This window comes from Achroia grisella, unplaced genomic scaffold, assembly GCF_030625045.1.
Source record: "Achroia grisella isolate CSIRO2021 unplaced genomic scaffold, CSIRO_AGI_Agris_v1 utg146, whole genome shotgun sequence".
Lineage (NCBI taxonomy): Eukaryota > Metazoa > Arthropoda > Insecta > Lepidoptera > Pyralidae > Achroia > Achroia grisella.
In genome coordinates, this window is record NW_026712636.1 from 2,748,763 (window position 1) to 2,892,941 (window position 144,179).

At 32.2% G+C, this 144,179-nt stretch overlaps 5 protein-coding genes across 7 annotated transcripts; all 5 read left to right on the top strand.

Annotated features, from left to right (window-relative positions):
- The first annotated feature begins 13,513 nt into the window (after nt 1-13,513).
- LOC131855586 (uncharacterized) lies at nt 13,514-38,435 on the top strand. 2 transcript variants are annotated; one of them, XM_059206866.1, is made up of 9 exons: nt 13,514-13,778; nt 21,435-21,660; nt 23,712-23,922; nt 24,377-24,733; nt 25,436-25,621; nt 26,495-26,613; nt 34,818-34,982; nt 35,412-35,582; nt 38,138-38,435. In XM_059206866.1, the coding sequence occupies exons 2-9, from the start codon at nt 21,454-21,456 to the stop codon at nt 38,426-38,428; spliced, it is 1,707 nt and encodes a 568-aa protein (XP_059062849.1). In that variant the 5' UTR covers nt 13,514-13,778; nt 21,435-21,453; the 3' UTR covers nt 38,429-38,435. The 2 variants fall into 2 exon arrangements, with proteins under 2 accessions (XP_059062849.1, XP_059062850.1); XM_059206867.1 differs by lacking the exon at nt 13,514-13,778 and adding an exon at nt 13,793-13,999.
- Nucleotides 38,436-45,208: 6,773 nt separating this feature from the next.
- LOC131855593 (uncharacterized) lies at nt 45,209-76,781 on the top strand. 2 transcript variants are annotated; one of them, XM_059206874.1, is made up of 9 exons: nt 45,209-45,348; nt 45,429-45,672; nt 57,491-57,701; nt 68,936-69,298; nt 70,687-70,872; nt 71,533-71,654; nt 72,710-72,880; nt 73,958-74,128; nt 76,348-76,781. In XM_059206874.1, exons 2-9 carry the CDS (start codon nt 45,475-45,477, stop codon nt 76,642-76,644), a joined length of 1,719 nt encoding a protein of 572 aa, XP_059062857.1. In that variant the 5' UTR covers nt 45,209-45,348; nt 45,429-45,474; the 3' UTR covers nt 76,645-76,781. The 2 variants fall into 2 exon arrangements, with proteins under 2 accessions (XP_059062857.1, XP_059062856.1); XM_059206873.1 differs by lacking the exon at nt 45,209-45,348 and having other exon boundaries at nt 45,415-45,672.
- Nucleotides 76,782-80,458: 3,677 nt separating this feature from the next.
- LOC131855594 (uncharacterized) lies at nt 80,459-101,413 on the top strand. The gene is made up of 9 exons (XM_059206875.1): nt 80,459-80,610; nt 88,043-88,259; nt 90,713-90,923; nt 91,931-92,293; nt 92,875-93,060; nt 93,870-93,991; nt 98,973-99,134; nt 99,974-100,144; nt 100,759-101,413. Exons 2-9 carry the CDS (start codon nt 88,050-88,052, stop codon nt 101,047-101,049), a joined length of 1,716 nt encoding a protein of 571 aa, XP_059062858.1. The 5' UTR covers nt 80,459-80,610; nt 88,043-88,049; the 3' UTR covers nt 101,050-101,413.
- Nucleotides 101,414-104,736: 3,323 nt separating this feature from the next.
- On the top strand, nt 104,737-119,351 carry LOC131855605 (uncharacterized). The gene is made up of 8 exons (XM_059206891.1): nt 104,737-104,972; nt 108,905-109,115; nt 110,487-110,843; nt 113,349-113,534; nt 115,202-115,323; nt 116,163-116,324; nt 117,103-117,273; nt 118,626-119,351. Exons 1-8 carry the CDS (start codon nt 104,769-104,771, stop codon nt 118,914-118,916), a joined length of 1,704 nt encoding a protein of 567 aa, XP_059062874.1. The 5' UTR covers nt 104,737-104,768; the 3' UTR covers nt 118,917-119,351.
- Nucleotides 119,352-129,421: 10,070 nt separating this feature from the next.
- On the top strand, nt 129,422-139,627 carry LOC131855649 (uncharacterized). Its single transcript, XM_059206945.1, has 3 exons — nt 129,422-129,763; nt 138,235-138,355; nt 138,781-139,627. Exons 1-3 carry the CDS (start codon nt 129,673-129,675, stop codon nt 138,896-138,898), a joined length of 330 nt encoding a protein of 109 aa, XP_059062928.1. The 5' UTR covers nt 129,422-129,672; the 3' UTR covers nt 138,899-139,627.
- Nucleotides 139,628-144,179: the final 4,552 nt, after the last annotated feature.

The following is a 144,179-nucleotide window of genomic DNA, read 5'->3' on the forward strand; positions in this document are numbered from 1 at the left end:
GTGTAATTAATAATGCACAATAAATAGTAGATAGATAGATAGATAGAATATACTTTATTTGTAACACACAGTAAAGAAAAGGCATAAACAATATATAGTATATATATATTACTGAAACATGTAATATTATCTTATCCGTGGTGAAAATTATGGATCAGCCTACTACACTATTATAGGGATGTAAAGTAAGGTAAAGCTTGAGACCTGGCAGGGTGGAATATATGTATCTACTGAACCTATTTTGAAAATACTTTTAGCTGAACCTATTTTGAATATAAAATCATTACGACTAGGAGCGGATCAGTAATTAAGAATACAGCAAAAACGGAAAAAATGTGACGCATTTGAATAATGTTGTGCGGCCAATTGTGAGTTAACAAGAGTGTATGAATCGTGCACAAAACAGAATTATACAAATATTATAAACGTTAAGGTTTGTGAGTATGGATGCATGGATGTTTGTTACTGTTTTACGCAAAAACTACTAAACGGATTATGATGAAACTTTATAATAATATAGGTTATATTATTTGAGGTTTGTAATTTAAGTGGCCACATGTTTTTATATGTGGCCAGTATTACCGAGCGCCCTTTGCTCCAGTAAGCAAGCCGGTGACACAACCTGCTTAGACTAAGGAGGTTCGGAATACGGAACATACCCCCGGCCGAAACCGTATTGACGGTTTCAAGTTAGTATAAAGGTAAAATAAAATTCATTAACTAAAGAAGTAATGCAAAGGGAACTGTACAATAATAATAAGGAAAAAGAAATGGAAAATTAATTAATACAGGGAAGGGGCTCAGTTTATTATTAACTGGTCTTTAAAGAGGTTTTGTGTATGGATTGTAACACATCTAATAATTCCCTCATCTCCAGGACGAAGTAATTCAATATGAGCTAACCAGTTGCAAGGAGACACGTTATCGGTTTTAAGTAATATAATTTCTCCTATTTTAATATTAGCAATAGATTTGAACCGTTTTCCCCGTTGTAAATTATTTAAATCTTTCCATCTTTTCCTAAATAGTTGCGTACCTTTCTGTATATATTGCCAACGTGACAATCTGTTAATTGGAACATCCTCAACAGTATACTCTGACATAACAACGAAACTTTTATCTCTAAGAAAATGACTCGCGGTTAAAACGTTATAATCGTCTGGATCATAATTCGCTGGTAGTGGACATAGCGACGTAGAATTTAATATAGTCTCTATTTTACAAAATATTATGAAAAGTTCCTCAAACGTTAAAAATTTCTCTCCTATAATTCTAACAAAATGGTATTTTATTGATTTAATATCAGCTTCGGCTAATCCATTCATATTTACTGCATTAGGCGAATTAAACTTCCAAATTAAAAATTGATTAGAACAGCTCTCTATAAGTTTATTTTGAGTTTGACGGTCAGATACAAATTTCTGAATTTCATTTAAATATTTACTACCAGCTATAAAATTTGTACTACTGTCGGAATAAATAACAGCACATAAGCCTCTACGAGAGACATAATTATTTAACATAGAAAAGAAATATTCCGCTGATAAAGAAGATAGAGTTTCACGGTTAACCGCTCTTGTCGACAAGCATACAAATAAAGCAATGTCTGTACGGTATGATTTTGTGTTACAATACAAACTTTCTTCCATAAAGAATTCTAGTTTATATTGTGCTACTTTATTAGAGTTAGTACCGATAAGATGTATAATTTTAAGATCTAGGTTTAATTTTAATAAAACTGACTTGTCAATGTTCACGAACAATGTAACAGACCATTTACTAATATTTTCGCGAAACCAATGTGGACCTGATAACCATTTAGTACTATAGTTTACCAGCTGAAACGGAATAGCGCCGCGAAAACTAATGTCAGCCATGTTATAGGCACTGTTGATAAATCTCCAACAATGTGGCGGTATAGTTTTTATTTTTTGTGTAACACGGTTACAAACAAATAATTTTAATTTATGAATTTGCAGCCACGACAATACGATTGTCGAATCAGTAAAAGCATACACACTAGTAAAATTTATACGATTTAAGTTACTATTTATATATTTAATTAATTTACACAGCTGTAGGGCGTCCATCAACTGAAGACGAGGAATAGTCAACGGCTTGATCGGTGCCACTTTAGATTTCGCCATCATTAGACTTATTCGTACTTTAACACGCCCTTGATCATCTCGACTTACAGCATAAATACACGCGGTATAATCCCGAGAAGATACATCGCAAAATCCCACTAATTCACATTCTACTTGATTAAGCAGTAACATGTAGCGTTCAATAAGAATTTCAGTTAAACAGGACAATTGAGTAACAAAATCTGTCCAACGTTTACATATGTATGCCGGCATCTGTTCATCCCATACTATTCTTAACTTCCATAGATTTTTCATTATTTCCTTAGGCATAAATAAACAATGCGATATAAAACCCACGGGATCATATATCGATGCTAATAATTTTAATACAGATCGCTTTGTGTTTATATAATGTTTGATATTTTGAGTAATATTGAACCTGCCTGATATCGGAACCCAATATAGATCTAAAACTTTTACAGTGCATTTATTGTCATTCTTAATAAAATCAATAGGACATTTTCTATGTTCCACGGAAACTAATTCTATTTCTGAAAATTTAAGTAAGGTCATGTCTGATGATGTTTTTTCATTGGTTGAGGAACATAAATAAGAATTCAAAATATTATCAGTATCAGTAGCCCACAATTTGCCACTAACAATAAAACCAAATACTGTTTCAATCACTTGAGGAATATTAGGTTTAATTAATAAAGGTTTATCTTTAATAAGTTCCGACACTATGTCATTACCAAGTAAGATATCTACACGGGAACGTTTATAATAAAACGGATCCGCTAAACTAAAATTCCTATATTCGTCAATCACGGTTGACGGGAACGAAACATTAGGCATATCAGTCGATACTTTACTAACTACAACCATATCTACTGTAAAATAAGGCTCATGTACACTTCGCGATGAAAATGTACATGTGACCATTCCGTAATTCTTCAAGGACTCACCCCCAAGTCCATATATCGAATAAGGACACTGTTTATGCGGAAGACCTAAACGTGCTCAACGTTTAATAAACAATCCGTTGTTATAAAAGAGCACTGTGCTCCAGAGTCAAGCACTGTACGGCAGTCCTGACTTTCACCATACTTATCTCTAACATGCAATCGCGCTGTACCTAACACGACGCTGTAGTTATGTTTATTATCAGTACTTTGTAGTACTTGTGCACCAGCTTCCGACTCGCTCACGGAACGAGCGGCAACTAGCACTTGCTGTGACTGTAAACTAGTCGAAGGAGAGTCGAGATTAGAAGGAGTGGACGCCGTCGACACGGTCGACACATGCCACCTATCCTTGTGTAATAAGTAGTGGTGTGGTGACGCACACACACCACAATTCATTACACTTTTACAAGACAAATTATCATGGTTTGTCTTTAGACAATTAGTACATAACTTTAATGCCTTGACACGGTCAATTCTGGCATCCGGTGACAGTTTACGAAACTGTTCACACCTATAAATCATATGATTTTGATTACAATGAAGACAAATAAATTTAGAATTAATATTATTCGGTTTAATATTATTATTCGACAACACCGATGAAGTAGTAAGAGCTTGCTTCTCCGATAAAGAACGCGGTTTATAATTATTGTACATTGTTTGATTTTTTGTTATGGGTTTACGTTCCAGTACCACGGGACTGGAGTACGAATTAGGAAATGTGTGTTCGAGTACCTTAATTTGATTGTTTACGAAACTCATTAATTCAGTGAATGACGGAAGTATCTTTTGATCGCGACTATCTTCAAATAATTTTCTAGTGGTTGTATCTAATCCACGTAACGCTAAATGACAAATTAAATAATCACTTAAATTATCCACTTTTAACGCTTCGATTGCCTTCCATGAATTATCGAAGGTATCTATGAATGAACTTAGGTTTGCCGCAGAGTTCTTTCCTATCGAAGTGAAGTTAATCATTTCGCACATCCCGTGTAAAAAGGCCGCAACTACACTTGCGTCAAAAATGTTTTATTACATAAATAAAGCGAGCTTCATGGTTTACACCTTCTGTCAAAATCTCATGAAGCTATCGACAAAAATGAAGGAATAAATGCAAAAATACTAAAATTTTGCGACTTTAGAAAACATAAAAGTCCAGCATAAAATAGAGGTATGCATATTTGCATTTATTCGCTTTACAATTATCCCGTTCATAAAGTCATAATTGTATTTACGTAAATTTTAAAAGAAGATTAAAAAAAAAATGTTTAACGCAAATATACTTAAATACTTGTTCCTATATCTTACAATCTAGGACTATTGTGTAATTCTAATTACTTACTTCTTCTACGAAACTTTTAGCTGATAGTTTATGTGTGATTATTGTTACATACTTTCGCCCCAGCAAAACTTCACAATGCGTAAAGTGTAGTTGTAGTTACTTCTTTATTACACGTAACATTTCATACCTGATGTTGGGTAATTTTAAATACAGCATGTATTTACAAGAAAAAAAAAAAAGAATATGTTCATGTAATTAAAATTAAGTAAAAAAAAAAACTATTTTTAGCTAATTGTATAAGCTGACGGGCACCAATGATGGATGATAGGAGGAGCAGGAGATCAGATGAATTTGCCAGGAATAGTAATAATAAATGATAGAAAAATCGATCTGCTTTTAGACATTTATCATAGAAGAGCGAATTGATAGAAGTGTATATAAAAACAATAGATAAAAAGAATACTTCTACTTTAAATATGGATAAACGAATATACAATTGCCAGTGAATCTTATTGTAGGTCTAACAGGAATTAACTAACGATGGTTTCCAGGATGGACCGCGTGGAACTAAATGTACCTTATATTGCTAGCAATAATATTCAATATTAATTCCCACTGCCCATAATAGGTACACATACAATACTAGCTGGTCTCGCAAACGTTACTTTGTTATAAATTACTAGTTGTGCTCGCGTTAAATTTCAATAAAAAATATATCCTGTGTTATTCAGATGCATAAGCTATATTAGTGTAAAGTTTCGTAAAAATCTATTCAGTAGTTTTTGCGTGAAAGAGCAACAAAGATCCATACTTACAAACTTTCACGTTTAGAATATTATATTAAGATTAAGATTTCTGAAAACTATTAAAGTACTAATCATCATAATTTCAACTTGTGTCTATCCACAGTTGGATATAGGGCTGTCCCAATTTGGCTTTGGTGGCCTAGCGGTTAAGCACACCGATTTACTTCCAATGGTCGCGGGTTCGATTCCTCGGACGGTGCAGATATTTGTATTCATGAGTAAGATTGTTTGTGTGGGTCTGGGTGTTTTCTATGTATATGTTTCATGTATGTATATAAAATCTAAGTATTTATTGATATAAAGCTCTTCATACCGTGTGACTAGAAGGCGCTGTTAATTGTTGAGTATTATTTATTTATTTCCCAATTTCTTACACCATGTGCGATCTTCCGCCTTTTGTTTCCATCGACTCCCGGTCACCTTCGTGATATCTTCGGTTCATCTTGCAGGAAGGCGCCGGACACTCCTTAACTTATATTAGAACTAATATCGCTATTAAAATGTAGGAGTTGATGGTAGAAGGAGGAAATGTAGGAGTTCGATGTATGTATTATTATGATTTTTTTATGATTCAGTTAACGATGAAGGTGGTCCAAATCGAGAAGGTTGTCGATGACATACTAATAGACCAATCAAAATAAGAAGTAAACCAAAAATGTCATTGATCAAATTAATATGTTTCCACATAAAGAATCGCATTATCTCCGCAATCTAACAATGATAAATTCTAGATGAAAAGCATAATTGCGCTAAAATGCATCGTTTATACTTATAGTGCATTAAGAAAAACCCAGATTATGAAAATGTTACTCCAGCCTCTCAGAGATGGTACTATAATATTAGGTCCTTACATATGAAATTGGTGTTTTGTCGTACTGGCCACTTTGATCTCAAATATCTCCTCTTTCGCCAGGAATTCAAAGTTCAAATTTGTACAGTTATTTACTCATGCATTTGTTTTTCGAAAACCGTAATCCATATGTTTTTTCCATCTTTGGTTTTTTCTTTACGTCACTGAGTTTACAAAATGGAAAACATAAAATATCACGTTTTTTAAGAGTACGAATTCCGTCGTGGCACCAGTGTGCAGAAACGACTCGAAGAATAAATGATGTGTATGGTGATGGTGTCGCAAAAGAAAACACAGTGCGTTTTTGGTTCCAATGTTTTCGTTCTGGAAATTTCGATCTGCAAAACAAGCCCCGTGAGCAGCCAGAGTCCAAGGTTGATAATGAAGAATTAAAGGCTAATGTGGAAGCGGATCCATCGCTAACCACGTCCGAGTTAACTGCAGGCTGCAGTGTTAGTAACAAAACTGTTTTAATCCACTTGAAGCAAATTGGGAAGGTGAAAAAAGCTTGAAAAGATCATGAATTGAATGGAGCAAATCGACAAACGCGCGTAGACTGCTGCGTTATTAGCCAACCGGCATAATAATGAAGGGATTTTAAATCGGATCATTACCTGTTATGAAAAGTGGATCTTGTACGATAATCGGAAACACTCATCGCAATGGCTGAATCCTAGCAAACTAACCAAATCCTGCCCCAAGCGAAAATTCAAACTCAAAAAAAGTTACTTGTGAGCACTTAGTGGACTAGTGCCTGTGTTGTTTACTTCAGCTTTCTTATATCTGGCCAGAATATTACGGCAGATGTGTATTGTCAGCAATTGCAAACCATGATGGAAAAGCTAGCTGCTAAACAACCGAGACTGGTCAATCACCGTAGGCCACTGCTGCTTCAGGACAACGTTACGAAATTAGAAGAGCCACAAATGTCCAATATATCCAACGTACTTCCCGGATCTTGCTTTCTTTCAAAATTTGGATAACTTCTTGCAAGGGAAAAAATTCAAGTCCGATTTATCGATACCCGTCCTAATGGTTTTTTAGTAAAGGGATCAATAAAACTACCTATCAAATGGCAAAAGTGCATGAATAGCAATGGACCATATTTTGATTAAATAAATGTATTATATTTTGAAAAATCAACTGAAATTGGCGTTTTGTAAGGGAGTAATTAGGTTACTCCCTTACAAATTTCATATGTTAGGACCTAATATATTTACTACACGAGTTGGAGTAAAATTAAAGAGATTTCGGCAGATCCTCAATGTCCGGGCAAATTCCAAATAAAATACGCATTCGCTGATGAGACACCAAATAATAGACAAATAGAAGGGGAAGAGTTATGAGAAAAAAAGAGCTGCACACAGCGAACCTTCTGAAATCAAGCATTAGTATGATGCACCGCTACCGATACCTAAAATATATACAAAGACTTGATGAATCTATATAAAGATAAAAACATACCACCACACTATCAGATGTTTTATAAGAACTTAAGTACTAAATCTAAGACTAAACTAAACTAAACCACAGAGTCCGATTCCAAAGTTGAGGATAATGAACATTAATAAAAATAATAAAAATATCACTATTTTGAACATTTTTTGATTAAGTTGATTATGGAGGCAATAAACATTTCTTTAAAAATAATAATAAATTAATAATAACCCTGTTTGTTTTCATATTCTCTAAATTAATTTGCCCCTATATTTATACTTTTGACTTACATGCACGCACATAATAGACTATTTACTGTAAGAAGTAGGTATTACATGATACAAATTAAATATTCAGTTACTTTCCGCATTATAAAAGCTATTTTTATAAATACACTAACTAAACTAAAATAAATGACTCCCTAGAAATACGTAACTCGATGTACAAAAAATGATATTTTGTTAAATAACAACGTAATTATACTTGCAATTCTAGATTTTAATGAAATATAGGAGAGTATAAAGGCGTAAGTAGAGTTAAATTTGTTCATATATTTAAAAATACATAACAATAAAGCAATAATTGTAGTTACCCCTGCAAATGTTCTTTGTGTTTCGTGGAATACAGAAGTAACCGTGTTTTTTTAGATTATCTGGAAGTACATGAAGCTGTTCCTAAATTAAATGACACATGTAGTTGAAGGCAACTGTGACCTACGATTTTCTCTTTGAAACTTATTTCTAGAACTCATACAAAAAATATAGGACAGTTTTTTTAAGCTCCTGAAAAGTTGGTAAAAATCACTTACTTCCTTTTTTCACGAATGGTGCGATTTTATCTAAATACCTACCTACTAATATTCTGTGGTCTTGATACTTGTCTACTAAACATTGCCAGGCAAGTGGATAGTTATTGGCAGTGATAGGAAATTTCTTAATTATGTTAAGTGCTGGACCTTTTACACAAGATAACAAGTAATGAAATTTATCAATATTTTCAAAATTACGTTCATGGACCAATGATAAGAAAGTATCATGAAAGGTTGTCCAGTTTTCTAATTGGCTATCAAACTCAAATAACTTTAGTTTGGGTAAAGACGGCTTAACCTGATCACAATGTTTATTCGTTGAGGTACTCTCTAACGTTCGATATTTCACTACTACTGATCTACAGGCAGAGTATAATGTATCAAATGAATCCAATTCCCTAGTAGAGTATTTAGTATCAGGATTTAACTGAATTTCGAGTTGTAATATTTCCATAATTGTCTCTTCAAAACGTGTTCTAACATTATCTAAATCCGAAAATTCAGCTAAATATAATTGAAAATTACTTCTAGTCACGGACTGTGACATATCATAAACCTTTTGTAATTTGGAATACAAATATTCCTTTCGAAAATTTAAAATCTTTTGTTTAGAATCCATTTCAGAATTGGTCGTCATTTGTTTTATTGATATTAATTACCTATATGAAAAAATAGTATCGCCCAATATAATATGCGTCCTTGCAACTAATTTCAGCTATTATTGAATGAAATATGATGTTATAATTGTAGGAAAAACACAATAAATGTAAATAATATAATATATATAATTATTCGAATTACTGGATAAATGAATATTATAACAAATAGGATGTATTTCATCCGGTTCGATTGGGCCAAAAAATGTTGGATTACGAATCCTTATAAATTAATATATAAAAGAGAGAGTGGACTGTATTTATTGAAAAGAAAATAATTAATGGAAAAGGAAGTAAAAATACGATTTCGACCTGGAAGAACGTCTTCCACACTCCGAACACCCCAAAGTAAGCAATGTAACACCAAACTTACTCACCTTTGCTCAGGAACGTCCCGATGTGTAGTACTGTTTAGTGGCCACGCACTCTAGAGTGTATATTTTCATCAAAAACAATTATATTGTGTTAAATAATTCCTTAATTATCTTGTTTTATATAGATAAAAATACGGAGCGTCCTTTTAATTCCAGTTCTTATTTTCAATTGTTTTATTATTCTTTTTTTGAAATTTAAGTGGCCACATGTTTTTATATGTGGCCAGTATTACCGAGCGCCCTTTGCTCCAGTAAGCAAGCCGGTGACACAACCTGCTTAGACTAAGGAGGTTCGGAATACGGAACACTTACATCAAAATAACACAGGCTATAATTTAAAAAGATAATGTAAATTGGACGAAATATAATGTCAAGTATGTATGATGTAGACGAAATTGCGTTTCTGAGTATGGATGGATGGATGGTTGTTACTGTTTCACGCAAAAACTACTGAACAGTTTTTCATGAAACTTTACAATGATATAATGTATACATCAGAGTAACACATGCTATAATTAAAAAAAAAAGATATTGTAAATTAGGCGAAATATAATGATAAACGTCCAATATGTGTGATGCAGCCGAAGTTGCGGAGGTCAGTTAGTAGGTACATAAGGAGAGTAAGTTCAGTTACGACGGCCAGTGTTATAGAGATAGAGATCAGTGTAAGAGGACCTACTGCGCCGACCACAAATATAGGGATAAAGGCAAGGCAATGATGGTGACTAGTAACAGCGGGAGCTATACGCTGTTCCGTATAGTAGTAGTGACCAGAGGGAAGGGATCGTTAGTAATGGGGACAGATGATCCTATTGCTAGCAATGTACCATGTAATAAATTCACCATGAATTTATCACGATGGACTAAAAGGCCTGACATTATGCTCATCTTATCATCATCCACTGGTGCCCCGCCAGCGTAAACCGTTAGTGCAGGCGGATGCATCCATTATGAAAAATAAAAAAGAAAAATAAAACAACCAATACAATTCTAATTTGTTAATTTTGAGTCTTACAGTAATGGCGTAAAGCTTAAAGTAGTATACCAAAATCATTGAAGTATCGAATGTTGTGCCTTGTACAATCAGAGAGCGCCACTCCCATACAACGTAAAGAACTCTTTTCCTATAGTATATTTACTTTATTCTTTGCAAATGACTAAGTAGTTAGTTAGTTAGTCAAATATATCGGAAGTGATGGATACGTCATTCTTAGTAATATTCTGACTGATACATTATAAAGACAATTGATAAACAACGATTTGTATGATAATACAATGATTTTTAAGTAGAAACCATATTATTGTAAAATTTCATCAAAATCCAATCAGTAGTGCTTGCGAGAAACAGTAATGAACTTCCACCCATTCATCCATCCATACTCACAAAATTTCGCGTTTATAACATTAGTAAGACTCAATACTCGAATACTAGTCAACAAGTTGCAATCAACACATTGATTGGGGGGTAGGTAACTCCGGAGATGAAACCAGGGTAACGATGTTAACCCCGAGACCCCTACCATCATCCCTCTAAAAGAGTGAAGAAACTGTGTTACTACATAAACTAAGCAAACACTCGCGAGCAACCAAATCGACTCAAGTGCTACCTCTACATTCAAACATTATCTATACAGCTATACATATAAATATAAATATGGTACATATCTACACCAAAATACATTTTTTTTAAATTTTTGTCTGTCTGTCTGTCGGTCTGTTTGTTCCGGCTAATCTCTGAAATGGCTGGACCGATTTTGTCGGGCCTTGTTTTGGCAGATAGCTAATGATATAAGGAGTAACTTAGGCTACTTTTATTTTAGAAAAATAAAGTTTAATTCCACGCGGACGAAGCCGCGTGTACAGCTAGTTCTAAATAAAAGTATACAATATTTAAATAAAAAGAATATGTCATTTGAAAGCTTGAAACCTAAGCTTTAAAAAAAATATCAACACCATTAAATAAAACAAGTACTATGTAATATTATATTATCTGTGCAAGTACCAACATGTTCATTTACACAATTAGAGCGTATGAGACAAATTACTCACTATGCTACCTGAGAGGTGTGCTACTCTGTACCCCAATAAAAACCCCCGTGACCTTTCAACCCTTATCCGATCGATCTCCCGTCCAATTCAAACGGGGATCGATATTACGACGGCTTGAGCCGAGGTTCGAACCCCTAGTGGTGCCCTCAGACTAAAGTCGTATCCGTCAGGCAGGAGCTGGCCTTCAGCCTCTCCATAAGTCCTTCCGCGGGTTTGGAGTGCCATCTGTACTCGCCCCCTAACGTCCAGTGAAGCTGTAAAGGCCAGCTGCGGCCAACAGCATTAGAGTAGTCCGAAAAAAAAATCAATCCTTACAGTCGTTTATCAACAGTTAACCGATACAGTTACCGACCGATATCTCAGCAACCGCGACTGCCATTACACAACGCTCCAGGTAGCGTAGTGAGTAATTAGTTACCTATAATAAATTAACATATCATCTAAAATACCTAAACGAAAATATTCATATTCCTTATCAAAAAAATACGATTATGGAAACAAGACGTAAAGTAATATTTTTATTTAAATAATATTTAAAAACAATTCACACAAATATAACAGTATGATGGTCATAATAATATAATTAGTACGGTATCGTGAATTTCAAAGATTATTAAAATATATAAACATTGTATAGCGCCATCTCGTAGTATCTTTATGTACCACTAGGTATAAAGCAAAATGCTAATACTCAGAGCCACGCGAAAAAAAGTAACAGGAAATCCACACGAATGCTTTACCTATTTAAGTATCTCTGAAGTTGTATAGATAGCGCTATTTAAACTTTGGTAGTTCGTGGAATGGTTTACAAAAGGTATTTACGTTACATTCTATCATGTTGTCAAATATCCAGTATATTTGTATTACAGTATATAAATCTAAACTTTTTAAAACTTTTTAACGTCACCTACGTTACTATTAATGGAATAAAAAATAAAATACATAGGTGTACTGACTGTTGGTGCTGAGTTGTTATCTACTGATGTAACTTTATTTTTCTTAATCGATATAGATATCAATTATCATATTATAAGGTACTATTTATTCATTATATTTAAAAAAAATACAAAGACGTTTACCAATACCTACGTTTTTATTCTTTTAAGCGCCTATATAAAATAAGTTAGCAATATACTTTGTTTTTAATGTGTATAGTTCCTTGTATCGTAAAAAAGAGTAATTAACAAAATTTGTAAATTTTAAAACCCTGCAATAGTGACAAAATAAATGTTGGCTAAGTGGGATGTTGTTGTCTGTCACAATGTTTATTTGATATTAAAGTTCTGTATACAAAAAATATATAATAAAATTCTTTAGAAAAATACAATATATGAAGTATAAAAGTATATGGCCAGTACGTCAGCAACATTTATTTTGCCACTATTGCAGGGTTTTAAAATATACAAATTTTGTTAATTACTCTTTTTTACGGGAGGATACGTAGTTGTGCACTTGTAACATTTTATATAATACGTAGTTTCTGACAGGCGCTTTAGAGCAGGGTCTCCCTCATGGACGTATATATTTAAAATTAGTGAATCGAATGTAATTCAGTAATCTCTGAAAACATAAAGTAATTTACATGGACGTTTGTAAATATCAGCAATAAATAAAAAAAAATGTTTTCAGATTGTACGCGGTACATCGTGGGAGTGTACCGAAGATACCGTATAAAATAAAATAACTATATAAGCATGAGATTTTCTATAATTTGCTTTGTTTGCATTCTTAAAATTGTGTGTAAATATAAACTATAATATTAATTATAGCACTCTACCTACTGTGATATATTAAATAAAATTTTATTTATTGCATTAAAGAAGTACGTAACAATTTTACTTACATTTCCACTTGTTTTACGCTAAATATTGGTAAAAGAACTTCTATTACGTCTTTGAATTTTGAGTTACTTTATTTAATAGGAAACAACGAAAAATTTGAATATGATTATAAAAACTTTAATTTTAAACCTAAATATAACAATCATTTTCTGGATTGAAGTACCTACAGTTAGAAAAATGTTGTGATTATGTTCACGAGATTGAACACTGGACTACGATACAAAGTCCAGTGTCCATACAAATGTCAATTTCTATTTATGATGTCAATGTCATGTGTCAAATAGTCTGTGAAAGTAACTTTTTGACTTTATAGCGAAGTTATTAAAATTGAAATTGAATAATAATATTATTTGTTTTAGTTTGTTAGTTATGTGACTAGCCTGGAATTACTTTTATTGTGGTAATCGTGAAGTTTGGACTCTGCACCGTGTACTTTCGATTCCATGCCGATATTTTATTCTTATCATTTATTGCACTGTAGGTGCTGTTCTACAACTCGAGTCGATCGAGACAAGTCAATATTTAAAATAATTGATTAGTTGTTACCGCACTTTCTGAAGTGTGGCCGCTTGCAAAGGTCGATTACAATTTGTGTGATCAGTGACTTCAAATATCTCTAAGTAGGTATTAAATGTTTCAATTTAAGAAACTTACCTTACTTATTGGCTAAATAATCGAGAATATTATTTTTTAAAAGCGTCCTATTATTGTATCTGTTATTTATAATTTGCTAAAATTAAGTGATAGATATTTAATGAAAAAGGACCATACCATCGTGATATTAGTTATTTTATAGTTGCATAGTTAATAATTGATCTCCAAATTATTATTAATAAGCTGGGTAAGTGATCTATAAAAATTAAAACAACACACTATTTAAATAAATTAAAGACTATAATTCTATATTCTTAATCTACTTAAATAAATTAAGAATATAGAATTATAGTCTTTGCATCAGTTATTTAAGAATATTTTTTTTAATTTTATTTGTTTTCAAGAATAAAATTAAAACTATTTAAATGAATGAATATTAACTTTATAGAATTATGGTCTTTACATCAGCTATTTTATTAAGAATAAAATTTAAATTATTTAATGATTGGTAGAAGAGAGTATATTGTGCATTTATATATGGTGATGTGATTCATTACTGACATATTAGTATCGAAATACTGAGTAATACTCAGTTTAAATTTAAATCTATGGACTAGTAATTCTGTGTTTTGCTTATAAATATTTCTCCTTAAATTTATTTAAAATCACACTGAGAGATAACTTCATAGATTTTTTTATAAACATTTATTTGATTTATTAATTGAACAATATTTTCTATATTTTTACTATGATGTTTTACTTACTTACTTTTAATTTGTTTTGTATTCAGTCAACATATAATTTTGTTTGTGTTGACAACATGGGTATGGTTATCACTTAATCTAACCTTGCAGATTAAAATATTGTAATGATTTTACATAATTTAACTAAATTTAAATAACTAATAATAAAAAAATATATAGAAGCAGATAGTTTCATAGCTCTTGTCATTGTACAATATTAGGTTATAGCATATGATAGTTTTCATAGTTTTTGCTCGGAAACCATACTTAATTTTTTTTGTCATTGTACAATATTAGTAAAAATGTTATAGCATATGAATAAAAATCTTAAGTTTGGATATATACATATAGCATTCTTATTTTTTTGTCATACATACACATCAAAACCATACTTAATTTAATTTTTTTTAAGTGTTTTGATAAAGTTTATTTCATCCTGTTTGTTATCTACAGTACTATGTTTAGAAGTAAAAATGTCTATATGAGCGCTTAATTTATATTATATTTGAATAAAAATTGTCTTATAGATTAAATTGTAAGCATAATATATATGTATAATTTTCTTTTTGATTAAAATTTTTATTGAAATTAAGCATTCTTATTTTGTGAAATAAGAATCATACATACACGTCAATTGTCTATACTTTCAACTGGAGTATGATATTGTTTAGTTCAATGAACCCATATTACTCCATTACAAATATACGGTTACATATACATTTACATTTACTTTGTAAATACAAATGTAAAATTTATTTATACCAGTATATGTGCCAGTTATTATTTTAAATTCAAGCACTGTAGCTAGGGAAAATAGTATAAATAATAGTTATTTATTAAACATATTTTTATGAATAATGTAATGATTGTCAAGGTACCTAGTCCAATATCCACTCAGATCAAAATACTAATAATACAAATTTTATATTATGTTTTGATTTGAGTGTTTTGTATGTATTTACAAAAAAAGTTTTTCTATCAGTTCTTAGCATGCATAGTACTAGCTCTCCCTTCTAGTACTAGACGATGCAATGTGATATATCCTTGAATAAAAATTAGGTGCTTGCGCCATTTATCTTTATCTACGCTAATTATTAATATGTATTATAATGAGTATTAAATGGCGCGAAATATACACCTTCCTTTTTTATTGCATATATTTTTATAGTTCCCATAGACAAACAAGAATTGTCTATGGTGCTGTACAATGTAGACATTACGCAACGGTTGCCACTTGCTTTAAACTAGAATGTCTGCTTTTTAGCTATTTTAGGTTGCGTAAATAACGAACAGCCTTGTATGTTATTCTAGTTAGATATATTAACTCAACAAATAATCACAACGTTACCGATTCAAATACAAACAGTTTCCCGATTTTTGTTTAAAAATATTTTGTTGTAGTAGCTATGTGTTTTTTTAATTGTCATTTAGAATTTTTTCGTTTATCCAGAAGCTACGAATGTGAGCCATTCGGTCATGCTCAGAATACGAGCTGAGTTTTTGTCAGTTATTTTAATCTCGAAATCATTCCGAACTGACAGTAGATTTGACATATCATAAGAGTCTGTAATATACCTACATGAATAAAGATAATTTGAATTTGAATGCACTTTTGAATTTTCATTCCATTCGTGTTTTCAGATTTAAGAGTTTGAATACAAACAACCACCATAACACGTGACTTTTTTAATAGATCAACTTTAATTATTAATTAAAGTAATTATTAATAAAAGCTTACCAGCCAGAACAATTCTGGCTGGGATTGTTTGAGCTGGTATCAATTTAATTTGATTTCTTTTGTTATTTAGTATTTATGTGGTTCTATAGGATTGTCATCGTCGCATTAATGTGCAAAAATTTCAAAAAGAAAACAGGGTTAGAGTAGGTACTGGCTATCGCTACCATAATTCTATATCTTATCGTCCAAACAGAAACAGATATTACAAAGCAGCTTGTGGTTATAAATAGGTGAGACAGAGGTTCCCACGCAGACCACTTTGTTCAAAGTCTATTTCGATAAAATAATAATACGAGCGAGATAAAGTAATACATCCGTATTGCTTATCTACTTACTCCGTCACCATAGGTCATGTCAAGAATGTCATAAGTACCGTCTAGTACAGTAGTTCTAAATCTGTGGTTGGCCAGAGCTAATCTAATATGGTCCGCAAAATATAGAAAATTACAAATGATATATTTTTTTAATACGACTGACATGTTAAGCTGTATCATATTTAGAAGTTTTATGATGTTAGCAACAAAGTATATTCTGGTTCAAAGGTTGAAACGAGTAATCTGTACCATTCCATCGGGATTTCAAATTACGACGGCCTATGTTCGAACCTCTCAGACGGTGTTCTCAGACTAAAGTCGTGTCCGTCAGGCAGGAGTTGAGCTTCAGCCGTTAGGCCGCCAGCCGTCGGAAATCAAGCTATTTAGCAACAGAATTCAATTAATAAATCCTCGTTTATTTTTAACGTGTATGACTGTAGAAAGATTTTTCCCTTCACGCCTGAAATTAGTTCGGAAATCATGCTGTTTAGCAGCAGAACTCAATGAACAAATCTTTGTTTATTTTGAACTTGTTTGACTATATAATGATTTGTCATAATGTCACTATTCACGCTGTAAAGCAGCTCGGAATTCAAGCTGTTGCATCAGAAGTTAATGAAAAAATCCTCGTTCATTTTTAGTGTTTTACTGCATAATGAATGTCATAATGTCATCCTTCACGTCGGAAAACAGCTCGGAAATCGAGCTGCTTAGCAGCAGAACTCAATAAAAAAAAAACTCGTTTATTTTTAAGGTGTTGTTTGACTATATAATGATGTTCACTCTTGACCTGCCATCAGAAAAAATGTACGAACAAAACATGTTTGTAGCTTTACTGAATGTGTTCTCCATGTATTTACATTTTTTTCCAATTAACATTTTTTTTTAGTTAACTTGATAAACAAAATGGAGTTCATCTTAATGTCAAGTTGACTGTTGTTATTGTACATTTATAGAATTTTTATAATGGGTTATGTATTTTTTGCGTTTATCTCTCATAAACAAACAATTAATAGACAAATTCTTATTTTTTTTTAATGAGACTAGCTTCTGTTTACGACTTATTGTTACATCGATAGAAGTGTCTGTTTGTAATTTCAAATTAACAGTTTTTCATTAAATGCACGTGAAAGTATGTACGGTACTTGTATCAAAAATTATTTGAAGAAAATTTGTCTCTCTGTTCATTCTGGCTAATCACTAAAACGGCTGGACCGATTTTGACGGGAAAATAATAATAAAATATAAAAAAAATTTATAGCACTTTCCTTATAATTTTTTTTAAATATTATAATGAATTTTTTGCGCTATTGTGTACACACGTGCACGCATTTTCTGTAATTATCGCTAGTGGTTTATATAATTTAGAGTAGTTATTGTTTATAATCATTATATAACAATAGGTATTTTTTGTAATCACTAGTTAAGACTGTGAACTTTGTACCAGCTCCGAATCAATCAATGTTATTCATGAACTAAATTAAATTCAAAGTCGATTACAAATGCAATAACGTCGAAGATTGAAAGGAAAGTGATGATAACAATGTCAAAGGTAATGCACAAAATGACATTCATTTTATTAATACGTGAAGCAAAAACTTTGTACCGCTTTTTAGATAAATTGAGTGGATATCAATTCTTTGACAACACTTCCAAAAGATAATAAACGCATTAGGTGATTCTCAACCATTCTTTGATCGGGGACCACTATTTATTTCTTTATATTTGAATAAATTATATTATTTCTTGCTTATACTAATATCTACATATCAATACGTGAAACAAAAACTATGAGTATGAAATTTTGCACTCCTGTTTACATAGAGAAGGAGTGCAGAAAGCAATTTTTTTTAAATATTTGCATAAATTATAAGTTTCTATCAAACATTACAAAAATGTATTCAGCTAGAATAGCTATATACAATAGTTGTAAATAGTATAACTGACTTATATATGTATTATACTAGCGACTGTCCCGGCTTCGCACGGATGCATTACAATCTTTGAATTTCTCGCCTCGTTCTATAGTATAACACTGATGTATTATATATATAAACATTTCTCTTGAATCTCTCTGTATATTGCTGAAATCTGCATTAAAACTCGTTACGTAATTTACAAGATATAAGCGAACAGACAGCGGGACGACTTTGTTTTGTACTAAGTGAAGTTACGTAGATTTAGATTTGAAAAATATTTACGTGCGTTGCGAATTGCCAGATATCGTTTTTAAAACTTGGTTAGGCTTGATCACACTTTCAGAAAAAAGGCTTTATAATGGCAGAAAATAATAATAATAAAGAAAATAAACAGTCTCGGTTATGTTTTTTGGGTGCACCATTGTAAGCACGTATGTAGGTATAATTATGTGTTTGGCGCAACATTAGCCTCTAGACGCATGATAAATTTTAATGAGTGGCGTCATAGACTCGCCTTAATTGTGCGAATGTAGACAATTTGAAAACAGTAGGTATAAACTGAATATAACGGCCATATTGTGTACTTGCTGATCCGCGCCATTTCGTCTGTGTCACATTTTACCCTTTTTTGCGACATTTCCAAAAGATTTCTCATTGCACCTACTCTCCTACAGGTCGTAACGTGATTTTATATAGCCTAGAGCCTTTCTAGATAAATGTACTATACAACATTACAAGAGTTATCAAAATCTGATCAGTATTACAGGAGATTAACCCAAGCATTCATACAGGAGGCAGGTCCCTGTTACTGCCAGTTTGAATCTAACTGAGGAAATCCCGAGATCGGCAAGCTTTATGTTTTGCTTCGCTTCAGCAAAGATGGAGCTGACAACTTTAACTTCTTTATACCTCTATATGTATATCAGCACTGTATATACATATTTTGTAGTATTTGACAGTCAGATGTTTTACTTTGTCACGTACAGTTGTTTAAACAAATCATGAAATAGTATAAAAGAGTTCTAGTTGTTTTTCATCGGATCCGAATGGTAGATAGCAAGAAAATACATTATAATGTTAATAAGAGCAGCAAACACTTTGTAACCCTCTTTTCTAAAATTGCGTGGACCGAGGCGTATAAAATTTCGGACACTTAGCTAGTGCACAACGCATTTTTTTAAAATTATGCGTGTAATATATACAAAAATTTAATACCCCTACGATAATTGCGTGGACTGAGATGTTTGAAATTTCGCACACTTATAGCAGTTTATATAGAGGAATGCAGAACGCAAATATTTTTTGAAAATTATGCGTAGATATATATATGTAGATATATACACACAATATGTAATGGACGTAAACATGCACCTCAATTATGTTCAAACATGTAATTCAAATTAATTATTGTAGAATTTCGACCATTGGGTAACCACTAATATTATTTAGGCTAAACGCAAGTGGAAATTTATATTCCACGTTTTCAAGTTGTTTCAAACGTGATACAATCCAGACGATAACAGTTGACAGCTGAACGTCTTATCAGCGGTAGATACCAGAAATGCAGTACTCATTTAAGTGTGACCTCGATTGGTCTAAGAAAGGTCCTTGAGTGTATTCGACTCAAAATCTCAATGCTTTGTTCTGTACTATCAATGTGGTTCGGAATTATGACGATCTGAGTTAGGTTCGAACCTCCTAACAGTACCGTTATACTAAAGTATACATCAGGCAGAACCTTCCCTTCAACAGCTCCACAAATTCTTTCACGGATTTGGACTCTCTGCGCTCGCCTTCATTTTCGTTCGGCGAAGCTGCCAAGCGACGCTAGTTGCTGACAAAAGCATTAGAAAAAATTATAAAAATGGAATTTGAGCTTGGCTTATATTTGCCCAGTTATAACAATTTATGGGGATTTTTAGTAATGAGGACAGGGGGAATGCCCACTAGCGAAATGCCCTATCAGTTCTCAGTTCGACCTATACGCATTCCGTATTGGAAGTCATATCCTTTCATTCCTAATGAATCCACCACTATGGGCTAACTGGTCTTATATCATCCTCCATTGGTGCCCGCCAATGCATACCGATAACGCAAGCGGGTACATCATTCCATTATCACACAAAAAAACTACATTTTAACTTAAGGACAGCGCGGAGGTTGAGCTTCCATGATATATTCTAAGGGACCATTGACTCCCATAACTAACACCCCCCTTCCCCTCATACCTTATGAAAAGGAGTGGTTACACACTCTTTCTGCGTCACCGCAACTCCACTGCGTCAGGAGAATCCAGTGAGCATGACTGGCTCAAATTTAGGCAACCTACTTTACGTCACAACTATCGATATTAAATTTTATCCGTTATCATGACCTGATTATCACATTAGATATCCATTTATCACAGTATTTGATTGGTCGTACATTGTACGAATTATTTCATAATTGTCGTAGTAATGTTGATTGTATCTAGAATATACGTAAATCAGTCAGCATTTATATAATTAATTACATTATATAATATACATATAAGTATATGCAAATGCGTCAGGTCGTATACTATTTTGACTTATAACTATTGGGGAGGAGGGGATTGTTATGATTGTTGGGGTAGTGCTATATTGCTTTCACCATTTTTGCTTATTGCAACTACCCCAACAAAGAATTCCATCATCTGTACCATGCTTTATTGCAAACCATGTCAGGACGACCTCCAATCCTATCATTTGCATCATGCTCAAATACAAACCATGTTAAGACGATCTCCATTGCCCCCTGGAAACTGGGCAATTCGCCACGATGGGCTACCAGATCTGAGTTTATGCTCATCCTATCGTCTTGTAACTGGTGTCCAGCCAGCGTAAACGCATTGTAAACGATTGCATCGATCCATTATTATCTATAAAAAACTACTCCATCTGGCATTACAGTAATCAAGGTATATTATAATCTGTATGTATTGTTTTAGAAATCAATTCAGCTCGACAATGGCATCGCCAATGAGAAATCTGTTTAAACAAGCCATAAGAAAACAGAAATTCCTGCCATCATATTCAACTGTTGGTCTGAAGAAGCCACTTCTTGCTGAAAAAAACTTGTTGACCTCTGTGTACGATGATATACCGCATTCCAACGATACAGTTAGCGAATTTGTTTGGAAAACAATGGACAGATGGCCTGATAAAACGGCGACTGTAAGTACTTTTAATTATATCTATTATGTTTTATGTTCAACGGACTATCGGATGATTATTAACGTAATAATGTGTAATAAAACATTTGCTTGAATCAAAGTTTATAGTTTTATTACTGTTAAGTCGTTGATTATTACAAAGTCCAGATACAGAATCATATATATGTATGTATTTAAGTAATCTATTGTGATTTGACGAATTTGTTATAAAAAATTAAACGAAAATTCACCGTTTAGTGTACATTATTTCAGAGTGACAAACTATGTGGTACAACTAGTTTGAAAGATTTATCTGGTCAAAGAATTTGAGAATGTTGTTCTGACATACAATAGAAAATATAGTACCGTGTTTAGGTCACGAAAAAACTTCAATCACATTATTTATGATATCTCAGAAACTACTGGTAAGGTCGTGATAATATGAATATAGGACCAAATAGGAGGTATCAGCTTTCAAATGACATAAGAATTTTAAATTTCGGTTCATATTTAATACCTGAACTACAAAATTTTTAAAGCGATAATTAAAACCAGATAATATTGGTGTTACGGAATATTTATTTATTTCGAACAACCTTTTAGAATGACATTCGTGATTATTAATTTAGAGTTAGAAACTAAAAAGAAACCCAATTGATGATAATCCAAACAAAAAAAAATTGACAGTTAACTGTGAATTTTACTGACGTACCTTTTATGTGAGTAGCAATGCGTAGTGGTGTCCACAGTTCAAGGTGTACAATATGTACAGTGTGTTTATATCATTTAATAAATCTGTCTGTATAAATAAAAATGGTTCGCCAAATGTGTTACTAAGCTCAAGATAGAACGATTTGACTATTATCTAGGTAGACTGTACAATGTCTGCATGACTTCACATATTTCTGTCTCCGAAGTTTTTTTAAATAGATGATAATGCAATGCACCCTCCTGCTCTAACGGTATACGCTGACGGGGCACCAGTGGAGGATGATAAGACGAACATAAGGTCAAGTCAGTTAGTTCTTCGTGGCAAATTTACCAGGAATTTATTACGATGGTTTCCAGGACCGAGTTTAGGACAAACTGATTGTACATAGCAAGCAATAGTGTTATTATTCCAGAACTAATCTACTCTTCCCTTATTGCAGTAATATAAAAAAAATTGTTATGACTAATTTCTTTTCTAATAGAAAGTTGAAGCACGAACAATTCTTATGAACAGAAAAATAGCTTAGGAAAATATAGAATATAGAATCCATTTTAATTTTTCCTATTTACAATTTAAATAGCTACAAAAACATTTCTAAAATGTTGACGTCAAACATTAACAAAACAATTGGTGTTCAAGGATCTAATGCATACTAGTTTAGAAATATTTATGTAAACTATTTTAATTTTCATACACGGCCGTAGACCGAGAATTAACGCTTTAATAATACTAGAATGGAATAAGATTAAGTTTTATTTCGGAAAACTTAAGTTACATTTTATATATACCCCACACTAGGCTATGCCTGCATCGAGGAAGTCAGGACGAGTGTAACAGTCAAAGTAACATTGGTATGGCAATCAGAGATGAAAATAATAAACCGTTTATATAATAGTAATATCTTATTATTATTATAAACGCGAAAGTTTGTGAGTATGGATGGATGGATGTTTGTTACTCTTTCAGGCAAGACTACTGTACTGATTTCGATGAAACTTTACAGTAATATAACCTGTACATCAGAATAACACAGGCTATAAATTTCATGCGAATGAAATTTATAGCCTGTGTTAAAATGTATACAGACTAGACTGTAGTATATTCTTTAGTGTATTTCATTCGGTATTCTAATGAATCCAATGTCAAAAGCGGCCTACCACTATTTCTCATATTAATTTGGTTTGTTATTGGTATTTCGCTTTAGAGAGTTAGAAATATAGAGCGCCAATTATTTTTTGCGTGAAATTGAATTGAACTCACAAACTTTCGTTCTAATTCGGGGTAATAAACCACTAGGTAAAGGCACTCTAATTATTTTATTCTGATAAAAGAAAAGTATATTATATGCAATTTTTTTTCAGGTATGTTCAGTAACTGGGCGTGGTTACACATATGCACAATTATACAGGATTTCCAATGTTTTCGGAGCCTCCCTCCGCTTGAAACTGAAACTACGGGAGGATGACAAAGTGGCCGTCATTCTACCGAACGTTCCCGAATATCCGTGTATTGTGTTGGGCGCTTTGCAGGCCGGTTGTATCGTTAGCCCAATGAACCCTATGTATACAACAGGTAAGCATATTTTAAATTAACTTAACTTAAATTAACTTAACGACATCATTAAAAAAATAGTTAAATTTTTTTTATTTAATAACTGGAATGACAAACGAGCTGACGAATCATTTGATGACCACAGACAATTAAAACTATTTTTACTAAATTGACCTGAGAAAGTAAGTTTTTATCGTTTGATTTTGTTTGTCTCCAAATTTGTGAAGTCTAAGATCTAGTACAAAGTTGTAACAATAGAAGGGTGTACATCGTACTAAAAATCTCGTAGGGTACGAGGAATCTCGTATATTTGAAAAGAACAATATCACGCCCAAACGAGAGGTTAATTGCGGAAATAGACTCGAACATACAGATCAAATTATTATTTCCTGTGCACAAAAAGTGAAAAAGATAAAATGTAAAAATAACTGTAATTAAAGACTTACAAAAAATATAACTTTTATTTTTGTTTTAGAGGAACTAAAACGACAGTTAGAACTTATTGAATGCAAACTTGTGATAACATCCAAACTATCATATGCAAACGTCGTGCAAGCACTACAGTCCTTGCAGAAGACAGTGCCAATAATATTAATAGATAACGAAGGTTTACCTGAAGGCACGATTAAGTTCGCCGATTTCGCCGAGGATTTGAACGCGGATACCAATTGCTTGAAGTCCGTCAAAAGGAATGCAGATGATATTGCTGTTATACCATTCTCGAGTGGCACTTCAGGGTTCCCTAAAGGTGTTGTGTTAACCCATAGATCTATGGTTGCTAGCAGTACAATGATCGCGTCTCCTGAAATTATGGCGATTTTGGAAACAACTGGTGAGTTTAGCAGTATTTTTGGACCTTATTAAAGGATTTGTATTGTTTAGTTTTCAAATCAAATAAAATCAAAATATTTTTATTCGTGTAGGTCTATTACAGGCTCTTATGATATGTCAAATCTACAGTCAGTTCGGAATGCTTTCGAGATGAGAAGAACTGACAAGAAACTCATCTCTTATTCTTTTCAAATATGGTTGTACATGTTTACAATAATAAAGATTCATTTTTAAATTCAAATTTGGGAGAATATGGTGACCACCAGCATATGCTATAGCAATTTTGTCAAAAGCAAATAGTTTAATCAGTGTTCGTAACCCGAACAGTAGTTTATATCTATTTTACTCTGCTACCTGCATGTGTGAGACCACGAATATTAAGCATGGAAATCTGACCAGCGTCAAAGGAAGTACTCTTTGTTAGTGCGTATTAGAAAATACGACGTGAACTGCTTAGTGCGAATATGTGGAAATTTCACGACGTATGGGTCGTAGTGGTCGTCGTGTAGCTTGGTTGTAAAAGGGGAAGGCAAGATCTAATTATGCATGGTCTTGTATGCGTCAAAGTGTATCATAAAAGACCAATAGACTGGCCACTTTGCGTCGATGTTCTAGCGTCGGAAGTCTAGCTTTTATTAGAGTGTCATCTCTAATTAACCCAGATTTAGAAAAAACTATGTCTAAAGATACTGTCTCGTTACAGCAACGCAGCAGTCGGTCTTCGCTGCAGTGATTCCATTCTTCCACATATTCGGGTTTAACATTCTGATGTTGAGTCAACTGTACCTGGGTTGTAAGCTTGTCACACTGCCGCAGTTTAAACCAGAACTGTTCCTGCAGACTGTAGCGAAGTACAAGACTGATATCTTATTCATGGTGCCGCCTATTGGTGAGTGGACATATTTTTGAAATTGCTGTGACTTAGAAATTTTCAACTATCACACTCGACAATCTTGACAAGTTGAACTTGTATTCTAGAGTAGAGTGCTGTTTTTTATATGGATGACTAGATGTGCCCGTGGTTTCACTTGCGTGAAATTAATAGCTTATATGTTATTCTGATGTATGAGCTATATTACTGCAAAGCTTCATCAAAATCCGTTCTGTAGGTTTTGCGTGAAAGAGTAACAAATATCCATTCCATACTCACAAACTTTCGCGTTTATAATATTAGTACGATAATGGAATGGTGCACCCGCCTGCGCTAACTGGATGATAAGATGAACGTCGGGTCAGGTCAGTTAGGCCATCCTGACAATTTCACCAGGCATTTATCACAATCAATCTGACTGCGTACAATGATGTAATGATGTAATTAGTCCACATTACTAACTACTTCCACCCGGGGAGATTGTTAATAATGGACTCATAACTCCATTACTAGCAAAGTACCGTGTCAGGTTGATCTCCACGCGGTTCCCCCTGGAAACCATCGTGATAAATTCCTGGTGAATTTGTCAGGATGAGCTAACTGAACTGACCTTATGTTCATCTTATCATCGTCCACTGGTGCCCCGCCATCGTAAACCGTTAGCGCAGGCGGGAGTATCATTCTATTAATAAAAAACTACTTACATTCCATTGATGTAAGATATACATTATTACAATGGTTGCTAGCAATGGAGCAGCTAGTCCATATTACTAATAAGCCCTCTCGGTAGATAATCCAAAAACCCATATTGTACCTCAGTAGAGTAATATAATATATGGATTTTCTGTGATGGTGGTATTGTTGATAAAATAAATGAATAAATGTTTCCAGCGGTGTTCCTGGCGCGGCACCCGGCTGTGACCGCCGCTCACCTGGCGCCGGTGACGTCCATCATCTGCGGGGCCGCGCCTCTGTCTCCGGATGATGCTGATGCACTTGTTGCCAAAAAAGTAAGATTATACCTAATTAATTTGTACCTAACCTAATTAACCTCTACAAGTTGCCTCTTTCAGGCACGAATCTAATGAGAGAAGAGAGAGAGAGAGCGCGCGTCATTTTGAAATATAATCTGTGGAATTAGTAGTATTAAATGCGAAAGTAACTCGGTCTCTTTGTCTGTTTCGCTTTCACGCCATAACTACAGAACCTATTTAAATGAAATTTAGCACACAGATAGCCTAGACCCCGAGAAAGGACATAGGCTTCTTTTTAATGGGAAAAAGGATTTGTAAGGGGTTGAAAGGAGAGAAGAAAGTGTGTATGGAAGTGTTGTCAATTTTAAAGTTTGAAACTTATTCTTTAGGTAATTTGATCGAAAGGGGGGTAAAATAAAATTTTCCCATTTGGGTTAAATAATTGAATATTTATTCTTTATTTGGCCAAGGTCACTATAACATCCGAACGGAATGGCAGGCACAGCTAGTAAAATATATAATTTCAAAAGAAACTTAACTTTGTGCTGGAGTCTGCGTTAAATCGCAAGCGCTCGTGAAAAAACGTTTCATGTAAAGCCAGCTATGAACCAAATTTGACAGGTTTGTGTGAAAGAGTTTTTGAGTTATGAGGGGGTCAAAAGTGGCTCCAAATGGTTCGTGTAAATATACACACGGTGCTGCTTGCCAGTTTACTTGAAACTCGGCTTGACACGCTACTGCGTGTCTATTAGCTATCCCACGCTCGATGTGCGCTCTTACGACCCACCTAATTCTTCTGCGTCGCATTTTCCCCCGTTTTTGCAACATTTGTCATTACAGCTCAGATTCTACTGGTCATAGCGTGTTATATAGCCTTCCTTTATAAATGAGCTATTCAACACTAAATTAATATTCAAAATCGGCAGTAAACTTGATTACTCCGAACATCTAAACTCAGAAATGTTACCTCTAAATAATATTAGTAAGTATAGATTATGTACCTGTTACTCACTTAATAAACACACATGTAACAAACAATTAATTGAAGTCACCACAGTTTGATACAAAAGAAAATATGCTGACAGAAATGTAGGAATGTCAAGTGTTCACCACGACGACATCAGTTGATGCGTTTAGGATTATAGTCTTAAAGATATATTTGTTTGTTTTGTATTTTATAATTATATATATCAAATTCGTATCTTGAATTATAAATCTATATGAATTACGATAATTCTTTCTTATCTTTATTTTATTACTTAATTCTAATGGTATATCTAATATCTTGATTTTTATGATCCTATGCTAGTTATTTATAGTAGTATATCGGTTAGTACACGGGCTTTCTACCGATTTTCGCGGTTTTGATTCCTCGCTCGGTACAAACATTTGTATGCATGAGTATGTTTGTATTGGTCTACGTGTTATCTATGTATATTATGTATGTATGTACAAAAAATATATCTAAGTAGTTCTATCATTTGTCTATAGTTAGTACTCACAACAAAACCTCTGTTTAACTTGAAACTAGAATTTGGGAATGGTCTTGAAACATATGTATCTTATATTTAAAATTCTATGTCACAATCACGAAACGGATTGACCGATTTTTACGAAATTTTATACGCATATACAGTAGATCTGAGAAATGGCTACCTACTATGTATTTTTCATGCCCCTAAGTGATAACCACCCCAAATAATTATTTTTTATTTATTTTATAACGTGGCATTAAGAATGCATATAAACCTAAGTTTTCACCCTTCTACCACTAACCTCTATATTTTAATCGCGATTTTAATTGTGGCAATACATTTACGGGGTCAGCTAGTATTTTATATTTACACTGAATGTATAAATGCAACTCTCAAAGCAATGTTTATTCTATAATCATATACTATGTAGTATATGATTAGTAATTTATCATATCTCAGTATGGTCAGTTGGTTCAAGATCAATCCAGTCGCCTTTTGTGATAACCGTTTAATTAGTAGCGTGCCCCGTGCCGTGTTATCATATAACACGAAAGAACTAATTAACACATGTTGTACTTTAAATCCAGTACTTTAATTTCCAGTGAAGGGTATAAATACTAATCCAGATTACAGATTAGACAAAATCTAGTCCAATAATATTTTTAATAAGTTGATTTACATTATTGTAATTTTCGTAGGAATCTATGATTTTACTAAAAATAAATACAGCCCAATTTATTCGCTGTTAATGTAACTGTAATGAATTTGAGGGCATTTTTTATTACATAAAATTACTCATGTTGTTTTGCGATTATTAATTACAAATCCTTTGTATAAAATTATAGTGTATTAATTATATTGTCTTTGTATCGCTTTGTTTTCTATCTATATTATGTATGTATTTTCAAATACATGTAATTAATTATTTCTATCAGTTGTTTGGTACTCATTGTATAAGCTCTGCACAGTTTTGGGGATAGATGGCGTTGTGTGAATTGTCCTGTGTTATTATTATCATTATTACCACGCTGATGTTCGACTTAGCCACGGGTTTAACGGCTTATCTTTCCTAATCTCATACAATGTGCACTTTTCCTTTAGCGACAACGATAATACAAGGTTTACTATGATCTCATACATTTTTCCTTAGCGACAGCGGTAATACAAGCTTCTCTCATACAACTTGCATTTTTATCTTACTGACAACGATAACACAGGCTCAACTACGATCTCATACAATGTGTACTTTTTATTTAGCAACGTCAATAAAACAGGCTCAACTACGATCTCATACAATGAGCACTTTTCGTTTAGCAACATCGATAACACAGGCTCTACTGTGATCTCATACAATGTGCACTCTTGATTTAGCAACACGATAATATAGGCTCAACTACAATCTCGTACAATATGCACTTTTCGTTTAGCAACATCGATAAATTAGACTCAACTACGATCTCATACAATGTGTACTTTTCGTTTAGCAACATGGATAACACAGGCTCAACTACGATCTAATACAATGTGCACATTCCTCTTAGCACCATCGTTAATACTGACTTAACTATGATCACATGCAATATGTAATTTTCTCTTAGCCTCATCGATAATACAGACGTAACTATGATCTCATACAATGCACACTCATTCATTGGTGATTTCAGTAGCACAGGCTAACTATAAATTCTTATATACAGTGCACTCTACTCTTAGCGTATTCGGTAATACAATCTTAACAATGATCTCATTTGTTATATTGATATATAAGTGCATATTGAATGCGGTGAATGCGGACCACCACGTCGGTCACACAAAGTTACTATAACAACTGGCGCAGGGCACTGTTTGACTGCGTGGAATTAATAAATCTTGTACCTTATCTTATAGTAAGCGTACCTACGTACATAGTCCAAATCTTTATCGTATATCAAAATATGATTAACATAGGGGATAAAAATTATGCGTAATTTATTTTATACTAGCTGTTCCCGCGACTTCGCCCACGTGGAATTTAACTTTAGTTTTCTAAAATAAGTAGCCTAAGTTACTCCTTATTACATCAGCTACCTTCCAAAAAAGTCCCGTCAAAATCGGTCCAGCCATTTCAGAGATTAGCCGGAACAAACAGATAGACAGACAGACAAAAATGATAAAAAATTTTGTTTTGGTGTATGTACCGTATTTATATTCATATGCATGTAGTAAAAAACGGTTATTTCAATATTACAAACAGACACTCCAATTTTATTTATATGTATAGATAACATCTCAGAAGAAGAGCATGTGTTATGGGTACTGGACAAATTATATTAATAAATAAATACATTTTGTTTCGTATTTACAATACAAAACTCGGAACGATGAAAACAATAATTATGAATCTTGTTTCTACCATGCGAGGAAATGAACCCGCGACGGAAGTAAATCAATCTGATAAACTGATAGGCTACCAGGCTGTTAATTAACACATAATTATTGCCTTTCTGATGATCCACCGTCCAATTCAAACGGAGAGCTTGCGCCTAGATTGGAACACCTAACGGTGCCCTCAGAGTAAAGTCGTATCCGTCAGGCAGGAGCTGACCTTTTGAATCCTTTTGAATCCGTGAAAGCTGGGGCTTTCACGGATTCAAATGGATTCAAATTCAAATACTGCTGCCGTCTCCCGGATAAATATCCCAACATTAAATAATACTAATTTTATTTTTATCGCAATTATAAATAACATTGTAGATAATATTCCTTGTGACTGATAAATAATATAATTGTATTATTAATTAGAAGATGTAGGTATATCGTATTCCACGAAAAGATGGACTTTAATCAGTTCAATTATATCTTTTAATTACGGTATATTAATTATAGTACATATAGCCCACTGCAGTCCAATGTTGGGTATGGGTCTCTCCCAAGGCATGATCTTAAGCCCTTCTCATCTAAGCTTAATACTTATGTTGTATCACTCTCTCTGCTGCGGGGCATCCTACGCTACGTTTGCCAATTTTTAGGTCTCCACTCGATATAGTGTATTATATATGCATATTAATAATGAGAGCGTTATAACTTACTCGTTTACTACACTCTCTCACAACCATTAGGACATAAGTTCATATCGGACTGACATCGAATAAATTTCTTTGTGTGTCAATTTATATTTCTGACTGACTCTCCGATGAAGTAAACGCCGGGAACAATGCCTCGCCCTCTGCTACATTAGATTCAAATATATCTGACAAGTGTCAAAAGTCAATAAATGTGAACATGTCAAGTGTTGCGTTCTACACGACGTCGACAATTGACAGTACATCTACCCCGGGGTATAATAGTCGTGATGATTTTTTTTATAGATAAGTTACGTAATTTGTCGTTTCTGTTATGTTTGTGGCGTGACAAAAGTATATGCAATATCGTATAATTTATTTTTAGATTGGAATTAATAGATATTTTGCACGATATCAATATAAAAATAATTGTTCACTATTTTTTTGCTAATTCATCATAATAAAATTACCACAATTCAATAATGCTAGGCCAATTCTATTAATATTATAAACTAGAGGATAATAAAAATAACACGGGACAATTCACACAGCGCCATCTACTTCAAAGTTAGGTTAACTAAACTAAACATCTGACAGAAATACTTAAATACACTTATTTGTAAATGCATCCTTACTTCCTTGCTAATAATATAAATGAGAAAGTAACTCTGTCTGTCTGTCTCGCTTTCACGCAAAACTACTGAAGCGATTTTAATGAAATTTGCTTAAGACAGCCTAGATCTTCAGAAAGGACTTTGAGGAAGATTCATAACATTTTTTTCTTTATTTGATCAAGGTCACTATTCTACGCGGACGAAATCGTGGGCGTAACTAGTACATTATAACAGAATACACTCAGACCAATATAACAAGCATATTCACGAATACAAATGTTTACATCGTGCGATGAATTGAATCCACAGCGATACTTTCGTAAGACTGTGTGCTAAACCACTATACCATCGCGGCCGTTGTTCAGGATACAGCTAGTCATCTATATTCGATACCAATAAATTACGCTCTTTTGTTATCTCACGTAAGTATACCTACTATGTGTTGATAACAAAACATTAGGCGTAGCGTAAATTTCCACAACAACCTCTGTACCTGGCGTGGATTCAATTGTTTTTGTTTTGTTGTATTCTTATTTTTATAAACAATGGGTATTATTTATTAATCTACAAGATTATTAGTAGATTAAGAGGATTTATTGCGGATATATTTTTTTATGGATGATAATGGAATGGTGCACCCGCCTGCGCTAACGGTTTACGCTGGCGGGGCACCAGCGGGGGATGATAAGATGAGCATGAGGTCAGGTCAGTTAGCTCATCGTGACAAATTCGCAAGGAATTTATTACGATGGTTTCCAGGGGGAACCGTATGGAGGTCAACCTGACATTACTAGCAATGGGGTTCAAGGGGTAGCTAGTTCCCATTACTAACAACACCCTACTCCCCTGCGGATATATTTTTATTATTCCTTCTGTACGTCGTACATTTCAGTATTACCATAATGTAATAGAATTAGCAAATTGCTTGGCAGCTGTGTTTAGGTTAGAAGGTTGCTTACGATGAATCAAATTAGTTAGATTTGAAAGTATTATAGTTCGATCTAAAAAGAACTGACTACACAAATGCCAACATACATAATTCTAATCATACAAAATATAATAAATAGCAAATAAATAGTTACTAAAGTAATAAAATAGATCAGACATAGGTATTAGAACGACTAGTCCCTACAAGTAGCACCCGTTCACAACAAGTAATATTAGTATAATGGGTGAGCCCAGCCCTTCACAATTAATTTTATTATGTCTATAATAGTATTGATGCTTGTAAGCAACTTTTTTATCTTGTTTGCAATTCGAATTATTTACATAGGTATAATGCTTAATATTAATAGATGGCAACTCATAAGAGCTTACAACTTAAACATGGTAATGTGGGGGGGCTTTTTAAAAGGGTATTGTTAGTAATGTAGACTGATGATCTCATTGCTAGCAATATATGGTATATTGTCAGGTTGACCTCCATGCGGTTCCCCCTGGAAATTCGTGATAGATTCTTCGTGAATTTGTCACGATGGGCTAACTGATCGGACCGCATGCTCATCTTATCATCTTCCACTGGTGCCCCGCCAGTGTAAACCTTTAACGCAGGCGGGAGCACCATTCCATTGTTATTTAAAAAAAAACATGGTAATGTGTTTTGACTGTAGTGCTATTCACATATGTGGGGAGTCAGATTCATTGCCATTCCAATATCTCTTACGTTTAATATATCAAGGTTTTGAATCATTAAAATTTGCTGTATGTTGATAGATCAATTATTCAAACGCTCAGTACGTAACTGTTCTACAAAATTATCATTGTATTGGTAACCAATGTCAAAATTATCTTTTTATTAGAGAATATAGTGATTGCCGTGTCATATTGAAATTTGAAATAAATCAAGAATAAAAAAAATTGGGAAATGTACTTCAAAGTTTTTTCTTTATTTATTAGTAAAATAATACAAATTCAATATCAAAATGTCTTTCTTCATGTAGGTCTATTACCGACTCTATGATATGTCAAGTCTGCCGTCAGTTTGAATGATTTCGAAATGCGGAGAACTGTCAAAAAACTCAGCTCGTATTCTTTTCAAATAAATGTAGTATTTTACATAACTAACAATAAATATATACACGTATACATTATTTTCGCATATTATAAACTTAATGTTTGTTAATTATGTCCAGTTATTTATTTATTTAAATATACGAGTAGCTAGAGAATCAGTACGCACGCACTTCTGTGTTGCTAACACTAATTTAATAATCTACTAATCCCACTTACAGCATATCCATCATAAAAGTATAATAAAACAAATTCACAACGATAAATTTCCAATACCTAATCGTATATACTAACAATCTAATCTTAAACACTTGTACCTTGAACCTAACAAAAAGTGCTTATGATAAGTGAAGTTATTAAAAGTGGCCAGATATTTTTTTTTTATTGATATTGATATGTGGCGCATATCGAGCACGCTTTTGATTGTAATCTGTACTACATTATACTCTAGACCTTTAGATATGATTGCATTAAGTGTTAATTTTATAGATAGACAATCAATTATGTCATTGTTCGATAAAGATATAGAGTCGCAATACTACCTTTATTTTTAGTACTCTGTACCCCCGCTTGACAAACACTGGTTCGTTTCTCAAGCGGGGGTCGCGACCCTTGGGGGGCTCGACTTTGTTTTGTGCAAGAATTAGTTTGAAAAAAACCAGTGAAGATTTTAAACTAATGAATAATATAACGTATAGATAATAAAAACAGCAGGCTATTTACATATTATTATAAATTTAAAGCTATGGGGTTGCAAAACTTTTTACTTAACTATTTGACTTTTTTGTGGGTCGCATAAAAATTGAAAAATGATGCTGTAAATGATATGATGGTGTGAATGATGATGATAATGGAATGGGCACCCGCCCGCGCTAATGGTTTACACCAGTGGAGTACCAGTGAAGGATGATAAGATGGACATGAGGTCAGGTCAGTCAGCCCATCATGAGAAATTCACCAGGAATTTATCACGATGGTTTCCAGGGGAACCGCGTGGAGGTCAACCTCACATGGTGTTTGGTAGTAATGAGGTTATTAGTCCACATTACTAACATCTCATTCTTTCCCTACAAATGTATTAATGAACTATGTATTTTCAGAATAACTTATACTTCCGTCAAGGCTACGGTCTTACCGAGACATGTGGCTCATTCTCCGTGGGCAAGAAGTCGGATAGAAACCATACGTCAGTCGGCCACGTTCTGGCCAATTGTCAAGCCAAAATAGCAGATATGGAAACGCATCAGGCTCTCGGACCTGGAGAAGTAAGTGTTTGATAACATAACATAACATACTGTTTTTCATTTGTTTTCTAATACAGATGTAGCGCTAGGGAATGCATAAAAGTAATATGTGAAATTGACCAAAGTATGAATTAATTTAAACTATGTAGGACTTAATTTCACAATTCGTGGACAATTCACACAGCACCATCTAGTTCCAAGATAAGCTGAGCTTGTGTTATGGGTACCTACTAGAAAGTTGAAAAAAATATTTAGTTAGATACACTTTTTTTTGTAAATACATACATAGAAAACGCCCAAACTGATACAAACAATCATACTAATGAAAACAAATGTTTTTTACCGTGTGAGGAATCGAACCCGCAATCATCAGAAATAAAGCGGTCTGCTAACTGCTAGACTACTGAGACCGTTAAAAATAATAATTACCATATTTATTTAATATTACAGGAAGGAGAGCTTTGGATACGCGGTCCCAACGTCATGAACGGCTATTACAAAAACGATGAAGCAACGAACAGTGATTTCACAGACGATGGCTGGTACAAGACTGGAGATGTGGCTAAATACGATGAAAACAAATATTTGTACGTCACAGACAGACTGAAGGAGCTCATTAAGGTGAGATTAATGACCGATTTTTATATACATATTCAGTAGGCCTGAGAATGCATATAAAAATCGGCTACTATTTAATTTTTCATACCCCCGTACAATTCAAACAAGGATCGAAATTACGACGGCCTGAGCCGAGGTTCGAATCCCTAGTGGTGCTCTCAGACTAAAGTCGTATCCGTCAGGCAGGAGCTGGCCTTCATAAGTCCTTCCGCGGGTTTGGAGTGCCATCTGCACCCTAACGTCCGGTGAAGCTGTAAAGGCCATCTGCGGCCAACGGCATTAGAGTGGTCGGAAAAAAAAGTTTCTCTAAGTGATAAGGGTTGTCCACCCCTAACACATGGTTATAAAAATATTATCGATATATATATTTTTGGATAACTTGAACCGTTTACGCAGCGCATGCATCAGAAGCCCTCAAGTAAAAACGGGGGATTTTTTGCAACATTTTCCTCTGATGATTCGCTTCTATTGTGGTAGCATAATCTTATATAGCTTTAATAGTCCAAGGAAGGCTTCCTTGACAAATGGACTCTCCAACACAAAAATAATTTTTCAACTCGATTCTTCAGTAGTTCCTGAGATTAGCGCGTTCAAACAAACAAACAAGCTTCAGCTTTGTAATATTAGTATAGATTATAAAAGTGCATCAAGACAAAAAACCATGTGTGAAAACTGCTGGTATAGGACTGAGCGATAATTTTATCTGTAAATATTAGGTCCGGCTGTAAATTAATATTACCCACTGCAAAACATTATGCAACAATAACACCTGTTTACTGCAGATATATAAATATATAATCTTTTTATGACCGCGATAATCTAGTGGTTGAGCTCACTGGTTCACTTGCCGGAGCTCCGGTTTCGATTCTTGGACAATACAATTTTAATCATGATTGTCAATTATATTAATTAAATTATTATTTAATTATAAAATGTTCATATTTCTGCTTTGTATCTTGTTTATAATATAGTTATAAACAAGATATATATATTTATAATTTAATTGAACTATAATATTATAAATATAAATTTTTAAAACTGTTTCTACACGATGACGTGGCTGCCCGGTTTATATGAAGTTTTCTTTTAAAAATCAATTTACCACTACACTTCTTGTATAAATTTTGTTCAATTTCATGAATACCAACACTGATTTCGGCTTGTACTGCGTCTTTACTACTAACCCAGTACTTCATGTAGGGAGAAGTAGGGACTGAAATTTGTTTTTACTAATTTATTGTTAGGGTATGTACGTGTGTTAAAGGGGTTATCCATAAATGACACGTAAAGGAAGGTAGACAAAGTGTGACATTTATACAAACCTAACCGTCTAAAATAATTTGTTGTAGGACCAGCTATTCGATACCGATTTGTTGAATTGTGTTAATTCAACAAATCGGTATCGAATAGCTGGTAACTCCGCAGTAGCTGGTAACATTTGAAAATTTGATCTTAGTCTCTGAGATAAAAAACAGACTATAGGATTCCCTCTTTTTTTATCGTGTTGAAAAAAATCCTCAACCCTTCGATCAGAGGGGTGACTAGGGGATGTGTGGGATTATTACCCATTAAAAGACCAGACTTTGTACCTACGAGCGCCATTTCCGGAGTCGCGAGGTTGTGTTAGCATGATCTCCACTCCAGCGGTGTTGGCACCCCTGTAGATGGTTTAGGACAGGCCCGTCTCGTTGTTACGACGTCCAATTTCACCTTACTCACCTTTACATAAAATATAAGTCCCCTCCCAGGAGGGCGGGCCTCCTGGGAGGCATTGTAACATTAGTATAACAAAACGATATTATATCTATTAAAATAAGACGAGTGGCGTCAAATGAAAAACGTCATATGCACGCCAGTGCAAACTTATCTTATTATATATATATCTAATAAAATGTCAATAGTGGCCTATTAACGTTACTGTAATTGCAGCTAAGCCTGTTATTTTTACAAGACATTTTTTTATTATATATATATTTTATAAATTTACAATAAGATATATATTATCTTTTTTACTTTTATTTATTTATTATTTAATAGGCAGGTATAATGATAGCTTATATATTTATATTATGCCGTATTAAGTAAACTGTATATAAAAAATCTATGAGTTGACAACAAAAATTGTGGTGCTATATATAATAGAACGGTGTACAAGTCTACTGTGTGAATTGTACTGAGATTATTATTATCTATAGGTACATCTTCTATACATATAAATAAAATTGGAGTGTCTGTTTGTAATATTGAAATAACTGTTTTTTACTACGTGCATATGAATATAAATACGGTACATACACCAAAATAACATTTTCTACAATTTTTGTCTGTCTCTCTGTCTGTCTGTTTGTTCCGGCGAATCTCAGAAATGGCTGGACCGATTTTGACGGGACTTTTTTTTGGCAGGTAGCTGATGTAAGAGGCTACTTTTTATTTAAGAAAAATTGTTTTATTTTAGAAAAATAAAGATAAATTCCACGTGGACAAAGTCGCGGGAACAGCTAGTTATTAATAAAAGCTTTGAAAATTAGTAAATATCATGAATATTTTGTCACTTTTAGGTCAAAGGCTACCAAGTGCCACCAGCAGAATTGGAGACGATCATCAGAACGCATCCGAAAGTAGCTGACTGTGCGGTTTTGGGCGTTCCAGACCCCAACACGGGGGAAGCACCCAAAGCCTTCCTAGTACCCCACGCAGGTCAAGAGTTAAAACCCGAAGAACTGATAGAATATGTTAACAATAAAGTCACGTCGTACAAAAAAATAAAACACGCGCAAATAATTGACGAAATACCCAAGAATCCGGGTGGTAAGATTTTGAAACGAGTTTTGAAGGCCAAGTATTGTTAAGTATAAATTACATACCCCCGGACAATTCACACAACGCCATCTAGTTCCAAGCTAAGCAGAGCTGGTGTTAAGGGTACTAGATAACTGATATAAATATATATATTTTTTATAAATACATACATAATATACATAGAAAATACACAGACCTTTACAAACAGTCATGAATACAAATTATTGCACCGCGCGAGGAATCGAACTCGCAATCTGAAATAAGGCGGTGTACTAAACCGCTAGACCACAGGGGTCGTCAAAATAATTTTGTATTTGTATAGAATGGCATTTCAATATAATTATACATATATAAATATGCGCGGTAAATGGTTTTGTATGTAAATTTACTACAAACGCGATAAGATCCTCTTTATACATATTATATAAGTATTAATTTCTTATACGTGCCTTTATTGAAATGTATTAAGACTGAAAATGTGTTTTATAATGTTTACAGTTCTTTTATATTCCATTATATTTGTATATATGTTAATATTTTTATACACAATATAAATCAGATGTATATATGTTTTGGAGTAAGGATTGTAACACTATATTTTTGAAACTTATTTAAAACAAAAGAAAATATAGTAAGTTCATTAAAGTTTTGTTAAATGTTATTCTTCGTCACCAAATGAACAAATACAAAATATAAAATAAAGATTGACAAATTATAAGACAAAGTGCTAACAATAGGCGGCCTTATCGCTGAAAAGCGATCTGTTCCAGGCAACCTTAAGATGGCCAAAATTATATTTTGTATATAGATTGCATATAACTTTCTGAACAATATTTATAACTAATTTGCTGAAAATTTAAACTAATGTTTTGAAAATTCGCTACTGAATGGGCATTAGCTTGTATTATACCTTGGTTTTACTTAAAAATATAAACATAACTATAGTTTTGATATCAATAATGAAATATCTAAATATCTTACTTTGTATCTTACTTACTATATAGAAGGTATATTTTTATCAATTTATAATTTCTTTGTAAATTTTCTATACAACCGGTAAGAGCTTGGTTTTATTTAAAAAATAATAAATAACTTTAGTTTTGATATCAATAAATAGATATCTTTTAATTAATTTGTTGAAAATTTGCTACTCATGAGATATTAACTTTTATTATACGTTGATTTTATTTAAAAATAAAACCACAAGACAAAATACATATAAATAAAAAACATGACAGAGTTATAAACTTTAGTTTTTATATTAAAAATTATAAATAACGAGCCTTATTACAATGTTAAGAATATTATTGTTGTCATAAATTTTATTATAATAATTATTATTTTAAAAAAAATGCGTTAATCTGTCATAGATTGCTTGTTATATTGTATGTGTACATGTACAGTGTTGTTATCAGTCTAATTTAATTGTTATAATATTATCAGGGTCTGGAAACCGATTTAGACTGCCCTGCCTCGGTCAGTGGTTCCAAAACATTGCGGATCCCAAATACAATATTAATATTGTATAGCGATTTCGATTAGATAATATATAAATATTTTTATTGTAGACATTTATAATTAATATTTACGCGGTCGTATAGTACCGAGAATTAGTATTAATTTACTTGAATCCTAAATTTGTGAAATTGTGAAAAATTTGTTGCTGAAAATCTCATTGAATTTCAATTAAAATGTCTCATTGTTGTTAATATTGTATCATTATGTATATGTGAAAGTTTGTTAAGATGTTTCGATGTTGTTTATTCCATAATAGTTAAAAGTGTCACCGGATTTGATGAAATTTGGTGCACAATTAATATACAACTTAGATATTGTCACGTGGGTAAGGCCGCGGGTTGCAACTAGTATTCAAATATTCTAAGTTTAATATTAAATATAATTTGTTTTTAAATAATCTTTATCGAATTTTTATTTCTTAATTCTTTAGCTTTAGTAGAGATATGTCCCAGTTAAAGTTTGGGAATCACGGGCTTCTATGACATCAATATTGTACTTTGGTACGGTTTAATCAGCCTCCAAGTGGCAACACGTAAAAAATCATGTTTAGAACGTAACTTATGTTTATTAATTGTTAGATAAATAAGCATAATGTTTATCTAGATGTCTCGAAAGGTTAAAACGTAAGTATAAGTCGAGAATGAGTAGGCATTCTACTGGGTAACTGTCTGATCTATGCAGAGTTTGCAGTTGGATCCTGTGGCTTTTGAAGAATCTGCAGACCCAACTGTAATATTATAATAATAATGTGCCATCAAGTCCCAAGCTAAGCTGAGCTTGTGTTATGGTTACTATATACAGAAAATTTTATAGCCTATGTCTTATTCTGATGTATAAGCTATATTACTGTAAAGTTTCATCAAAATCCGTTAAGTTTTTGCGTGAAACAGTAACAAACATCCATTCATCCACCCATACTCACAAACTTCCGCGCATGTACTACTAGCTGACCCGCGTAACTTCGTCTGCATCACACTTACTTGACATTTATCTATATTACTGTAAAGTTTCATCAGAATTTGTTAAGTTTTTGCGTGAAACAGTAACAAACATCCATTCATCCACCCATACTCACAAACTTCCGCGCATGTACTACAAGCTGACCCGCTAACTTCGTCTGCATCACACTTACTTGACATTTATCTATATTACTGTAAAGTTTCATCAGAATTCGTTAAGTTTTTGCGTGAAACAGTAACAAACATCCATTCATCCACCCATACTCACAAACTTTCGCGCATGTACTACTTGACCCGCGCAACTTCGTCTGCATCACACTTACTTGAAATTTATCTTTATATTTCGCCTAATTCACATAATATCTTTTTAAATTATAGCCTATGTGAAATTCTTTATTTAAAAGAGCAACACACAAGTTTCTTGCTTATTCTTCTTGTGATGGATCTGCATTCCGAATAAGCGGTAGAATAAAAAAAAACTGACTATTCAAAAGTGCTTATATTAAGTTTATTTGAATAAAGATTATTTCTATTTCTTATTCTTATTTGAAGCTATGTTATTATAAAGTTTAATTAAAATCCGTTCAGTAGTTTTTGCGTGAAAGAGTAAGAAACATCCATCCATACTCACTACTAAGTCACAAACTTTCGCGGTTATATTATTAGTTAGATTATTTTGATTGCAGAATTCTAGGTTTAGGGAATATATATTTACCAAAACAATTGTAGTTGTAAACAATGAAATAAACAGGTTTGTGTTTTATCCTATCACGTGTATAGGCTCACAGATTTTGTTGATACTTAGATACAAATAAAGAGATTGTATCTCTACGTTAACATTTACACTTAAACCAGTATACGTGCACTCAGAATGAATAAAATAAAACAAGAACTTACAAAAATACTGCTAGCAGAGAATCGGCTTTAAAGGTTGAGGATTAACGTCGATTTTCAAATTACGTAATTTTTGAGTTTATTTAATTAAATTAAAAAACATATTTATTTATTCTTTTGCACTCAAAATTGTATTAATGCCTGATGGCATTCTCTACCAGTCGACCGTCACGCTGATCAGGATAATAAGGCGGTGCAATTTAATCTATACCTACGTATAAAAAATCGGAGTGTCTGTTTGTAATATTAAAATAACCGTTTTTTACTACATGCATATGAATATAAAAACAAATATATAAACATACTAATATACTCTTACTATTGTTTATTATTCAGTGTGCAATATGTTTTGTTTTTTTTTCTTAGTACCTATAGGTACATATTGGCGCGGCGCCTCTATTCTGTATACGAAGAAAAATAAAAAAACAACAAAATAGCTAATTCTCCACAATTTTTTAATGCCTGATATATTTTTTCGTAGCGAAATGGCTGTTACTCAGTAAATTTCAACATTGCATTGTGGAGAAAAGAATTATTAATATGTTTACGATTTTTTTTTCGTTTAGTTTACGATGTTCATAATAATAAATCTATCAAGATATGTACCCGTTAAGAAACTAATCAATTATACATAAGTTAAGTTTAAGTTTATAAAGCCGTCAAATTGCATTGTAAAAGAAAATAAAGTTTTTTTTAAACAGAAACATACACATATAAAATTATTCGAATACAACATTTGCGGCCAGTAATGTTAGTTTTTTTTTTGTACTTTAGACAAAAAGCAAAAAATCTAACTATTGAACATAATACGTCATGTAAGAGTATGTTTCACATTTGTAATACAACACATTGGAAACGAAAAAACATTACTTTAACTGAATACATGTTTTGCTGAACAGAAATTACGTACTTTTTTCAGATAAACATGTTTTCTTGTAAAAAATAAGTTTTATTCTATTTTTATAATAATTCTCGTTAATCTTCGATATGGGGACATTCAGTAGATACAGTAGTAGTAAACACAATTTATTATTTGTGGTGGTTTAAACCAAGCAAGTAATCACTAAAATTAACTTCTGTGGACAACTGTCTCAGAAATATATTTAGGAAGTCGAGTTTAAAACCTTTGCGTATGCATACGCTTCCTAATCTTTGAAATGGCTGGACCGGTTTTGATGTAACTTACAATTGCAGATAGCAAGTGTTATGAGGTGTAACTTAGGTTTTTTTTTTGCATTTTAGAAATTTCATTTAATTAAAAAAAACTTCAAAATTCAACGCAGTCAAACTCGCGGGTAATGCACACATGCAATGTTTTATGAGTTGCTTTATATATAGAAAACCGGTGAAATTATGTCCAGTTTACGAGCAAATGTAGAAAAAGATGTGATTATAGTTGTTGGATATTCAATTAAGTGATATGCTTTGACTCAGAAATAGGTGAGACAGAATTACCCACATAGAGGGCACTTATTTTACTATAGTCTAGCGAGTTACAAAACTCGCTTTAAAAGAATTAATTCTGCATAACCGGCCTCTCCTCGATGGCGCCAACGCCGGGTATTTTTTTTTATTGACCTTACTAGCAACTTTGACAAAAACATATGAAAGACTAAGTTTTACCCGTGACTTAGTCCCCGTGCATTTTTTTTATTGAAATAAATAAAATTTCTAAAATAAAAGTAGCCTATGTAATTTCTTACCACATTACAGTGCGATTGACAGTTGTGTCAGAGATTAGCAAGAACAGACAGACAGACAAAATACTTTATTTATGCACTATTCACACGTTTCGACTGTAAAAATGTAAAGTTACAACGATTATTTAAAAGAATAACACGCAAGTTTCTTCTTCATTCTTGTTGTGAGGAGACAGCTTTCCGAATTAGCGGTGGATTAAAAGGAGATTCAAAAGTGTTTAAATTAATTTTATTTGAAAAAAAGATTTTCTATTCTATTCTAGGTATTTAATAAAAAGCTGTTAAATTGCAATTACAAACAAACACTTCAATTTTATTTATTTATGTATACAGATATGTGCTGTAAACGATTTTTAATAGATATATTTTTGATTCAAGTGTACTAAATGAATCTCAGTTTTGAGTAGTACTTATATAAACTGGCAGGGGGACCGCCGGTTTATACAAAGTGCTTTGAGTGGACAATCAAAACGCTAGTCCAATGATTACGGCCTTGTCCCACTTTTTTATATGTATCAATATTCAATACTAATTCCTGCCGCAGTCTAGTCTATTCCTCCGATACGTTGGTACTTGCAATGTTTTTTATGGAGTAAACAGACGTAAGTGTTAGTCTGAGGAGATTTTTTTAATCGATGATAACGGATCAATAGGACTGGTGGATGATAAGATGAGCCTGAAGTCGGGTTAGTTAATCAGTCAGTTGCCATATGGCAATTTACCATTATGGTTTCCAGGGTGAACCGCGTGGAGGTCTACCTGAGATGGTATATTGCTAGCAATAGAGTAATTAGTCCACATTATTAACAATCATTTAAATCATTATGTTTCGGAAACGGGTAGAAAATAATGATATAAACATCACAGACAAATAAAATTATAGTTGCAGGTAGAAGGTGGCGCAGAAAGTAAAATTTTGAATTCATATAATATTTATTAGCCATAAATATTATATGAAATAATTAATTTCTAGTCATTTAGGAATTAGAAAATCTGCTAGTAGTAATATTTACTGGATTCTCTCCAGTATCTATTGCTATATATGAATCTGCATGGAATTTATTAAAATCTTAAAGGTGGACTGTACGAATTAATGGCAAGACTAGAAATGATTAAAAACGAAGGGAACTTACAGGTAATTTAAAAGATAAATACGATTGACTAGAAGAAACAACGAATGGAATTTACACGAAAAATAAATTTCAAATTAGGAATTTTTCTCATTCATTACAAAAAGAGCAAAACAAAATCATAACATAAAATTTCAAGGCCAAGGGCACAAGCGATGGCGGTCAATGGCTCGAAAATAGCTGTCAATGTCAGTGACAAATTATAAAAATGGCGCCCAAATGTTTAAAACTATAAAAGTAAAACATATAGCGTCACACACAAAGATGAATATACAGTGAAACTGGTTCTACGATTAATCTGTAAAAACAATATTTAGGTTTATTGGTTTCTTATTACTGTTTCTTTTTTAATTTGAATGACATTTTATGAATGAGCAACTAAATGCAATGAATATTAATTGTTTGCACTTTCCCTATTTCTCTGTACTCGATATTCACATGAAGCCGACCTTCAACCCGTCCCGGCTGCATTACAAAAATTTTATTTTCCCGGCTTGTTCTATACTATAAACACGCATGTATTATTAATACAGAACTTCCTCTTGAATCACTCTATCTATTGCTGAAAACTGCATTAAAATCAGTTGCGTAATTTAAAAGATATATAAATATATTTTTCGACAACATTTGTAATGTTTAATTTAGAAGTATTTAATAATTTCTAACAAAATATTCACTCTAGAATTATATAAGTGAACAGATATTTACTTACTTTCGCATTTTAACACTAGAAATTACTTGGACTTTGGATTTGATAATAAATTGATCTGTAAGTAATAATAAAATTTATCATCTCCTGCATGATTTCATAAATAGAAGCGTGTACCTAATAATCATGTTATGCCGCAGTTTCTTAGTTAGTAGTTCGCCGACCGTAGCGAAAACAGCGCGCAAAATGAACGGAATACCACGGCGGATATTTTGGCGCGAACTTAAAAGAAATAAATGGCAAAGGAAATATGCGACCAGTACAAATGTGGGGACCGATGAATTTCTTGTTAAATCTACGTTACCTGATATTGTTATACCGAAAATGAGTTTTATTGAACGGCTGTGGCAAGATCAGTCAAGTTTTCGAAATCTAGTGGCTTTGGTAAGTACTCACATATTTTTTTTATTATTTTATATTGTCCTTGCGTATTCTAGGTAGGCTGGCTTACAGCTGTAACCACAATATCATTACCTTACGTAGATTACACGCGTTGTATGCTGTAACACGAATGAATGTGTTCATGCATATTGTACTACACCCACCAATAGGAATGCGCGACGAGAGTTAATAACTATTGGGGGATCTGCTTCACTTTTCATAATAGAATAACAACGAAAACCAGAAAGGAGAAAGCTACAGACTAGTTTGATTTATCAATCTTTTGTTATTAAATTATTAGCGTCCATTAAAATTTGATCCTAGAAATAATGTAGTAAAGGTTGAAAATAGATTAATTGTTCACTCATAGACTGGTTATCAAATGTTTTACTACACATAACTTTTTATTACATTATCTGGTGTCAATAGTATTTTTTTGTTTATTTTAACTTCTCGAATTTGAACATACAATTCTTAGACACAGAGTAATGTTCCCTAACCTATTTCATAGAAGTTATTTTTTAATGTGTCTGTAGAAATACATATATTTGGTTATTTGCAAGTTCCTGTTATTAATTAAATTGGTTAGCAGATCCTTCTTATTTATAAACCAAATATTGTAATAGTTTTAACCTACTCTAATGAAACTTGGCATAAATAATGTAATTCTGTCAACATTATAACAATGGAGACTGAATATTGAATATAAATCTACAATAGGGTTATAGGTAGTCTAATGAACTCGATATTTTATAACAGTTCATTACTCGATTAATAAATTATTTTGTTTTTTTTTTATGTGACTTTTAGAGTAATCTTGCTTATGAGTGTAAGTTTCATTCAAGTTGTCGTGGTGTCATGGTTGTCGAGTGAAATTGTAATCTTAATACATACCTAAGTGACTTCTAACCATAAAATATATATTTTTTTCTTAAATTACATAATCTATGTAATACTTAAACTTACTGAAATAAAATTTAGAATTTTATTTACAAAATAAACGTTTTAATCAACAGTTGAGTATTTGGCCAGATTGCTCGATTGAAACTACTTCCTAAACTGAACAAAAAAGGAAAATATCTGAATACAAAATAATATGCATATGAAATGAAATACAATGAAAATTCTTTATTGTTCTCCTCACAGAAAAAAAACAATTGTTTACACGCACTATTATGTACATATAATAATGAATGTAATGTACATATAATGAGCTAGTGAAATAGGTAATATATGTGTACCTACATGAATAATATTTAATATTATCTTATCTGTGGTGAATAAAAATGTACCTAAAAGAAATAAAAGTATTTTTGAACTTAATAAATAGTCTGAGTAATCATTTTTAAATCGCGCTCTCAAACAATAGTATGTGGGTAACACATTCGTCACCGTTGTTTGTTATTCTTGTTTGCTTAGGCTATGAACATTTTATATAGAGAACTAGCAGTTACCCGCGACTTCTTTTTATTATATACTAGCTGTATCCGCGACTACGTCCGCGTGGAATTTAACTTTATTTTTCTAATATAAAAGATTTTTTCTAAAATAAAAGTAGCCTAAGTTACTGCTTATTATATCAGATACCTGCTCAAAAAGTTAAAATCGGTATAGCCATTTCCGAGATTAGCGGGAACAAACAAACAGACAGACAAATAGACAAAAATTGTTATTTTGGTGTATTTATATTTATATTCATATGCATGTAGTAAAAAACGGTTATTTCAATATTACAAACGGACACTACAATTTTATTTATATGAGTAGATGTGTAGATGTATAGTAATAGATAAAATACCTATTTTTATATTATTATTATTATTAAAAACAACAATGACTGGCATTAAAATATGTATGCTAAAAACCAGGATAGCTGTATGCGCACAGGACAGTATATGATACAGTAAATTACTTATATGCTATTAATGACAGGTATACAAATATAAAATATATTTTTTTAAATCTACACAAAATAAAAATATTTTTGGGTTACCATTTATTTTCATAACAAAAAGTTCAGTCATTTAGTTGTGGATATAAAGATAATGATCAGACAGACTTTTGTATTTATTATATTAACTATGTTATAGAGTTATTGACTAGCAAACCCCCTCGGTTTTGCACATGTGTACAGCGCATGTGACAGATGTCATAAGTACGTATAATGTTCCTGAACTCTAAATAATAGTGAAAATCGAATGATATGGTATCATGTATGTGTTTTAATAAAAATAATAAAGTGAAATATTTAATTAATGTAGGTGGATAGAATTGCGTCGCCATTTTCTCATTAATTTTGTTTTTAGCTTGATCTATATAGCCATAGACAACAATTTAATATTAACCATAGACTATGGTTTACCATTTTGTCATGTTAGAAGATATAAAAAACATTCATGTTTTAATAATCAAATAAGTAATTTATTATAAAGAAAAGTAGGTATTATTGTGAAATATTCTAACAATATCCTAGACTATAAAGATTTTGTTTTAAATTGACACATAACTTTATCTAAGACATAGTGGTTACCAGCTCAGACTTGATATGATTAGAATGTTTTATTTGTGCTTAACTACCTTTTTTTATTGTAAAAATAAACTCGAACATAATAAAAAAAAAAACACGATCATAAAAGATTTTTTTTATATGAATATAATTTCAGTTGTGTCAGAATTATTCTAGTAAACATTATTTCATTATTTTCTAATATTTTCCATGGAATCTAAAGAGAATCAAAGTCGTTTAAAAAGTTTTTATTGTTCTTATTTTTTTTTTAATTTGCTTTACACTACACCTTTTAGCATCAAATTGAGCGTAACTTTTTGTATGAACTAGACAATTGTTAGGTACAGTTAAATACATTTTTTGGATATAAACACTTATGTTAACACAAACAGGTTTGAAAACAAATGTTTGTATTCTGAGGGGATGTACGCGACGCAGTGTTAAACCACTATACCTCAAGGCCGTAATATTCTTTGTAACATACATATGTTTCTTTTATGTAAACGTATAAAATTTAATAAATTGAATTATATTACTACTCTTCTCTATGTATATATTCCTACCTAATATATATAAGTACCTAAATAACTCGTTTCTGTGCCGTTAAACAATAAACCCGGAAAGTGCTTATTATAAAAATCAAAAATCGATCGATTCGAAGAGATGATGATTACGAGTTACCCCATTGATCAGGAAATAGTCGTCAATCGCTCTAAATCGCTCCTCGTCATGTATGACTGTGCTCTGCCCGCGATTACACACGCGTGAAATTTATAGCCTATGTGTTATTCCAATGTATAAGCTATATTACTGTAAAGTTTCATCAAAATCTATTCAGCGTGACAGTATATCTATTCAGTAACAAACATCTATCCATCAATACTTACAAACTTCCACGTTAGTAAGACAAGCATCCATGCATCCACACTCACAAACTTTCACGGTTATAATATTAATAATACAAGTATCCATGCATCCATCTATGCATCCACGCTCACAAACTTCTACGCTTATAATTTTATATGTTTACTAGCTGTTCCCGCGACTTCGTCCGCGTGGAATTTAACTTTATTTTTCTAAAAGTATCTAAGTAGCCTAAGTTACTCCATTTCAGAGATTAGCCGGAACAAGCAGACAGACAAAAATTGTAAAAAATGTTATTTTGGTGTATAAATCGTATTTATATTCATATGCATGTAGTATAAAACGGTTATTTCAATATTACAAACACTCCAATTTTATTTATATGTATAGATTAGTAAGATGTTCCATACAATAATTATTTGTAAATGAACAACAGAGTCATTAAACTCTTATTTGTTTTATCTCAGCTGATAACAGAGTAGATTAAGTACCTAACCTACTTAACTGTTGTTATGTACAGTTGTGCAATGTCATTAAAACATACATACACACATATCAAGCAGAGTAACTTAATGTAAGTGTCACAAGAGATCAATATTACTAATAATAGAAACGCAGAAGTTTATGTTTTTTTTTTACCACTCTAATGCAGTTGGCCGCAGCTGGCCTTTACAGCTTAACCGGACGCGAGTGCAGATGGCACTCCAAACCCGCAGAAGGACTTATGCAGCAACTGAAGGCCAACTCCCGCCCTACGGATACGACTTTAGTCTGAGGTCACCGTTAACCGAAACTCGACACAGGCCGTCATAATTTCGATCTTCGTTTGAATTGGACGGGGGATCAATTGGAGGGGAGAAGATTGTGAGTGTGGATGGTTGGATGGATATATGTTACTCATTTATGCAAAAACTACTGAACGAATTTTAATGAAACTTAACAATAATATAGCTTATACATCCGAATAACACATAACTTACACGCAGTTGAAAAATAATACATAAGTAATTTAAACATAACATAATAATATTCATACTTCGGACATCACAGTAAGACGACGCATCGCAAATATTGACGTTAATAATCTTAACTTTTCTTTTAATCTTAATTACGAACTATTCGAGGCTGATATTTATGTATTTTTGTACTGTATTTATATATTAATTTAAATAAAAAGCTAATTTGCGTTTACATTTAATTTGATCATTGCCGTCATTTTTCAATACAACCTCTATCACCTGCACAGAGTACGTTACAAACATCATAGACTATATTTATACTATACGATTATAGATTAGACATAGATTGTACCAAAGACTATATATACTACAATTTTATTTTTCACATATCTGACATCATTTCGTTTATACGGATATCTAGTAGTAAACTAAGCAGAGCCATATCATAGCTGTCCAATTTATAATCTAAAATAAAGCTTCTTTTAGGTCCATACAACCTTACATGTCCTCTTTCAACCCCTTACGTCGCTTTTTTTTTTATTACATGTCGTTTCTGAGGATCTAGACTATCTTTGTACCAAATTTAACTTAAATCGGTTTTGTAGTTTTGGCGCGAAAGCGAGACAGACAGAACAGTAACAATAACAATAACAGGAATCTCAGGACAATTCACACAGAGCCATCTAGACCCAAGTTAAGCTAGCTAAAGCTTGTGTTATGGGTACTAGATAACTGATACAAATACATAGATTTTTTTTTTCGTAAAAAACATACATATTATACATAGAAAACACTCAGACCGATACAAACAATATACACGTGAATACAAATGTATGTGCCGTGCAAATTGAACCCGCGACCATCGGACGTAAAGCGGACAGAAAGATAGACAGAGTTACTTTCGCATTTATAATATTATATTATATAATATACTAGCTGTCCCGTCAAACGTTGTTTTGCCTTAAAATAAAAAAAAAAATTAGAACTACCCCTAACATTTAGGGGGATGAAAAATAGATGTTGGCCGATTCTCAGACCTACTCAATACGCTCACAAAATTTCATGAGAATCGGTCAAGCCGTTTCGGACGAGTATGAGAACGAAAACTGTGACACGAGAAATTTATATATAAGATATACAGTAAGAATAATAAAACTACACTAAACCGATAAATTACTGCTAATGCTTTATTTGTATGGGGATAGATTCCGGCATCGTTTAAGATAGCGTGCTAAATTAGACGGCCAAGGTCATCGACGTACGCGTATGTCACTTCAATCTACGTATCGATCGGTATCGGTCGGTATCGATCGGTATCGGCGATACATTGACAGATCGTACCGATATGAATAAGATATACGTCACAGATGTCTCGAGATATCGGAACCATCGATATATCGGAACTATATATCGCTGATACACTGTCGTGATACAATTGTATGTAGGCGTCACTCAGAGATATCAATACGACAGCATTTAATTGACTAGTGACCTGACCCGGCTTCGCATGAGTGTAATTACCGTAGACCTGTCAGAATCTCTTCGCACGGGTGCACATGTATTATTTTTTTTTAATAATCCTGGACTAATTGACCCAATGCCATCTAGTCTTACCGTAAGCTGAGCTTGTGTTATGTACTACTACTATGCTACTATGTGTACTAGACATCTGATATAAATACTTAGATATCTTTTTGTAAATACATACATAATATAAATGGAAAACACCCAGACCGATTCAAACAATCCTACTCAGGAAGCGACTGTGCGAGGAATCGAACCTGCGACCATCGGAAGTAAAGCGGTGTGCTAAACCGCTACACCACCGAGGCCGTCATTAATATATTTATATTATACATATAAATCTTCCTCTTGAAACTCTCTATATATTTCCAAAACTTGCATTAAAATCCGTTGCGTAGTTTAAAAGATATAAGCGAACAGATTCAGGCTACATGGTTGATATATAAATACCTTATAGACTAACATACATAAGAAACAATAATAAAATGTAAATTAAAATTGTCTCTATGATCACGGCACTGACGACGAAAATCTGCCACGGTAGCGCCGATACACCACTCCCTTCGGCCAGTAGTCCTCCTTCATGAAGGTGGCCAGCAGGGCTACGTGTTGGTGGGGACCAGGGCTACGAACGTTTTAAAGCTCGCGTTGTGACTCGATTCCAGCTGCTTCACCCTCAATGTCAGGTTACTTTTGGTCCGGATATAGTCCACAATGTCCTGTTCCTTGGAGGCGTAGTGTGGGCGGGACAGGAATGTGCTGTTTTATGCAATCATTGAACCTACAGTTGCCATGCGATATTTTTGAACCTTGTATGTAGGAACATACAAGACATACAGCATACATACAACGTCATACAGTTACATAAACTTATATGTAATGTATGTATGTTAATAAGATAAAGACAAGTCTTCACAAAGAGGTAACAATGGGTGGCGGAAAATTCACTAATAAAAATTGTCTTGTAGATGTTTCAACTAAGTAATGTATTCAAAGCTAACGACATTAAAATAAAAACTTAATTCTGTCACAAAAATATGTTTTTCCATAAAAAATTTAACACCATAATTTTATTAGCTGTGCCCGCGGTTTCACGCTCATGAAATATAGCCCATATGCTATTCTGATGTATGAGCTATATTACTTTAAAGTTTCATTAAATCCGTTCAGTAGTTTTTGCGTGCCAGAGTATCACACATTTATCCATCCAGACTCACATAACAGCGAAAGTATGTGAGTAGGGATGGACCCTACTCACATACTTTCGCGGAATAATATTAGTAAGATTATGTTTAACATTATTTCCTTCCATCATTATAATATTCTTATTTTATTTTATAATAATCTTCTTTGCATATCTATCTGTTTAATGATTTGATCCTTTTTTAAGTTAGCCTTGAAAAGATGGCTTTAAGCAATAGACTTGCTATTTGTAATTTTACATATGTAACTTGATATAAATTATATAGATACAATATGTCTAATTATGATATAATTATATACTATATGTCTAATTACTATGTAATGCAAATCTTATCTAAATAATATTATAAACGCGAAAGTTTCTAAGTGTGGATATTTATTACTCTTTCACGCAAAAAACTACTGAACGGATTTTGATGAAACCTTGCAGTAATATGGCTTATGCAACAGAATAATACATAGGCTATATTTGTTATTTAAATTTATATATTTCAATTTAACAAGGCTGAAACCGCGGGTACAGCTAGTAAGGTATAAAGTTTTTTTACAGTTCTTTACATTTGCAAACATCATTTAAATGAGATATTTACCAATATAATAACACCCAGTAGCCCAGTAACCAAGAGTCCAAGCATCGAAATATCGGGAGTTCATGTAGTGTGGAAACAAAAGTATATTCTATCTACTATCTATCTATTTGAAACCTAAAACAAATTATAGTGTAACTGTATTGTAGAAGTTGCTATAAACCGGCGTTACCTTCAAGTCTAAACGTTGCTAATAAAATTATAGACCTCGTGATAAAACGTATCTGATGATTATATAAGGTCATTACTAAGAACGGCTGCAATCATGGAAAGAGTTACTATGTATTACCGTAATGAACTATTGTTACAATATTGTAGAGTTGCCAACCGTCCTGTTTTCCCAGGTAATGTCCTGGTTTATGAAGTGCCCTGGGAAGTCCTGAATAGTCATTTGGGAGCGACCTGGGTTTTTAAAATATGCGCACCTCTTAATTACTGATCTTCAACAGTATAATTGTATCAAATATTTTTTATTAAAAATCTGATTATATTAATTACTTGAATTTTACTACATATTAATATTTATTGCAACACTATTACTGCGTTCTGTTTTTAAACTGGATAGTTCTGGTTTTTTGAACTATCAGTCCTGGTTTTTTAAATTTGGGCATGGCAACCCTACAATATTATAATGTTATTATTATATTAATAGAGTTGTACTGTTTAATTGAATTGTTAATTTGTGGTTAATTCTTCAAGATTTTTTTATGTACCTAATGCAAATGTAAAGAGGCTTAATGCTTTATCTGAGCTCTATTTAATGCTTGACGCTTTGTTCAGAGGCGAAACATGTGTAGCAATATGGGTGTAGATTCAGTAACGCTAGGAATTTGATTACCAATAGAGAAGCCCGTAACGCTTCCAGTAGCGGTGGACAGGTTTCCGGACTGAATCTTTGTGGTCTCACACATGCTAATGGTAGTGGAATTAAACAAAGTACTAACAATCCATTAAGTAGTGAAATGGAAAGCAAAATAACACCTAATTTGATAAAACAAGCGTACAAGACAACCTGATGGTAAGTGCTAAACGTCGTCGTCGCCGGTATATATGAACAGCATTATAGCAGGCTTCGTACAAAGTGTTTGAGTGGACTTGTCTCACCTGGTCATGACATGTTAGTCTTCCGAAAAGGTAACGCGTATGTGGTGCTATGGACGTCTCATGATGACAAGTCAAAATCAAGGAGTCATTGCAAACTTCTTGATGGATGTTATATTTTTAAATTTTGTAATTTTGTAATCATGTTAGCTTATTCTTTTTTTTGTAACAGTCTATTATATATCGCTTTAGTAGGTAAACGCAATATATCGCTGTCAAAAACATCGTTAAATCATATTTATTGAGCAGAGCCATATGACTCACTAAATTAAAAGAAGAAGAAACGATTATACCACTAAATGACAAACGTGCATTGCAACATGCACGGGATTTTCATTTAACGTTAGACTGACACCTATATAAATAGACAATGTGAATAAACTAGCTTTTAAATAAAAAAAAACAGTTGAGTTTTTTGCCAGTAATTTTCAGACGGTAGGGAATAAATATTAATACAAAAACTTGACGTTCTAAGCGGCTAAAGTGTCCTACATTAATATATGAATTTTGAATAGCTCATTAAAACTGTTCAAATCAAATCAAAACAAAAATCTCTCTATTTTTTCTAACAAAGCCTTCAGTAACTCTCACTCGTCAGGTACAACAGGTACAGTTTCATCCGTGATGTTCCGATATATACAGGTATAGGTGAAAGTTACCACTTACGGTCAGCTCCACCTGAAGTTTTTGTCATCCGTCACCTTGTTTGCTTACCTATCTAAAATATAATAAAATACATGATGACTGTATAAAATGAATATGCCCGTCATAATGGCGGTCATAAACCGTCTTATTTTTATCTTAACTATAAAATAATTATTTATTTATACATGCAATAATATAGATTATGATTAATTATAGGTGTTACAATATGAAAAATATAAAACGTGTCAACAGGGTCGGTTGCATGTGAAATTCCAATTAATCCATATTTTTTTTAATTTTGCATTTTATTAACATGAAGAAGAGAGCGACACCAAGTGGTCTAAGACTACAATGGTTGTTGCCAGTTTCAATAGGTTTCCAGGGGAAACGCGTGGAGGTCAACCTGTCATAATACATTATTAGTCCACATTACTAACAATCTCTATCCTCCTTAATCAACTGCTTCTTCCTTATCGCATTTATTTGTGGTCGGCGTAATATGTTTTGCTCTTCCATTCATCCCTGTTCGTAGTCATATTAAATAAATAATAAATAAATATAATATTATTATTTACTCCCTTTCTTACCATATCATCTTTCACATAGTCCATCCGTCTCTTTTTCGGTCTTCCTCTGCCCTTATAACCATCCACATTCATATATAGCACCTTCCTTAAAATATTATCTTCATTCCTACGCATTACATGCCCATACCACGACAAACGATTATTTATTGTACCTTTTTCCACCACTCCGCAATTCCTCTCAGTAACTCAAAGGTTGACTGGTAGAAATCCCTCTTTTGGGATAAGTCCGCCATTGTACGCATTTTTTTTAAGTCAATTGTGTTCTTTCATTTATAATATTATTGTACAATAAAGTATTACAAACAAACAAACGATTACTCTTCAACCTCTCTAACATCGGCGCCACTTTCAAACTTCCTCTAATGTATTCACTCTTTATCTTACCCATTCATGTCACACCACATATCAGTCTCAGCAACATGAAGATCATATCTTCATTCCTTCTTAATGATGCTGATTATTCCAGCCATGACCAACACGCAAATATTCAAATCAATCAATCAAACATTTCGACCAGTACAAGTTCATGCGCAGGCCAAATCATTGAATTATATCTGGCACATCGTGTGTGCCAATTTAAATTCTTATGATAATAATGTATGTTGTTGATATATCCCCATTGTTGTTTTGGTATGTACTGATACATATTCCACATTATATTGTTGTATATCACACTATAATATTGGATGGGGATTGTTAGTTATAGGAATTATTATATATACAAACCTTTCTCTTGAATCACTCTATCTATTGCTAAAACTGCATTAAAATCTGTTGTGTAGTTTAAAAATCTAACCGAATAGACAGTAGAAGCGACTTCATTTTATACTATGTAAAGATATTGTTAATGGATCTTCTGCACTAATAATTTATAGTAAATAAAGGTACTAGTGCAACCTTGTCGCAACGAGAGAGTTAACCTTTATTTACCATAAAACTATTCGTGTTCAGACCCTGTGAACAATATAAATATGTTTCAATTGGTTTACATTCCAACAATATTGCAAAAAGAAATCTATTCCCAGATGCATTAAGTACTTATATCCTCTGTCAGTGCGAGTTGACTCGCACTTAACAATTTTGGTATACTTGTCACAAAGTGACCTAGTTACATTGAAAATCGTAGTTAGAGCACAGATAATATAATATTGTTAGAGTAATAACGTTGACGCGTGGTCGTTTAAATTTAGAGGAAATACATGTGTACATCTATATAATGAACCACGTCTCTTCAATAAGCTAACAAGCAATTCTTATATTTATTATTTGCTTACAACCTTGGAAATGTTTCTCAGGTTTTGGATGAAAATTTGTAATGACTTGACGTCCATTACAAATTTTCATGGTTAACCGTCGTCTACCATGTCAGGTCTACCTTCACGCGGTTCCTCCTAGAGACCATCGTGATAAATTCCTAGTGAATTTGCCACGATGGGCTAACTGACCTGACCTCATGTTCATCTTATCATCCTCCACTGGTCCTCCGCCAGCGTAAACCGTTAGTGCAGCTGGGTGCACCATTTCATTATCATCCAAAAAAATACCGTCGTCTATAGACATAAACAGTATGGCTCTGATCGAACCCTTTGGGCAAGGGTCATATCAATCAAACAAAGATCGAAATTAAGATGACCTGAGTAAAGTCGTATTCGTTAGGAGGAAGTTCGCCTTTACCCGTTACATAAGTCCTTCCGTGGGTTTGGAGTGTCATCTGCACTCGCCCCCTATCGTTATGTGAAAATGTAAAAGTCTGCTGCAGCCAACAACATTAGAATAGTTCGAAAAGAAAACCACGTGCATTTTGTGTTTAAAAAAAAAGTAAGTGTTTTAATTCTCTGTTTTCAGGAAGATGCGGAAACGAAGAAAACCTATACCTACCAGCAACTACAGAAATATATGGCGACATTTGCTACGTCACTTATAAAAAAATTCGGTCTCAGACCTGGCGACGTCGTTGGTATCATGATGCCCAATTGTCCTGAATTCCCAGTGGTGGCGTTTGGGACGATCCAGGCGGGCTGCGTCGTTACAACTATCAACCCTATTTACAAAGAATGTAAGGCACATTTTTATTTTTAAACCAATTAGTAACCTTGGACAAATCACACATATTTACATTTTAAAATTAACTTTTTTAAATTTATAGACATCGTGTACTTCTGAAACACCTTTATATGCATGGTTATAAGGTTTAAAGTGATACCTCCACTATCTCCCCACTTTTACAACTATCAAACTAAACTTTGTTTAAAAATTCTAATATATGTAGGCGTATCATGTATCGCAATGCCTGAGCAAATAGTGATTACATTTTATCATTACCTACCTACGTGTTGACAATTAACATTAACTGCAGGTTACCTATTTGAGCATAATTTTTATCATACTTTTAATTAGATTTGAGCTATATTCACTATTATTCACTCATTTATATCTATTAAATTGAAATGGAAATAAACTTTATTCAAATAAACACACGTAGATTAATACTTAAACAGTCATTACAACATTTGTTTTTCCGCTTATTAAAAAAATTTTAAGGCTAGGCTAAAAGGCTGTAATTACGAATCAATGGAGTATCAAATTAATTATTACATTGCTTATGATTAAAATGGAAAAAAAAAAATACTTGAAAAATATACATAATTTATTGTTATTATCATTAGTTCAAGTATTTTTACCGACTATGAAACAAAACTTTGGAAAACGGCGAGCAATAGATCTCTGCAGGTCGGAGTGTTACACCTGACAATTCCAAAACCCTAAAAAAACAAAGTTTTTTTTTTAAGGTTTTTGAATTGGCTTTAGTCAAGTGCATTCAGTACAATCATTTACATTACATAATAAATTAATAATTGATACGGTTATCGTCTTAAATTATTGGACATTGAGATTATCGGTAATATCTGGCCATGGTGGGTAGGAAACTTATCTAATACGTGTAATAGGTATTATATAGAGTTATTACATGATAACACGTGTTTATCTTAACTTTCAAAGATAAAGAAATACATATATATTTTAATTATCTCGTTGCATACACGTCATAACATGTAGGTGTTACGATTTATTGGCGGTTTATTGATGCATAAATTTACAATTATCTAAAAAGTATTTTATTAAGAAGATAACATATTTTTGTGCATTATTCTATTACGTAAATGGATCTTAACACGAATAATTTATATGATAAACTAGCTATTCCCGCGACTTCTTCCGCGTGGATATTAACTTTATTTTTCTAAATTAAAAGTAGCCTAAGTTACTCCTTATTACATCAGCTACCTGCCAAAAAAGTCCCGTCAAAATCGGTCCAGCCATTTCAGAGATTAGGCGTAACAAACAGACAGACAAAAATTGTAAACAATGTTATTTTGGTTTATGTACCGTATTATATTCATATGCATGCTGTAAAAAATGGTTATTTCAATATTACAGACGGATACACCAACTTTATTTATATGTATATATAATATAGACTAATGCAACTGATAGTCCATCAGCACTGCAGATTTATCTGTAGCTTTATGCTGAGTTGGTGCCCCTTTATTTTTGCGAAACACAAATCCAACTCCATTTTTTAATTTCTAAAATTTTACATTTTTTTATCTCATGTATGTTATACATTTGTAATGGATGAATAATGCATTAATCTATCTATCTTATATAAATATAATCGTATTCTTATATTATAAACGCGGAAGTTTGTGTTGGATGGAGGATGGATGTTTGTTACTCGTTCATGCTAAAACTACTGAATGGATTTTAATGAAACTTTGCAATAATATAGCTTATGCATCAGAATAAGATCTTATGTATAAAATTCTCGTGTCACAGTTTTCGTTCCCATACTCCTCCGAAACGGCTTGACCGATTCTCATGAAATTTTGTGAGCGTATTGAGTAGGTCTGAGAATCGGCCAACATCTATTTTTCATCCCCCTAAATATTAGGGGTAGTCCACCCCAAATTTTTTTTTTATTTTAAGGCAAAACAACGTTTGCCGGGACAGCTAGTATATTATAAATTTCAAACCGCGGGTACAGCTAGTATAAACGTAGGAGAAGTATATTTATGTATATATATATATACATAAATATACTTCTCCTACGTTTGGACTAGTTTGATTTGCACTAACCAAGCTTACGTTATATTGGTTAATTTTTTGAAACTGTGATACCAATTGTTTGTGATACCAAATGTTATGAAGGTTTTTAAAACATTCTATTTTTGTTCATTAAAAAAGGCCAGGATTATTGTAATGTCTTTGTACAGACTCTACCCAGTTCATGCATCACACATGAACTAAAATCAGTTTCGTTTTTCAGGAAACTATTTGTGAGAGCTAGTTATTTTTAGTTTAGATCTAAAATACATTGAATTCATGGCCGTGTCAGTAACGTATCTTTCGATACTAGTTTTATTTTATTTTGATTAGGTATATCTTATTAATATTATAAACGCGAAAGTTTGTGAGTATGGATGGATGTTTGTTACTCTTTCACGCAAAAACTACTGAATGGATTTTAATGAAACTTTACAGTAATAAGCTTGTACATCAGAATAAAGCATAGAATATAATATAAAAAGATATTATTTAAATTGGACGAATTATAACGATAAATATCAAGTAAGTGTGACGCAAACGAAGTAGCGAGGGTCATCTAGTATTACTATAATGATATCTCAGAACAATTCAGAAAACGCCATCTAGTCCCAAGTTAATTAGAGCTTATGTAATGGGTACTAGACAACTAATAAATGGGGGTTATTATTAGTGTGGACTGTTGATGCCATTGCTAGCAATGTACCATATCAGGATAACCTCCACGCGGTTTCCCTAAAAAGCATCATGATAAATTATTGGAGAATAAGCCACGATGGGCATTTGTTATTAATCGTTGTCCTATCGCAGAATGATGGGAAATGACTTGACCTCATATTCATCTTATTCTTCACTGGTGATCAGATGAAAATGAGGTCACCACCCCATAAATAACTTAAAATCTATACATAGCAAATACCAAGAGACAAATATACTCATGACTTGGTAGTCATTGGTATGTTCGACGCGATCATAGGAAGTAAAGCGATCTAGAGAACCTCTAGACCACTGTGATTGTCACAAAATGTAGTGAAGTTATTAAAATAGATTGCACAATATAAATTAGGCTTTAGAAATGTCTCTGTATTAAGAGCTATGTCTAGACAGATAAACAAAACAGATGTTATCTGAAAACTTTATCGCTAGTCAATGAGAACATTCTAGATATCTCATTATATTATTATAATAATTTTAATTATATATAATTATTGAGATAAACGCGGATAATAATATCATTATATGCACTAGCCAAACATACATTTAATTTAACTATAACACTATTAATAAACAAACTAATTATCGACCCTTTATAAAATCTAATTATTCAATTATAATTATTAGACTAAAGTACTTGTTGTTAATTAGAATAATGAGTTGTGTACATCAAACAAGGAATTAATTGTCTGCTTATGTATATATATTATTATTAGCAGCATTACAGAAGATTTTAGATATACAAAAAGTACATAATAAATAAACAATCAATCAAAATTCATCTGCTTATGAACGCTATAAGCAGCATTATAGGAGATTACAGATATACAAAAAGAACGTACATAATAAAAAAGCAGTCAATCAAATTCAGAATATGTTGTCTTCTATATCTGTATCAAATACATGATACAAATAAACATTTGTTTGTATCGTTCTGGGTGTTTTCTATGTATATTATGTATGTATTTACATAAAGTTACAAAAAAATTGCAATAGAATTTGCTGGTACATATTCTGTCTAATTGATTTTAAAAATGTAATAAGCTCGTTTGAACAGAATAAGAGCTGAGTTTCTTGTCAGTTCTTCTCAGCGAAAGAACTCCGAACTGACGCTAGACTTCACATATCATTAGAGCCTATAATAGACCTACATGAATAAACATATTTTGATTTTATGAAACAAGGAAATAATCTTCTGGAATATGAACTCTATTGCACGATTATAAAATGCCAATACATTCCCAATTACACAAAACATTAGCTTAGAAAAGAGGTAATAATAAAAAAAAATAGAAAAAAGGATAAATATTATGCACCTCTTCAGGCTTACCATAAATTAAAATCATTAGGTATATACACAGTATTTTTCATAGATATTACCTATGTTTTTCTGAAATCGTTTTTTGAAGAATCGTGCATTTGAAAGATTAGATAAAATATGTTTACGGTTCACGTTGGGCTTTCCCACCATTATCGCTTGTCAATTGTCTAATGCAAATTTTCAGAGAACTAAACTCGGTTTAAATACTACTTAAGTAGGTTTCAGTAAATGTACCTATGACAACGATGGAGTGATTTTATATCACTCCATCTTTGTCATCCAATATTTAGATAGTTTTCGTAAAAAGATTTTTTAGAATGAAAAAATCTAATTCCATGGTAGCTTTTTGTACCAAGAATTATATTCAATGGAATATATATATTAATAATAATCTCTAGTCCCCTTCGACCGGTCCCCGATCAATTCAAACGGGGGTCAAAATTACGATGGCTTGAATCGACGTTTAAACCCCGTGTAAAGTGGCATCCGTCAAGAGGGAGTTGGCCTTCAGCTGCTCCATAAGTTCTTCCACGGGTTCCATCGTTCGGTGAAGCTGTAAAGGCCAGCTGCGGCCAACAGCTTTAGAGTAGTCCGAAAAAACCCAGCACTCATTTGGAAAGCAGACTCGGGTAAATAAATAAAATCTTTTATAGGCAGACATATTCGTCTACCTTCACACGTTTGTTGCTACTATTGAAACTAGCTCAATATTCATCTCGGCAAAATATACTCACAGTATCTTCACGTACACATAATACACTTTTATGTTTTATTGCATTTTCTGTTTTAGTTTAATTAAACCAATTACTGGTTAAACTCAATAAAGATAAAACCTGGTAAGATCTGTAGATCTGAAGAGAAAATACCACAACATATCCTATGTGGTTGTAGCCCACTCATGGATAAACGAAATATCTCCTTTGGAAAGTTTACACTCTTTCCCGAGCAGATAAAAACCATCGCTCCTAAGAATATCCTTCAATTCTTGTCCCTGACGGGTCTAGGTAGCGAACTCTGAGAAAGGGCGAGCACAATAGATCTATGTAGGTCGCAGTGCTACAGGCCCAAGCACCTGATAATAGCCCAAACAACCCAATAAAAAAAGAGATCCCGTGGTTTACTAATTCTACGGTAAAATATGATGTGTGCAGCCCATTAACTCCCATACCCCTTGTACCGTGAGGCCATCTAATCTGTGCTAGATAGCCTCTTATCATAATCTCCTGTCATGATAGAGCGTATTACCATACTCAGATAAACACTTGATGACCTTTGTACACATTGCAGTTTTCTTTTTACAAGTGTTCGCCCAGTCAAGTTCAACCATATTTAATGTTACATTCAGTAAGATTATAGACAAATAAAGTTAAAGAGAAACAATATAAATCTATTCTCGTTTCGACCACAGATTGTAATAATAATTAAAACAGTATAATAAAACAAGTAAAATTTTACTTGTTTTATTATACTGTTATATATTATAACATACTGTGTTATATATTATAACATACTTTACGAATAAAAATATTTTTATGAATTATTACTGTAAAATTACATATAAAATACCTGAAGAATAATAAATAATTATATTAATTTATACTAATATTTGCATAATAATAATAACCCTGAACAATTCAAACAGCTCTATCCAGTCCTTATATATACTAACCAGCTGATATAAATACTTAGATATTTTTTTATAAATACGTACATCATGTACTTAGGAAACAAGCAAATCTATACAAACAATCATACTCATGAGTACAAATGTTTTCACCGTGCGAGAAATCGAACCCGTGGACATCAGAAGTAAAGTGGTGTACTAACCGCTACACCACCGTAGTATCACGATAGTAGTTGTTAAAAATGAATTTGACGGTCTCAGTGGGCGGTTTCGCACACCGCCTTACTTCCGATGGTCGCGTGTTCGATTCCTCACAAGGCATAAACATTTGTATTCATGAGTATGATTGTTTGTATCGGTCTAGGTGTTTTCTATGTATAACGTATGTAATGTATTTACGAAAAATAATCTATGTATTTACAGTTATCTAGTACCCATAACACAAGCTTTAGCTGAACTTGGGTCTAGATGGCGCTGTGTGAATGCCCTGCCCTGAGATTATTTAGTTACACGTGGAAATCGGAGGACGAAGTTAAATACCTATATAGGTATATATATATATAAGAGTTGTGCGTCACAATGTTATCAAACTGCCAATTACAAACATTTTAATTAATTAAAAGTCACAATAACAGCTTACAAATAAAAGTAACCTATGCTATAAAATTAGATAGAGAGTTACACAACAATAAATATAATAGTTTGCTGACCTTAATCTTATAAACAATACTGATAATAGTCTTAGTAGGTACCGATATAAAAATATAAAAATATCAGGGTGCGAACACTGATTAGATTTTTTGATTTTTTTGATTTTTTTTATATAGCATATGCTGGTGGTCACTCTATTCTCCCAAATTTGAATTTAAATGAAATAGTATTATTGTAAATATGTACAACATTAAAAAAAAATACGAGCTGAGTTTCTTGTCAGTTCTTCTCATCTCGAAATCATTCCGAACTGTCATAAGAGAGACATATCAGTAATAGACCTACATGAATAAAGATATTTTGAATTTGAATTTGAATTTGAATATAGATGAGGTAAGACCAAGCTGCAAACACATTTGTTAAGGGGGAAGGGATTGTTAGTAATAGGAACTGTGGGCTAATTATGTAACACGATATGAAATTGTTTCTGTTGAAGTTGTGATGCAATATGAAATCATTTCAAATTAAAAAATGCGATCAAGTAAGGTCGAATGACCGCAACATAAATCATTTCTATCGATAAAACACTACTATGAAGTTGCAGCGGAATATTGTTAATCCGACCAATTTAAAAAGTCAGTACATTAGATAGCTTATACCTTTAGAGGGATACATTTTAATTTATTGGGTTGTTACACTAGTTGGTTGATTTGAAACAATTTTTATTGCGTTCAAAAATTACAAAATATACTGCAGCGTTCACTTGTTCTTTTATTTTAATTTTATTAATAGACATTTAATAAAATAAAATAAAGAGAAACTAATAAAAATAAGGTTAATAATTTTGAATATAAAAGCATATTTTATACAAACTATTTATAATCATTAATAATATTAATCTAACCTACAAATTAAATTTTCTTTTCTGCTATAGATACCTAGGTAAGTACGTAGGTATCCATATAAAATTAAAATGATATGGGCACATCTTTTTAAATTTGTACATAATTGTAAAAACTTTAAACAAATAAATTTATTTACTTTAAACAAATCACAGAGCATCATAAACGTTGTATTCCGTTCACAGAACCGTATTCATTGAAATAGTTTTTTAATTATATTAATATCATAATCAACCCTAATTTTATATTAAACATTTACTCTAGTTAATACAACATTCTATGTGATTTGGGACGAAAATAAAATATCGAATTGGCAACACTGATGTCGTGTTGTGAGTCGTGACAATTTTCCCATTTTAATAAATTTAAAACCTTTTCACGACTTTCTACGTAATATTTAATATAATAAAAATATATGTAATACTGAAAATTATATATAATGCTGATATTTTAAAGATTGTAACCAAAAGAAACACCTTCTAAATTGTTTCTCATAATGTAAAAACCGTTTCAATTCCACGCTGTCATTTCGGCAAAATAGCGATTACGTGACGTTGCAACGAGGTTATTAAATCGACATTCGATAGAAATAATTTTTATCGATATGTAAAGTTGCGTTTACGTTGCAATGCTAGTTGACAGCGTCAAATGGCGTCTATATGATCGCATTATTGACAGATGACGTCATTTTCACTACGTTACATACGAAAATCGTTGCGAACGAAGTTACATAATTAGCCTACTGGTAATGTCCATTGCTAGCAATGTACCATATTAGGTCGACCTTCACGCGGTTCATCCTAGAAAACTTTTTTTCGTACTATCTAATGCTGTTAGTAGTTGTTAAAAAACAAGCGGAAGGACTTGTGGACTGAAGGCCAACTTCCGCCTGACGGACACGACTTTAGTCTGCGGGCACCGCTAGGGATTCGAACTTCGGCTCAGGTTATTGTAATTTTGATATAGGTGTTCAGTTACGAGTAATATTAAAACGAAACTGTTTAAATGAAATCTGATTATTGCGATACGTTGATATTAGTTGCTTTATCCTATGACCAAAATTTTGTTGATTTAGTTGTAGTTGTGAAATATCTTTCGTTAAACTTTTTATATTTAAAAATTTTGATGGTTCGTTGCTCAGATTGTTGTAAAAAGTAGCAATATATTATTGCCTCGATTCATTAAATTATTTTATTTCTTTATTTAATACAATATATAGGGGCAAAGGGGATTGTTAGTAATGTGGACTTATGATCATATTGCTAGCAATGTTCCATGTTAGGTTGACCTCCACGCGTTTTACCCTGGAAATCATGTGATAAATTTTTGATGAATTTGTCACGGTGGACTAACTGACCTGACCCCATGTTCATCTTAATATCCTCCACTGGTACTCCTCCAGCGTAAACCGTTAGCGCAGGTGGGTGCAGTTGCATTTTACACCACCATTATCATCGATTAAAGAAATAGAATATGTATAATTAGTAGATATCAATTAGAAAGTATCATTCATATATAAAAATTGTTCCGGAACCTCGTAATCTTCAACCACAACATCATCAATATATCTGATCCATTAACTATGATAGTTGCTGTAGAAAACTTTCATAGTGGCATTTTTTGTATGAATAGGAGACTAATATGAACCTGCAGCCTTAACTCCACGTTAATAGTAATAATAACAACTCACACAGCATCATCTAGTCCCAAGCTAAGCAGAGCTTGCGTTATGGGTACTAGATAACTGATATAAATACACAAATACATTTTTTTTAATACGCACAGAACATACATAGCAAACACACAGACTGATACAAACATTAGTACTCATAAATAGAAACTCTTACACCATGCGAGGAATCGAACTCGCAACCATCGGAAGTAAAGCGGTATGCAAAACCACCGGCCACCGAGGCTGTCAAAAAATATCGTCTAAGTGGATAAATGGATCATGGATATAGTATCGTTATGTTTTTTTATGTCTATGGAATATTTATACATAATATACTTTAAGAGTTATTCTAAATTGTAGCTGAGATAAATCAGCATGACTTGACATAGGTGTGTTATCAACCATGGAGTCAACCGGATGTGGACGTCATCATGTTATCACAGTTGTAAATAATTAATTTTACTGCTCGAGAAGTCATTCAAAACTGTTATACTTAACTAGTGGTTAACCTCAACGTTGACCATATTTAGTTTCACTATATAATATTATGTTATCTGTGGTTTCACTTTAATTAAGATCATAGACAAATAATATTAAAGACAAACTGTATTAATCTATTCTCAATTCGACCACAGACTCAGAGTGAAATCACTCAAAACTAGTTGTTAAACTCGACTATATTAATATTATATATAATGATTATGGCAAAGTTTTGTTGAAAATTCGGGTTTAATTATGATCAATTTTTTAAAGTTGAAAATAAAAAAAAAGACGATGCTGTCTCAATTTATAAAGTAATTATTAGTAAGATAGTTTTAGTAAAGATATATCATAAATTGATATATGTTTACTAAAACTATCTTTTGTTTGTTTATTAATGAACAACGACCACAAACTTCACTCTTAGCATTCTTGAATAAACTACTTTAGAAATTAGGAAGACTAATAAACAGAAAATTAACATTTTAAAGATGTTGTTTTTAAGATTAGATATCTATCTATATAATTCAGGAAATAAAATGTATATCCGACTCTTAATTGCTTAGAACCAGAACCCCAAAGACCCGTATTTTCGTTGTTGTAAGTCAAAAAATGTGAAAGGCTAGTTGTTAACCTCGATTATATTTAATTTCACATTCCTTAAGACTATAGACAAATAATATTAAAGACAATATTAATCTATTCTCAATTGGACCACAGACTCGGAGAGAACACACTCAAAACAGTTATACTCAACTAGTTATTAACCTCGACCTCGACTACTATTATTTCAAAGATAACATATACCCTATATCTGTCATTGGAATAATAATCTCTTTTTAAGTAAAATTTTATTAACGGTTTAATCTTGAAAAGGACAAACAGATAGACACATGTCACACCTATAAGACACATTTAAAAGATTTGTAGAAAAATATTAATTTCTGTATAGTACCATTACCGAAAAAGGAAAATTCGAAATACTTAACACTTACTAAATCTTACTAACATTCGCAAAATTTTGTGACTGTGGATGGATGTTTGTAACTCTTTCTCGCAAAAACTACTGAATGGATTTCAATAAAACTTTACAATAATATAGCTCATACATCAGAATAACACATATACTACAAATTTCACTAATGACACCCTTGACGATTTATACAGCGCCATCTAGTCACACACTAAGCTGAACCAGTGTTATGTACTAGGCAACTGATAAAAATACATGAATACATTGTTTTTAGTAAATCCATACATAATATTAATAGAAAATACCTGAGATATACAAACATTACATGAATACAAATATTAGCATCGTGCGAGGAAATTATGACCATTGGAAGTAAGGCGGTGTATCTATAAATAAATGAACAAACAGAAAGACCAACGAGCAAGACCGTAAAAAATGTTCCTTACTAATGATTTAAATGTGAAATTGAGTTAGTGAGATAGTTCACTATTTGTAAAAGAACGTATTTCACATCTTAGCTATTGCTGAAATAGTAAGGAGCAATTTAGTTGATAGCTTGTTGGTGTAGCAGAGCTTTGCAAATAATGAAAGCAATTGGAAAAGGCTTCATCTAGTTGTGGGTAGATGTAACAATACTATTATATATATACTAGCTACCCGCCCTGGCTTTGGACGGGTGTACATGTATTATACATATAAATCTTCTTCTTGAATCACTATCTATTTTTAAGAACTTCATTAAAATCTGTTGCGTAGTGTAAACGACCTAACAGAAAGCGGAAGCGAATTCAATTTATACCATCTATGTAAAGATCGGAAACGCATTAATTTTTCGCATTTTTTTTTCAGTTGAAATCTCACACCAAGCATCAATAACGCAGCCGAAAATCTTAGTGACCATACAAGATTGTTATGAATCTGTAGTTAAAGGTTTAAAAAGTGCAAAGGTTGACGCAAAAGTGATCATAGTCGATAAACCTAATCAATCCGTGCCTAGTGGAGTAGTTAAATATTCAGAAATTGCGGAAAACGGAGAAGCAGATTACGCTATGTTGGAAAAAATTGTAAGGAAAGAAGACGATATTGCCTTTATACCATTCTCTAGTGGTACTACAGGACTACCGAAAGGAGTGGAGCTAAATCATAGAAATATACTAGCAGCTGTAGAGACTATGCAAAGGAAGGAGAGTCGATATTCGGAAATTGCAAATAGTAAGTAATAACTTTTTTAAGCGTTGGTTGCGAGCTGTGCAGGCCCGTTCGTCGTCGAGATTTGTGTGCCAGTTCTGAAGACTAAAGTGTTATGCCTTCTAGAAAAGAGTCAATAATTTTAAAAGAAGAATTTAATACGTCACGACATGTAGAAAGTGTTTTAATGGATGAATTTGAGATATTTTTTATGATTAGGAATGGAATGGTGCAGCTGCCTGCGTTAACAACCTAAGCAAAGCTTGTGTTATGGGTTATAGGGTATAGGCTGTTTATGGGCTATAGGCTAACACCACGCCACAACCAATAGGAGTGGGGGGGGGGGGATTGGTATTAATAAATGGGATCTTATAGTATTCCCATTGCTACCAATGGTAACATGTTAAGTTGACCTCAACGCGGTTCCCCCTGGAAACTATCGTGGTTAATTCCTAGTTATTTAATCATGATGGACAAAGTGATCTGACCTCAAGCTCATCTTATCATCCTCCACTGGTGCCCCGCCAGCGTAAACCGTTAGCGCAGGTGGGTGAACCATTCCATTATCCATCGATGAAAAAGAACCAATAGGAGCGGAGCTGCAATGAAAAATGTTACAAAAACGACGTGAATATGACCCAGACGCAGTTTGCTAGGGTCAGCGAGTTACAACATTCAACAATAGGTATACTTGAAGTTCACCGATTAAGTCGAGATAAAACTGTCTGCATAATTTTGTTTGATGATGACAAGTGATTGCGTCGTTTAGATAATATGAACATAGTCACGAGTACATAATAGCAATGTTTAGTTATTACATCATTGTTATCAATATATCATTCGGGCCTTGGTACCAATAATATTACGAAATAACGCCATCTATGGGTTTCTGTAAGAAATATTTTTGACTATGTTCAATACTGACGCAAAATATGCTATTTGTATAATAATTTTTAGAACAATAAAATATATAGGTGTCGCTTTGTACTTGTCTAAATTATAATTAGACTAGCTAACCCCGTCCCGGCTTCGTATGTATTATACATATAAACCATCTTCTTGAATCACTCTATATATTGCTAAAAACTGTACTAAAATCCGTTGCGTAGTGTAAAAGATCTAATAGATCACTGGTAGCGACTTCATTTTATACTATGTAAAGATATGAAATAATGCATGTCGTTATGTAGCAGAATAAAAAAAATAAAAAATGTCCCAAACCTAGAACAATACTGCTTAAAATTAAAAAAAAATTACTTAAAATTACAATTTTAGAGTGATTTTCCAATGTTTGTAATATCTTCAGTGACTTTAACTTTCTACAGTCAACCTATGATTGAAGTTTATAAGATCAAAACCACGAGACACACCTATAAAATAGTTTACCATAAATTCGTATTGTTTATTTCCAGGTACATTCCAGGACATAGTGCCCTGCATTCTACCATTTTACCACATCTATGGTCTGATCGTGGCGCTGACCGGCCATCTGTGCACCGGATGCAAGCTGATCACCGTGTCGAATTTTTCAGCTCGACTTTTCATGAATTTGTTGAAAGCCCAAGAAGTTAGTTTATTATATATTGTTCCACCACTTGGTAAGATATTCCTATTAATATTATATACGTGAAATCTGCCTATCTATCTGTTTGCTACCTTGTCACTGTTGAACGGATCTTAATAATAATAATTTCTAGAACATGAAATGTATAGATAGATAATAATATTAACCCAGGACAAATTACAAAGCGTTGTCTAGTCTCAAGGTAATCAGAGCGGGTTCGATTCTCCGGTACAAAAATTTGTATTCATGAGTAAGTTTGTTTGTATCGTTTGGGTGCTTTCTATGTTAATAAGTATATATTTACTAAAAAAATATATCTGAGTACTTATATCGGTTGTCTAGTACCATAACACAAGCTCTACATAGCTTGGTACTAGATGGTGTTGTGTAAATTGTTCAGGGGTGTTTTTTAATTAATAATAATGGATTGGTTCACCCGTCCGCGCTAACGGTTTTCGCTGGCGGGGCACCAGTAGGGGATAAGAAGTATGGTGAGTTAGCCCATCGTGATAAATTCACCAGGAATATATCACGAAGATTTCCAGTGGGAACTGCGTGGAGGTCAACGGAACATAGTCCATTGCTAGCAATGAGGTCATTAGTCCACATTACTGACTATCTTTTTACCCCTGTCCAGGGGTATAATTATTATTACTATTATTATACTAAATATATAATTTCATTATAATTACAGCAATACTCCTGGGCAAACATCCTGAAGTGACAGGGGAACACTTTAGAAATGTTAGATACATATTATGTGGCGCGGCGCCGCTCGCAGCCACCGATGCTCAAGCTATACTCGACAAAAGCAATGTAAGTAAAAATAATTTATTGTTATTTTGTCATTTTAGCAATAAAAATCAATAGATTAATTTCTTTTGACAGAATTGCAATGGCATATGCTGATGGTCACTCTATTCTCCCTAAATTGAATTTTAAAATGATAATAATACAGATGTATTATTACAAACATGTACAAGCTTATTTGAGTTTATCTTGTCAGTTAACTCGAAAGCACTCCAAAGTCAAGGTAGATTTAACATATCATAATGCATACCTGCATGAATTATGATTATTTTTCAAAAAATCTTTTCCTGAGAAGAACTAATAAGATGTACATTTAAATCAATGTTTAAAAATTTGAATTAATAACATTAAAATACCATCATAGTGCCATTTAGACACCGTCGGAAAGTGGAAGGTTGCTTCAAAAAGGTATTTCTCATTTAATTTTGATGACTCTTTTTTTTATCAACAAGCAGAAGCTTTTCATTTTAATGATTCTTTATATCTATTTTTATTAAAGAGCTAAAGTTGTAAACTTAAACAGGACCCGTTAATTGTGGGTTGCAAAAGGATAATTTTGTTAAGTATGATATTTTTTTGTAAGTTGTACATAGCCTGGTAAATTTCAATAGCAATATCTTAGGTAAACAATTTTATACATTATATTTTGACAAGGCGTTACTTTAATTTTGGTTTTAAAATTGTATTTCATTATTTTTTTGTCAGTTCTTAGCTGGAGAGCACGCCGAACTGACAGTTGATTTGGTATACCCTAAGAGTTTGTAATAGACCTACATGAATATGACAACCGAATAAACCGATTTAAATGAGATTTGATACACAGATAATCCCTGAGAAAGGACATAGGTTACTTTTTAGTGAAAAAGGGTTGTAGGGTGTTAAAAGCGGAAATGAACAGTTGTATAAAAGTACCGTCAATTTTTAAGTAGAACAATGAAACTTTTTAGGGTTATAATCTAACTAAATATATATTCTTCATTTGGTCAAGGTCACTACACCACGCGGACGAAGTCACGGGTACAGCTAGTGAATAATAAAGAATATATAATTATGTTTTTCAGAACAGACTTCAGTTCAAGCAAGGCTATGGTGCGACTGAGACAACATCTATAGCCACTACAACCTTTAAGAATGTCGATAAGGTAGACTACGACGCGTGCGGTACAGCGATGGCGGGAGTTACTCTGAAGTTTGTAGACCCAGCGACTGGCAACCCTGTGCCTGTTGGCCAAGTAAGTGTTTCCAGCTAGCCTGCATTTATAATGTCTGTGTTATTTCAAAGGGGGGAAAGGGTTGACCTCCATGCTGTTCCCCTTGGAAACCATTGTGATAAATTCTTGGTCAATTTGTCGCGATGGGCTAACTGACCTGACCTCATGCTCATCTTATCATCTTCCACTGGTGCCCCACCAGTGCAAACCGTTAGCGCAGGCGGGTGCACCATTCCATTGTCATCAATTAAAACAAATAGATTGTGTTGTAGTTTTATTTTTATATGTATAATTATATTATGTATATGTAGTTAAGAAGAAAAAATAAACAAAAATATATAATAAAAGAATTACAAATTTAAATACAAATTTATAATAAAAAATACATTTCTGATTAGCCAGCACAGTATACAGCAGAGTGGAGTACAAAATTCCTCCTACATACAAAATCCTAATCAAATAAAATTTAATTTAATTACTTTTCAATAGTCAATTTTTTAAATCTACCGCTCATTCGGAAACCTGTCTCGTCATAAGGAAAATATGCAACCAAATGGAGTGTTGCTCTTTTAAATAATTGTTAATTTTACATTTTAAATTTGTGTGTGAGAACACAAACTAATGTCTGAGTGTGGTTCAGTTCAAATTGAAATCCTTTATTTGGGAAGTACCAGTATAATGAAGGTTTTAGAATAAATAACATGTTTGTCTGTCTGTCATGTGATTATGCGTGCAAATATAATTTAAGATAAACATATTGAAGGATTACATAAATAATTAATTTTCAGAATTGATTCTTGAATTTAATTTTCTCTTACCAAAGTCCAGTCTCTCCTTTTACAATATTAGGATACATTAACATCCTAGAATACGGGTATGAGTATTTATAATCTAAATCTTTACATAGTATAAAATGAAATCGCTGTAAATCGCTCCCGCTGTCTGTTCGTTTAGATTTTTTAAACTACGCAACGGATTTTAATGCTTTTAGTTTTAAGTAGTAGATAGAGTCATTCAAGAGGAAGGTTTATATGTATAATATATACACGTGTGCGAAGCCTAGTTTTATTATAAAATGTATTTTTTAATATTCCACAGCCTGGCGAGATATACATAAAGGCACCGGTAGTTATGAAACGGTATTACAAGAATGAACAAGCCACCAAAGACAGTATAACTGAAGACGGCTTCTTCAAAACTGGGGACTTTGGCCGGTACAAGCCTGATGCAGGGCTCATAATCACTGACAGGATAAAGGAACTTATCAAAGTAAGTTGGGAGACAAAAGGAATCTTAAATTATATAGAACTAACTGTGCTCGCGAATTAAATTTCAATAAAAATTATAGCCTATATGTTATTCTGATGCATGGGCTAAATTACTGTAAAGTTTCATCAAATTTCGTTCAGTAGTTTTTGCGTGAAAGACTAACAAACATCCACACTCATGCGTTTATAATATTAATAATAATAAGACTAGCCACCTATTATAGGGCATCTCTAATTGAAATAAAACTTATTACCCAAAACTCTTTCGTTGTGATACAATTTTAAAATTTGTTTAAGGATGTTTTTAATTTTGTAGCTGTACACGCGACTTTGACCGCGTGGATATATAGGTATATATGCCATTTCTGAACAAACAGACAGACAGACAAAAATAGTTAAAAATGTTATTTTGGTGTACCGTATTTATATATGCATGTAGTAAAAAACGGTTATTTAATTATTACAAACAGACACTCCAATTTTATTTATATGTATAAGATATACAGGATAGACAGATATATATATCCCTGAAATGAGTATATTCGTTTGTTTATTATTAAACTGTGTGGTCAAACTGAGAATAGATTAATATTGTTTGTCTTTAATATTATGTGCCTTCCTGAATATTAAATTAATTATGGTCGATTCTAACCACTGGGCGACCACTAGTATAGACGATTTCGTATAGAGCAGTATTTCCGAACCTTTTTAGTGCCATATCCTTAGTCTTTCTAAAATTCATATGCCCACTCTCTTATTTATGGTAATATACATCATTATATAGTATAAAACAAAGTCGCTGTCGCTGTCTGTCCGTCCCTATGTATGCTTAAATTTTAAAACTACGCAACGGATTTTGAAGCGGTTTTTTTAATAGATAGAGTGATTCAAGAGGTAGGTTTATATATATAATACATGTACACCCGTGCGAAGACGGGGTGAGTAGCTAGTTATTGTACAATTTAAATTAATAACATAACTTCAGCTTATATGAACTCAATAATGAGTCTGTGTTTATAGTAATAGAGTAGTTAAGAAACTTAGGAAGACCAGTAGGAAATTGTTAATGAAGTAATTTAATGTAAAGAATTTTTTCATAACGTATAATGAAACATTAAAATTCACATTCCATATCATTTTAACAGAGTCCATTTTCGAATTTCCCCTCTGTAAGGTGTAGGCAACACATTGGAAAATATCCTATAGATAAGTTATGATGTATTGTATATATTTGTATAATAATCATTTCATATCATTACCTGCTGTACAGATGAGACAAACACGTTCCATAGTTCAGCTATAAAATATTCTCAGGTCATCCGTCACTCGCCATATACAGCTTAATCTATACATATAAATAAATTTGGAGTGTCTGTTTGTAATATTGAAATAACTGTTTTTTACTACATTATGAATATAAATACGATACATACACCAAAATAACATTTTTTTTTATTTTTGTCTGTCTGTCTGTTTGATCCGGTTTGTCTCTGAAATGACTGGACCGATTTTGACGGGACTTTTTTTGGCAGGTAGCTGATGTAATAAGAAGTAACTTAGGCTACTTTTATTTTAAGAAAATAAAGTTAAATTCTACGAGGACGAAGTCGCGGGATCAGCTAGTTCTATATATAATTATATGTCCATTTATGTAACCTTCCTTGTTAATATACATTTATCAGTAGTTGAAGGTTTACTTTATTTATATAGTAATTACAGCCGCCACACTCCGTTCTAGAGTTTTTTTGTTGAGGTGTTGATGATTGAATATATTTATTTATTTATTTACATACACACTGTCAACACAGGCATATACCCAATACAACAGTGCATCCAATATTACAACACTAATTTGCTACCATAGCATATAAAATATTTATTTATGCTGGTGGTCACTCTATTCTCCCAAGTTTGAAATTAAAATTTAATCTGTATTATTGTAAACATGTATAAATATTCATTAGAAAAGAATACGAGCTGAGTTTCTTATCAGTTCCTCTCATCACGAAATTTTTCCGAACTGACGGTAGATTTGACATATTATAAGAGTCTGTATTAGAACTACTTGAATAAAGTTATAAAAAATGAAAATGTAAATTTGATTTTTTTGGTACTAAAACTGTTTCTGTTGTTTGATGGTAGATTTGACATGTCATAAGAGTCTGTAATAGATCTACATGAATAAAGATATTTTGAATTTGAATTTATCTATTCCACCAGGTAAAGGGATTGCAAGTAGCTCCTGCAGAGTTGGAGAGTCTGCTCCGTTCTCACCCCAATGTAGCAGACGTGGCTGTTATAGGCGTACCCCACGATTTCTTCGGCGAAATTCCAAAAGCCCTAGTCATTCCACGAAGAGACACCAAACACAAAGTCACTCCTGAGGAATTACAGGAATTTGTGGCGAGTAAAGTAGCACCTTTTAAAAGGATAGAAGAAGTCTTGTTCGTTAAAGAGATACCAAAAACGAGTTCAGGCAAGATATTGAGGAGAGAGCTGAAGAAATTGTATTCATAATGTTGGTTTTTAGATGCTTCTATTGGCCCCCGATAAACATAGAAATTTCAAACGATTAAAATCAATTGTTATTATAAATTTATGACTACTTTTTTAGACAATTTTTTAATTTAAAAAAAATGGTAATTAAAAAAAATAATTTTCTGTTACAGAATTATTTATTGTTTTTTCGTAATATTTAAAAAAATATTTTTTTGTGCATTGGACTTATTGTATATGTAGAATGTTTTCAATGAATACAAAAAATCAAACAATTAAATATTTTAATTATGTACATTTTTAATTTTTAGAAATGTCTAAAGAAATGTAATTGTAAATGTAAATTTTTTTTAGTCCTTCCACTTTTTATTTTGTGGTTCTTTTAGGACACATTTCCGTAATTAAAAAGATCAAAAACAGTCATTTTTTTATCATTGTTTTGTAACTGTACAGATTATATTATTTTTTTCAGTCAATTTCTATTTCAACCAAATTTAAATTAAATAATTATTTTAATTTTTTTTTCATTTGTATAAAAATAGTAAAATATTTTATCAGAATGGGTTTGTTTGAGATTTTAATTTTTATAAGGGGCCAAGTGTTTCCGAATATTTTGTACACATACCGTACTACAATAGTTTTGTGTGTGCGTCACACGTGTTTATTTATAATAGTATTAGATATAGTTAATTGTTTTTTTTTTATATAAAACTACGGACCAACTGTCTGATTGTTATGTTAGGATTAGACTGTTAGAATAGCACAAGTAACATCTGAAGTCAGGTCACATAAATGAAGTTAAAAAAAAGTTTAATATGAACTTTAAATTCAGATAAAAATAAAAAAACAATAAGTCTTTGGTAGTTTAGTCCTAATGAATATAGTAATAATAAAATTTATATTCACGACCTTAATCCGATATGGTGTGATCAGAACCATTAACAAAGAACATTGTGAATACAACACTCTAAGTAGCTACATCTTACTAAGTACATATATTTAAATACTATATGGCAACTATAATAAAAATATGAAAATAAAATAATAATTATATGAAAATAATGATATAATAATTCTTTATTGTGAATAATGGGTTGATGTTCAATGATCTTATTTAGCATGTAATAGTGTTATTTGTTCATAATTTGATTTGTTGAGGTATATAATATAAAAAAATATATAATGTACTCAATATTATTGAAATATAATATTGAGTTATTCGTCCTATCTTTACATATTATAAAATGAAATCACTTCCGCTGTCTTTTCGCATAAATCTTTTACAGTACCTACGCAGCGGATTTTAATGCAGTTTTTAGCAATCGATAGAGTGGTTCAAGAGAAAGATTTATGTATAATACATGTACACCTGTGCAAAGCCGGGGTTAGTAATAAATAAAATAATTATGTAATGTAATCCAGGGTACAATTACCTAAGTTCCACTCATAATTTTCCTTCAAGATTAAAAAATTATTGCTATTTCACCCTAGAGACTCCCTTAGTTCCAGAAATCCTTCCGCGGGTTTGGAGTGCCATCTGCATTGGCCCCCTATCGTCCGGTGAAGCTGTAAAGGCCAACAATAGCGAAAGAATAGTTAAAAAAATTGCAGCACTGTTTTTTTTTAATTTTATTCTTCATATTTAGGATATTTAAACATCCAGAGTAATAAACACCCAGATATAACTGTCATATTTATTAGAAGCTGAAACTTCGTATCTGTATATCGTTTATTTGGAAAATTGATAAAATAATAAAACTAAATACTTAGTTTTAAATCACTATTATAGTTATATTTTTTTAATAAAATGTATAGATTTAGTAAGAATTAAAATGTATGATTCTATTTTAGTATCTAGCTATAGAATATTGTGAGAGATTGTGTTTGTTTTCGTTTTGTAGTGAATTCGGCAAAAGTGTTCATTAATTGTTAAACGTAGAATGTTTTTATGGGATATTTTATATTATTATGTATCCATTTTATATATTAAAATAAATATTAATCAGAATATGTGTTTTAGTTTATTAAATTACTAGTTGACCCAGCAACCGTTGCATATATTTTGATAGTGATTATATGATAAAATAAAGAAGGGTAAATACGTTAAAAGGGTTTTATATTAAAATATACAACATTTAGGGTTATAAATATTTTTTAATGCCAAATCTAAAGAAAAATTATTAAATAAAACAAATAAATTTAGGTGAGTGATAGGGATGGTTCTTTTCCACTTAGGGGTATGAAAGATAGTATATGTCCTAATATTAGACCTACTGAATATACACAGAAAATTCCATGAGAATCGGTGAAGTACGGCCCCTGAGCGAGGATGTCGTGTCAAATTGTTCCACGTTGGGATTGTTAATGATAATGATGATGTACTTATAATTAGTATTCGCATAGTTTATAATGCACCACGACAAGTCGACCAACAAATATGTATTTCAAATTTTCAAATTCAAAATTTCTTTATTCGTGTAGGTCTATTACAGATTCTTATGATATGTCAAATCTACCATCAGTTCTGAATGATTTCGAGATGAGAAGAACTGACAAGAAACTCAGCTCGTATTTTTTTCAAATAATAGTGGAACATGTTTATAATAATACACAGTCATTAAAATTCAAATTTGGAATAATGGAGTGACCACCAGAATATGCTATCGCAAAGAACAAATAATTCAATCAGTGTTCACAACCTGAACAGACCAGGGCCCATAAGCAGCACCCGTTCACGAGTATGACGTATGAGCCAGCCATCATCGACCCGGCCCACCACGCCGCCACAAGTTTGAACTTTATAGCGAGCATGACTGTTTCAGGTTACTCCACTACGTCAATTATATTATTTACAGCATAGGCTGTACCGATCACAGTTTTCACACATTACAATATTAAATTTACATTATTTAAATTTGTAAACCATCATGTTTGACTGTAGGTGAATTCGCCACGATCAAAACAAATGAAATCAAACTGAGATAATGATAACGATAAAATTGCATTATCTTTAGGTACATTGTATAAAACAAAGTCGCCGACGCTGTGTTCGCTTATATCTTTTTAATTACACAACGGATCTTAATAGTTCTCAGCAATAGATAGAGTGATTCAACAGGTAGGTTTTTATTTTATATAATTTATTTATTTTTCTTGTGTTGTGTTTTAACATTGTACATGAATGTTAATAGATTTTTATACTTCAGCTGCGATTTGATAGAGCAAATATTGTAGTTGTTCATCAGCAGGAAGGTTTTTTTATGGATGACAATAGAATGCTGCACCCGCCTGCGCTAACGGTTTACGCTGGCGGGGCACCAGTAGAGGATGATAAGTTGAGCATGAGGTCAGTTGAGTTAGCCCATCGTGGAAAATTCACCAAGAATTTATCACGATGGTCTCCAGGAAGCACTGCGTAGAGGTCAACCTGACATGGTGCATTATTAGCAATAATATCATCAATCCATATTACTAACAATGCCGTTTTCCCCAGCAGGAAGGTTTATGTGTATAATAGATGCGTGTTATAGTATAGAACAAGTCGAGAAATTCAAAGATTTGTATTGCACCGGTGCGAAGCCGGGACGGGTCGTTCATAACTCATTCATAAAAAATGAAAGTTCTTAAAAACAAAACACATTCCGGTTGAAAATATCAACTCATTTTTTGATGTCGTTTAAAAAATAACTTAGTTATATACCTACCTTGATATTATAAGTTCGTACTTGGAAAAACAGCATATGTTTGTCCATGAAATCATGAATGACTGTGCAGCTGTGCACTGTTTGTTGCAATATTATTTATATCAACCAACAGTAGTTTAGTATCACGCCGGCCTCCAGACAGGCATAACGTCCGCTGCATAAAACGCGTTATTTACATAAATTAAAAAGAAACAAGTTTTTTTGTTGTTTTTATTATTCTGATTACATTAAATAGTATCAGTTGACTCAGTAAACATCTATTTAATGCAATTTTACACCAACTGTAAGTATTTATCAGTGTATCTTTAAATATCTTTGGTTGTTTACGTTCGTACGAGGTTGTTATTGTTTGGGCGCGCTCTCAAATAGAGATGTGCTAAGTCGTAATAAACATGATTCGAGTTAAGTCGAGTTGAATTTAAAGTTTTTTTTTATTTTTGTGTACTATAATCTGTCACAATTGAAGATTAAGTATTATGTTTGTTGGGTTATTGTTATGGCATGCTCGGTATGTGTCACACACATCCTACTTTACATATACACTCATTATTTAATAAGTTTCTATTTTTTTATAATTTTCGAACTATTCTAACGCTTTTGGCCGCAGCTGGCCTTGACAGTTTCACCGAATCATAGAGGGCGAGTAGAAACGCCAATTAATAGCCGCGGAAGGACTTATGGTAGCGCATGCATGGCTGCAGGTCAACTCGTACTATTTGAGTGCTATTTTTTTTAATATATTTGAATAACGAAGTCGTATTTCCTGCATATTTAAAATGTATTCGAGCATTTTCTAGATTTTACTCTCTTTTCATTGGCGATTCGAAAATGGGAAGAGATTTCCTCTCAAGTCCCAGCATTTATAAAAATATTAAAAAGTATTTTTTATTATATAAACATATTTAAAAATAACAAACAAATGACAGCTGGCAAATGGAAAATCGCTAATTTAATCATTTTAATAATAACGTAACCTCAAACTAATATTGAGACATTTGTGACGAGTTAAAATTGTATGATATGAAATGATCGGAAAACTTTATGTCATTGTAGGTTCAACGACCGAATCACGCACTCGCTTTTTCACTTGATTCGTTCATTATCCAGTTGAATTCGTCCAACTCGAGTTGGGAGAATTCAACTCGAGTTAACTTGAATTCAGCGTAACTCGACTTAACTCGTGTTAGTAACTCGAGTTGACACATCTCTACTCTCATAGCGTTGCAAGAGCTTGTTTATTTTATGATTGTGATATCTACTTGTAATTATCTAATTTAAATTCAAACGTTTTATGACGTTCAGACGACACCGAGTGCATTAAAATTATTTTTGGTGCCGATTTATATTAGACCTTTTGTTTGTTTAGTTAATGAGTATTAGCTATTATGTTATCTGTGGTACTAGTTTGTAGGTATTTAAGTTCTCGTTCAATCTCTACTTTTTTAATTATGGTATCGATTTGATTTGATATTAAATCGAGTAGATTTTATATTATCAATCGATATTACAATAATATTAAATTATTTTAGCTATTAAGTATATAGTTAATAATACTACTACTAAATAAATATTTATATAATAGATAATATTGAGAGACGGGGAATATAAGTAATGTGGACTAATAACCCCATTGCTAACAATATACCAAGTTGTCAAGTTGACTTTCACGTTGGTGGTGAATTTGTCACGATGGGTTGACTGACCTGACCGACCTGAGAGTATCATCTTATCATCTTGCACTGGCGCACCGCCAGCGTATATCGGTAGCGCAGGAGGGTGCAACATTCCATTATCACTTATAAAAGCCCAGTGATGAACTCACCAGGAATTAACCATGATGATTCCCAGAAAACCGATTTTAAATTGTCATGGTACTGGACTTGTCATGGTACTGTACTTGTCATGGTGCTTTATGAGTAATAGTTCTGTTGCTGTCAAGTTTCCCGTCATACTTTTTATAAATCTTCATATTACTTTAATATTCTTTATTTACATGATATTTTTGACTTTATTGTGACCCCTTTTGAGACATATAGTGCATTGATAACAATGTTGTTATTAGTCCACATTACTAACAATAGAAATGCCTGGAGTTTTGGTTGGAAGAAGCATTCTTGGTGGTCACGACTCTTAGTCTTGAGGAATCGACAAAGAAGAAAAAGAACAAGGAATAGCTTTCCTCCCTTAATAAACTTATTGCTAGCAATATATCATGCCAGGTTGACCCCCACGCGATTTCCCCTGGAAGCCGTCGTGATAAATTCCTAGTGAATTTATAATGATGGGCTCACTAACCTGACCTTATACTGTCATCTTCCACTGGTGCCCCTCCAGGGTAAATCGTTAGCATCATCATAATTATTCGTCGTCATAATTATTTTCTGGTATTTCCAGAATAATGGTATATTCATTTCGATTCATTCGCAAGTAGGTACTACAAGTTCTTATTATAATAATAATAATAATAATAATAATAATATTTATTCATGATACACATTTACATTTTAATTTACTGTAGTACACTAGGCTCGCAGGCCTGTATTGTAGAGTCTGGAGTGACTTATTATTGTGTTCATTTTACATGTTTACCCTTTGTATTAATAGCTATGGGACTTGTGTGTAAAATGTAGGGAATAAATTTGTGGATGTATGTATAATCGAAAAGGTGAGCATTGGTGTGAATGAGAGTGTGTATGTATGAATATATGTGTGTGTGTGTGTGTGTGTGTGTTCAATTTGCAGAACTGTGTGTTAGCCGTAAGGTGGAAGTATTTGTTCTGTTTCTTATTCTTTATTCATTATTAACAGTTACTAACAATTCCCTTACCTCACCATTGTTCCTTTGCTTGATGTGTACCTATAATTAAAAAAATATGACTTTTAATTTTATCATTGCATAAATTGGAATTTAGTAAATAGATAGTTATATTTTTTATTTATGCATATTAAAGACAGGAAAATGATAATTTATAACTGAATATACTATATACTATATATTCTATATATTCACTTTACTTGATATTAATCAGAATGTAAATTGTTAAAAATAAAAAAAAATCCATAAAAAATGAATCTGTATTATTGTAAATATGTACAACATTTATTTGAAAAGAATACGAGGTTAGTTTCTTATCAGTTCATCTCATCTTGACCTACATGAATAAAAATATTTTGAATTGAAAAAAGAAATGAATGTATATGTCAATGTACGTTTAACCAGAGAATATAAAAAGATATTTAACATATCTTGAAAATTCCTTTACTTATAAAAAGGTACATTATGGGCGAGTTATATATTAAAAAAATACAGATATCTTCAATAGTTATATAACCTGTTCGAAACCAGGTAATGCAATATAACCCTCCATTCTGCAGCAGGTAGTTGGGTAACACAAACGTCAATATTATTGTTGCCCAATAACATTTTGTTATCACAAATTGATAAATCACTACACTACAGTATGTTATCAAATGTCATGATCGACATTTGTTGATAAAATGGGAAATTTTCTTATCGCCAATCTCGGGTAGTGTGTTTCTAGTGACATTTTAGTATTTTTTTATATGGATGGTAGCAATGAACTTGCCTATGCTAATATATATATATATATATATAGACTGACAAAGCACCAAAGGAGGATTATAATATAAGCATGAAGTGAGCTCGATTCAACAATCATAATGAATTTCTAAGGAATTAAACTACAATGATTTGATCCCCAGATCGAGTGTTGTCGACCTGACATGGTACATTTCTAGTTTTGGGGCAACAACTACCCCTCACTACTATAACTATCCCTCCAATTTCTCAAATTTTACATATATATGTGTATTTAGACTCATGCTATTTATTCCCTTATGTCATAATTGAGTAAAATCAATGAATTATCGTTAAATTGCACACTCATTAATGATCTGTATTATATCAAAAGAAAAATTTTGGAAAACTAACTTTAAAGGTTTTAGTTTAAAGTCGGTTTCAAAAAATTTTTTTAATTCATTTCACTGCTAGACGTCGGTCTCTCCGAAGGGACACTGGGCTCGATCATCAGATCGTCTCGTTCAGTTTTTGGGTCATTACCGTTCCACGCGGTTTCCTTTTGAAACCATCGTGATATATATATGGACTAACTGACCTGACCTCATGCTCATCTTATCATCCCCCATTGGTGCCCCGTCAGAGCCCAGCCGGGTACTTCATTCTATTATCATCCTTTGAAAGAAATATTCACTAAATAATAAATACCGCAAAATTTATCAACTCCACTACATTGCAGTCAGTTCAATAGATAATATATCAATTCTGTTATTATGTCACTGTTGTTTTTCAAAGTATATTAAAAACTATAAAGATATGAGAGTGCGAGGTTTGTTTACGACAAATTTTGCATTTGATAAAAAATACACTTTTATCTACAATTATGTCCTCAGAAATGTGAGTATCATACCTACTTCTTTTTTAAATGTTGAGAAATGTAAGGCAGACTGCAACGTACGCTTTGTTTATGACACATTTTGCACTTGATAAAAAAATACACTAATCTACGATTGCGTCCTTAGCAATGTCAATATCATATCTGCTTCCTTTTAAAATGTTGAAGAGTTCAAGATTATGTGCGCTGCAGTTTGCAAAGTTTGTTTAAGACAAATTTTACACTTGATAAAAAAATACACTTTAATTTATGATTACGTCCCCAGCATTATTAGTATGATAGCTACTTTATTTTTAAATGTTGAAGAATCCAAGATTTTGTACGCCGCAGTTTGAGAAATTGATTTATGACATTTTGCATTTGATAAAAAAAACTTTTCTTTAAGTTGTCTTCAGCAGTATGAGTATTATACCTACTTCCTTTTAAAATATTGAAAAATGTAAACATTATGACTACGCTGCAGCCACCAACTTCTTGATGAGGGCTGTGTAACATCACGCTATGACTAATAAGAGAGGAGCATCTATGATAAACAGACGGAACTGCGCGAGTCTGTTCACGTAACAAAGAGGTTTTTTTATTGGATGATAATGGAATGCTGCACTCGACTTTACGCTTTACGGGTGACGGTTTACGCTGGCCGGGCACCAGTGGAGGATGATCGGATGAACAGGACGTCAGGTTATTAGCTAGTCCATTCTAACAAATTCACCAGAAACTTATCATAACGGTTACCAGGAAATGTGTGGAGGTCAACCTAACATGGTACATTGCCAGTAATGGGGTCCATCCACTTTATTAACAATCTCCTTCCCCACATGAGTGGTATTATGGGCGCACTTGTTACCATTCAAGACTAAAATAAGGTAATACATATGAATGTGAGAGAGGCAGGATGAATGTGTTACCGCATTGTGACGCACCATTAATTAAAAATGGTAAAGTCAATAGTCATATAACCTGAAACGGAACGTCAGAGGCCTGAGTGTGTGACATTGACAAGTAGATTGATGGATGATTGAACTGAGGTAGCGGGAGTTTTGGAGCCATAAAGATTATATTATTATAAAAACAAATAAAAGATAGGTAATTGTGAATATTTTAGGCATTGGGGGGTTTCTCTCCCTGACCAACCGGCATCACGCCTAAGTTGTCAGGATATTAGTGATTTTAATAAATGGAAAAGAAAAATATTACGCCGACCACAAATAAATGAGATAAGGAAGAAATCGATGATGACTTGTTACCACTCACGTCAGTTCTATCATCTTGTTTACCGTTTCGATTGTATCAAAATCAGTGATAGTAAATAATATTGTCCCTGAATAACTAAACTACAATACCAGTGGCTGCTGATTTATCATTTGTTATCAATATCTACAATTACAAATATTTTTGTTCTGTCTACTTTGATATACTATAACATAATTATCAGTTATCAGTCTGTAAATGTAATCGTACTTCGTATTAATATTTTATTTAGCGCTACTTAGAATTAAAATAAATAAATAAATAAACCTAAACAATTAACACAGCACCAATTAGTTCCACAGTAAGCAGAGCTTGTGTTATGGGTACTAGATAACTGGTATAAATACTTACAAATTTCTTTTGAAAGTACACACATAACATACATTACATAGAAAAGACCCAGACCGATACTAACAATCAAATGTTTGCACCGTGCGAGGAATCGACCCCCGACTATCGGAAGTAAAGCAGTGCTAAACCGCTAGACCACCGATGCTGTCAAATATATAATCAGATAAATAGTAATTAAACTAAATAAAATATCCTTCCTTCCCTTGAGTTCAAAGTCATATGCTCGAATAGCTCTCTCACGTATTGCTATCAAGTAGCTTGTTTTGTTACACGTGTTTCAGTTGAAAGTTGGAATATGCCAACAAAATTCTAGGGTATATATTTCCTTTTATAATAACTAGCTGTTACCCGACTGACATCGTCCTCGTAGAAAAATTAACTTTCTTTTTATTAAAATAAATGAAATTTCAAAGGAAAGCCAAAATCGGTCTAGCCGTTTCAGAGATTAGCAAAAACCAACAGACCGACAGTAAATAAAATTCAAATATTTTTTTATGTATGTACTGTATACTTACATATGCATTTAGTCAATAGCTATCAATTTAAAATTACAAACTGACACTTAAATGTTATTTATTTGTATACATTGAAATCTGTGTAGTGACAAATATTATTCAGAGTGGACCAGGTATGATCTTGACTTAGGTATTGTATATATATAAAAAAAATCTCTGACACTCACACCCTTGTTGTTGAGATTGTTTATATCACTGTTGACTTATCAGTTTAATAGTGCATTATCATATCTATTTATCATTGTATCGATTAACGAACAAAGAACCAAGATCATTTATTAATATTATATATTATATTAATAAATAAGATTTCATGAAACTTATAGATTATTATGATTCTAAAACTGTAGTCCGAGTAGAGTTCTCTACTACTATTCATTTATTGTAATAAGTGAAGATATTTTTTTATTGGATGATAATAGAATGGTGCACCCGCCTGTGATAACGGTTTACTATGGCGGTTTCACCAGTAAAGCCGGGTGCACCATTTCATTATTATCCAATAAAAACAAACTCTTTGTTCTGTGAACAGACTCTCGCAGCTCCGTCTATTTGTCATAGATGCTCCTCTCTTATTAGTCATAGCGTGATGTTACACAGCCCTCATCAAGAAGTTGGTGGCTGCAGCGTACATAATCTTGGATTCTTCTACATTTTATAATGAAGTAGGAATGATATAGACATCGCTAAGGACGTAATAATAAATAATAGTGTATTCTTTTATCAAATGCAAAATTTGTCTTAAACAAACTGTGTACCTGAGAAAATGGGGCAGAAAGAACAGCCTCACTTTCTCAGATAATGTACCTGAGAAAGTGGGGCTGTTGTTTGATTTAGGGCTGCTTTTCGTTTTTTTTGAGAGAACTAGCATTTTACTTGATTTAAATGAAACTATAATGTATTGGGTTTTTTTTTATTAATTGAGATATATTAACGGTGTACATTCGGCAGATACAACTACTACTACTAACGTTACTAACCAGTTACTGTATGCGTTTTAATTTAATAATAAAAATACATTTATGATATTAAACAGACTTGGACTATACACAACCGTACTAGATAATAGAAGTAAACATTTAGGTATGCACATACCAAGTAAATAAGGCTTATCACTCATGGAGATAAATAATTTGAAACTTACTCATTCTTTTAATACCCGCAGAGGCAGCATGACGTCTAGAAGCGCGGTGACATTGAATATGGCCTTTAGGTCATTGTGTAAGAGTTCAAAATACGGTGTCATCCCCGTGAGGAGACAAAGTGTGTGGATACGGGATCGCGTGGTGAAGTCGGCGCATAAGAATGTTAATATCCCGAACTGTACACTGAACGAGTTTATTTGGGAGAATTTCGACAAGTGGCCAGAGAGGACTGCATCGGTAAGTACCTACTTCTGTCCTTCTCATCTTATTGTGTAGCCATCCTTAGTTTAATTTTTTGTATTGGAATTTCAAACACGAAAGAATATATACTTTACTAGGTAATAATAATCATAAATAACCATTAACACAGCGATGGCGTCTCATGGTAAACAGAGCTTATTTTATAGGTACTAGACAACTGATATAAATACTTAGATAGTTTTTTTGTATAAACATCGTAATATACATAGAGAACACACATACCATAACAAAAAATCATACTCATGAATACAAATATTTACACCGTGCGAGGAATTGAACCCGCGACCATCGGAAGGTGCGGAACTGTGCCCGCGGTTTCATTCACGTGAAATTTATAGCCTATGTTATTCTGATGTATAAGCTATATTACTGTAAAGTTTCATTAAAATCCATTCAGTAGTTTTTGCGTGAAAGAGTAACAAACATCCATCCATACTTACAAACTTTCGCGTTTGTAATATTAATAAGATTTATAATGTAAAGAAAAGAAAAAACGTAAAGTGTGTAAAGAAAAGACGTAAATAATATAAGTTAGTTAGTATTAATTTTTAATAGTACATGCAGATTGTGATATAAATAAACTTTACCTTGTGAAAAAAAATATATTAAAAAGACATGTACAGGTACACGAGAAAGGCCCATGTCATGGTAAGTGGCCTATACACATGAATCGCACTATCAGCGTCACATGATAACGTGATGTCCGTGATACCACTCATGCGTTGTCATTCCAAAGGACTATGATGTCACGCCTCTTATTCTGTAATTTTACTGCCTTATCACTCTTCAATCACTACATAGCATCTTCTCAAATGATTTGAGACTGATTTATGGCTATTTTTTTAATTGATGATAATGCAATAGTGCACTTGCTTCCGCTAACGGTTTACGCTGGTAGGGCACCAGTGGAGGATGATAGAATGATCATGAGGTCAGGTCAGTTAGCCCATCCTGACAAATTCAGCAGTAATTTATCATGATGATTTCCAGGGTGAACCGCCTGGAGATCAATCTGAAATGGTACATTGATAGCAACGTCGTCATCAGTCTACATTACTAACAATCTCCTTTCCTCCATTGTATAGCTATTGACACTATTGCCTGCAGGGGGAGGGGATTATTCTTAACGTGGACTCTTGAACCCATTGCTAACAATGTACCATGTCAGGTTGACCTCCACGCGGATCCGCCTGGAAACCCTCGTGATAAATTCCAGGTGAATTTATCACGATGGGCTAACTGACCTGACCTCATGCTCATATTATCATCCTCCACTGGTGCTCAGCCACTGTACACCGTTAGCGCAGGCGGGTGCACCATTTCATTATAATAAAAAAAAAACTATTGCCAGCAATGTACTAGGTCGATCTACACGCGGTCTACACCGGACCCAATCATAATAAATTCGTAGCAAATTTGCCGATATGACTAGAATAATCATTGCGTGGAGATCATTGAGATATTTCTAGTTCTCAAAAATAGATCTTAATATTTTTGTGATCCAGAAATATCTCAATGACCTCCATTTCGAATTCCGAAAAAATTCCCCAAAATGACTTGAATAAAACACGTGCATTTTGTTGCGATATTTTTAGATCACTGGTTTTTACCATAAACGATTTTCTGCCCGTACGTACAAATAGCAAGACAAATCCGAGTGATATTAAAGTATACATATATTGCTTAAATATTTGGAAATATTTCAGAAAAGAAGCCAAGTTTGTTAGGTAGGAACAAATAACAGTTTAAAGTGGTTACCTAATACGTAAAAACACTTGCCAAATATACCTACTACTTGAATTTATAAACATTGTAGAAAAATGTAAACATGTTTATGATATAAACGATCAAACGATGTAAATGTATAGTATATAACACTATTTCTGATATAATTATTTATTTAAATTAACTTTAATTTTACCATCTTTAAAATATATAAGTATATTTTAATTATAATGAAGTGGTGCACACCCGCCTGCGCTAACGCTTTGCGCTGGAGGGGCACCAATAGGCACGTTTCGATGACAAACAATCGACTGCGGATGGAGAGTTTCTGAAATTGTATGTGGCTCCATACCTATTTTACAATCATATCGATTCAGTTCTCTTTATCACCACACTCCATTTTAATATCACAAAAATATTTGACAACCAATTGGCGCCATTCCAATGAACATCCATAAAAGAATGACAGATTCCAAATTCAAATGTAATAATTTGTTTATTTTTATTTGTAACAGTATTTATGGCCAGACCTATATATGTATACATACATAATGTATGAAATTACAAAAATAAAGTATTTATAACATGTGTCTAGTACCTAAACAAAAGCTCTGCTCAGTTTGGGTCTTTGTGACGTTGTGTAAATTGTCCAGGGATATTATTATTATGGTTATTATAATATAAGTTTATTGGTATAATTCCAGGTGTGCTCATTGACTGGTAGAGGTTATACCTACGAGCAGGCCTTTTACTTATCCAACGCGTTCGCTGCTAACCTTCGCACTAAGTTCAACATCCGAGATGGCGACGTGGTGTCGGTCATGTTGCCCAACATCCCCGATTTCCCACTAGTGGCTATAGGCATATTAGAAGCCGGAGGTATTATTTCCACTATAAACCCTATTTACACTGCACGTAAGTATATTTTCCTTAAGCTATTGTTCGGACTGGTTGCTTTAATTATGTAATTACATATTAACATAGTATCTCTATTAGTTGTAGTGTTAGATACGCTTTACGACTAGATAAAGCGATATGATAAAACGTCTGTTGTGGACAAAACATTTTATACTTACTATTTTTTTATAATTGGGATGACAAATAAGGTATGCTGAGGAGCGAGGACTATGTCTTAAAAAAGGATTCATGTATGGGTGGAAAGGGAGAGGTCGACCAAAAAAAAATTGTTTTTATGTTAATGTATAGTCAGGAAATGAACAAAATATTGATACAAAAAAAATCATTTTCTTAAGAAGATTAAATTGTCCTGTATCAATAAATGATTTTTGATTTCATTTCATTTAGTCACAAGTACGGGACGGTACAGCATATAGCTCTCGCTATTACTATATGTACTGCCGACATAGTCATCATCATTGTCGAGTTTTTATCCCACAATCCTGAACGGATTGCGAGAAAGATATGTATAAAAGGAGAGTAAACTCAGATGTGATGGCGGATAGAGATCAGTGGAAGAACATGAGACGCTGTACCGACCCCAAATATTGGGACAAAGTCAAGATTATGATGAAATAATCTAGCAACTTGATGGTGAACAGTAACTGTCACCTATATACATGAATAGCATAACGGATATCACGTTATCATGTGTCACCCATGATATCCTCATGCGTTGCCATTCCAAAGCACTAAGTCATGCCTCTTATTTTATATATATATCACTGCCCAATCAACCTTACGAATCGAAACAACAAAGGGAGCTGTTTGTATCGGTCTGGCTGTTTTCTATGCATATACATATGTATGTATTTATAAAAATGTAGTTATATTACCTAGTACCTATAACACAAGCTCTATTTATAATATATATTTATATCAGTTGCCTAGTACCCATAATATAACATAACACTAGATCACGTTGTGTGAATTGTTCTAAGATTTTCATATTTTTTTTATTGCAGATGAAGTTCAACGCCAACTGCTATTATCTAAAGCAAAAGTAGTGGTCACTTTGCCAGAAATAGCCAAAGTTATCAAAGAGGCATTTAAGATAGCTAAAATAGACCTACCTATAATAGTAATAAGGACCAACGGAGATCCTATACCTGAGGGGACGGTACTATTCAACGAATTGTCTGAAGACGTTCACGTAGACAAGTCCTGTTTGAAGAAAGTAAGGAGAAGTGTTAATGATATATGCTTTCTGCCATATTCAAGTGGCACCACAGGACTGCCTAAAGGAGTTGAGCTGTCGCATAGAAATATAATAGCAAACTGCTTGCAGCTAAACGAACCATCTATAAAACATCACAACGATACGACTAGTAAGTTTTTTATGACGTTTTGTGAAGTCTATTAGTCTATTCTATTTATTTATTTATATCTAACTGTACTCGCGACTTTGTCCGCGTAGAATTTAACTTCATTTTCTAAAATAAAAGTAGCCTAAGTTACTTCTTATTATATTCAGCTATGTGTCAAAAAAGGTCCGTGAAAATCTGTTCAGCCATTTCAGAGATTAGCAGGAACAAACAGACAGATAAAAATTGTAGAAAATGTTATTGTGGTGTATATACCGTATTTATATTCCTAGGCATGTAGTAAAAAACGGTTATTTCGATATTACAAACAGACTCCAATTTTATTTATATGCACAGATGTGACATATATATTTATCTTTATTTTTATCTTAATTTTCTTTTTCTCCCCAAAGGTAGTCTGTAAGAGTTTGGCTCTGTGAGAGTCTGTAAGAGATTGCTTATCGAGAAGACAGCCTGTTGTATCAGTTAATGTACATTTACTATTTTCACTATTTGGTGTGATATAGATTATATATTTGGTTTCTAATTTTATTGCGTTGACACACTCATTTAAAGATATTTATATTTCCTGTAATACATTTTAGAAACACATCAGGATGCAGTAATGGCTGTTCTACCCTTTTTCCACATTTACGGCGCAACGGTGACGATGCTCCACAAAATGCTAGTCGGTTGCAAGGTTGTTACATTGGCAAAATTTCAGCCAGAACCTTTCTTCAAAGCTCTCGAAAAATACAAGACTAATATTATGCACATTGCACCGCCAATAGGTGAGTTCAGTAGGAGTTTAATTCTGTACCTCCAGAGAAGTAATAATAATAAAAATAGAAGTAAAAATAATAATAAAAGGACAATTCACACAGCGACATCTAGACTCGAGTTAAGCTAACTGAAGGTTGTGTTATGGGTACTAGATAACTGATGCAAATACATAGATATATTTTTATTATACATAGAAAACACCCAGACCGATACAAACAATGGTACTCATGAATACAAATGTTTGTTCCGTGCGTGGAATCGAACCCGCGATCATCGGAAGTATTGGCGATTTATTTGTCTTCTCGAGTAAAGTAAAAAAAGTCTTTTATGTATTGGCTATCTTTGTTTTTATAATACTAGGATGGTGATAATGAAGCATACGGCCCTTGTGACATCTGATGGTAAATGGTTACCATAACCTATGACGCCTGAAGCACCAAGGCTGTCACGTGCGTTGACCCTTAAGAAACTTTAGCATACCCTTCTTATATATATAAGAACTGTACATATATACAACAATCAATGTTATATACATAATTCTTATATATAATGATATCGTATCATTTCTTATTATTTTGATATCGTTTATTAACAAAATATTTACTATTAAAATAGTCTTAATTCCAAATAGAACGATAATATTTTATCAAAATTTGTGCCAACAGTCAAAGTCACTTTAAAACATCGAGCAGTTATGTTAGGGAATTATGTGTTAAAGATTTGCGAAATCCGACCGAGCACTATTGTCCAAGAGTTACTTCTGTAAAATAAGTCTAGCTTGTTGGTTTTAAAACAGTATTATAATTTTTTATTACAGCATTATTAATGACGTCACATCCGTCCGCTTCGCCGAAAACCTATCGGTACCTGGAGATAATACATAACGGTGCAGCGCCATTCGCATCTTCAGATGTTCACAGATTATTGGAGAAATTTCAGGTATCTTAATCTTTCTGTTTACAACACTGAACATTTGGCTGACTCACCCTTGACAATGGGAATAAAATAGCGTATTTGTTTCCATATATTTCTACATGTATTTTAGAAATATAGTTATCCTTTTTTATAAGGATTACTTGTAAGTATTCTATAAACTGTGTGTGGTTGTTTACTAACATAATAATAACGGTCTCGGTAGTCTAGCGGTTTAGCAAACCACTTGCGATGGTCGCGGGTTCGATTCTTCGTACGTTACAAACATTTGTATTTCTGAGTATGATTGTTTGTATCAGTCTTGGTGTTTGCTATGTATCTTAGTATTTATATCAGTTGTCTAATACCCATAATACCGTGGTACTAGATGGCGCTGTGTTAATTGTCCAGGGTTAATTATTTACGATGTGGATGGACATCCTTACTAATATCACAGATAATATAATATTACATACAGATACCCCATCCCATACAAGAAAATGGTTCCTTCCTAACTCGGGCTATTCTTCGGGCTATTTTATTTCGCCGCCGTAGGCGCTAGATGTCGCTATATCTGAAGCAGTTCGGATTACTAGTGGGTGATTAGTAATAAAGCATGAAAATAGATGGCAGAGAATTCGGTCTACATGACATCTGTTTTGCAAAGATACGTACATAATAGATATATAACTGTATCGAACTCCTGATTGGGTACAATCGAAAATTCAATGTAGGTATAATATTGTTCGCTGACAGTCTACAGACACGGCTAATGTACCTATGTATCTATGTACTATGTTACAGTTACTTTTTTACATTAGGCATGTGTGGCTTTTTTTCTCCCGACGAAGATATGTCGTAACGCGTCTGCACTAAAATCGGGCTATCGGTTAAGGAGCAATAGCTCCTTAACGAATAGCCCGATTTTAATACGGTTTTTTTTATTTAAATTGTTATGTGATAGTGATAGATTTTAGCTATAATCAATTGATGTGCATATGGGTACATCATATAATTTTCAGTGTATAATTATTTCTCAATATATAATTAATTATGGTAAACTGGCAATTTGTAAAACTGAAAATAATATCTGCAAACCATCAATCTGTTATATGTATAGGTTCTTTCAGGGATACTACATCGGTGCTAATTCCATGTAGGTACTTATTTTGATGTTATACCTATTTGTAGAACCTTCGATATCTACAAACTACGCCTTTACTGCTAGTTTTTTTGTATTTATGTAAGTTGCTATTCAGTTGAAATTAAGCTGCGAAATTACAGGATATTTGGACATAACATCTATGTTCTCCGGAATGATAACGTATGCGGGATATAGCGGGCACGACATGATGACGTAATGCTGTTTAATAATATATGTGTATGTATGTACGTCGGATAGCGTCGTGGTTGGATGGATCGTCAGCTTATTTACCATTTCAGTTAATAATAGTAGGTAGTAACTTTTGACAATATGGATGAGGGAGGGTAACGGTGATGATGATGAGATCAATAATGACTGTTGACGATAGTGACGATGGTATTTATTTATGACCACCATAAAATTCATCATGGCAGTATTCTCAACATTATCATCATTGTTCATCATGATGATTGAGATCAAATTAATTAATTGATTAAAAAAGTAGCAAGTATTAGGTAGGTACTAAGTCCTTATATGACTTAAATACAAGGTTCTGGGATGCTGTGATATACTACAGTCTCTAGATTTAGTTTCTTATTAGTATTCCATGACCAAAGTCTATAGACAGAGAAATATAGATTTACACAAAGTTTTTTGATGTAAATGGGAATTATTATACACATTGCATTAAAAAATATATATGATTACCATCTAATACAAAATCATTATGTAGTAAATAATTCCTGACATTTTAAATCGAATGAGGTGAAACTAACATTGCATGAACACAACACTTGAAGATCATAAAATTTTTATTTCAGGTAACAAAACACTTTTAAATAATTTATTAATCACAGAATAAACAAATGTTGTTAATAATTTACAATAATATTTCTTTCACTGCTTGTCTGTTATACCACTAAAACTTCAAACACTTCTGTTATTTTTATATTATATTCCAATCATTTCATAATTAATTCCTGGTACACAAAATATTCCTGGATTTGTTGATGAAGCAATATAATAATAATCATGTGTTTAAATCATAAACTTATTTGCAGTCGGTTACACATAATATAATTACTTGGAATTTCTTCTCATCACTAGTGCATTGCTTTCTTACTTATTTAATTATATCATTAATTGCATTGTGATTAATAATTTACAGATTTTTCTTCTGCTTTTTTCTCTTATTTTTACTTGCATTATTATTTTATACAGTAAAATGTTCATATGTATATACATATATATTTCTTATTCTTTTGAACTCCTGTTCTTCACAGTAAAAATGTTATTTATCTTCATCTGAATGACTAGGAGATTTAGAATATCATCTCTTATTTGTTTAAACTTTGTTCAGTATTAAGTTGTTGATGTCAGGAAAATCTGAAAACAATATCATATACCTATGTTACATTTTCATGAACTTACATGAATGAATTTACATGAAAGTAACTAAACTGTAACCTTATTAGCACAATAAACATATTATTCATACATCATATTCATTCAGTTCTAATAAAATATAAAAATAATACTACTGTTTAGTACTTTATTTTGATTAATAATTTTCAGTATTTTGTCAATCAATCAAAAATTATAAAATCAGTGTTAGTTTTTTGAAGTTACATTCATAACAATAATAAAAACATAATAATACCACATTAAAGCGGTCACCAAGTACATATGTTTATTATATTTTAATATGAAAGATACACACGCTACATATGCAAGTTTTTAACAACTTATAGTTATACCTGGTATAAGATAATCCTCAAAGACACGATAGTTTACTAAATATTTGTAGTATTTCTTAGACACATTTAAATTATTGAGTTTGACAAAAAAATAAGAAGTTCAATGAACTCTGAACAGGAACAATTCAAAAGTTGAATTGTTCAGTACCTACTTAACTTAAATGATGAAAAAAGAGAAAAATCCAATGCTAGTGAAAATATGTTTTAAGCATTTGACTTAAAGTCGTTTATCCTATTCTTTTATTCCTATATTTTATATTTTTAACCTTTCATTTATGTTGCCAGTACTTGTTGTCATTTCGATATAATAAAAAAATATGGACCAACCTACGATTTTAAATCGATATTTTTATTTGTGATGAAATCTAATAATATAAATTATGAATAACCTACCCTCGAATGGAGATATTAAAAAACTAATTATCATGAGTAGTAGGTATTAGGATAAGTAATATATCATAGTATTATGAATGATTATCGTTTCAAAACCTTGTACAATTTAGTAAGGTTGAAAATATCCTTCTACAAAAGCAAAATTCGAGTATTTGTAAAGTTTCTTATGAGTATTTGTAAAAATTCGAGGATCCTCATATTTAGCTATCAATGTCAGTAATTTAGATACCATATAACACTTGTTTATTGAGGTTTCATAAAGGTATAGCTGACCTTATATACTCAATACCACATTCAATTCTCATTCTTTAAATTACAATAAGTAGGTATTTATTTTTTTAATAGAAAAACAATGTCACTAATGTCATTAATTGCTATAATTACCAGGGTGACCGCGTGGAGGTTGATATAATAGAATACACTTGTATCAGATCAATCTAATTAATATTTCCCTCTTCAAGTTTTAAAGTTATGAGCGAACAGATAAATGTATAGTACTTGCATACCTGTCAAAATCTCTCTATTTTGCCGTCGTCGAGTAAAAATTACGCATTGCAATTCGTTCCAAATAAGAGTATAATACAAAATGATGAAATTTTACTGTTTGCAAAGACTAATTAAAAGCACCATCGAATAATGCGTTGTAATATCCTGTTATCGATTATTCGAAAAAATCGGTAATCTATGCATTTATTTTTGATATGGCAACACTTTCTAAATAAGTATTACTGGCATAATATGGTTTTCTTGTTTAGCTGTTTTATATTTACTTAAACTTTTTTTATGTTTAATTTATCATAATAATATAGTAAGTACTTATTATTTGAAAATATAAAATAAACATTTAAAATACGGTGATACAAATGAAAACAGCGCCATCTATGAAAGTCTTTTGGAAACAATAAGCCCCAATTAGCAATGATTAAATTGTAAACAACTACAGGGCAACAACAAAATGAGTAAATATATGAAAATTACTTTTTAAAACGCATTATTTCATTTTAACATCTATATATGACTTTTTAAAAATAGATTAAACCTTTTTAAAAACATAGTTTTGGGTTTTAAACGATTACAAAACAATGTTGAATTCCATTCGATACCAATGACGCCATCTAAATCCGTTTTTCGAACTAAAAATGGCTACTATGCCATTGTTCCCCACTGCTAATATTATAAATGCAAAAGTAACTCTGTCTGTCTGTCTGTCTCGCTTTCACGCCAAAACTACTGAACCGATTTAAATGAAATTTGGTACACAGATAGTCTAAACCCTGAAAAAGGACATAGGCTACTTTTTAATGAATAAAGGGTGGTAAGGGGTTGAAAGGGGAGATGAAATGTTCTATGGAAGTATCGTCATTTTTAAAACTAAAATCTTGAAAGTTATTTTTAGGCTGTTAATTAAATATAAATAAATATGATTAAGTTTATAAAATTGTTACTCTTAAAGGGATGAAAGTTTATACAGAAAATAGTAATTTTTGTGGCTATAACGAGGAATATTTTATCTTTGCCATTTTTGGGTTAGACTATTAAATATTGTTTCTATATTTGGTCAAGGTCACTATAACACGCGGACGAATTCGCGGGCACAGCTAGTCCGAAATAAATGAATAAATAAAATAAAATAATAAACTACTATGTATTATCAACAGAAAGTTAGGCATTTTGCTCAAATTGATTACGGAGGTCACAGATATATTTTTTTTAGCGCAAAATAGACTTCCGGCAAGGATACGGCCTGACAGAGACATCGCCAGTAGTTGCTTTGCCAGTTCGACTAACAGAACACTATGCTTCCGTTGGTGGACCCGTGCCTAACACAGAAGTGAAGATCGTCGATAGTAATTTGAAAGAATTGGGCCCTAATGAGGTATGATTAATTTTTGTACTGTTTTTTTGTTGAGTTTTTCATTGTTATTTATTTTGATATGTTCTGTGTTCCATATATATCTAAATAACTTATAATATTATATATAGGTACTAATCAAGTAACAACTACCTAACTAGTAACTTAAATCGAATTCAAAAATCATTTATGTCTGCCCTGTTCAGTATATGATATTCCTTTTTAATAGTCAGTTTATTTACATTGTTTATAAAATCCGTTAAATGAAAATCCAGCGTATGAACAACTATTGTCATGCACGTATGTATGTCATTTAAGTAATCGTTTAGTGAGTAATAGGCTTTGCTCAATAAATATGACTAACATATAATAATATATAATGCATACTATTAACTTATATTATTACAAGTTCTACATACATGCATTCCATAACCAAAAATTAATAGAATGTTTATACAAGTTTTTTTTACATTACACCTTTATTGTATAGAATGAAGGTCCTTTTTGCTTTTTATTTATTTTGTTCATTCGTTTTTTTCCCTCGTTCTGTTTGCTCCGCAAAAAAATTTTTTTTTTTCGACTACTCTAATGATGTTGGCCGCAGCTGGCCTTTACAGCTTCACCGGACGATATGGGATGAGTGCAGATGGCACTCTAAACCCGCGGAAGGACTTATGGAGCGGCTGAAGGCCAACTCCCGTATGACGGATACGACTTTATTCTGTGGGCACCGCTAGGGGTTCGAACCTCGGCTTTGGCCGTCGTAATTTCGATCCCCGTTTGATTTGGATGGGGAATCGATCAGAGGGGTCAAATATATGTGTTGTGGCTTCCTAGCTATAGCTATTAGTTATATATTTCAGACAGGAGAGCTGCTAATACGAGGTCCTCAGGTGATGCGTGGTTATAAGGACAATCCTGAGGCCAATATAGAAACCTTCACAAAGGACGGGTGGTTCAAAAGTGGAGATATGGCAGTAATCGATGAGAATGGACACATCATAATTGCAGATAGGATTAAAGAACTCATAAAGGTCAGTGTTCTTTGAGTCAGTGGTCTGTGTTCGTTCACGGAACGGGGTCCGCAGGGGGGGGGGGGATCCTACTCTGTATGATGCCTCATGAGCCCTGTATGAGGCTTTATGGATGCCTCGTTTCTTCGTGAGAATTAAATCTTTAAAACTACGCAACGGATTTTGAAGCGGTTTTTTAAATAGATAGAGTGTTTCAAGAGGAAGGTTTATATTTATTTATAATATATGTACAGCGAGTAGCTAGTAACTAAATATACGGCTTCACTGCTCTAGTGGTTTAGTACACCGCTTAATCAGATGGTTTCGGGTTCAATTCCTCGCACGGTGCAAACATTTGACAATGCGTATGATTGGTTGTACATTAGGTATGTATTTAAAAAAAGTATCTATGTATTTATATTAGTTGTCTAGTACCACCACCACCCATAAATTTTTTATCTGACAATTTCCCTTGAGCAATTTCTGTGAGAAACGGTTAAAAGAAATCGTATGTATACATATAATATTACATTATGATTATTCGATCTTATGGTATATCAAAATCGATTAGTTAAATCGAATCTTATTAATCGATTATTTATCTGAATATAATCAATACAAACCTAAAATTGCAGGTCAAAGGCTTCCAAGTGCCACCTGCAGAACTAGAGGGCGTGATACGAGAACATCCGTCAGTCCTCGATGTGGCTGTCATCGGCGTACCTCACAAGACACATGGTGAAGCACCCAAAGCATTTGTGGTACTTAAAAGTGGTCAAACACCAGATATTAAGGATATCAGCAGCTTTGTCAATGAGAAGGTGGCGTCGTACAAGAGGATCAGCGATATAGTATTCCTGGAGAGCATACCGAAGAGTGCTTCAGGGAAGATTTTGAGAAAAGACTTGAAGGCTAAATATTGTTGAACTGTAATAATTGATTGGTAGATAGCTTTAAGTATAACTGTTAAGAAATATCTGAATGTGCACAGATGTACACACAAACAGATAATAAATTTTAAAACCTTTTAAACTTGGATAAAAATGCATATAGTATATACACAACTATTTACAAATGTAATAAAAATGCTTATAGTATGTCGGAGGGAATTGTCTTTCGTGGAACAGGTTTACTAAATGTATAAAATTGTACTGATATATTTGTGAATAAAGATTATTATTTAGTTGGAGTAACGTGTACAATTTGTTTTTAGAAAAAAACATTTAATGTACAACCATGGCCTGTTTACGATTGTATTATATTGTATAATTATATTATTGAAAAATTATATGTAATTATTATTTCATAATTAAAATGCGTCTAACAATGAAATAAAAATATAGACGTACAGTATTGACCTTTTGCTTTTGTAACGTAACGTATAACCTTGTATTGGGGTAAAAATTGCAAAAAAGTTACTTTTTGCTTTTTTACTTTTTTGCAAAACAATGTTTTATATTAATTTTATCATGTCAATACTGTTATAATTTTATTGCATTTCAATAAATTGTTTTTATAATAGTTGTAATATCATAAACAATAGTCATAGAGTAATGACGCATTCAGACCTGTCTGATTTAATTACAGACCATTGTATAATAATGTTTATAGTATGCATTATCATTGAGCATTAAATAACACGATTTTTATTCATAGGTATTTTAATAGGAATACATATTAAAACAGGCTGAGATAGTCGTAAAGTAAAGTAAAGTCAAAGACAATGTAGAATACTGAAACTAAACTAATGTTAACAAGAAACAAAGTAGAAGTCAAAAAATTATTTTCGCACTTTTCATGTTATATTGTTACGTGATTGGATTTATTATTATTTAAGAAAAATAAAACAGTAATCATTATGTACATATATTCCTTAATAGGGTTTAAAATAAAGAAAAAAAATTACGTATAAAAAAAAGAGTATCTAAATAATATAAACATTTATAAAAAGAATGAAGGCCAATAGATTGCAAAAACTATTTTCCATTTTCGACTTATGTAAAGTTGTTTAGTTTTGATTACTACTACTATTGTCTCTATATATATATATATATATATACCTCTTAGAACTGAGTATGTAGATTGAACATGTCTGGACGTGTCTTACTGACTGATGTTTATTTTTTATACTTGGTGCTGGGACCAAAGGTATACTATATTGCAATGGCTTCTATATTATATCCATTGTTCATGACTATTTGTATAAATCTGGGTGTTTTCTATGTATTTACAAAAAAATATATATCTAGTACACATAACACAAGCTCGGCTTAGCTTGGGTCTTGATGGTGCTTTGTGAATTGATTAATGTTGTTATTATTATAGTACTGAGTAGTAATAACTATCTCTGACGATGATTTTGGACAGTCTTTTATTATTTGTGTGGGAGACTTTGTAGGCGGACTATATTGTTCAATGACTGAATGAATGAATGAATGATAATTGCAATTATTAATATGATGCACAATAATATAGAGTAGAAATTAGCTTTAACATTTGTATAGTGTTGTTATTGAAGTATTACTTATTTTTATACTATCTTTATATGATTTGTTAAATAACCGCTCGATTTTATGACAATGTGAGGCTGCTTTATAGATGTTTATATAATATAATATTTTTTTCTGTTCTCATTTTATTTTCCATGCTATCTGTGAAAGATTGCTTGTTGCAATACTGGCTGTATTTATTTTTATTCTGTTAACAGTTGGAATGCTGTATGAACCGAGAAAAATGAGCAATAAACTCGGTTGGTGCTCTTATAAAATCATGTTGTACAACACAATAATTTTATAGACTATAAGGTATGTCTCTCTTAAGACGATTTGAGTAGATTGCACTAGTTGCGAGAGGTAAATATTTATATTAAGACGTATAAAAAATGTTTAAAAGTAATCAAAGTTTTAGAACATGTTTGAAATGTCATCAGAAATTTCTGACTTTTTTAATTATATATATGAAATATATTAGTTTGTTAAACATATAAAACATATCTGTTAAGACATATTAAAAATGTTTAATGGTAATAAATGTTTTCCAGCTTGTATGTTTGAAATTCCATCAGAATACTATGCCTTTTTAATTTTTTTATTATATATTTATATGAAATATATGATATTAGTTATATATTTCCTATAAATAATATTTGTGGCTTTGGTAGTATCATAAGCGGCTAAAATGTCCTACATGAATAATTAATTTGATTATGAGATTATAAGAAAAATGGAGTAAAGTTAGGTACTGAGGTTGTAAAATAGGAATAGATTAAGCATTGTGCCAACCATTGTATGTCGATCTTATCGAACAAAATATTACTATAAAAGATATTATGCGTAAATAAAAAATGTACTGGAAATAATAATTATTTTATTTATATAATATATATTATATATAATAGCTACTCGCCCGACTTAGCACGGGTGTACATGTATTATATATATATATATATATACATCCTCTAAAATCACTCTATCTATTAAAAGAATCCGCTTCAAAATCCGTTGCGTAGTTTTAAAGATTTAAGCATACATAGGGACGGATAGACAGCGACAGCGACTTTATTTTATACTATGTAATGACTAAGCCTAATCGAAACAAAAAATAACACGGTAGTATTTACACTAAAATTAGTTCAATTATTTCTAGTTCAAAATAATAAATTCGGACCGTAGTTATTGCGGCAGTTCTAATTTTAAATTGAATCATTTTTTCTAATTTTAAGTGGCGATACTTTTTCTTGGTAGCCAGTATTGTCGAAGGTCCTTTCTAGCAGGTTGGTAATGGTAAAAATGCAACCTGCTGTTCCAAAAACTTTGATTCCCATTTATAATAGACAAACATACGTGCACATTAGGTTGTTTGGAATACGAAAAAAAAAATTGTCTCTAAGCAGTTTGCTTCGAAAGTTTTGTTCAGGTTTTAAGAAGGATAAATCAGCGCTGTACAGCGTACGTGTAAACGTTACAGTCACAGCATCAGCTGAGTCAGCCCCTTTTGCCCAGAATTTATACTGTAAGGTATCAATTTTACGTATAAATTGATACCTTGATATATTCATTTTCTTGATATACCTTGATTGATATATTCTGAGCAATTTATACGTAGTTTAAGAGGTGCCTTTAATCTCGTTTTTTTAAGTAAACAGTGTACTCATTCAAATATATGTTTATGTGTCTTTTTTCTGGTTTAAAATCCAGTCAGTTTCCATGCAGTTCAGTTTAAGTCGTAAACTGAATGGGAATAAGAGCTCATGATACGCCTGCAGCATTAGAGTAGTCCGAAAAAAAATAACAGCGTTAGTATCAGTGGAAGCTGACTTACAGCGATTACAAATAACGGGATAAAGACAAAGCAATGACATTGAAATTATTTATTCAGCTGCTATAATACAATGCGTACGTGATAGGCCTCTTACTATTCATTTATATAGTTTTTAGTCTAGTTATCTGTACTACATATCACTATACGCATAAAAAAATAATCATACCTAGTAAAGACAGTACCTACGCGTGTATTTATTTACATTTATCGCTGTATCATGTTATGATAATTACGTAACAACCTGTTTTGTAAACGCTAATGTAACATTCGCCTTATTGTTTGCGCATAGCGAACACATGTTGGAAGTTCTGTTTGTATATCAAATATGTCAATAAAACAAGGGTTCCGTTTAAGGAATGTATACAATAAAGTTAATAATAATATATTTGGTGTGTTAGCAAGGAAGAACCACGTGTGGAATGATGAGAAAATAGTGAAGTCTCCATTCAAAGATGTTGTTGTTCCGGACGTAACCATTGCGGAATATGTATGGCAAGTGCTAGATAAATACCCAACTAAAACAGCAACGGTAAGTAAGGCGTTAAAATAATGTATTTGTTTATTGTAGATTATTATGTATTATATAACGGGATATTTGCTGATTATCACGTGATTAGGTTATTTATACTTTTGTAACAACGTCGAGAGCTTGATGTTATAATATTATAATCCAGTTAAAACGTTATGTTTATAGTTTTTTTTATTTTTAGACGCTATTCAAAATAGTAATAACAAATAACCACAGACAATGTAACTTATGGTAGAGAGGAAGTACCACAGAGTAAACTGTTTATGTTTATAATATTTATATGTATTGGAATAGGTATTTTCTGGTATATGTATATACGTACATGTATATATCTATATATTTTTACTTCTACACGCTCATTTTTATAATTCTTGCATTCAGTGGTCGCGGGTTCGATTCCACGCACGGTGAAAAACATTTATATTCATACGTATGATTGTATGCCTATTCTGTTAGTATAAATATATTTAAAGTATATTTCGACTTCTACATGCTTATTTTTTTATTTCTTACATTCGGTGGTCGCGAGTTCGATTCCTCGCACTGTGCAAACATTCGTATTCAATCATACTAAAGTATCAGTCTGGGAATTGTTAATGTACATTATGTATCTATTTAAAAATATATATCTATTTATATTGCTGTTGTCTAGTACTGATAACGCAAGCTCTGCTTAACTTGGGACTAGATGGCGCTGTGCTAATTGTCAAAAGTTAAAATGTATAAAAACTTAGGTAGCTACAACACACTCAAGCTCTGTCCAATTCAAACGGGGATCTTGAGCCGAGGTTCGACTAGATGGCGCTCCGTCGGGCGAGTTGTCAACAGTGTTATAAAAATGTATAAACAGCATTAGAGTAGACCGAAAAAAAAAAAAAGGTAGCTACAGTGTACAATGAATTATTCATCTTATTAGAATACACTAACAAATACATAGGTACAAAGTGCGGAATAGATAAATCAAGTTTTTTGTTATAAAAACACATTCAACACTATTTGTACATAGATACATTTCATATCTTGGTCTAATAAGAGCATCTCTTAAACAGTTTATCACTGTATCATTAATATTATTTAATGATGTTGTATAAAAAAATTGGTACATATCTAAATCTATCTACACATATAATAATAACAATAATAATATTTCAGGACAATTCACACAGCGCCATCTAGTCCCAAGCTAAGCAGAGCTTGTGTGAAGGGTACTAGACAAATGATATAAATACATGGATACATATTTTTTTGTAAATAAATACATATTATATATAGAAAACACTCAGACCGATACAAACAATAATATTCATGAATACAAATGTTTGTACCGTGCGAGGAATCGAACCCACGACCATCGGATAGTAAAGCGGTGTGCTAAACCACTAGACCACCGAGGCTGTCATGATATATATATATAGAAATGAATGACTGTTCGTTAGTCTCGCTAAAAATCGAGAAGGCTGAACCGATTTGATTAATTTTAGTCTAAAAATATTGTGGTAGTCCAGGGAAGGTTTAAATAGTGATAAAATATGAAGAATGAATTGCATACATTTCTAGATAGAACATAGAACTCTAGCAGTTTTAGACAGTCCAAGATCTATTAGAAGATTGTAGAGAGATTTCGCTGGTATACCTCTCGCACCCATTTCGACCGCGTATAAATGGCATACAAGGCAATTTTTCTTTAATTATTTTAGTTGTTAGTAATATCTATTTGTTTTTATTGCATGGTTTTTAGGTGTACTTCTTTCCACACAGTGAGCTCTACCAGTTTTACATGTTTAGCGCCTTTCGTTTCAGGTATATTACTGTGTTAGAGTGGTGACTCTATTCTCTCAAATTTGAATTTATAATGAATCTGTATTATTGTAAACATGTACAACATTTATTTGAAAATAATACGAGCTGAGTTTCTTGTCAATTCTTCTCATCTCGAAATCATTCCGAACTGACGGTAGATTTGACATATCATAAGAGTCTGTAATAAACCCACTTGAATAAAGTTATAAAAAATAAATTATATTTTTTTATACTAAAACTGTGTCTCTGTTTTATTTTATTCTGTGCATTCTTACTTTAACTCGAGGTTAATTTAACTGTGTCGATCAGGCTGCCTCACCTATTGCTTGCAAGGTCAAAACACGCATAATACAAAAAAAAATGTATTCATGATCATATCTGATCGTATTTGTCTAGCAGGTATTTCTTGAATATATAAATTGATATTTTATTTTAGATAAAAATAAGTAGTCTACACGAGTTGTAATTGTAAAATATATCGTCGCTTAAAAAGAAAAATGTCATTTTTCAAAATTAGAAGCTAGAATTGCCTCCTTTTATATAAGTCAATTAAATTAACCACGCCGTCTTAATCATTACCTAAATACTTTTAAAATGATATACTTATAATACTTCTGTGTAAATTTAGAACTTTAAATGGAAAAATAATTTATATAAATTAAAAAAAAAACTTTAAGTGCTTGTCTTGTATATACAATTTGAATACTGCCATTTTTCTATTTAACTGACGATACTGTCCCATTACAATTAGTTTCGTTAGACTCAAAATTTTAAAAATAAGTTTTAAACGAAAAAAATATTCTGTTGTATGAATACAAAAATATATTGCTATTTTAATATCATTTAAGTTAAAAAAAAATATTCTGTCTAATATGTTATTTGCTGTAATTAACATTAATATTAAAGCATTTTAACGGCCTTTTTAATGAATAATATCGCACGGCACATACTTTTGTATTCATGAGTATGATTGTGTCGGTCTGTGTGTTTTTATGAATAATATGTATGTTTTTACGAAAAAAATTTTATCAGTTATCTAGTACCCATAACACAAGCTTTAGCTAGCTTAACATGGGTCTAGATGGCGCTGTGTGAATTGTCCTGAAATTATTAGTTTAGTGGCAAATAAAGATTTATTATTTATTTTGGTTGGCATCCCAAGCGGTGCACTCAGACTAAAGTCGTATCTGTCAAGCGGGCCTTTAGTCGCTCCATAAGTCCTTCCGCGGGTTTGGACTGCCATATGCTCCATATCGTTCTGTGAAGCCGTAGTTAACAGCATTAGAATAGTTCGATAAAGTAACCATTGAAGCTAAACACAGTATAGTAATAAAACAAGCTATTTAGCGGCTGAAATAGGAGAGACAAAAGCCCTTTTAACAAAGTCTACATTGGTGGTGATTTAACATGTGGTCGCTCAGTGGTGGAAATTTGATCACAGATTTTACCAATTGATTTGTCAATTGGTAAGAGTATGTTCACGGTAGTGTGTGCAATGTTTTTTTTATTGATTTAATCTATTTTTAATGCATAATTTTTAAAAATATTACCATTCTGCTTTTATAAAATACTAGATGTGCCCGCGACTTCGACTTAAAAAATAGTGACCTTGATCAAATAATGAAAAAATATTGAATAATTTAACCCAATAAAAATCAAATAAAAAAGTTTCATCGTTCCATCTCCAAAAATTACGAATTTACATGGAATCTTTCATCCTTTATTTTATTTTACCCCCTTGAGGGTAACATTTTTATAAACTGAATGTTATATTTAATTGTATTTAATCAACAGCCAGAAAAATAAGTTTAAAGCGTTTTAAAAATGACGATTCTTCCATACAATCTTTCATGTCCCCTTTCAACCCATTTTTCGCATTAAAAAGTAGCCTATTTCCTTTCCCGAATTTCATTTAAATCGGTTTAGTAGTTTTGGCGTGAAAGCGAGACAGACAAACAGACATACAGATAGACGGACAGAGTTACTTTCGCATTTATAACTTTGGTAAGGATGAGGATGAGTGTCCGAAATTTCACACTGCTACCGTCCACGCAATTTTCGTAAAAAGTGGTTCAAAGATTTTGTTTACATATTAATATACAGATAAAAAATTATCGTCAAATATTTTACAGATATGTGCAGTTACAAAAAGAAACTACACATACGAACAAGTATACAAACAGAGTCAGGTGCTAGGTGCAAGTCTTAGAAGAAAATTTAACATTCAAGATGGCGACGCTGTTGGTGTCATGCTGCCGAATATACCAGAATATCCAACTGTAATGTTTGGAATACTCAATGCTGGTGGTATTGTTACCACATACAATCCTATATACACAGCTTGTAAGTATTTTATATCAAAAGATATTAATACCGATTTACTTTCGATAGTCGGTTCGATTCCTGTCACGGTGCAAACATTTGTATTCATAAGTATGATTGTTTTTATGAGTATGGGTGTTTTCTATATATATAAAGTATGTATGTATTTAGAAAACAATATCTAACTATTTATATCAGTTACCTAGTACCCATAACACAAGCTCTGCTTACCGTGGGAGTAGATGGCACTGTCTTAATTGTCCGGGTTTATTTATTTATTTATAATCTTTACATAGTATTAAACAAAGTCGCTGTCGCTGTCTGTCCGTCCCTATACATATATGCTTTAAAACTTTTGAAGCGGTTTTTTAAATAGATAGAGTTCTTCAAGAGGAATGTTTATGTGTATAATACACGTACACCCGGGTGAAACCAGGGGAAAGCTAGTTATTTATATATTATCCTAAGAATGGGGGAATACAGTCGATCTTTCGCTAGGTTGTAAGAACGCTAGTCATTCACTTTAATTAACCGCACGTAGGCAGCCGCTCAGTTTTTATACCACAATGGTGGTAAATAATCCATACGATAATAAACGATTACCTTAACCTACGGATGTCTGAAACACCCTAGTGTTTAAGGTATCTTAAAGCAACTCACACTTGACACCCCTAGGTGTCAAGTGTGAGTTGCTTTAAGATACCTTTATACCTTTCTTGAAAAAACCCATGCTGTAGGTTCTAGATATAGTAAATCCCTTTTCTTAAGTAAATAAATAATAATAAGATATTAATAAAGAACCGCTAGTATAATCGTTAGGCTTTTTTCGCATTTATTGCACGGATTATGGATTAGTTATATTATCAAACACTAATACGACTAACAAAGATAAAAAATATCTAAAATAGGACATTATTTGCCAGTCGAGAATATAAAACTTAATAGTTCATTGCTAACTTATATGATATAATATCCACTACTTAAGCCAGCCATGAAAATGTTACTTGAAATGACTAGAACCTCATGAAATGTGGAGAGTCACGCAAGTCAGTTAGTGGAAAATGCTATCATATGGACAAGTTTATATAAAACGTATTAATATTATATCAATAACTTGTATATACAAACATTATATATACAAAGTTGAAGTTAAATTCCACGCGGACGAAGTAGCGGGAACAGCTAGCCATAAAATATATTTTGAAGTCCATCTGACTATTTTACAGTTGTTCAATTTTTATTAGAGTTCTAGCCAGTATTCCGTACTTTATTCTAATAACAAAGCAAAACAAGCTGTTAGCGATCGAATTAGGTTAAATTGAGGTAATAATGCAGATAACTTTATACAATGTCTTCCTCTAGATATAATAATAAAATAAATCAAATTTCCAGATGAAGTACAACGTCAATTGCTATTGTCTGAAGCAAAACTAATGATAACACTTCCAGAATTAGTTCCAGTAGTTAGAAAAGCTTTGGAGTTAGCGAAATTGAGCATACCCATAATAGCTGTGAACGTAAACCAAGATTTACCAGATGGTACGGTCTCTTATAGAGAACTGGTAGAAGATAATCACGTTGATTTAAATATTTTAAAAGAAGTAAATAGAAATACAAACGATGTAGCGTTTTTGCCATATTCCAGTGGAACTACTGGTCTACCCAAAGGCGTGGAGTTAACAAATAAATGTCTGGTAGCAAATTTCCAACAGCAAACTACGGATATGAGATTGTATTCATATACGACAGGTAAGTTTGCATTAGTGATTTTTAAACTTTATGTTTAATATACATTATTTGAATTATTAACCGGTTCTTAACACGAATAATTTTACGGCAAATGAAGGTATTTATTAGGTTACACTGGCCGTGGTCACGAGCTGAATGACGGCTAGTGCAACCTACTCGAAACTTCGAGATCGGTAAGTGCAACCGTGGTCACGATCTGACTGACGGCTAATGCAACCTACACGAAACGTCGAGATCGGTAAGTGCAACTGTGGTCACGATGACTAATAATAAAACGTAAATCAAATTTCACGAGCTGATGACGGCTAGCAACCTACAACGTCGAGAAGTGCAACCGTGGTCACGATCTGACTGACGGCTAGTGCAACCTACTCGATACGTCGAGATAGGTAAGTGCAACCGTGGTCACGATCTGACTGACGGCTAGTGCAACCTACTCGAAACGTCGAGATCGGTAAGTGCAACCGTGGTCACGAGTTGACTGACGGCTAGTGCAACCTACTCGAAACGTCGAGACCGTTAAGTGCAACCGTGGTCACGATCTGACTGACGGCTAGTGCAACCTACTCGAAACGTCGAGATCGGTAAGTGCAACCGTGGTCACGAGCTGACTGACAGCTAGTGCAACCTACTCGAAACGTCGAGATCGGTAAGTGCAACCGTGGTCACGAGTTGACTGACGGCTACTACTCGAAACGTCGAGATCGGTAAGTGCAACCGTGGTCACGAGTTGACTGAATATTTTAAAACCGTGGTCACGATCTGACTGAAATAGAAATACAAACGATGTAAGTGCAACCGTGGTCACGAGCTGACTGACAGCTAGTGCAACCTACTCGATACGTCGAGATAGGTAAATACCTTTATTCGGCATAAAATTATTCGTGTTAAAACACGGTTAATAATTGAAATAAGTTTGCATTGGTTGTATTTGTGTTCTTAAGAATAAGGTGCTAGTTCTTTTTTATTTTTTAAATTGTCGAACTATTCTAATGCTGTTGGTCGTCGTATCCGTCAGGCAGGAGTTGGCTTTCTGCCATCTGCATCGCCCATACGCCAGCTGCGGCCAACAGCATTAGAGTAGTCCGAAAAAAAAAGTCTGTTGGTCGTAGCTGGCCATGACAACTTAACAAATAACGAAATAAAGGCAAGTGCAGTGGGACGAACCTATAGAATGAGTCATGGAGCGCCTGAAGACTAATTGCTGCTTAATGGTACTGACTGATCCGACGGAATGTACAATAGTAGAAATTTTCCTGTTTTCTATGTAATTATTTTAATTATTCATTCTGCATACAGAAGATAAGTGTGTCATAACACAATAATATATAAAAAATTAGATAAACAACAAAAAATATGATTTAAATCGTTTAAGCAGTTCGCAAGTGGTGACCAAGGCCGAAATAGGGATTAATTACGCTAAATATACGTTATAAAGAGAAATGATTAGATATGTAGTTTGTTTGTTTGTAATGGAAAACTAAAAAACATACTTGACCGATAAAGAAAATAATTTATCTGTAGAAGCAATGTTATCGATGAGTAATATAGACATTTTCCACGCGAGGCGCATCGTGGAAGATAGTTGTATAAGAAAATACTAGAACTATGATTAGAGATGTATTCTAATCAGAAAATAGTGATTAAATAATAAAGATTGTTTACCACGTAGATTGCAAACGAGCATACGGCTCATCTAATGGTAAATGGTTACCGTAGCCTATGGACGCCTGAAATACCAGGGGTGTCAAGTGCGCGTTGTCGACCCTTAAGAAACCTTAAAATACCCTTCTCGAAAAACCCTATGCTGTAGTCTCGTGAGAAAACCTCGACAGGTAGTTCATTCCTCAATCTAAGTGTACGCGTGAGGAATCTCCTCTGAAACCGCACTGTCCGAGACCACTTAGGTTCCAGTGTGTGGGGATGAATTCCCTGTCGATAAAGATACGAATATCTGAATATTAATACATAGTTTAAATATTGTTGTCATGTGACAAATGCTTATAAAACCATTTCAATAGCATATAAAATATATAGGTATGTTATACCGCATAGACTTTATAAAAAATAAAAAAAATCTTAAAAAGCAAACTACCTACAGAAACAAACCCTCAACTTGTAGGATGAGGTAAGGCAGTCTTAGTTTAGGCATTTTAGTCCATCGGATTAACAATGCAAAAGTAGTATCGCGGTTGTCACTTGCGTTTTAGGTAATAAGTTTCAATGCGCCACCTATAATTCTATGAATTAGTTCATTCATAAAATAACAGATGGCGCTATAGAGGTTTACTGTTGTCGTTTGATTTATCGTCAATAGATGGCTCTTTTGATGAAATCTCGGTTACCACTTTTGAGGAATGAATTATTACATACCATAATTTTCTTCGTATTCGTCCGGTGAAGCTGTCAAGGTCAACTGCAGCCAAAAGTGTTAGAGTAGTCCGAAAAAAGAAATTATGATTCTAGTATGAAAAGGAAATAACAAGTTTTTTCTTTACTTTTCAGAAACTAATCAAGATTCGGTACTGGCGGTGTTGCCAATCTTCCACGTATACGGTTTATCAGTTGTAACGCTACAAAATTTGGCAGCTGGTCTGAGGATCGTCACGTTACCTAAATTTCAGCCCGATGCGTTTCTAGATTCATTAATAGAATTTAAAATTAATATCCTTTATTTAGCTCCTCCTATGGGTAAGTATTTTTATTAATTTTTCACGCATAAACTTCTTCTCAATTTGGTATAACGTATAATTTAAAAATACATTTTCGTTTTATATAAGTTCGATATTTGAGAGAACGGTCGTGTGGTCGCTTAAATAAATATAAAACGTGTAGTGGGGTATGTCAAGTTTAAAACAGTATATAACTTTACATTTTCAATAAGTCGTGGTCGACATCTATGAGGTTGTCATCCGCCGTACGATATCTCGCAATATGTTTCTACTGGCTGCCATTCTTGTAAACTCGTGGAGTGGACCCAAAAACTACTTATCGGATTCTGATAAAACTTTACTGTTTCTAATACGCACTGCCAAAGAGTGGAACACACTTCCAGATTTTATTTTCCTGGAGGAATAGAATCCCGGATTCTCTAAGTCTATGTTGAATAGATTTCTTCTGGGTAAGCGCGCTATATCCTAGGTCTTGTCATTTACCATTAGATGAGGTAAGACCAAGCGCAAACCCACTTTTAATAATAGAAAAGTAACAGCTTATACACTTGAATAACACATATGCTATGAATTTCAGGCGGATGAAACCGCGGGCACAGCTAGTAATTATTAATTCAGTTTATATAAACAAATAAATTATGTCTCCGTCTTTGTATCTTGCCATATTTTGCAATTAAAAATATAACGAGAATAGACGTTGTATTTTAAGAAAGTCTAGAAATAAACTGTAGTGCATTCTGCAAAGGAAAATCTATCGAAAAACCTATTTCTGTTATGCTTTGTCGTCTCTGTTGTTACACAATGGCTTTCGCAGAATAGAAGCTTTACAGTGCTGCAGCGGTTTAATTTCCGCAGCATATGCCTAGTGATAGGCATGACAGAATAGAAAAAAGGCAACGGAAAATAATGTAATTAGAGAAGAATAAGAAGAATAGTATTCTATTAAGAATTTCAAAATTAAATTCTGTTTAAATCATTATTTATCCTTACTAATATTATACATGCGAAAGTAACTCTGTCTGTCTGTCTCGCTTTCACGCCAAAACTACTGATAGATTTAAATGAAATTTGGTACACAAATAATCTAAACCGTGAGAAAGGACATAGGTTACTTTTTAATGCGAAAAAAGGGTTGAAAGGGGAGGTGAAAGGTTGTATGGAAGAATCGTCGTAAATATAAATAAAGAAATAGGTTTGTTAAGGGTGGAATGGGGACATAAAAAGTTATATTGAAGTAAAAATCACGGGATCTTACCACCATCTTTATATTCACTACTGTTTACACGTGTATTTTTAAACTCAGCAAATAAATATAAAACGTGGTAAATCCCGTGATTTTTTAATTATACATATAAATTGTGTTATATGGTTTAAAACCATATATATATTTATTGAAGTATCGTAATTTTTAAACCGAAACTAATTTTTAGACTGTTGATTGAGTTGTATAATTTTTTAAGCTAGAACGATGAAAAATTTCTATTTGGCTTTTACTGGGTTAGATTATTAAATATTTTTTCATTATTTGATCAAGGTCACTATTTTACGCGGACGAAGTCGCAGGTACTGCTAGTCTTTCTTTCTTTTTTTCTATTACCACAACTAATGTGCTTAAATATACACAAAGTCTACCTGGGTAAATAGTAGTCATATAACAATTTTATATAAATTTTATTTTACTTTCAGTATTGTTTCTTGGATCGCACCCTCAAGCTACCAATAAACATTTGGACTCGGTGCGGGTTCTAGTTTCGGGAGCAGCACCATTGTCACGTGTTGATTTAGATAAACTACTGGCTAAAGTCAAGGTATAATATATGTATTTTATACTATACAATTTGAATCTCTTAGGCTTCTCCTATTAGTAGACGTAGTAGAGTAGAAATGCTGAGTGAGAAATAAAAAGCTGATTATCTTTTAATTTCTAGATATTCTCTAGAAGGATATCCTTCTGAGGTGGAATTTAAAATACAAAATCTAACGTAAATCAATATTTTAAAGCGTGAACTTCCTTTTTTGTGTTTACTCAGATAATTTTGAACTTTAAAAAATATATAAGACTGTGAAATCACAGCATGAGTATTCTAGAAGACTAGGATATCTTCTAGAATGGCAACGCATGAGTGTTTTTCAAGTAGATATATGCGACGGTTATCACATACCATCAGGTGTGCATCAGATTTTTATTTCTACACTAATCATTTCTACTCTTTTGCTACTCTACTTCTGATCTACTAATAGGAGAGATTATCTAGAGATTAAAAGATATATATCTTAATTTGTATCCTATGTGTTATTTTGAAGTATGAGATATATTACTGTAAAGTTTCATCAAAATCCGTTCAGGTGTTTTTGCGTGAAAAAGTAACAAATATCCGTCCATCTAATATTCTATTCATACTCACAAACTTTCGCGTTTATCATTATGATCATCGTTACAGATTATGAAACAAGGTCGCTGTCGCTGTCTGTCTGTCCCTATGTATGCTTTAATCTTTAAAACTACGCAACGGATTTTGAAGCGATTTTTTTAATAGATAGAGTGATTCAAGAGGAAGGTTTATATACATATATAATACATGTACACCCGTGCAAAGCCGGGGCGAGTAGCGAGTAATTATAAACTAATGTTTTAAAACAATTGCAGCACGATTTTCATTTTACTCAAGGATATGGCATGACTGAAGCTTCTCCACTAGTAACAATAAGTCCGATAGGATCTAAGGAGTACGAGACATCCGGATTTGCTTTACCTAATATTCAACTAAGAGTCGTTGATGCGGATCTCAAGAACTTAGGTCCAGGAGAGGTACGTAAAAAATATTCATATAATTCTCTTAATAAAGTAACAATTTGTCTATAAAAAAAATGTAATAAACGAGCTAATGGAGTCATTAACGTAACAATTTCTCCATACAAATTGTCGTACTAAAGTAATGCAAATAAAGTCGTTTAAGACTAAAGAAATAAAAAAAAATCTATATAATATATACTAGGAGAAAATGCCTCAAGGTAGCAAGCTCGCCATATGCATCTATATTTATGTATTTGCATATTAATGTTTTAATAAATAAATATATGTATATAGAATAGAATAGAATAGACAAAGAACTTATTTTAACAGCATACCTGCTGTCTGTTTAATGTTGTTTACTGTCTGTTTAACCCTAGAACTAAATTTAAGAATGTTTTTTTTTCAATTATTAGACCAATTCTAAACAATACAATGCTCAAAAGCCAAGAAAATAAAATGATGAAGATTTCTTTTAAATTATTATTTTTTTTTTATTATACAAAACCTTTATTAAGTTAGTTATTTTTAAACTTTCGTGTTTGATATACATTATTTATATTTTAAACTGGCTCTTAACTTGAATAATGTTATGGTATATAAATGTTTACCTTAGTTCGACGTTTTGAAAAAGTTGCACTAGCCGTGATCACGAGCTGACTGGAGTAACAGCGATGTCAATGTAGATAGGTGACAGCAGTTTTTTTTCTACCACTAGTAGATTGTCCAACGATTGGTCTTGATACACAATACTCATTATTTCTTTTTAAATTTGCTTAAATTACTACTACAACAGGTAGGAGAGTTACTCATCAAAGGACCAAACCTAATGAAAGGGTACAAAAATAACCCTGAAGCCAATAAAGAAGTATTCGTTGATAACGAATGGTACAGAAGCGGTGATCTGGTGAGCATAGATGATGCTGGATTAGTAACTATAGCAGACAGGTTGAAAGAACTTATAAAGGTAAACTAAAATGTATATGTTAGCTTACAATCTATTTACCCGCGTTACATTTCAATAAAATATGTAGCCTATCTCTTATACTGATGCATAAGCTATATTACTGTAAAGTTTCATCAAAATCCGTTCAGTAGTTTTTACGTGAAAGTGTAACAAATATTCATACTTATAAACTTTTGCGTTTATAATATTATTAGATTATTATATTTATAAGATTAAGATATATTCTCACTCACGAATACTCGCGCACTAACAAATACATATGTAATTATTAGATATGATTATCTTTCGTCATATATTATATCGACGACCTCGGTGGTCTAGCGGTCTAGCACATCGCTTTACATCCGATGGTCGCGGGTTCGATTCCTCGCACGGCACAAATATTTGTATTCATGAGTATGATTGTTTGCCGAAGCAAACTGGATGTTTTCTATGTATAATATGTATGTATTTACAAAAAAAATATCTATGTGTTATCTAGTACCCCTAACACAAGCTTTAGCTAGCTTAACTTGGGTATAGATGGCGCTGTGTGAATTGTCCTGAGATTATTATTATTATTATCAGTATTACTAGTATATATACACAAAACTATTATCATCTCTCTGATCGTCGTACAAATATAACTTTGGCTGTTAAACTTTCTTTGACTTCCACGGTACAGGCTAGTATGAAGTCATAGATAAAATGTTACTGAAGTTAAGTTTTCCGAAATAAATGTTATTCTTATTCTATTCTTAAATATGCTCTTATTATTCTGCTAATGTTTATTTATTAATTTAAACTTGGTGGCCTAGTGGCTAATCCGCTTGTTTCCGTCTTGTTTCTGATGGTCGCGGTTTCGTTTCTCAGATTCTGTTGATTCTGTTATGTTGGTTTTGGAGGTGGTTGTGTATCTAATATATTGACTGTAATAAATTAGTGCTATCTCACAGTGTGTATTCACACATTTTAATAAAAAAAATTAAGTTCTAACAATTATTTAATAGAGCAACACGCAAGTTCTGAGAAGATAAAAACCATCGCTCCTAAGAATATCTTTTAATTCATGTCCTTCACAGGTCTACGGGTAGCGAACTTTGAAAAAGGGCGAGATTGAATAGATCGAAGTGGCACAGGTCTTAGCACCTGACAATAGCCCAAAACCAAAATAAAAATACGCGCAAGTTTCTTAATCGTTCTTCTTGTGACGACGACGAAGGAATAAAAAGATAAATATAAAAATAATAAATATGATTATTCTGTAGTGGCTAATAAATTCTATGGACAAAATTTTATTATTGTAGAACATTTCGAAGCTTAGAATATCGAAGAAAATATTTTATGAGATGTTAATAACTATATTTTTATAGGTGAAAGGGTACCAAGTACCTCCTGCTGAGTTGGAGAACGTGGTGAAGGAATATCCAGCAGTTGCGGATGCTGCGGTCACTGGGGTACCAGATCCCCTAACAGGAGAGAGACCTAAAGCATTCGTCGTTCTTAAAGAAGGCAGTAATGTGACCGAGCAGGATATAATGAACTTTGTTAGTGAAAGGGTAGCACCATATAAAAAAATTAAGGAGGTTATATTTTTGGATAGTATCCCTAAGAACCCCTCGGGTAAGATTTTAAGAAGAGTTCTGAAAGAAAAATATTGTTAAATTTTGTAAATAATATAAAAATAGAATGTTTGTATATTTTATAAATATTTTTACTACTTTGTTTAATTAATATTATTACAACTACTTGTTACTATTTATCAACTCAAATTTACTCAAACGCAATTGTCAATAAAATTCTTTTTTTCTTAATTTTATGAATTGTTTAAGAATATTTAATTTTATGAAAATTAATTGCATAGACTTTAATTATATTTTATATATAAAGAATAATTAATGTCTTATTAGTCTTAATTTAATTTCACTTTATTTATTTTTTCTTTTCGCTGGGCGTTATATTTTGTAGGGGCATGTTATTCGCTTTTCTTAATTTCTTTCAATAGAATTATTTTTTGGCAGGACAACTCAATTGTTATTTATTTACGTTTTTACTTATGTTGTGTAATATTATCTTATCTGTACTTATGTAAATTTATCCTCTGTGAAAAAAAAAATATCCTGAAACTTTCGTGTTTAATATACATACATTATTTTACATTAGTTTATTATGAACCGGGTCTTAACACAAACTAATTTCATGGCAAATAAAGATATTTTCCTCTCTCGACGTTTCGACTATGTTGCACTAGCCGTGGTCACTGAGCTGAAGTCCGCTCTTCAGTTCGTGTTTAGACCCGGTTAATTAACCGGGTCTATATAATTATATAAATAAAAAAAATATCCTCTGTACGTATTATGTAGGATACGGTCAATCCAACCAATAATATAAACAACATAATCATTAGTCATACAATATATATTATGTACAGATGTATGTGTTATGTATGATTTTATTTATTACTAGATGCACCCTCGTATTCGCTCGCATGGAATTTAACTTTATATTTCTAAAATAAAAGATTTTTAAAAATAAAAGTTGCCTAAGTTATTCATTATTACATCAGGTACCAAAAAAGTCCCGTTAAAATCGGTCCAGCAATTTCAGAGATTAGTCGGAACAGACAGAAAAAAAATGTTATTTTGGTGTATGTACCGTATTTATATTCATATGCATGCAAAAACGGTTATTTCAATATTACAAACAGACACTCCAATTTTATTTATATGTATAGATTATTTGGTGACTTGATTGACATTTAATTTTACCAAAAAGATCTTCTGTATACTCGTAGGAGACTTGTAGTAAGCGATAGAGATACTTTGGAAGATATTTTTTGATAGCAACTTTGTATCCACAATTGTAAACACCTTCAAAATTATTCAACGTCGTCAATAAACATCCAAATATACGAACTTTTACATTTAAAATAACATATTAATAGAATTTAATTAAAACATATACCTTTTAAAGTGTCTACTTTGTTGTTTAATTATAAAACAATAATAAATGAATATGTATGTACAGTAATAGTTAATTTAATGATCATAATGACCCGTTACATCTATCTACTCCCTAATACTTCGTGAATGAGGAATTCGGTAGTACATACACCCAATATTGGAACACTCAAATGCTTTTAGTTCCCATGTTCTATGTTAATAATGTGTATAAATAGTTAATGTGTATTTACGTCACAACAATCGTAATATTATGTAAATTTAACACAATTAATAATACAAGCGCCAACTAGCCAATATATTACTCTATATTGCTACTCGAAATCATATAACTATCTATATATATAATAGATATTAGCATACCAGTATGGATACGATGAACTGTGATTATTTTGTATTATATAAAGGATTTATTACCACTAAGCAATCTTTTTTATTTATTTACAAGCTACTCGCCCCGGCTTTCCACGGGTGTACATGTATTACAAGTTACTACTTCTTATTTGATCCCATATACATATAATCCCATATTACTTCTTCTTCTTTCTTTCTTTCTTTCTTATCAAGACCTTATCAGTAGTTTCTGAGATATCATAAAAAATGCGATGGAAGTCTTTCGTGACCTAAACAGAGTATTTCACTTTCCATTATAGGTGACTAGCTAGTCGCCCTGGCTTCCCACGGGTGTACATATGTTATATATATAAACCTTCCTCTTTAATCAATCGACCTATTAAAAAAACGCATCAAAATCCGTTGCGTATTTTTAAAGATTTAAGCATACATAGGGACAGACAGCGACAGCGACTTTATTGTATACTATGTAATGATATTAATACAGGCAACTTAATATTATTTATCTAACATGGGGGCGGATCCAGCCTTGGCCCCAGGAGGGGGTCACATAGTCGTGGTCAAGTCAAGAACTTATAATTTAATTTTGATAACAATAGATACAAGTAAAAAGTAGGTATTTTAATAATGTACAAAGTTATTATATTATATTAAATTAATTGAATATTGAAGGTATGTAGTTACATAAAATCTGTAAGGTGTCAAAATATATAAATAAAATCATTATGTACAATTAGCGGTCTTCCTAAGTCCTGGAACCACCTCAGGGGGGGAGGTCATGACCCCTATGTCCCCCCGTGGATCCGCCGTTGATCTAACAATATTGAACCATATTTTATATACATAAGGTATACTAAACTATAAGTATAAACTAATATAATATAATATTAATATCCCTGGACAATTCACACAAACGCCACCTAGTACCAAGCTAAGCAGAGCTAATACAAATATTATTTTAAAGGAAATACATAAATCATATATATAGGAAACACCCAGACCGATACAAACAATCATTAATACAAATGTATGTTCAGTAAGAGGATTTGAATCGACGACCATCTGAAGTAAAGCGGTGTACAAAACGGCTAGACTACCGAGGCCGTCAATAACTATATCTAAATTTTATCTAAAGAGAATTAAATATTGTCTCTATAGTTACAACATTAACCACGGCAGTCATTTGCTTGAAAAACTCTCACTTTATATTCAAATATCATCAGCCATAATACTGCATAATTTATACAATCATTTAAAGCATAACCAAGTTAAGGAAACCATCACCAATTATGCGTATTACATTATCAACAACACAATAATATTTAAAAGTCAAAACACTATCATAAAAATCTAGGTTCGAATGTTTTCTGGAGTTCCACTCTTGTTTATGTACATGCGTAAAATTTGTTTGAATTTTATTTTTCAAATTGAACCGGTTCTTAATGGTGTTAAAACTGCCTAATATGACTTTATTTGCGTCAATGGTAGCACAAAACGGATCTAATTCCGAAGACGTTTCATTTATTGCTGGATTAGATGAAAAATAGAATCTTTTGAGCCGAATAAGTTATGGTTATTTGGGATTATGCATACTTATAATAAAATTGTAATGGAGTAAGCTACGTATTTAAATAACATAAAATATAAATAGTATGAATTGATTTTTGATTTCATTATCAGTAGTGTATCAGTATAGCGTGTTAAATTTTTTGTTTCAATAAGTGACGTTTTCGATTATAATTTTATATAGGTACTATAATTTATAAATGTCTATAGATGGAATATATATGAAAAAAATATTAGGAGGCCACTTTATTAATGTAAGAGGACTTACTGATGATTATCAGAATATTTGTCTATTTTCTTGTGCATTTGTGACAGCTGATCTCTCAAATTACGTAATCGAATTGGATACGCTTTTCATTGTCATCACCTTCTTCTTCCTTATCCCATTTATTTATGGTCGGCGTAATATGTTTTTCTCTTCCATTCATCCCTGTTCGCAGTCATCTCGTTATTTACTCCCTTACTTACCGTATCATCTTTCACACAGTCCATCCATTTTTTTTTTGGCTTTCCTCTGCCCTTATATCTATCCACATTCATCTGTAACACCTTATACGCTTCTTTGTATTATTGTATAATTAACTTAAAATATTTGTGCATATTTTATTCTAATCGGTTTTTAAAAAAATATACAAATACAAAATCAAGGCCTCAGCTAATCGTTTTTGTGGAAAACACCAAATTTCAATGTTGATCGATCAGAATTCGTTTCAAGTTCACGGTGGTATCTAAGTGTTGCTAGTTCTTTTTTTACCTCATCCCGGTATTTATTTAACTCAGAAAATTTAGTTTTTAATTCATATTTTCTGACTTAGTCCTTATAACCTTAAAGTATACCTTATAATAAAATAAAGTATACCTTATAACTTTTAGTGTTTTTCTATAGAAATCATACTTTCGAAGTGTGATGTCATTTTATTAAAAACAATTTTCTGGGAAAACTTATTTATTAATTGACTAAGTTTGTCAACTGATACATTGTTGAAATATTAATCAATGTTACGATTTAATCAGACAAACTGTGGTAAGACCCGCTTTGACATGTCTAGACTATTTTGTATTCGCAACTAACAGATACTAGTTTCATTTAATAATAGTAATACTTAGATAGACTTTATACAAAGCCGTAAATTAGCTTTAAATCTAGCTCCTACTAATGTATCTTGTCTTCTAAGTAATTAGTTAATCTGAGAGCTGTACATTCATCTCTGCAACGTTGCATTCAAATATTATTCACTCAGTGAAATATGCTCATGTCTTTGTTGCGTTCACCAGAACGTTTTAGTTCACAATACCTCAGATTATCTCATCAGGGATTACTATTGTAGAATTATATTATCATTAATTGACGACCTCGGTAGTTTTGTGGTTTAGCACATCGCTTTACTTCCGATGGTAGCGGGTTCGATTGCCCGCACTGTAGATTTCTATATTACGTATAAATTTACAAAAAGAATATATATCTAAGTATTTATATCAGTTGTCTAGTACCCATAACACAAGCTCTACTTACCTTGGGAATTGATGACGCTGTGTGAATTGTCTAAGGTGATTATTATTATTATTAAGAAAAATATAAACTATTTTTTTTTAAATATTATGTACTGTGAGTTTTATTGGGCTAAGATAGATATAGAAATAGTAAACTGTATATAAATTATGCGACGGAATTTGTGTATAATAAATTATCGTCGCCACGCTCAGAGCTCACTTAACCAAAATTTTTCTAACGGAATCCGGGTATTTCCATTTTGGGCGCTCGTTAAATTGCCTTTTGTCAAACATATTGGGGAATAACGATGTTTACTTCGTTATTTCACGCTATTTTTCTTTTTGACACTAAATTCATTGGTATTTTTATTGCTCTGTCAATGTTCAGATTATATTATTAGAGAATTTATAACGAGTCGCAATTTTTAGATAATGACATGTTGTTTGGTGGTCCGTATGTTTATGCATAATAATAATAATAATAACCCAAGACTATTCACACAGCGCCATCTAGTCCCAAACGTACCAGAGCTTGTGTTATAGATACTAAACAACTACTACTTAAATCTTTTATTTTTCAATACAAACATAATATTCATAAGAAACATCCAGACCTATAAAAACAGTCATATTCATGAATACAAATGTTTCCACCGTACGAGGAATCGAACCTGCGACATTAAATATAATATATGTTGTATTTTTTGAAGTAAATGACCTTGGCATATTGATGGCATCTCCTGGTGAATTTATCACGATAGGCTAACTGATCTGACCTTATCCTAGTCTTATCGTTCTCCACTGGTGCCCTGACAGCGTAAACCGTTAGCGCAGGTGGGTGCACCATTTAGAAAAAAATATATGTAAAAATAATATGTACGTATTTACGAAAAAAAATATATCTATGTATTTGTATCAGTTATCTTGTACCCATAACACAAGCTTTAGCTAGCTTAACTTGGGTTTAGATGGCGCTGTGTGAATTGTTCTGAAATTATTATTATTATTACTTAAAAGAAAACTAACTTTTAAGTAGTACGTATTACTCAAGTCATCCAATGCCATTCTGCAAAAATTCAATAAGTTACATGTAAATATCTCTAGTTCTGTATGTATATATAGTCTCTCTATATATATGAAATTGTAATATTATTATTATGTTATCTGTGATAAAACTGTGTGAGACGTCGACATTAAATCAAAAGGAAAGAGACAAACTGGAGGCTTTTAAAATGTGGTGTTGGAGGAGGATGGAAAGAATTAGCTGGAAGGATAAAGTAAGAAACGAAGAAGTACTACACAGGGTAAAAGAAAAAAAGACACCCCATAGAAAATAGACGAGGAAAAATGTTAGGGCACTTGATACGGCACGATGATTTCATGAAAATTATTATTGAGGGGAAAATAGAAGGAAAGAGGGGGAGGGGAAGACCAACCTGGAATCTCTCTCCTCGTAGTTTTAAAGATTAAGCATACATAGGGACGGAGAGACAGCGACAGCGAATAGCTACATCAAACAAATTGAGGACAAAATGGGAGTCGTGTCGTATCAAGACTTAAACAGCATGATGGAAGATCGCGGAAAGTGGCAAGAGCTCCACCGACAAGAGCGTAGCTCTTAAATTATGAATCAATTAATTAATGTGATAAAACTGTATAGGATTGGAGTCAGTATTGAGATTAGGCTTCAGTATAGGCCTGCTGTACATCGTAAGTGGTAATATATTATACTCGTACGGATCCAGTTTGTGGACGGCCTTTAGAAGGACGCGGCGCGGTCACAAGCCGCGGCCCGCGGCCGGGCCCGGGCGCCGCTATGGAATGCTATACTCGTGGGTTTTATATGGTGATTCATCATTTCGGATGTAAACAACGTTCGTAAACGGTCATGACGCTGCATTTGACTTTTAGAAGTAGAAAAATGTTTGTACCTAATACATTTAGACGGAATTTTGTTTACTATCGGTGGAAATCATAATAAAAAATAGAAAAATATCTTTGAACCAGTTTGAAGCAATAATAGTAAAGTGTGCGTGTGTGTGTCACATACACGGTTGTGTATGGAATGTTTTTTATTGTTTGGTAGAAGGGTCAAATTTTAAGGTATTTTTATATAAAAAAAAAATGATAGGTATAAAAAATTATGTCTAAAAAACAAAAAAATATTTTTTTAGGGACGACAAATCTTATAGTTTAAGGGTATGAAAAATAGTTTATATTCTATTTTCAAACTTACTGAATGGATACACAAAGTTTCATAAGCATAGGTCGAGCTGTTTCGGACGAGTTTTGTTAAAAACACGAGAATTTTACGAGTATATATTAGAAGTTAAAAAATACTCGTTTCACAGTAGTATAGTCTATTTAGCTAATCTGAATAATTCCTAGTGAAATTATACTGGAATTGAACAATAAATTTAATGTTGGTTTTTTTCCATTTACCGAGAACTAACTATCCGCCCCGACTTCGCACGGGTGTACATGTATTATACATACAAACCTTCCTCTGGAATCTCTCTACCTATTGCTGAAAACTGCATTAAAATCCGTTGCGTAGTTTTAAAGATTTAAGCATACATAGGGACGGACAGACAGCGACAGCGACTTTGTTTTATACTACGCAGTGACGTTTATATAACATCACGCTACGACTAATAGGAGAGGTGCATTAATAAAAACTATTGGAGAAACGGTGATAATATGACATAGACTATGTTGCGCGGTATAAAAAGTTTAATTAATATATCTATCAGATGTTTAGTACTTAAAGCAAATCGAATCAAAAATAATTTATTCATGTAGGACATTTTAGCCGCTTATGAACACCAAATTTTTTTGTATTATAATTTTTTCCCTACCGTCCAGTCAATGGAGAAGCAAGAAGACTAAGGCAAGAAACTCAACTGAATTTAATTTGTTTTCTTTTTATTTTTAAAGGTCTAACTTTAAATGAAAATCCTGCGCATGAACATGGTCATGGACCATGATAACATGGTTTTGTACATGAACTACTTATTTAGGGATTCAACATTAGGACGCTGTATATGTTTAGGTGTTTATTTATTATTCTCCAAATTAAAAATCTATCAAATAAGAATATAAACTAATCAATTACGTAATTAAGTGAATCACGTACAATGTACTTTGGATCATCAAATTACGTATTTGACTATTTACGACTCTAATACTGAACTAATACATTAAACTCTTGAATTAATGATTGCTCGACATTAATGATTAATCTGTGCGCGACATTTTGCATTTATAATACGCTGGAATCCAAATCCGGTTACATAGTGGTACCTACTGACTGATGCTATCATATTTATTTACGATAATGTTACAATATATCTTTTGTAAGTGTAACAATTTATTATATTTTTTTTACAACAGCAGACTTTGTAACTACGTCGTCTGCGTGAGTACCATTTTTTTATCGTGTGGAAAAATCTTTAGAAGCAATACTCTGATCATCAGGTAGGACGAGAATGTGTGTGGGATTCTTACGCACTAAAAACAATAAGGAGTACCTACTAGCGCCATTGCTGGAGTCGTGAGGTCGCGTCGAGTTAACAAGAACTGACAAGGAACTCAGCTCTTATTCTTTTGAAATAAGCTTGTATATGATTAGTAATGATTATAAAAATACAGATTCATTTTTAAATTCAATCAGGGAGAATGTAGTGTATTTCAAAATAGATACTTTCCTTTTTTACCTTTTTTATTTAATCACTTTTAGCATCTATTTTACATTCACATCTCTATATACTTTCCTTAATTATGACTATAGGTATTATTAATGTTTTTTTTATAATATTATATTGTTTTTATACGATATAAGTCAATTACACAATATTTTACGACTATACCGGTGCCGCTTTCTTTGCTCGTCGTCTTTGTCTCCATCCTTCACAATAGGTAATAGATAGTAATAATATAGGTAGGTAGGCAGTGGCATAATGTTATCTTGAGACTTATATACTGTATTTGTTTCTTCTTTTTTAATATACTCTGTTTTTTTTTTGTAATTTATATTGTCTTATAAAATGTGTATGCGTATATATCTGTTAATGTAAATAAATAAAAGCTCTCCATATTTATAGGCATAATTTAAACGTAGGCTAGAGGAAAAACGGAATGTGAGTAATGTGGTCTAATTACTCAACATTTAGTAATGTATCGATTTATATTTATGGGGAACCCTATAAACCATTCTTATATGCCTGGTGGATTTGTCACGATGAGCTAACTGACCTGACCATGAGGTCAGGTCATACTCATCTTAACATCCGCCACTGGTGCCAACGCACCGATAGCGCAGGCAGGTGCACCATTCCAATATTATCCATTAAAAATATATATCTATAGGTTAGGATTTTGTAATGTCTACTATGGTCGGCTAAAAATGTACTTAAAAATTATCTTTACATAGTACAAAATAAAGTCGTTTCCGATCTTCGCTTAGATCTTTTAAATTATGCAACGGATATTAATGCAGTTTTTAGGTATAAATGGATTGATTCAAGAGGAAGGTTTATATGCATAATACGTATACATCGTAACTAGTTGACAAATAAAAGTTAATCAGAGGTACATCTGTCTACCATATTGGATGCACATGTATATATTACTTTAAAATTTACACATTTTCATTCAATTTGCACATTGTCACAAAAAACAAATTGATCAATAGCACTGATCCTTTTTCTTCACAAATCTATAACAATAACAAAACTGGGAAACCCAACAGAGCAGACGTCGGGTCAGTTCAACGTCATTTGTTTTACAGTGGGGATTTTTTATAAGGTTTTTTTTTATATAATAATCTTCTATAGCGATTTCTCTATCGGTATACTCTAGTGTTAGGAGTGGACTATAATTTATGGATGTTGAATGACATGTTTTTGCAAATTATGGGTGATAAACAATTAACCGTGTAATCATACAATTAGTATAACTGTGGAGATTTCTTGTGTTTATCAGGATTTGCTATTAAATTTAACAACATGTTCAGAGCAGTTTATTTTCCTCTTAAGGAATATCATATATATGTAAGCCAGGAACCTATTGGCTGTTTTTCCGGGTAATTTAGTTTGTTATCTAGGTTTTCCATCACTTGAGAGTTAGTCAGAATTTAAATTACTCTGTGACAATTGAAATTTCTGACTAACTCTCTAGTGGGAATGGAAAAGCCGATAACGTATTTGCTGTCAGCCAGATTCGATGTAACAATACTTGTATTTACATCTAAACAATAAAGAGGAAAAATTTTATATTTCAACCGATATCAAAAAAGGAGCATTCGACCCGAATTGTTTTTGTTGTGTTACCTGTTACACTAACTTTTTTCTATATGGTCTGATTTTGATAATATTTTATTTTATTTGTAAGCTTGTGTTGATATGCTCGTGTGCTCATATATAAATTTTATCAAAACTGACCAGCCGTTTGGCTGCTGTAATAAGTGAGACTGAGGAATGCAGATGAATTTTTAATAGTATATCTTAGTAAGATGCTAATATATACATATAGTTATGAGCACCTGAGCACCCGAGCGAAACCGAGGGGTGTCTATAGTCCTTTATACAATAATAATATCCCTAGACAGTTCACATAACGCCATCTAGTCCTAAGCAGAGCTTGTGTTTGAGATTATTGACATAAATATATACCTTTTTTTGTAAATGCATATATAATATAACACGAAACACTCAGGCCGATACAAAGAGTTATACTCATGCTAAAAATGTTTGTACCGTGTGAGAAATCGAGCCCGCGAATCGGATGTACACCGTGCTAAACCACTGGACTACCGAAGCCGTTAATATAAAAAGAAAAATATGTTAAATCATACGTAATGAGAACAAGAAATTAGATAATGCTAAAAACAAGTTGAGAGATGCGAACAGCGTGTGTCACCAATAAAAACAACTGTTCGTTAGTCATTTGGCCAGTCGCTGAACGAAGTTTGCAACGTTAACTCCTCGCATTGTATTGAGTTGGAGTCCTTGATACCGGATCTTGAGATATACAATACAAATAAACAAATATGTCGAGGCTTGCATACTTTATGGCCATATTGGGGATCACGTGTGCGGCCACCTACAGACAGTATTTGCCTGCAAAACCACAGGAATTAGGTAAGTGATAATTCAATTATAAGTGCACTGTTTGCGCGCTCGGTTTCACCCGCGTTAAATTTCATTATATCAAGTTCAATATATAGTATAGCCTATGTGTTTTTCTGATGCATAAGCTATATTACTGTAAAGTTACATCTAAATCTGTTCAGTAGTTTTTGCGTGAAAGAGTAACAAACATCCATACTTACAAACTTTCGCGTTTATAATATTATTAAGATATACTTATACGTATTATGAAACAAAATCCCCCGCTACATCTGACTATGTATATGCGATGATCTCAAAATTACTGAATGGATTTTCATGCGATTTTTATCGATCTCAACAGAGTGATTTCTGAGCAAGGTTTAGGTTTATGATTCAATAAGGTTTCGTGTGAGTTGGTAGATCTATATTTTTTATCTGAAGTGTTACACGTATAATGAGGAAAGATTTGAATGTTTGTGATATATGAACACAGAAATAATAATATTAAGTTATCTTCGTATTTAGTTTCTAAAAAATTTAAGAATATAAAAAAAGTCTCTGGTATAATTGAGAATAGATTATTATTATTTGACAATTTTTTTTAACATTTAAACGTTAATGTTTGTGCTTATAATTTAAATTAATTATAAAAAAAAAACCAATTACTGTATCAAATTAAAAAAAATTACCCTCTTAATAAGGTACAATATCATATAAATGCTAATAGCTCTTATTTCTGGTGAGGAAACTTAAAAAAATACTGTATTTTATTACGAAGAAAGGAGAGAATAACTGTATGCGTGCGTTAAGTTAGGGCAAGTTGCTTTTAAATTATAGACTTGGTATTATATCTTATGTCATAACTCATAATTTATAACTATAGAAACATTGCAATCTATATATATATATTCCACGTGTTTCTCATTATGCAAACTCGACATGTTGTACGATGAACTTACTAACTTGATGAGACAGCTTTCCGAATGAACTGTAGATTAAAAAAATGTAATGACTATTCAAAAGTGCTTCAATGTAAGTTTATTTAATTAAATGATTTTCTATTCTATTCTATTCTACTAACCGTCAAGTGTAATTGTAAAATTAGTTACAATCAGTTAAAAATCCGATTGCATCTGAGTTACAAAGCAATTTTTTGTCTACATCGATATATTTTTGAACGTAAATAGAATTTACAATGCATATATTTCATTTACATTTAATTTTTTTGTTTTACATGTAAATTAGTTGTGTGGTGCCTCTATTTGGCACACGCCAATTTTTGACGTCGCGTTACTGTATAAAATTTACATCCAAAAATGTTGATAAAAATAGCATCACTATATACTATTTAAGGTATAAAAAAATATTATATTATTTTAAATTTCTCTATCTACATACGAAAAAGAACGAAAGTTCATATCCAGTTCATCCCCATTATAATTGTTTGTTTGTTAGATTTACATCATACGAGCTTTGCCCGCTGTTTCATCCGCATGAGATTTATAGTCTATGTGTTATTCTGATATATAAACTATATAATTCATTATCAGTTTCATCAAAATCCGTTCAGTAGTTTTTGCGTGAAAGAGTAATGCATCCATCCATCTACATATATTTCCATACTCACAAACTTTCGTGTTTATAATATTAGTAGGATTTCTTTTAAAATGATTATTTAAATATTTTAATACGAATATAATGGAATATTACACAAGTCATTGCGTCCTAACACGTGTATTAATTAATTCAATAATGTAAATTACAATTTATTTGTAACTAACCTATAACCGTACTCTAAAATATATAATAAATATCATTATATAATAAATACAAATTATTAAGAATATTATTTTACGTATTAGTTAAATTTTAATAGATATTTGTTTAATAATTATATATGTTTATTCATATATATTAGTTTCTAGTATTATATTATATTATTTAAGGTTTTTAGTTTTAGGTTAATAGCACTAATATATGAATTAAATTAGTAGAGATCATATTAAATTTATTCAATGAATTAAAATGTTTCGTGACCTCTATTTTGATGCGCTTTCTACAATTGTCACAAAATAATCTAATTAGAGCTTGTGTTATGGGTACATATGACAACTGATAAAAACGCTTACAGATCTTTTTTTATAAATAATATAGATACAAGGAAAGACAATTTACACAGCGCCATCTAGTATACTATAAACGGAATAAATAATAATGTCATAACAAAGTGTTAATGTCTGTAAATGTAGATGTAATAATATTTCAAAGTATTATTTAATTTTATTAATAATAATAATATATACATTTGTAGAAATAATAATCATAACATGCCTCTTGTACACTCTTTATAGTGCAATAAAGAATAAAAAAAACACATATTACCTATACGAGTATATTTCTCTACAGCTCACTTTTGGGGATATATATGTAGAACCCTTGTGAATTTATATTGTAGTCGTAAAGAAAATTTCTAGGTCACAACATCCATAAAATACTGGCGTTCTTAATTTTGTAACTTAACGGATATACTGGGGTTTTACGTGCAATATCTCTTATTGAATATTAATAGTTTTCGTTTATCTTAATATTAATTCAGAAATGTATATTTACTTAACATATATTAACTTTATACTTCTGAATTCCTGGAGTACATTTCTTTAGTTTTGGTTTGTTCCTTTTCTTTTGCAATATTGATCTCTAAGTTATTAAAAAAAATCTACTTTCTTTGGTGTGTTGTCTTTTTTTTGAGAATTATTTTTCTGTTTTGTTTTTCAATATCGAAAAGAAGTATTTTTTTTTTTTTAAACTTAGGGGAAGTTAGAGAGAATACTCTCACTTTCATTGTCCTTCTTCCATCCTTTGTGAGTTTTTTTTAATGTACTGTTAATGTAATCGGAAACATATTATTATATAACTTGTACTTTAATTGGAGTCTCTTCTTTCTTTTCATTAATTTTTTTTGTTTCATACTTTGTCTTTTGATATATCTTTCTCCACGTCAAAACATGTTTAAATATGAAGAAAACATATTTCATTATTTATGTTTTCAGAATAAGGAACATATGACGTAAAAAAATATAAACTCAAATATTGTCTTAATTTACTAATATGATATTTAGAACTTAATTTATTGTTGCTATAACAGAATTCATACAATTAAACTATAATAGAAATTAGATATTAAAATATTACATTACGTCAGGGTGTCAAATGTTATCGGCATTACAGTCCTTTATCATATGCAGAAGTTAATTAAAGTCATACATATAGCCCAAACAATTGTGTGTTTACTATGTAACATATAGTTCAAGGATAGTTAAATAATTATATATACATCTTACAATATTACACGTACATATTTATTATTTCGTTATAACGTGGTCAAGTTTCTTGAGTAGTCATGCTCACTAAAATGTCCAGACATGTGGCGCGGCGTGGTGGGGCGGGTTATGGGGTCCCTAAAATATGGTCGAGCGCAGTGATGACTGGCTCATACGTCATACTCATGAACGAGTGCTGCCCGTAGGGACTGGTCTGCTCTAATCACTACGACTGATTCACTTAACCAGTTGTTTGTATATTTAATATTTTCCCTATTTGAGTATTTAATTGAACTAGTGCTAGTTCATAGTTTGTATTCACACTTCAACTTAAAAATGTAAAGCAACAACATTATTTAAAAGCGCAACCCGCAAGTTTCATGCTCATTCTTCTTGTGATAAGACAGCTTTCCGAATGAGCGGTAGATTGAAAAAATGTGATGACTATTCAAAAGTACTTCAATGTAAGTTTATTTGAATAAACGATTTCTATTATATTTTGGTATAAAAAATAAGGAAATATATAATTTTATTCTATTAACTCAGGCTGTTAACCCATCATTAGAATTTGCGAAAAATTATTAGATGCCATCAAATAACTTGACTGTTTGCTTCTCGGGACTCGTTTGTGACGCAAATTATTGAATTTAAATACCAATTTATATGTAATGGTCATAATTTAAATAAATCCGGTATAAAAACTGCACTATTTAATGTTAATCTGGCAGACTTTGACGTAAACATGTTGACGCTCCTGTATTATAAATTATAGGCCATCTATTATTGATATTATTCAATTATTATACTTAATAGGTTCTTGATAATAAGGAAATGTTGTATGCGTACCTCTGTCTTACCTATTAGCAGAGCCGGACTTATCATGTCAGGTTATTATTTTTTAACTTGGGGTAATCATAACTCATGGATTGCAAAAATCCTCATGAAGAGAGAGTAGTAAAAGGGCACTAGCGAACTTTTGCCGGCTAAAAACCCCAAGTTCCTTCTCTTCACCTTCTGAATGTTGTGAGAGTGCACGGGCAGTCTTCCGGAACCCCGATGGCACTGTCTTGTCTATGAAGACACCTTCGACCATCAGGCCTGACCATCCAATATAGGCAAGACAATTCTCGGGATAACAGTGTTAAAAAAGATTTAGATTTCTTGCTATTTCTATATACTTTTGATAAAATACAGAATATTATTTAAAAAAGGGCAATTCAACCTTTTGAAAACACTTTTATACTTGATGAAAGGATGTGAGTAAGAGTCAGAAGTTTTCTTAACGTAAAATACGCTACCTTAAAAATACGTTTCCTATATTATTGATTCCACTACTTAATACTCCATGTTTGTTAGTTTGTTTTATCTCGAAGTATTTCATAGAATACATAAAATAAGCCATAATGAAGACATATTATCATAGAGAGTACAAAATTTAATTAAATTTTCAATCCGTAAAACATTTTCAATTTATTTTATACGGTTCCCTGGTCGATGCATGATCGCTAGTCTGGGGTCCTGTCCCAGAGTGCCCTAGATAGTTACCTATTCTGCCTAATGTCTCTTCTTAATCCAGTCCTGCCTATAAGTTCTGTGGCCAAGAAATTTGCTTTGTAATCTGTAGTTTCAGTTTGAAATGTGACATCTTAGTCCTCAAGAATAGCAACAACATACCGTGTCATGTTTCCTATGTATATTATGTATTTACTAAAAATGTATCTAAGTATTTATATCAGTTGTCGTTACGTAGAAAGTAATTTTTATGTATTTCGTTTATATTTCATTTTTTAAATTTAAGCAAATTACAAGTCATAATAAAGGAATGAAGGTATTCTATTTTGGATGTATGTTTGTATTTTTACTTTAGCAACTAACAGCCTTGTTCTTTTAATGATCTTGACCCCACAATGTTAAATGTTCAATACAAGATTCAGTGTTTACATTTCTTTTGTATTTGCTTACGTGCAGGTAAATGAGAACCGTCGTGGTGTAGTGGTTTATTACCATACTTAACGCATAAGTCGTGAGTTCGAGTCTTCAAAACTTTTTGTATTTTAACTTTTTTATCGTTATTTGTGGACGCACTAATCAAATTAGTCCAAGAGACAGCTGCAGGTTGGTTTTCGGTTAATTTTAATTCGAATATCAAATATACCCAGCCAAATATTATTAATGAGCTCCCGATATTTCGACGCTGCTCTGTTACAAACGTCCTGATCACGATCAACTCCTAATCTTAACCTTTCGAATCTTAATTTTTATATAATCGCCTGCTTTCTTAATGTTTATGTAATCTCGAATCTTATTTTTTATATAACACTAGCTACTCGACCCGGCTTCGCACGGATGTACTTGTATAAACCTTCCTCTTCAATCACTCTAACTACTGCTAAAAAACTGCATTAAAATCCGTTGTGTAGTTTAAAAGATTATGATAAATTGAAGTCTGTTAAGTGAACAGGCAGCGGAAGTGATTTCATTTTATACTATGTTAAGATAAACAACTGTAAAAAAAGTTTAAAACGTTCATAATGATTCTAATTACTCCATCTATCAATATTGATCTTTTTTTTTTATTTAAATTACTTGCTTCTCTTATTGTGTTTATTATCTCATTTTTTAATGATGGTATTAACTACTTCAGCTGCGATTTGATACGGCTAGAGTTTTAATTGTTTAATGTGTCCCTCTGGAGGGAATGCTAAATTAATAAATAAATACATATGTATTATATTATATATTGTATTATTATTTTATATACATAAGAAAGAAATTATTAAACTATTTTGTAAACAAATATTACACCTACCTGGTTCTACAGTAATGTATTTAAGTTAATATATGTATATGTGAGTATATATACATAAATTAGAAATAAGTATTAAGTTAAGCGCTTCAGCTGCAGACAAGCTGCTGAGCAGTTTTGCGGCTTGTTTATATTTTATTTTGTATAAATTTATTTGTAAATAAATTAAAAAAAAATTGTTTAAGGCATATCATTATTATTAGGTGTATTCCCAAAACAACTGGTTGCCAGTTACAATGCGTTCAATGTCAATAAAATTTAATTAATTGACACTTACATTACATATGGATTGGCATAAAAAATACGGCCAAGGATTTATAGTGTTATCCGAGCTTATTGAGTATGATTACTTTGAAGGTCTCTGAAACCACGGATAGTTTAAATAACCAATTGATTATCTGTGGCATACGGAAATAATAAACAATTTAGCATTGTAAACAAAATGGTTTTATTACAGTGTTGTAATTTGAAATAATAAAACGCGAACTCTCATACACGGATGTAAATATACGTAAATATATGTAACTGAGGCAATACTCACATATAATTATGCAAAGCAATATATCAGAGATCGATATGTAATTATTCTAAGGATTTTTTTAATAAATTGTGAAACTTAAAATTTAAAAGGATTAACTTTTATATTTGATTTTATTGCGAGGAAAAACAATAGTACTTTATCTACGTAACAGGACACACCCAAAGAACAAACAGTGATCATTATCTACATCATAAAAAATAAAAATAAAAAATAACAAATTATATGTAGGTAGTTTGAACCAGAGAACAAGGTGGTAAAATTAAATGTTGCAGTAAATATGTGCTTAGGTACAAATAGAAAACATCTAGCAATCATATTTACATAGGATAAAATGAAGTTTACGTACTATACATTTTCTTTTAAACTATACAACGAATTTCAATGCAGTTTTTAGTAATAGATAGAGTGATTCAAAAGGAAGGTTTATATGTACACCCGTGTGAAGCTGGAGGGTAGGGTTTTAAAGGGCTAGTTTATTAAACAATATATAACACTAACTAAGTGTTATTTATTAAAAAAAAACTATTGATGATATCTGTAGCTTGCGGAAATAATAAATATGTTAGCTTTGTTTACAAAATGGTTTTATGACATTGTTGTAATTCAAAATAATAAAATAATAATAATTATACACGGATGTAAGTAATATAATATAATAATAATATACATAACTACATATAACTGAGGCAATACTTACATATAATTATGAATGTATAGCATAGCTATATAGTATCATAGAGAGTCTTACTAATATTATCCCCTCCGATCGATCCCCCGTCCAAATCAAACGGGGATCGAAATTACGACGGCCTGAGCCGAGGTTCGAACCCCTAGTGGTGTCCTCAGACTAAAGTCGTGTCCGTCAGGCAGTAGTTGGCCTTCAGCCGCTCCATAAGTCCTTCCGCGGGTTTGGAGTGCTATATGCACTCGCCCTCTAACGTCCGGTGAAGCTGTAAAGGCCAGTTGCGGCCAACAGCATTAGAGTAGTCCGAAAAAAAAAACGTAATATTATAAACGCGAAAGTTTGCGGTTATGGATGGATGGATGAATATATAGCTATTCTTACACGGAAATACTTTTGTAAATAAAATGTATACTAAAAAAAACTATTCATGATGTTCATACGGAAATAACAAATAACTTAGCTCTGTAAACAAAAAGGTTTTATGATATTGTTCTAATTTTAAATAATAAAACACTTATAAATATACACAAATAGGAAAACACATTAATTATGTATGTATAAAATAGCAATTTATGTATTTGTGATAGTAATAAAACATAGAATATATGCATTTGATTTGATTTGATATAGGAATTTCAATTGTTTTTATAAATAAAATATAGCCTAAGTTATTAACTGATAATGTTGCTTTCTGTAGGTGAAAGTATTAAATTGGTCAATTGATTTTTTATTTATCAATTAATCAACTAATAATCAAATATTCATCTTTTTATGTGAATATTACATGATGCGTTACATAGATTTTTAAATAATTTAACTAGTGATCGACCAATGGTCGATATTCGACCAAAATTCATTTAACAGTTAAATTTAGTATTAAGGACAAACAATGTTAATCTCTACTCAGTTTGATTGATCATATACTTTAACAAGAAACAAAAGTTTTTTTAATGTACTTTATAAGAATAAATCTGCACTACTTTTCTATATATAAAAACTCTAAGTATTCGAAATTTCGTAAAAAGGGGTACAAAGTTCTTGCTTCCCGTAGTATATATAGATTTTTATTATAGTTAAACATTTATATATTTCAATTAGCAATATGTTAAATATGTATATTAAATAATTTGTAATGTCTCTTCCTTGCAGTTGACAAAGAGGGCTGCTATATAAAGCAGATCAACGATGTTATACCTTTCGGTGCTCAGCTCACCCCCATTGGAGAATGTGTCAGGATACAGTGTGGGAAAGCTTTAATACACTACGCTACGTAAGTTGAATGTTTTGTTCATTCATAATAAATTTAAGAGTTTGGTTATTTCTATCGGTCTTGGTGCTTTTTATGTATGCATTTAATACAATACAAATGTATCTATGTATTTATATCAGTCATCTAGTACCCATAACACAAGCTCTACTTAGCTAGTCTAGCTCTACTAGACTAGATGGTGCTATGTGCATTGTATTTAGTCATTACCTATTATTATTTTTCCTCCTAACATGAGAGGGTTCTCAAAGAGAGGTGGGACATCTCGCATTGGACATCCATGATTGTCATGAATAAAGTCCATAGACATTTTTTTCCCATTCATCCATCTACAATGATGAAACATGTAAAGTTCCATACAGTGTCCATAGACATTTAAGAATACCAGGTATATTTTTTTTTATTAACTATTTTTTTTTTATTTATAGATGTGCACTAATCGGTACAGAGGATCCTAACTGTTACGTGACCGATACAGACCTCAGCAGACCATATCCTGACTGCTGTCCGACAGTCAAGTGTGATATTGATAATAATTTAATATAAATTGTCTAAGGTAACATTTAAGAGCATCTAGAATTTTGGTTGTTATTTATTAAAGATGGCAATACTAAAATTATGATTATTAGTTGTAACATACGTTATGACTGTTACAATTCTCTGTATGTTTCTTATTATACAATGTAACATGTACATAAAATTATATTAAATATAACATGTATTACAATATATAATTAATTGTAATAAATTATCTCTATTTTTGCATATAAATGTAAGTACATGTATAAAGTTTATACAAAGTTAAAATAATTCGTAATATTAATTTAGTCAGAGTGCATACAGGTTTTGGCAGTGCTCTAGTCCTCACACTAGGCTGTCTATTGTGGGTGACTAGTTCACTCCTTATTATAATAGAAAACAAAACAAGTTTCTATGAACAGATTTAAGACAATAAAATAAAGAACTTTTTTCATTAATAAGTAATAAAAAAACTGAAATCTTAAACAAAAAAAGCTGCAGAAAAGTAAAATGCCTCAATGTATATAGAACAATATAATATATGTTATAATTGATATAATTTAGCGTATATATAATAAATTCTTAATGGATCTTTTAAATTAAATCTATTTTGATAGGTAGACATTGTCAGTTTTGGAGTATAATCCTTTTTAATTCTATGAGAGTCTACCTACCCACCGACTTGTTCTAGACTAGTTCAGACCAGTAAGCTCCAATGGTAGATAATAAATTATAATTTCAATAAAATATTGGTACAGGACTGTATATAATATTATCTTTAAAAAGTAACCTTTTGAATTTAATCATTAAAAAATAATAATAGCAATTGATAATAGTAAAAAAACAGGGTTTAATTGAAAACTTTTTTTTATTTTGGTATCTTTTAAATATGTATAAAAGAAGTGGTTTATGAAGATTTATGTCGTAATAAAGTTTTAGATCTAGAACGATTCTTAGACTGAATTAATTGCGAATTCGTTACTAGTCTAAATTATATGTGAGAATGAATGAATTTTTAAATCGTTAAGTGTCCTAATGGCATGATGACTGATTGATAAACTCTTTGAATGATAACTCATTCGTTTCTATTAAAATGTAATATAAATTCACATTCTAAATATGAAATACAATAATTTTCATTATATTTTTAAAATAACGTTTTAAAACAATATTTGGCATTCTAAATATAAAATTTTAACGAAATTTATATATTCATTCTAAATTTGAAATTCAAACTTCGTATAAAAATGCTCTCAGGTGTCAAGTTCATGTCATCGCTTCTATGACATATATTCAATGTCAAAGACAGTATGTAAACAACATAGTCTGTGGTTGAAACTTTGACAGAGAACTATATATGCTGTTTTATATGACAAAATAATTGTAAATTTGAGATTAGTTGTTGTAAACTTGAGTTAATAAAAATAATAAATATTGATTATACTTAATAATTTACGTAATTTTGATCAATTTTAATACTTTAAGCCAATACTTTATTATTTGTACTGTCATCATGCCTATGGTAGATAATGTCTAATTTATTTGTTTAGGTTAGAAAATACATTAAAAATACCGATCTTAATTGAATCTACATATTCACTTTTGAATCAATATCTATCAATAGATAGTGTTTAGATGTAATTATGTTAATGTGAACTGTAAATACAGTATATTAAGATTCGATTTATATTAACCACCAATTTAAATAGGCTTCTACGGCTAAGCGATTTAATCTCGCGGTTCTAATTGCAACATTATCGAAATATCGGAAAATCGAAATTGGATTAAAATGCGGTAATGTCCCATTATTTACTATTATGTGTAAATATAAAAGTTTGATATCGCAAATTTGAAATTCAATTATAATTCCAAAGTTGATAGATTAGAATTGATTTAAAAAGTGAACCAGTAGATGTAACATGAAATAAGTTTATTTGTTAGTGGTGATTTATCTTTGGGATAAAACTCTTTTTAGATCTCCTGTTTTGTGCCCAGTAGCGGGAAACTGTTAAGGTGATGATTATATATATAAATATAATATAGTTCTGATTTATTGCCGTTTCTTTATTCTTGTGATTACTTCATTCACTGAGATTTGAACTTTGCTATCCAAAATATTCAGCACACACAATAGGAAATAAATACAAAAACAATAAACAGTAACAATAATGACCAAACAAACTGTACGCTACAAATGTCATATGTTACTGAATTGTGTGCTGTAGCAGTGCAAAAAGTATCAAGCAAAGTTTATCCGGGCACTCAGCAAAAAGGCCGTAACTCAGTGGGTTTTTGCCCAAGCAGCAAAGTTTATCCGGGCACTCAACAAAAAGGCCGTTGCTCAGTTTGATCAAATACTATCCGGTAACTCAACAAGGTTCGTAAAAATAAGCCCTTAAGGATTTTGTTGAGTGACCGAGTATTATTTTGGATAATATATCATAGTACACATATCACATACATCATATCATATATCACATATTAGTATTGACATATTTACCTAAGTGAGGTAAATACCAAAAGTATGTCTTTTCCCATTACTGCCCTTCAACCGCTTTCTATTTTTACCCAATGGCAAGCTAGTAGAGAATGCCATACGGCATTAAGCTCGCCAATTGTACATTTATTTTTAATTGTGCAATAAGGAACAAACAAATAAATATATCTACTAAATACCACTGAACATATACAGGAATAAATTCGTATGATCGTTTTGTGTAAGCTTATTTAACTGTAATTAAATTGCTTACAGCTGGCATTAAGTACATGTATTATGTTAAGATACTGTAGAGTTTTAAGGAAATTAAACGTAAAATTGAATGTAAAGGGACAAAATCTTTGAACGTCTTATTTGAGAATGTAATTAGAATATATCAGCATAATTGGCAGTAATTGAGAACAAAATACTGTACTGTTAACAAGATGAGTTCGTAAAAATAACAAATTAATGTAGTTTATAAATAAATGTATAATAACTGAGATGTTATCCAAATTACTAATATTCAAGAATGTTTGTAAGGATGTATGTTTGTTATTCTTTCATTGCTCGACAGATTCGAATAAAATTCCTTTAGGCATATAAATGATATATCATAGATTACTACATATGATAATTTTTAATAGAATTTTAAGTAGATTGTATTTGTGAAATTGAAAATGTATTTTCTATGAAAATGTAATATAGGACCTTTTTTAAATGTATATATATGAAGTTAATCACTGTCTTTATTCATAAAATTGATGTGTAATAAATATATTTTGAACAAAAACAAATTTTGTCACATTTTTCACAGATTTTTTTTATAAAAGTCAAGATCTTCTTATTATAAAGTTTGCACAATTTAAGACTTTAGTAATATTAATTAATATCCAATAAGTTTATTGGATTATATTTTTTTATTTATTACTAAAATATTTAGATGCTCTTATCTGTATTTATATGTTAGAGTTCCTTAAGTAAGAGTTATCATAATTTTGATATTTTTGTTCTAGAAGCTATCTTGCCACCAAATTGTTGATTTTTATTATATTATTAAATTAATTATACTGTATTTTTATTTTATTTATTCGGTATTTCGTACGTAGATGTTTTTATGTGCGTAGAATGAGAAATGAAGCTTATCATATGTGGCAAGTGTCGCCTATATACATAAACGGTACCATAAAATATCACTTGAAACAACACCGTCCTCGCCGTCGAAGACGATGACCTCAACAACACCATACAGCGTCTTAGGTCACTTTTTCGATCAATCATACGGGGATCGAAATTACGACGGCCTGAGCCAAGGTTCGAACCCCTAGCGGCCCTTAGACTAAAGTCTCGCTTAATTTGGACGGGGGATCGATCGGTAGACCTCGGTTCTTTTTGTTAAGTATTAGTTTTTATAAGTTTCAGTTATTAATTGTCGCGATTCATTTTGATATGACATGAAGAAAAACTTTATCCTACGATTTAAATGTAATAATTATCTGACAGACGTATTTACGCTGTTGAAAACCTTTTATTCATAGTTTATATTCGTTATTTCTTATACAAATAACGCAAAATTGTATTAGATTGTTACTGAGAATTATATTTTATTTGTTATTGTGTAATTAGGTTATATGATATGTTTAGACGTTTAAACGTATATCAAATAACCTAATAATGTAGACGTTCTTGATACAATGTAGATCAATAATTATTTGGATGCTAGGAAATGTAATAAACTAGTGGTGTCAGCAACTTTGTACGTCTGTACGTTTCTAGACCGCCACAGATAGGTTTTTTTTATTTATTACTATTATTGAGATACATTATCATTTAAATCTCAATATTTGATAAGCTAACCTTAAACATAAAATCTTAACCATCAGTTACATCACGCATTGCCATAATTTGACGACCTCGGTGGTCAAGCGGTCAATCACACCGCTTTACGACCGATGGTCGGGTTCGATTCCTCGCACGTCACATACATTTGTATTCATGAGTATTATTGTTTGTATCGGTCTGGGTGTTTATAATATAAGTATAATATGTATGTATTTACAAAAAAAACATCTATGTATATGTATCAGTTACCTACTACCCATAATACAAGTTTTATGTAGCTTAACTTGGGTATAGATGGCGCTGTGTAAATTGTCCTGAGATGATTATTATTATTATTATTATAACAATATTTTTATATAAGATACATCTTCGTTTTAATATTATTCTTAATAGTGTTTGGAGATACATTGAGCATATAAAGCAAAGACTTGAAGATCTCTCTGTGTTGTCTGGCCACAGCAAAACACTACTGGATAGTATGTATAGCAGAAACAAATTGTTGTTAGATGATGCCACCCATGCTAAGCAGTGCTTATGTTACGGGTAGTAGACAACTGGTAGAAATACCTAGATACATTTATTTTGTAATTAATATACATAGAAATAACCCAATAGAACGAATGTTTGTACCGTGCGAGGAGTCGAACTCGCGACTCGCGAAACCGCTAGGCCACAGTCAGCTAATGAAGTTCCGTATAATGGAAGACGCAAGAATTCTACACTAGTAATGTCTGCAAGTTCGTACGTGTGTATACATGTAAATAATTATAAAATAATTATAGTAAATAAAATTTTTTATGGAATAATAAATGTATTTACAAAGTGTATTATTCTTCCCTTTTGTCTGCTTTCTCTAACCCTACTTAACAACATATTGTATGATGTTTTAGTTCTAATTCCTTCAGCAATATGACATCTCCATACTGAACTGGACGGTAGGGAAAAAATATTTAAAAAAAAACAAAAAAAAAATTTACATTCCTAAGCGGC

What these genes read in the sequence shown, in the direction of transcription:
- LOC131855594 (XM_059206875.1), top strand. Translation starts at nt 88,050, where the DNA reads ATGACGTCTAGAAGCGCGGTGACATTGAATATGGCCTTTAGGTCATTG. An exon ending in GGCCAGAGAGGACTGCATCG is followed by an intron (nt 88,260 to 90,712) that starts GTAAGTACCTAC and finishes GTATAATTCCAG; the next exon opens with GTGTGCTCATTGACTGGTAG. An exon ending in AAACCCTATTTACACTGCAC is followed by an intron (nt 90,924 to 91,930) that starts GTAAGTATATTT and finishes TTTTTATTGCAG; the next exon opens with ATGAAGTTCAACGCCAACTG.
- LOC131855593 (XM_059206873.1), top strand. Translation starts at nt 45,415, where the DNA reads ATGTTATGCCGCAGTTTCTTAGTTAGTAGTTCGCCGACCGTAGCGAAA. An exon ending in TTCGAAATCTAGTGGCTTTG is followed by an intron (nt 45,673 to 57,490) that starts GTAAGTACTCAC and finishes CTCTGTTTTCAG; the next exon opens with GAAGATGCGGAAACGAAGAA. An exon ending in ACCCTGTGCCTGTTGGCCAA is followed by an intron (nt 72,881 to 73,957) that starts GTAAGTGTTTCC and finishes AATATTCCACAG; the next exon opens with CCTGGCGAGATATACATAAA.
- LOC131855586 (XM_059206866.1), top strand. Translation starts at nt 21,454, where the DNA reads ATGGCATCGCCAATGAGAAATCTGTTTAAACAAGCCATAAGAAAACAG. An exon ending in GGCCTGATAAAACGGCGACT is followed by an intron (nt 21,661 to 23,711) that starts GTAAGTACTTTT and finishes ATTTTTTTTCAG; the next exon opens with GTATGTTCAGTAACTGGGCG. An exon ending in AGGCTCTCGGACCTGGAGAA is followed by an intron (nt 34,983 to 35,411) that starts GTAAGTGTTTGA and finishes TTAATATTACAG; the next exon opens with GAAGGAGAGCTTTGGATACG.
- LOC131855649 (XM_059206945.1), top strand. Translation starts at nt 129,673, where the DNA reads ATGTCGAGGCTTGCATACTTTATGGCCATATTGGGGATCACGTGTGCG. An exon ending in TGCAAAACCACAGGAATTAG is followed by an intron (nt 129,764 to 138,234) that starts GTAAGTGATAAT and finishes TCTTCCTTGCAG; the next exon opens with TTGACAAAGAGGGCTGCTAT. An exon ending in GCTTTAATACACTACGCTAC is followed by an intron (nt 138,356 to 138,780) that starts GTAAGTTGAATG and finishes TTTTATTTATAG; the next exon opens with ATGTGCACTAATCGGTACAG.
- LOC131855605 (XM_059206891.1), top strand. Translation starts at nt 104,769, where the DNA reads ATGTCAATAAAACAAGGGTTCCGTTTAAGGAATGTATACAATAAAGTT. An exon ending in TTATTTAGCTCCTCCTATGG is followed by an intron (nt 113,535 to 115,201) that starts GTAAGTATTTTT and finishes TTTTACTTTCAG; the next exon opens with TATTGTTTCTTGGATCGCAC. An exon ending in AACTACTGGCTAAAGTCAAG is followed by an intron (nt 115,324 to 116,162) that starts GTATAATATATG and finishes AAACAATTGCAG; the next exon opens with CACGATTTTCATTTTACTCA.